The sequence below is a fragment of the Meleagris gallopavo genome, chromosome 13, assembly GCF_905368555.1.
Source record: "Meleagris gallopavo chromosome 13, MGAL_WU_HG_1.1, whole genome shotgun sequence".
In the NCBI taxonomy this organism is placed as follows: domain Eukaryota; kingdom Metazoa; phylum Chordata; class Aves; order Galliformes; family Phasianidae; genus Meleagris; species Meleagris gallopavo.
In genome coordinates, this window is record NC_139416.1 from 13187747 (window position 1) to 13331925 (window position 144179).

A 144179-nucleotide genomic window follows, 5' to 3' on the forward strand; every position below is an offset into this window, starting at 1 on the left:
TCTTTTCACATTTCTTTTCTGGAGTTACAGCAGTATTTTACATGTCACATGAAAATCCGCGTATGTCAGAATGCAAAATCTGCTGTGTGGATTACCAGCAGTTTCAAGTTAGAGGATTAAAGTAAAACTGCTAAAATGTCACAGAACATATGTAGAATAATGATAGAAATATCCAGTGAACTGAATGATGTGATGTTAACAATTCCAGGGTGTAGAAAATGAGTATTTTAAGTTAGAGAGCCAGAGTTAATGGCCAGGCACCGATGTCAGGACCTGTTGGAGGAAGGCCATGGGAACTGACCCAGCTCAGATCTGCTACTGAGAGGGGATGTACGTTTTGAAGGAAAGATCAGGGGGTGGGGTGAAGGTATTTAACTTCAGGTTATCAAAGCAAGATGATAATTTTAAAGACTTAAAAATACAAATTCTGTCATCTTTGAACACCTAGAGGTGTGGTTACTGCTTTGTTCTCACTGTGGTTCTCTTTTGAGTGTTCAAACTTTTTCTGGTGTCTTGTCCTGAAATAATGATTGTGTGAGTTGACTGAAAAACTCCACAATATTGCTTAAGATCTTAACAAATTCTCAGCCATAGCAGGGGAACAAATCCTTTCTCCTTGCTGTGTTTCCAGGATCCATGCCCTTCCTCCTTTTAAACATAGGTGTCCTGGTTTCCTGTGTTAACTGTGAAATACTTACATGTTGCTGGACATTGAACATCATTGTAGAATCAACTCATCCTTGAAATGCCATACAACTCTATCAGCAACTGCTGTGCTATTGTGAAAAGAAAGATATGCAAGTTATTTCTCAAGTGTGTCAAATGCCTACTTTGTTATCAGCTAAAATATATTACTGTTCTTTTTCATTATTATTTTTCACTGAGAATACTTAATGCAGTAGACTTCAATAAAATCATTTGGGTAAGAATTATAGGATTAAGAAATGTAGGATTAGAATCTCTTTTCATAGAAAAAATGTCTTTTTGTCTGCAAGCAGTTATTTTCTTGTGCTACAACTGGAAGTTTCCCAACAGTCTATGCCTGAATTTCTGAAAGGAATAATCCCATCATGATGATTCCCATATGTTTTGTAAAAAGGAAAAGGACTGTCTGTACTCAGTTTGCTTGAAAAATATGCATTCAAAATATTTGTTATATATTTATAGTGGACACAGATACAGCATATCTTAATGTCTTGAAAATAAGTACTTCTTTGGTTTGATGGCCATTTTCATGTTTTAAGCCTTTTTGGGATACCATTCTGTTAAAATCTTAGCTGACATGTTTTGTTTCCTGCTTTCTTATGACATTTCAGTGGCTTGGGACCTGAATTCTAATACCTCTCTAAATCTGATTTATTTTGTTGTTTTATTTTTGAAGTTGCACGGTTACCTCAAGGCTGCCAGGATGTTCAGAATGAAAAGAAGCGAGGAATGTTCAGTCTGTTTTACAAACCTGGCAGCACCGTGATGTGAACTGTTCTCTGTGTGCTCTCATGGGAGATTCCTGGTCTGCGGAGTCTCCAATCTTTGTAAAAATACCACAGCCAACTCCTTTGCCATATTCTCTTAGAGAATCTGAGAACATAGGAAAATTATGCTTAATGTCCTCAGAATTCCTTCCTGACTATCTGTCTATGGGAGATGTCACACTGAAAGCCACCCATTATAGATTATACTAATTGCTCTGAATTCCGTGACTATTTAGATGCCATAACGATGTTACTGATTTTTGGGATGTCAGTCCCGTGTGTAGAAAAGTTTTCATGTTGTACTCCCATCAAGCTACGTAATAGCTAACTTCATCACAATTTTCCTTGGCACCTTTATGTGTGGATGCAGAGAACTGCAGTATCGAGAATATACTTGTGAGATCCCTAAGGGTTGTACTAATTCCTTAATGGCTACCACAGTTTATTCCAGTGAAATACTGCTTGCATTTTGTGATGCTGTTCTCAAACAAAACAATATTTCTGCTCTGACAAATAGACTAGATTTTCCTTAAAGTGTTTATGAAAGAGGAAGAGAGATGTTACAGTGTTATATAGGCTGTCTTTCCAACCCCACGGTATTTTGGCAATAAACACATGAATAGGAGAGATGAAGCTGTGAAATTGAATCATGATATCTCAACAGATGGTCATAAGAATCCTAAACATGAAGTGAGTGCATTGCATGTTTTACATGACTGAAAAGATTTACACATTCATGTTTTACCTTAAAAGGAAATAGTTTTGCTAATCTAGATCTGTATTACATTAATTTTCAAAGATATAGTATTGCCATTGCACACTACGGAAGATTACTGGTTATTCTGAGCCAGGAGGCATGTAAAAAATGATGAAAGGGAATAGGCTTCTGTTGAATTTATCAGAATAAGTTGATCAATTGTATGTGAAAAGGGAGGTTGGAAATATAAGTATGTTCTACATCCTTGCCATGACAGGCTATGGAATATTTATTATAAATGGAGACATAAAGCAGGAATAATCTTCCCCATGACCTCACTGTGACAAACTGGCTTCCTAATTCTTGCTGAGTGCTGATTATTGCTTGGCTAACACTCTCAGCTGAAGATGAAGCATGTGCTAAGTTGCTGGAATTCTTACAAGCAGGCTGAGCTATTTTCAGAAGGGCAATTTTAAGGACGCATTCTTGTTTTTACTTGCAAGATTATTTGTTTCTTAAAGCAATACAAGCAGATCCACATATAGGGAAAACCATCAGGCAAACAATATGAATACAATTGCTCACTTAAGTATTCTGTTTTGAACTTCGCATGAAGTAGGCTTGCAAAGTGGGGTTACGGAGCTTGGTGACATGCTGTGAAAGGCTTTCTCCTTAAACACTTTTTTTTTTTTTTTTGGAGGTATGTATCTGAAGAACAGGTGAAACATTAATAAACTTGCTTCCATTTGTAGCAACTTGAATAGAATGCTACCAGCTAAGGGAGCTCAGAAAGAAGTGATGTAGCAAGAAAGAGCAGAATGAAGTGGTACCTTATTGAGTTTCGTCACTAGCTGGAAAGTTTTGAAATGTATTTGTGTACTCATAAAAGGAAGGAAAGTACAGCTTTTTGTAGCAATTTTGCCACCTGCTTTCAGCTCTGGAGAAGAGCTACTATGAAATGGCAGGATTAATGCTACTAGTCATGATTTTCCACTTAAATAAGCATTGTGCTATTCATTCTGTAAGAAAAACATGGTTTTACCACTATTTGAATTTAGACAAAACTATTTCTGGGCTGTGCTTTGGCAGTGGTAGGCCTTGAGCAAAAGTTGACCAGATCTTTTTGGACATACCTAGGCCATCTCCTCCCCAAACCTGTAACTGTAGCTTAGCCAACCCTTCCATTGTGCTGACAGCAGTGTAACTAAAACATTGAACTATTTAGGTTTAACCTGGACATGTGATTTTAATCAAGTGTACTTGAGCAGTTGTCTTGTTGCTCCATTCTCCAGGATATGCTGTTGCCAATCTAGCACCAACTTTTGATCATTTCCTCTTACGTTTACACAGCAGTGAGTGGTAGATGAGCTCACTCTTCCCATGTTTTCAGAGCCTTGTAATGGTAGTCTCTGTGCAATTTTGTTCCACAGATCTCTTGATATATAGATACGGGGACAAGATGAAAACTGCTCAGGTTTTGCTGATGCTGAGTAACAAGAATAGCACTCTGCTGGGTATGACTGTTTTAGCATTTCTATTAGTAATGTCCATGAAATATATATAGCAAGGGCTGATCATTTCATTACAGTCTAAACACCTATAATTTGCCTTTAAAATTTTTCCCACATGACATAAGAGTTTCTCTAAACAACTGATTCTACCATCTCGCCATGGAGTCTGCTTCTATGACACAGCATTTCTGTTCCAAAATTAAGACCACTAGGGGAGATCAGTGGAGGGAACTGTCTCACAAGGACAGTCTAAAACATCAAATGCTATGAGTAGGCACCTTTTAAGTTCTGGATGAGCTGTGAGAATTTTTTCCTTATATAAAGTGGCAGAGCAATAGTACTGAACAGATTGTTGAATGAATGAAAGTCCTGGAACAGAATTTCAGGCTATGCTATGTCTTGTAGGTTCAGAAGCTGTTCACATTTTTGTTGCTACAGGCTTAAATTCTGTGATGTCTTATGGCTATTGTCAGTGCCACAGAGGGTAATTCCAATCACAAGATTATGTCAGAACAAAAGGTCACAGAGGGGAAAAAAATAATAATAAAAAAAAAAGAAGTAACATCTGAATGAGTGTTCACAAGAGAGATGTTCTCTGTATCAGATATCTATAAACATGCAGAGCTCATCCACTTTGCAGGAGCAGAGGTCAAATACTTGCAAAAAGTGATCTCTAAACATGATGGGAACACAGAATTAGAGAAAATGCTCAGGGAAATTCAAATACTCAGAAGGATTGCTTTTAGAGTTTGTCACTGAAAAGATGTTAACTACATAGCGTAGAAGTTAGTCCCATACAAATATTACCTAAAAGAAGAACACAGAACTTTTACAGATGTAACAAAAAAGAAATATGTTTTACACTTTTACAAGTGTTAAGAAGTATTAGCTGCTATGTAGTCTGATTCCATTAATTTTACACTTCAGGTGAGCTGCATAAAAGCAAGAATGTGTTATATATGTAGATAGAAAAGTCAGTACCATCATGGCTTCAGGGCTAATAGTGATTTTTAAGGTTCAAGTACTTTTGTAACTACAATCGTTGGTATAATGCTGCCTTAAAACAGTAGTAGGTAGCTATTTCCTTGCCTATGTGTATAAATACTTAAGATCAAGAAAGGAGATCACACAAAAATAAACTACCAGACTTTGTAAGCTATGATAATATCATACTGAAGCAGATGAAATAGTTGGATTATTTGTAAACATCTACTTATGTTCCAGTTGCTGGGCACATGGCAAATCTGGTTGCATCTGTGAGAGGACAAAGGGACTGTAAGTCACAGAATTATAGACTATCCTGCATTGGAAGGGACACACGTGGGTCATGGAGTGCAACTCCTTGCTCTACACAGCATTACTCAACATTTAAACCCCCTGTCTGAGAGCTTCTTGAACTGCAGCAGCTTGGTGCTTTGCCTGCTGTCCCAGGGAGCTGGTTCCATGCCCACCACCCTCTGGTGAAGAACATTTCCCTAACACCCATCTGACCTTCCCCTAATGCTGCTTCATGACTCTACACCTGTCTACGAGGAGATATAGGCCACAATAAATCATCCCCTCAAACCAAGGGACATCAGCCATTTTTCATTTGCATTGCCCTCTAGACCTTTTGCCATCTTTGTGACCCTCCTTTGGATGCTCTCTAATAGTCTTCCTGAAATAAATACATGAACATTATCTCTCCTCCTCCATAGATTTTGTGTGGAACCTTTGTGCAGCTTCTACAGAGAAGCATGCCATATGTGTAGGCTAGCTTTTCTTGAGATATTAAAAAAAAAAAATAAAAAAAAATCAAATGACACCAGCCCTACATGTATAGGTAGTGCCAGAACTGGAGCTCTGAGGCTGGATGACAGTAAATTTCTAAGGAACAGGGTGGAAATTGGGACAGAAAAGCAGAAACCAATGTGGGAAGGAGATGAGGCCCGGACAACAGCATGAGATCTCAGTGTGACTGTGCATTTTGAAGTGAGCTGAGCCATGTGAGGAGTGCAGGAAGATTTTTGAGTGAGACGTAATTAAAATCATCTGGCCCTCATGAGGGAGATGTCCTTTTCTTTGCAATTATTGTGTGCGTGTGTGAAGGGTATTTAATTAGGCATGTAGAACTGGTGTTTGAGAGGGATTCAAAGTATGCTATTTTTAGTATATTATTATATTGGTGAATTTGTGGATTACAAACAAGTCTGTAAGAACAAAGAAACTGTATTTCCAAGCTCCAGCAATGGTTTAGGACTAACACAATCTACAGCTACGTTAGTTCTCTGTGTTTGATTTTTGGGAGAGAGCAAGTGTCTAAGTAGAAACTATACAGCATCCCAACAGATTGTAATCCACAGCGTTCATTACTTTTTTGACCTACTTACCTTCGTACAGTTATTTTGTGGTTATTAATCTTAGATTGAACTTTGGAGAATGGTGATTTTTTTTTTAAATAATATTTTCCATCAGTGTCTTAATGTTTTATTTCAGCTGAACGAACTTTTCATTTTCTTTTCAATGATCACAGTTATAAATGATAGCATCTGGGAGCTTTCTCTTTTAGGAGGTCTTCATAGCAAAAAGTAATTTAAGAAGCAGTGGTTAATATGTAACCACTGAACAGATGAGGTTCAAGCTCTGTCTGCTTTGCTATAAATCCACACATTCTGCATCTTCCTAACATGAGGATGAAATCCATCCAGAGCACTAACTGGAGATATGAAGCCATAACTATTGAACTTTGTGGTGATCTCCCTGGAATAACTTTGCAAAGACAAACTCAGAAATCGTACATGAATATTTTTCTGTGAACATTTATGGCTGTCTGTCAGGGGGCATTAGTTGGTTTTTGTTTTTTCTTTCACAGGGATGGAATTTAATATGTAGTACTACGTACACTTACAGCAGTAAATGTAGGTGCTATTCTTTGTATGAACAGTAGTCATAGGTTCTCTTGTATCACTTAATGCTTTATGTTATTTTCACAACGTTCAAGTTTCAGTAGCAGAAGTGTTTCCTTGAACACGTATGCCAGCAATGCATGCTCTGTGTCCAAATTCTCAATTGCAAACCTAAGACTCTGGACTTTGATTCCTTTTTTTTTTTTTTTTTTTTAATGTTATGTGGTATAAAGCTTTTCTATCAGTAGAAGTCTTTTGGTTTAGAAATAGGTATATAACATATAGGTGAGATGAAAAAATATATGTATACATACACACTTGTTCCTACACACTTTTGAAATTCACTTAGCCTTGATATCTTTTTTTAATATTTAAGCTTCTACCCAAACATTAATTTATAGAATTGGTAGGTAATAAGGAATCTTCTCACAGCTATTCAGTAATTCAAGAGCCTTTCTCTGCTACTGCATTTACTATGAGGATAAAAACCTATGAAGCTCACTGCTAATTTTAGCATTGTTACTGCAGAATAACTCCAATCTCTCACAGTTCACTGAATTTTCTTCCAGCTCTTGATTCCTCACTAAGCTCACTAGGTGGCTGTCTAAGAACACATATTTTTTTCACTTGCTAAAATATAATTCTTTCACTGCCATGCCATTTTCTGATCTCACACTGGAGAGCACCCTCACATCAGCCATGGCAGGTACCAGCTGCAAGGTCTGGGCTGAAAGAACCCCTTCTCTGTAAGTATTGGACATCAAATATCTCTAATTTAAACCACTTTCAGCCTGCAACACCATGAGAAAGTCTGAAGTGCAGAATTAAGTATTTATATGAACTAAGTCTGAGCCTTGCTTGAACTACTTCCTTGCAACACCAATTTTTCAAATTCTAGATATTATTCATACAAGTAAAATCAGGGAATAAGAAATGTTATGCATAACTAAAGATATGTTGTTCTTACAGGAAGCTAGAGGTGAGGCAAAGCAGCTTCCAGAAACCAGAAGCTGTAAGTCGTGAAAGTATAGATTCAGAAAAAAAAAAGAAGTGTGCTGTGCATTTAACATCCTTCACATTGTTAAAGTCATAAAATCATCTAGATTGGATGGGACCTTCAAGACCATTGTGTCCATCCATCAACCTGACCTACATAGTCCCATCAGTAAGCCACGTCCCTTAGTGCCACATTCACATCTCTTAAATACCTCTGCAAATGGGTACTCCACCACCTTGCTGGGCAACCTTTTCCAATTCCTAATCCACCTTTCCATGAAGAAATTCTTTCTAATATCCAATCTAAATCTCACCAGCACAAGTTGAGATTTTTTCCTCTTATCCTATTGCTTTTTACCTGAGGAAAGAGACCAATGGCCCCTTGCTGCAGCCTCCCTTAGATCATCATAGAAAGCAATGAGCTCTCCTCTGAGCCTCCTCTTCTCCAGACTAAACTGGTCAGTCTCCCCAGTCACTCCTCAGAATTTTTATTTTCTGTATCTTCCCCAACTTTGCTGCTCTTTGTGTGTGCCTGTGCAACTCACTATCCTTTTTGCAGTGACGGACTCAAAGCTGCAGTGTTCAAGATGGGACAGTCACTTCCCTAGTCCTGCTGGCCTTTCTTGGCCACCTGGGAACACTGCTGGCTTAAGTTTAACCTGCTCTTGACCAACATCCCCCGGTCCAGTTCTGCTGGCCACCTTTCTAGCCACTCTTCTCCAGGCCTGTACCACTGCATCCAGTATTACTTTATTGCCAGCTATCCTTACTGCCAGATGTGGTCTGAGTTCGGCTTGTATGTGCTGATTTTGTATGGTTATGAATCCTTTGACTTATGGGAAATTACATCTGATTGAGATGAAAATTGGATCCCAAGGCTCAGACTGAGCTGAACTTTGGACACGTATCTCTGTTTTCCAGAGCTTTTCATCGGAAATCCTGACTTATGGAGGAAAATATGCACGGATCTCTCTCTAGTCCATGTGTCATCTTATTGTCTTCAATACTGCAGAATATAAAGCACAGAATAAGACCACACAGGACTGCATCTCTCTAGAGCATATCTGAATTTTTCTTGCATGGTCTGTGTAACTCCGTATTAACCCAGAGAGATGAGATATGGAATAAGCAGTATCTTGTCTTTGCCTTAGTATAATTGCAGCAAAGCTGAATCAGCACATGGCTGGGAATGGCTGGGAATGATATTAATTGTGTATGCATGGGTAGGGAGAATACTAGGGAATATTAATGTTATCTGTACTTGATCAGTTTTTTCCCATCGTTGTATTTTCAACAGGATACTTATGTTCCATAAAACAATAATTTATCTTTTAGTGTAGTCTTGTTGAAAACCTTAAATTTACCTGACACTTCAACAATATTCAAGTGGAAAAACTGAAACTAGATACTTCAGGCTGGGGGCTGGGTCAACTCTATATCTTCCGGAAAATCTTCAACTGTGAAATAGTTTGTTTCCTGTCATCAGGACCCGAAATGCTGATGTACAGCTCACCAGTGCCTTCTGAGAGTTGTAATTCGCTTGTTTGCTGCCCAGCTCTCATATTTTTGGCACCTTGCAAATATATGATACCTTTTCTGCATGAAGATAAATGCATAGTTTTAAGCCTTCATTTACCATAAATCTTAATTTGCATATTGCAAGTTTAGCTGAAATAATAACAAATTGCTGAAGTGCTTTTGCATGGCCATCAGGAGAATAGAAAGCTAGCATTCTTGGCTGAGTATCTGCAGGATTAACATGAAATGCTAAAACATGATACTGGAGCTGATCAAACCATGCAGCCTACACCTGAGGGGAATTTTTCTCATGGAGTTCATAAAACTGTCCTTATTTCTCTTGATTAGATGTGACTGTTAAGTTTTAAATAGAAAGCAGCAACTTACACAAGAACAGCAGTGGGAGCCTTACTGTTCCAAAGCCATAACTTGTAATCAGCATAGTTCCCTGTCGGAGCGGATTATCCTAAGACACTTCACAACCAGCTCTGCTCCCACCTCCCCCATGGCTTCAAGGGAGAGAAAAACAGGAGAGAAGCAGCGAAGAAAGGGGATGTAATTGTCTGAGAGAGACGGAGCTATGTGCCAAAAATGTCTGAAGGTCTCAGGACTGTATGTTTCTCACATTATTGGTACTTTATTTTTAATCAGCTGCTGTTTTCAAAAAGACAAATACACTGCAAATACACTGTTTGTCTCCCTCATATATATAGTTAGTATGCTGCAGTAATACAGTTTGGAAGCTGAGGTGTAAACTTTGCTTTCAAAGAGCTCTTTGGTAGTTGCTGGCTGGGATCCATCCAGTAGGCACAAGGTTCAGAAGGTTAATGGGAAGAGCATTTACAAAAGCCACCATCAAGAATAACCCAGTTCTTGAAGTACTGTGTCCTTGAGCAAAGTGTGACTGTGTCATCTAGGAAGCTTTCTTTACTTTGGTTATTTCCTGAACAAGAATAGATAGCATATACAGAATAGCAATTTTTCTTTTTTTTTTTTTTTTAAACTTAATTTAGTTCCTCATATAAACAAAAAGAACTAGCCTGGAAAGTTAATACTATGTATATTGTATATACATAGATAAGAACAGTTGGGTGGCAGATCATAAAATCTGCCTTGGTAAGGGAATCTCTATTCTGACCTAAAAGCAATCTAAGACATGATCTCTCATTAGAACAGTGCTTTACCAATGCCAGTAAGAGGGCCCCATTGCACTTGGTTTCATGCAGATGTGAGGTACTAGCTGTGACCACACCAAATAAAAATTATTTAACCAAGCTAATTGAAGAGGGATACTTGCTATACTGAACTGGGGATGGATGGTCAAAGGGCTGAAAGCAATGACTTGTTTTGTCTAATCGGATCTGAACACAGCAGATGACTGTATCATAAGTGTAATGTCCAGGATGAACCAAAAGATTATCTGCTCTTTTGTTCTCCATTCCCTCTTCTTTCCCCAGTGAAAGTAACAAGCCACAAATTCCCTGTCTACCACCTTATAACAGACAATGAAAAATATTAAATACTCAAAACATGGTAATCCACAGAAAAATTGTAGAAGAGGTTAAAATATATGCAATAATACTGGAATGTATCTGAAAATGTCTGGTTGATCTTATGTTGGTGAGAAAAAAATCCCCCTTGTTGTTCACAGATACAGCAATGTGTATAAAAGGAATGCCCAAATCACCCAGTTAAGAACAAGAGTGTATCAGCATATTCTGCACAATATCTCCTTTCTGCTTGTTGCCAGTCAGAAGATAAGTTCCCTTCTATTTTCAAGTTATGCTTCAAGGTGGAAAACTAATTTTTGGCTCCCACTGGAACGCAGATCAAAAACCAATGCGATGCGATGCAAATACTGTGTAGCAAACACAGAGCTCTTTAGCCTTGCATTTAGTGATCACAATAGGTCAAAACTCAGGACCAGTGTAATTTCAAACTGTACTTTATAGTTCTGGCATCAACCCTTACCTATTAGGTAAGCAGTTCTGTGAACTTCTTACTTCTCAGCTACTTAGCTCAGATGAAGATCTTTCACCACTGCTCACAACCCATCTACAACATTGTGGCATGGGCGCAGGTTCTCTGGCTTAGCTCTACCTTACAAATAGTAGTATGACTGGTGAAATAAAATAGGATTCTTAAAATATACAAACTCCAGTGCAGGATTGCTGTACTAAGTAGTAAATAAAATGACTCATGAATGTGCTAGATGTTAAATGCCTTAATTACATTCTTTATGTCAGCTACCTGAGAGTTGTGCTGATACGTTCTTGAATCAATATGGCTGATGTAGCATTAGTCTAGCTAGAGGTTAGTAGACTGTTTATGACACTGAGCAAGCTGTATACTTAAACAAGAAGCTTATAACCAGTTCATAATTTTCATTGCAAGTTCAATTGCAGTTGAAACAACAAAAAAAAGTCAGAATTAGATGTTAACTGGCCACAAGACACAACAACAATTTGAGTTTAGAACATGTAATATGGTAGATGTATATCACAGTTGCCCATATACAATCTTAAGGTCTCACTCAATAGCTGAATACTTTCCAAATTAGATGTTACAGTTTGTTCATAAGCAATTTGGGTTTGTAACTAGCATTTTAGAAGTGGACACCGAAAACCTCAAAATTAAATTGTGGTAAATGGTACAGTTTGAAGAAGTATATGCTACATTTAATTGGAGCTGTGTTTACAGCCTATTATTAACTGCTGGTTGACTTTTCCCCACACACCAGCAAAGACAGTAATAAGTAAATCATGGTAGTGATGGGCAACATAGTATTTGAAATGTATTTTTACAGAGTCTCAGCTGATGAACTTTCTGCTGACAGGCACTATCTGAGTCTAGAAATGTTCTGGTCTGATTAAAATATTATCCATCAATGGAGAGTGGCTGTACAGTTAAGTTCCTTGAAAGTTAAACTTCTTTTAGTGGTCTTAGAAGAATAATATTTCATCCTTCACAAAATATGATTTGCATATTGAATCTTATTAAACTCCAACGTGTAAGTGGTGAAATATCATTAACAGCATGAATAATCTAGAAGCACTTTCCTTTTTGTGAGGCTATTTGGGGAAGAACAAAGAAAAAAAGAAAGAAAGAAAAAAAAAAGCAATTGTGAGATGATTGGGAGATTCAGGCTGGACATTAGCAAATATTACTTTTCCAAAAGAGTGGTCAGGCACTGGAATGGGCTGCCCAGGGAGGTGGTGGAGTCACCGACCCCGGAGATGTTCAAGGAAGTTTAGATGTTGTGTTGAGGGATGTGGTTTAGTGAGAACTATTGGTTATTGGTGGATGGTTGGACTGGATGATCTTGTAGGTCTTTTCCAACCTTGGTGATTCTATGATTTATTTGGATATTAATAATATAACATTGAAAGCAATTTCAGTGATTTTTGTTTTTTTTTCATCTGTCAACATTTTGTTTAGAAGTATAGAGAAATCATTGGTGTGGGGAGAAGACCTAAATTCCTTCTTATTTGTTCAACAGGTATGCTGCATATACAATGTGGACATGTGAGATCCAGTGCTCTGGAGAACACATTTTATCAGAATGGCTTTTCCTGCAAAACAGATCATAACTGCATCCAGGGAAATCATTAATGGAAGTTCCTCTTATCTTTCTTTATGGAAGGAAAATCTATCTGTTTCTGTGCTAAAATGCTGCTTCTGCGTGAGCCCTGTAGGAATCCTGGCTGCCACTACAGTTTTCTGCAGTGCCCAAGGTAGGGAGTCACGATGGTTGCCATACATTACCATCTCACAAGCACTATGAAAGTTGGTCAGAAAGAGCATTATAGATAGGATTGAGTATTCTGTACAAGAACAACTCTTGAATCCTACAGATGTCCTGAATATATTCAGCTGTAATCTAAATAGGGCTATGGGAGGGCCAGTATTTCCATGGAAGCACAGGAGTGCAAGCAGGGGTTTCCTGCTTTGGGGAGAAGGCCTTTGGGCAAATCTGATGCAGATACTACACACAATGATATAAGGAATGGAATTCTTATGTATGCTTTTCTATGAAACCCGTTTACTTACCAAGAATACCAAGGTAAGAATTTCCTAAGTAAATATTCATATCATAAACCTTTTAATATGATTTTTGAATGAGCTTTTGTGTCAGTTCTACTGCGTTGTTACAAAAGGATTATTGAACATTATCACAACGGAACATAATAAACTAACGCTTAGCAGCCCAACTCACCTAAAGGATATTAGGGGTCTGTCTTAAGTCGTTGCGAGTACTCAGTATTTAAGAAGGCTGAAATATATGGTGACAATGACATGATTAATGCTTGGAAAGTAAGTCCAAAAGTGAGGGTTTAGCTAAAGGTTTATGCCTCCGTTGGCAGAGTTGAGAAATTTAATCAGGTACTGTTCACCATTGAATACTTATTATTGAACAGAAACTACATAAAATGTTTATTAGTTTGAAGTACAACTCTTAGATTTTTTATTTTTTTTTCGGAGAGCACAAGGAAAATTGCTTAGATGTTAAGACATCCAATTTTGAGGTCAGAAACTCAGATTTCATCTTTAGTTCTATTCACCTGGGACATTCAGACAGGGGACATCGAAAATGAGTCAGCAACTACTTCCTTTGACCCTATCTGATGTACTTACTTTTAGGAGGTGGGTTTTTTGGCCAGTGATCTAATTACCTCTGTCCAGGACAGAGACAATGACTTGCCATGGGCAGTGCTGCAGATGGCAACCAGTATTTGTGCCGTCTGCAGTACAAGCCAGTCAATACAGCCCCATTATGTCTATCACTACATGTTCTCATAGGAAGCAAGTGCTACTGGTAAGTTGTAAGATAAAGAACTCCAGAAATATATACATAAAAGGGCACATTTCAGCCAAACCAAGACCTGAATTCATTTAGAAGAGACAAATAGCTGTGCTAATGGTGCATGATGTGCAGGAAGTAGACATGAAGGTCAGTTTGATTTGGCGTATGTTCATATAAGATTGGCAAGGGAAAAAATTAGGGTATTTTTTTAGCAGCTGTATCTTCTTGTTTCGGAACTCTTTCTGATGGCAAGATGACTTACTTCCTTGCCAAAAACTCACATCTCTGTAGTCCTTGATAACTGCTAGGCTAAAAAATTGAATGATTCATAAATATTGCTTTCCCCTCATGATAGTCACTTTCTTGGTTAGGACAATTATTATTATTAACAGTTTCCCTACTAGTTCTGCTTTCCTCTCAGACTTAGCAATGCTTAGTATTTGCTTTCAAAGTGCAATCAAGATAGTTCATCAACATTTTGCTTTCAGATCTCATCTGCAATGTCCAGGCAGACAGTGACCCATGAGTAATATTTCTGATCACAATGAGCTTACTGTTAGCACATTCTTTCCCTATTGTTTCCTGTTGTATACTGGGACAGCAAACCTTTCATGACGTGCTTAGAATGTTGTACACAATGGGGCTTCAGTGACTCAGTAGGGTTGGGCCTCCATTACAATAGAAATAATAATGGTAATTTATTTTATTGATGCATTTGAATAGAATTTGCTGAAAAGTAAAGGAAATAGGGTTTGTGGATTGTGTTACTATAAAACCACATGCAGCAAAATATTCAGCTCCCTCCAACATTTCATGTCTTCTGGGCATCCAAGGTAGTTGAGTTTGATTTACACAATCAAGCCATTCATCAAATATCTGTTTGATTTTTAGGCAGATGCATCCTTTACCTGAGTGATGAAATCTGAGTACAGGAAAGAGAGCTATTCCTTTGTGAAAAGACCCCATTCTGCTTTATAAAGTAAGCCTTGCAGCAATATAATTCTAGAAAACTGCCAAGCTTTGTATACCAAATACCGTTGTGAGGGCTTAGCAATAAAGCAGTTGTGGACTTGGGGTTGATCCAACCACACAATGGCACATCTTTAAGCAATATTTCCTCTTTCAACATCCATCTACAGCTGTGTAATTCACTGACAAGCGTCAATTCATTTTAATTCCAAAATTCTAGACTAGAACACAAAGCAGTTTAGAGTCTGAATTCTTCTATGTGCTTAATAATTATTTAAATCACTAGTCCAAGTCACGTTCAAAAGAGCACTTGCTGGGGATCTTTCAGGAGCAGACTGAGCTATCATTTATTAGCACCTACTAGATTATTCTGTGAATCAGAAGTAAGGTTGGTATTTTCTAACAACAACACTCTATATAGCTTGCTATTGTAAAAGACCTGAGCACTAATGAGTGAATGGACAAATGGCAAGTAAATGTTAGAGAGTATATGTAAAGCATTTCAGTGAATAGATGTAGTCCCTATTAGTGCATACTGGATAATGACTTGGATCAAAAAAAAAAACAACAAAAAACACCCCAATACTTGTTGTGTAAGGCTTCTTGTAAACCACCTTGCAGATAAATACATTCAGGAAAGAAACTTGCTGGTTCTGTGATGTACATGTTTGACATACGTGTTTCTGCTGTCTTTAGTGGGTGAAGGGTGAACAGATGGATCTATTTTGTGTTGCATATAGGGAGGCATCTGTATTTTTGTGCATTTTAGCTTATGTGTTATTATGAATAAAAAACTATGAAGTTATGTCCATTTTACCTTTTTGTGCCAGAAAGGGGCAGAGCCCAGAACAGCTGTTTCAGTAGCAGGGTAGCCATTCAAATGAGAACTACCATCTACTCTTGAAAGGCAGCTACAATATACTCACTTTGTTGAATAGTCAGTCATACATTCCACACTTACCAGTATAAAGGAAACTTCAAAAGTGGACAAGTTTCACATGACCTTAGAACATACGCCTGACTTTGAGTCCCTGAAAGAAATGACCTCCCCACCATTCATCATAGTGGCTTGTTAACACTCAAATGCACTGTTTTGAGAGCTCCCTACCAATATTAACCCATACAAAACCTGAATGGCAAGGGCAGGGTTAGACAGAGAATTTATACATAGCTAAATTTCCACTACCCCAAAGAGCCCACTCTTCTGGGAGCAGCTTTAGTTGCTGTGCCTCCACAGAACTGGAGTAGGTTCAGAGTCACCAGCATTAGACAATTATGTAGTAGAAGAATAGAAGAAAATGTTTTAAAGATATTAAGGCACGATCAGCATAAACACAAACAAATGCATACACCACTTATATTACTTAATATTTATTTATAACCTCCATATTTTATTCATGAATTTTACAATTCCAAATATAATGAAACAGTTAAAGTACTTTATTACAAAGCTTATAAAATAATTAAATAATACACTTATATTTTTTGCTTTTTTTTTTTTTACATCATAAGTCATATTTTGTGACACTGCCATTTTCTTTTCTCAGTTTTCACTTAAGGAAGTGAGCAAAGAAATATAAAGGAAAAGCTATGCATTAATAAATTAATTATTTTACATCAAATAATAAAAAGGACACAATTATAAAAACAAAACAAAACAGAAAAAACCTTGTTGTTTTCCTAGAAAAGAGTTCATAATTATACAATGTCGAATATCAAGACAGAGCAATGTAGACTGAGATATGTTTCCAATCATCATTTCTTACAGTATCATAGAATACATGTTTTTAATTTAAATTGTTGCAAAAGGAACTGATAATTTTAAGTGACCACTGTCTGGCATTAGTGCTGAGCTGGCTAATCTTATGCTGAATTGATACTTTAAAAAAACAGTAAAATGCAGCTACATTCATCAAAAGAAGTTGTGGGATTGGGTGGAATTAGATAAATATGTCCCTCATAGTCACTCCCCAGAAAATTACAGTAGAACACAGCTCTGTCTCAGAACGGTTTTGGCAAATATGTTGGGTTGAATTTTTTTTAATTCAGAAACTTTTTTAGTTGTACCATTTGATGTACAGTGTCACATAACATCTTGATATGGAATGATGACAAATATTGTTTACATTTGTTTTGTTTGCTGATGGATTCTGAATTAAATGTAAGTATTAAGAGAGTGTATAAAAATAGAAATGATTTTTATTTGGTTAGAGAAAATAGTCTGCTTAGTATTTGCAATTTTTTCTTATCACCTGTATGAAAATATAACTATTCAGAGAAGTTTGGCATGAATTAATGGACTGTAATATTCCTGTTATTTCATTTGGGCAACTGATGAAACAAAATTTGCAGAGATTTGAGATTAAAAGGAAGACATTCTTCAGTATCTTGGCATTTAAAAAACCTAGCTTCTGAAAAAAATCTACTTTACTATATCAAGTTTAAATTTTAAATTTACATATCTTATGAGCTTAGAAAGTGAAAAAATAACATCGAGCTCAATAAATCTGAGTTCCTTGAGTTAGTTGAAATATGAAATTCTATTTTACTTGTAACACAGCAATGTTAAAAGTCCAAATATTCTAACGCTGAATATTTCTAGGAATACATTTCAAGTTACTAGTTAACCACCTCTGAGTTTCTAGATGAAGCAGAAAATGAATTCTTCAGAACAATAAAAACATAAGCATGATGCAAAACTTGCTTTTCCAGCAGCAAGTACAATAGAGAAGCACCATATATCTTTGTAGTGCACTATTTACTTCTCGTGGTCACACGTGTGACACTGGATTCTCCAAACAGTCATTTGAAAGTCTTTCTGTGAAAATGGCAGTAAACAGCTTCCTTACCCTGGGATATTATCATAAAAGATAAGAAAGGAAACACTTCTGATTGTGTGATCTGTCATACTGCCGTGCTGTAATCTTTTTCCTTGAGCTCCCAATCTCTTTTGCTTTGCATTCTGCTAAATTAGCCACAAAAGGCATCCTTGCCTGATTTTCTTCCTCATAACATGTGACAGTGCAAAGTGACACTTTTAAGGAAAGAACTGCCCCTTGAGTCTCAGTGTTCAAGTGATCCATAGTACCCTGTACTTTAGTGAGGTCAGCAAATAAAAAAAAAAAACATTCATTTTTCAACATATATCCAACAATTACTGTACCTCAGACATTCCCTTAGAAAAAAATGTCTCTTCCATCAGTGGTTTACATGGCACCATGTCTTGGCTCAAAGCAAAGTTAATTTCAACATAAATTGAAGAAGAAAATCTTGTCAGTGAAGGGTTCAGATAACATGCTGCTATCAGTTCTTCTTTGTGCATGATTTACAACATTGCTTGCCATAAAATTTGTGGTTACAGACACCATGCTGGGGTACTAGATGACACCAGCTGAAGAAATCCACACAAGAAGGATCATCTGAGAGAGAGAAATCCAAGCAATGTTTTAGTATTTCTACAAATCAGACAGTAGTTCCACCAGCACCTTCCAAAGTGACTTAATTTTCTGCATTCAGTTTTTTAGGGAATGTAAGGAATTGCACTTCTAACTTCAGTTAGGTGGCACGGATCAGGCTTTTAGGGCTTTGACTACGCCACAGTGGTGAAAACTTAACTAATGGGAATAGAGTCAAGATGACAATGTCTTGTTCTGAAAAGCCCAGCTTCTAATTACAAAAATAAGTTAGAAAAAATGTATCATTACGATTTCATTTCACCAACTTATGTGCAGCTCATACACATGGCCCAGTAGCTTTAAAAGCATTTCATAGTTACTCCTTTCTAGAGTTTTGGAGTGGATTCTTTAGTTTTCCTTAGAAGAGCAGAGTGGTGATTCATATGGATGATTTGTAAACAAATCCACAATGTCTGTGAGAGCAGCAAGACATTTCAATGAGATTTAGCAAAATTTGTAGCTAAACTGAAATCTTCTATAAACAGAGAACAGAATTTCTGTTAACATGATCAATAAAGGGACTTCACAAGGAGGCACTGAAGAAAATCTAGCCAATGTTGTCTGCATTGTCAGATCAACCATGTGGTTTTGGGAATTATCTTGATCTCTGTGTATGAATTTCTTTTGATTAGTCACCACTTCACTTTTTTAACTTCCTTTTTTATGATGTTAATGGTGATACTTTTGTACCTTTATCATCCTCAGATTTATTTGAATGAATAGGAAAATGAAAAATACTGCCATTTTACTACAGTTTTTAAAAACATAATCCCATCTGTAAATGCTAATCTTAGGTAAAGAAAACACTGTCCTTAACAAAGTGTTTTATAGGAACTAGGAAGCTCAGTGTCATAGTGCGTATGCCTTAATTGAGGAGAGTGTCAGTGGATCTGGTAGTTTAGCACCAGCTTTCACTTTGCTTCAACTACTGCCCACCACACAGAACTTGGCACTGGGGAACAGACAGTGCCACTTTGCCAAAGCAGTCAACAGATGAAAAGCTGCACAACTCCAGGTAAGGAAAGCTGTTCTGAGTTGGGACGATCACCCACCATGCAAGGGTCAATTTTCAAAAATTATGGATGACTGTTTTTTTTTTTTTTTTTTTTTTAACTTTATATGCACTGAGGAGCTCATGTTAATAAATCTTTATCCCCCTTTTGAAGACCAGAGCACAATGCTAACATTACAGAGGTGTGGCCAAAAACTTTATTCTTGGGACCTAATCCAAAGACTATTGGAATGAACACAAAGACTCCCACTAGCTTCAGTGGATGCAGACCAGGCTGTCAGCTCCTTATTTCTATTTACTCAAGTATTTACATGTTGTTTTAATTTTGATTCATTTCAAGCGGTTGGATTTGTTAGGAGTTATGGTGACCGTAACTGCATCTAACAGATGGAAGTGACCCAGCTTGTCTAGGAAAGTGTGTAAACTCTCCCTGAAACATTAATTTCTCAACTGTGATCACTGAGCTGGAGCTGCATGGCTGATAATGGAGACTGATTTGCTTCGATGTGATTCCAGCACAGCTGGTTCCTTCTCTTTTTGCTGGTTCAGACAGAAAGTTAGAGAGCAGTGAGGAGATAATTGATCTCTAGAGCCTGACGACCCAGTTATAATAAAGGTGAAAGAGCTCCTGCAGATGTGAGGCAAGAAAGAAACAGGCCAAAGCCAAAATTAGTAACAGACATTACTTCAGACATGAAATATAGCAGAGGGAGGCTGGGGTGAAAGAAGAGTGCTTGCTGTATCATGACAGAAGAGGATGTAATACAGAAATTCTGAAGTACAGCAGAACTTCTTAGGAATGTTAATTAGCATTTGAATTGTTAAAAATATTTAATTATAAAAACGGGAAAACTGCTCGTGTCTCTGTTTTAGGTATATTTTATATCTTAGTTTGGATTCAGGTCTGATACTCTGCGTGTCTTGAGTTACTACAGTGGGTCTAACTCTTCAGACACCACTAGGTTCTGCACTGAATATCATGAATCAGTACAGATGAGATGGGTTGTTGTCTAATGTCAAATTACAAGGTGCAGGGCCAGAGGTTGACCATTGCTCCCAACTCTACTTCATTTCTCTTGCAATCCAGCCTGTTTTACAGACATTACTTTCAGCATTTTGTTTTAAAATGGTAACAAGACACTTAATGTACAGTATATTGAAAATTCATGGTTGAAGTGCTTTAACATGTCTAGGTAACTATTATTACACTGGACAAACCTGGATCTCCATTAATTTTTTTTTTCCATCACTTAAGGTGTCACAAGCAGTAACCAGCTTTTGAGCAAATACATTGGATGGGATGAATGCATCTCTCTCTTTCTTTAACGATTCTGAGAGAATTCCCATCCCATCATTGACACAAAGATTCTTGCTACTCCAGAACTCAAAACACACTGAAGATATGAAGAGGGATATAGCAGGCATACAAGTTAGAAGAAAGCTGAATTTCATTTTCCCTGACCTATTGGGCCATACTAATCAGGAGAAGAAGCAAAACTACAATCTAGTAAAAGCATTTTTGAACACCCTGGAGGTTGTTGCAATCTGAAGCTTGGGTGGAATTTAAAACACTAAAAATAAATTGCAAATTCTTACTGTTTAATTCTAAAGTCGCTATTTTTAATCATAAAAGAGTTCCAGCATAGGACATTCACAAAAGCATAAACTGAAGGTGCAGCTCAAAACCACTCTGTGTGAACTTTTAAATATATATATAACATATAAAAAACCATATCTCTATTCTTAAAATCTCTCTGAGTTATACTCAAGTCTGCTTTAAGAGAGTTAACTCTGGGAAGAGAGATACTATACTGTTGAAAGTAACTGAAAAGCTGCAAAGATGGGAAAATTTGTGGAGGAACATGTCAAATATAAATTTTAAGTGGATTTAACGAAAAGGTAATTTTGGCTGGATGTGGAGTATATCTATGTACATCAACATAAGCTGCTGCAGAATGTAGAGATGAGTTTTACCTCTTTTTGAAGGGGCTGGGCAAAAGTTAGTATTGCAGGCTCTCAGGATTGCTGGTTTCTGATGGGGCAAGCACCCAGAGGCTGGTCTCCCTTGGCGTAAGCACTGCACGCTCCGGGTTTGCACTCCCCCACCACATGTTACTGTACACTGTAGACAACAACAAAAAAATTAATTACAGAGAATCTATCGGAGCCCATGAAAGCGAAAGGAAAACATTCTGACGGGCTTTAGATGAGACTTTCAGAGAGAGGTCAGGATCAGATGTGTCGATGCTTGGCGATTCCTATCAGGACCAGATTTTCAAAGGTGTGTGCATCTGTTCTCCATTCTTGAGCTCTTTCGAAAGTATGGTTATTTAAGGACTCAACTGAAAATTTGGTTCCTTAGGCATGTAGACAAACTGAATATTATAGAAAACCCATTCCTGATTGGCTGCACTGACTTCTTTTGAACTCTAGGCCTCTGGGCCCAATCCTGCTGTCGGAGCAAAGATAAAGCTCCCTCTGGAAACATAATTATGGCAGTGTCTGGGGAAAAACACTATGCATTTGCAGGAAGATCTATGAAGTATTTTAGAATGAATAAGCCTTTTACTTGTATGTGTTTCGTGAAAAGTTGTCTTTAAGATAAATATGATCATTTTCATCTGATTACAATTGTCAGGTATACATTGCTTCATATAAATGTTATTAAATGAGTGTGTGGCTCATTGATATGTGACTCATAAAGTAGATAAGTTCCAGAAATACAGAAGCTTATTTGCAAGAATGTAGAAACAAATACAGACTGATCCTCAAATTAATCATAGTATTTAGGGAATTCCAGGCAATCTGTGCAGATCCTCAAATACATTGTGCATATTGCTATGTAATAGTTCAATCACAGTGCAGTTAGAACACTGAAAAGGAAGTGTTGGGAAGCAACAATGGAATCGAGTGGCTCTGAAGCACAAATAACATTTTAGGGCAACCTTTTTGAATTTTATGACAAAGAAGTTAACTGCACCAAAATACATCATGGATGGGAAGGGAGGGACGAGAAAGCTTCCCATTCCTACCTGCTGCCAGGGCGAGGAATACCAGCCAGACACCATGTTATACAAAGTTTGGGATGGACAAGGTCCATTGTTACAAGTTTCTTCCAGGTCTATGTTTGGTTTCTTGATGTTTCTACATCTTCTCTGAGGGAAGGTGATTAATTTCCCATGGATGCTTTTCTCACCACATTTTAGTTCTCGCTTGCGTACACCTGGGCCACAGGAGGCTGAGCACTGTAAAAGCAAAGCACACCTTTTAAATCTATAGAAACACATTCAAAGGAGAGTGGGCTATGCTCAAGATAACCTAAATTACATGAAACTACAAAAACATTATAAAACCCCAAAGACCATGCTCCACATGTGTAAACAGAAATATGAAGCTAAGTCACCGGAAGTCCAAAAAAACAAAGACATCAGAATATATCTAACTACATCTGAATGTAAAGAACTGTGTTTTTATAGTGGCTTGCCCACAGCAAGCCTGATTTTCAAATGTCAGCTTAGCTTTTCTTTTTTTCCTATGCTGTTTGTGTATGTGTCCCCAAGTCAACATTGTCAAAATGTGAAAAGGAAGACAGTGAGCCCTACTTTACTTTACCTCACTCCAGGAAGCAATCACCCACTGGAGCCGGTCATTTTTAGGGCAGCGTCCTAGCACACAGGTCTGCTGGGATTCAGGTTTATGGTCTTGGCTGCACATGCTTTCAGGCAAGATTTTAAGCTTGGGAGAACTAGTACTTGTGCAGTAGACATCCCGCTTCTTAACACCTCTCCCACAAGTCTTGGAGCACTGTAATGGAAAGAAATATTCGAGGTAGAAAAATGTAAATTGATATTATTTGTATTTTACAGCAGAACACAGAAACCATTGTTAATGTGCTCTGTAGCTGCCATTATAATGCAAGTAAACTTGAAATTCTATAACAGCAATATCTATATGTCAGTCTTACAATGTTCTTCTGAGTGCTTTCTTTTTGTAAATTATGAACTCTTAACAGCCCCCATGTAGGACAAGTAATATCTTCTTTTCCGTTGATGAGGAAAGTTGGATTTGTGAGCAAAATTGTTTTTTCTCTAGACAGAATAGTTGAAAGCTACTTCTAACCTCCCATCTGATAATCTCCCACAGCAAGATGTTCTCAGCTATTTGTTATCTTGTCCTCATGTTGGCCCAGAGGGACAAGAAAGAGACAGAGAAAACTACCTAGGGAATCTATACATAACTTCTTCACAAGAATCTCACAAAAAGACAGAATCTGATATAGAAAATGGTTAAGATGCTTGACCGAAGTTAATTGCCAAGATTACAATGAAGCTTAGGACAAGTCACTAGTGAATAAATATGTATTGCTTGAACTGTGGGTCAGTTGAAAAGACATTCCATAGCTTTCATTACCTCAGCATCCAATAAAATGCACTAATGAGCCATTTCTGATGAAATGAGGAAATAGCCCTGAAATAATTCTGTGGACTTTCTATCTTGTTGCATTCTCTTCTAAGCGTTCTTCTTATAATAATTAACAGGCACATTCCAATGCAGAATACCACATTATCAGTGTACAAATTAAATCATAAACGTTTTTTAAAGATTTCATGAACACAAAGTGCACTGAAATAGAAATACCTGTTTGCTGAAAATCTCTAGTTGTAATCTTATCCCCAAACAGATGGAAAAGCCTTTCATTTAAAATGATTCTCTGATTTGTGAAGAGAGACTGGGTAGTTTGCATTTTTTTCTTTTAACTCTTTTGAGCCTGTGATATAGTAGCTTTCATCTGACTTTTAAAATCTTTGCTAACTTGTTCAATAAGCCTGGTAAGAACTTGTGAACTTAATTTTTATTGATTAATTTAAAAAACCCAACTTCAATCATACAGCTCTAAAGAAGGGGATAATTGATTATTTTAAAATTTTTGGTAAAGCTTGAAAATGTGAATGTGTCTGAAGATTTTGTTCTTCCCTTTTAAATATCTAACTGTCATATGTTTTTCACAGTCTTTTGCCATAGTAGTGTTTCCTTCACATACACTGGAAGAAAAAGTTACTTGTCTGTCCCAGTATATTACAGGGCACTCACATGGAGAAGCAGACTGTGCTTCTTAACCTGGAAAGTTTAGGACAAGATGTGCTTGAACACCTATGGAATAAAAGTACCAAAGGAGTAACAGAGTTTTCAGTAAATCTAAATCCACCTTGGGTTTCACTAAATGAATATAGAAAAATCAAAATAATTCTTATATAGGTTTACTGTCATCTGTCTCTCTTACATCTAAAGATTTCCCAATACTTGATTTATCCTCACGTTCACAGCTTGTGCCAGCAGCAACAATAGTCACAGACTGAGCAGAGATGAGTTTTGTGTAAGCATGTGTGTGCTTTTAAACTCAGACTGGTTTAATGTCAAGCTTTTCATAGGTTTGTGAAGCAGGGTGTGTACACACAGGAATCTGCCTAGGGGCCTTATGTTCCTCAGAGAGATTAACTGCAGCAGTGTTCTACTTAGAGTTACTCTAACAAAGGCAAAAGTAGAGAAACAGTTATTGTATGTGTAAATCACAGCTTTATCAATCCACAATTTAAAAATGTGTGTGCCTTAATAAGTCCAAATATTTCTTCATTCCTTGACTGCCAGTCATCTCTAAGAAAAGTTAATACTGCTGTAGGAACTTATCTCAGACAGGAGTTAATGGCTTTGAAAAATTCATTGAGCCTTAAGTTATGAAACCAGAAAAAATCTTCCATCTGTTTGTATGCACCAGAAAGGAAACTTCCAAGCCCTCCTTCCTGACCACTTACAAAGGCTCATTAAAATATAGCTTACAAGTTATCATTACAAATAGAATTATTTGTACAATATTGATTTTCACTGTTTCTTTCTGCATGGAATTTTGGGCGTAGTTTTCATTATATCAGCAATAAGAAACACAAGTTTTTCTCCAGATTACCTGAGACCATAGTCCAGGGCTCCATTCAGGTGGGCATTCTTGACTATTGCATATCTGCACTTGTGTAGGGGTGCTAACAGGACACAGGGAATGGGCCACTACCTCCTCTCTTTGGAAAGCCTTTTTCTGGACACACTGGATGAGACGACTTTGTTGCCCTCCTCCACAAGATTTGCTGCATGCACTCCATTCACCTGCTGACCAGCTTAATGGAGAAAAAAAAAATGTATATTAGAAACACAAGATGCCAATTAACTTTATAAAATCAACACACGTGAATCACCCATGAAATGTGAATTATTCAGGGATTCTGCTTATTCTACTCTACTGATGTATGGATTTCAAGCAATCGAAAAACTTTAGTTACTTAGTCTTTCTTCAAAGAAGAGAACATTTTGGATGGGATGAAATATAAATAATACAGCTAGAAAAACTAGTATTAATTATTTACAACTCACACATCTACCAGAATTAACTTGCCTTTGAATCTAACCTGGAATCTGGAATTCCATTTGGACAGAGAGAGACACTGCCATTGAGGCTGGTGGAGTATCTAGAAAATCTAACAAATCACCATTCCTTTCTACCATGTCAGTATTTTAATTGAAATAAAAACCCCTCCCTGAAAATGGAAAAGAAAAATGTTCTCTAAAGACATGAGTGAATGATCACTTTTGTCACTTCAGCTGCTGAAGAGACCTCCAGATAAACTAACAGAGAAGAGAACGAAACAAAAGTGTGATGGATAGGCAGTAGATGAGATTGGCTCACTGGAGAGTCCTGACCTTTGCTGTTACATTGCTTTCCTTGTTACTTTCTCCTTCAAAAAAACACAAACTGGAAGGAAGTTCACCCAGCAGATACGAGAAAAAAGCTGGCATTGCAGGGAAAATGGGACCAACTTAGGTAAGCATGAACCTCCCAGTGCATTTGTCACAGCTCAACAAATGTTGACATGGTAGTATTCAATGATATTAATGTCAAACCTTAGCTTGCCTCTATTTACAAAAAAGAATAGGCTTGCTAAAATCAGCAGTCCTGTCAATAGCATTTCGAGGATTTAAATCTCCTCAGACTAACAAATTTGGCAGACAGAAGATGTGGGATCTAAATAAAACAGTGAGAATTTAACCAGCAAAAGCTGTTGGGCAAATCTACACTCCAGTCACAGGCAAGCTTCAGTTATGAATACTGTCACTAAAATTACACAAAGACTGAAGAAACACTGCCAATTGCTTAGGCTGAGTTCAGTTTTGAAATGTCAATAGCTGCTTAGTATTTCTATTACTGAAGCACTGAGTGGGTCCCCAACCCTTGTGTAACTCTTCAGACACACATCCAAGCATCTGTCCTCAAAGGCTTCCAATGTAAGATCATAAGAAACAACTGGATGGGAAAATGAGTGAAGAAAACAGAGGAAATTATGAATAATTAAAAAATTACTTGAAATCTCTAATTGAAATATGCAGCACTGAACTTAAGTATTTTACAGATTTTTAATAATTTATGTCACAGAATAGGTTGGTTGTCTTTTTTTGTCTCAAATCCAGCTGCTTGGCCTTCTATGGTTTCCTACAGCATTCACCCTGTGAGGACTAGAATAGCTGCTTACGTACAGATTTAATCACAGGAAAGGTTTTTTTTTTTTCTTTTCTTACTGTGTGAAAGATGACCAGCATCTCATTTGCATTTCTGATCACATCTGCCTGAAAACAAAACTAATTGTTTAAAAATATATAAAACTCTTAATCTGGTAAAATTCCTTTGGGAACAGAAGCGATCCCAACACTCAATCTAGTAACTTCAGTAACTGTCAAAAATAGTGGGAAATATAAAAGGGCCTAGTATAACAAATATTAATATGAAAAGTCAGTAGTTATGTATCTCCAGAACACATCAGACATTTTCTTTTTGTCTGATTTAGAAGTCTGTGGACCTTTGCAATATAAACATCTGGACAGAAGTTAATAGTTTTAATCCATTCTACAACTTTTAATTAGTTTCCCTTGATGTTTTTGACAACCATGATTGGCAGAGCAATCAAAAGCAATCATTTTAAAAGTCTATTTGCACAAACTGTCCAGAAAGTTCCCTTCTTCATAGAGGAGAGGACAATAAACTTTCTTTAATGTCCTCTACTAAACTGCCATTTTCCAAAATTATCTGGGCTGCGATCCAAGAGTATCTTTCATTAGCTCAAATAACTTAAGTAATTATGAGCAGATTTGCCAGTTCTGAAATCCAACAACAATGTGTAGTTCTGATGCCTGTGTTCTTACTGTTAGGATGGCAGTTTTGTTCCCCCTCAGACTTTGTTCCTATGCAGTAATTACTCCTCACTGACCTTTACAAGTCTGGAGTCTTCTCTTTCAAGTCACAAAACAGACACACATCTCATCTGTTAGTCACTTTCTTTCCTTGCCTATTATTCCCACCATATTTGTATTTTCTTTATTTGCTATTGTTTCCACCATTATATTTATTATTTTTTTTAATGTTGCCTCACGTGGTTTAAAAATAATTAATTAGCGAGTTGAATTGTTTTTTACCCACATGTGTAGTTTTGGGAAGCTCGGTCCTTTTATAGTTTTTATTTCTGTACTTTTTTAGGGATCAAGTTATTAATTGTGTTGTGGTAATCTAAAAATATCAGAGCAATTTTAGCATGACCATGTTGTACTGCATGTCAAAATGGACAGTCAGCATTTTCAGTGATATTTATACCAGTGGATCTTCAAAACATGTCATGATACCAGTTCAACAGAAATAGAATTTTCTGTATGGTCCAGAGAGAGAAAACAGAGATGAAAATCATTTTGCTGAAGTTTTATAGCACAACAATGCTACATGAAAATGAAGGTGAGCATAAGCTGATAAAAAAAGACTCCTGGGAGCATCACAGACACTACATTTCTGCCTACATGATACTAAGTTCATTGGTTAAAAATAATTCTGGCAGGAGATAAGTCACATACAAACAGATTGTGTTTGGCTACAAAGATTACTTTAAATTAGTATTCAGAAATTCATGTGGCTAAGAGCAATCTAAAGAAATTGCTGAAGCAGGAACATGGGGCTCTCATGTGATATACTGCCATTATTTAAATCTTATCTCTATCCTTTTGTGGTTGTAATGTATAATTTACCATTTGGATTCTGTGCTCTGTGCTGTAATCTTTAAATTTCGCAGGAAATTCCAAACTATTACCGGACTATTTTTCAGAATGTTCAACATATTGCAAATTATGGATTTTGAAGCAAAAACAACACTACCATAAAGCATATCTGTCTTTTTGTCTTGCCCCATCATCCTCTTCTGCACTGGGGCAGATAGGGAAAACCAATTAAATGTGTTATTTTTATAACACACTTAGTGGGCTTGACTGACTGGTTTTACACTTATTGTATTCATCAGCACAAGCATCAGCAGATGACACGAGGACTACAGCTCCTCACTCCTTCTGCTGTCTGCTGCTTGTGCACTTGAACTCTGTTTTCAACAATTTTCCTATGCAACAATTATTTTTTTGCCATCATATCACTGTAGAAAATCTCCTGTCCTGGAAGTCAAAAGTTTTTTTCTGATCTTTAATATAAAATTAATATAATGCTAAAGTTGAAAAGTCAGGAGTCCAAATGTGAAAAAAACAGCAGAAGACAGACAGTCAGTGTACTCTTAAATCTCCCCATTTAAATTCTAAGCCACATGATACTGTGTTTAATTATATGAACACACAACATTTTTTTTTTCCAAAGGACTCCTACCACAGCTACTATAAATCAGTGTGACTCCTTTGTTTTTAAAGGAGCTCTGTTGATTTATACCAGCTGGATTCTAAAGGCTTATCTGTATGTCATTGTCTTCCTTTGCATCTCACCTTTCTTATGTCTTAGAAAATAAGGTTGTTAACATAAGAAATGTCTTTATTTTTGTGGGAGCAGGAGCATTGCTGACAATTTATTTGGCTAAGATAGTCCTCTTACTGGTATCAAAATACTGTATGAAGTATTTTGCCCAAAAGTCACTAATTGCACTTCACAAGATTCTTTTAGCCTAATCTAATATGTGGAATCTGAGTCAGAAGGCCAAGCTTCCACATGGGGAGTAGCACTTTACTCAGGAAATGGTCTTATTGATTCAAGGTGAGTAAAGGTGGCAGAATGGGCCTCTAAGTAACTTAGATTTACTCAGTGTCACATAGCTAACCCCAGCATGGTGACAGAGCTGCAAGCAACCCTCAGGAGGTCTTGCCTAGCAACATTAGAAATACTGCCTCTATTATTATCATTGGGCAGAAGCCTACACAACTAACGTTTTTAAACAATTACTGTTTTAAATTACAGAATAAAAATGGGTTCATCTAGCGGGCTGTACAATTCTATGTGCCTATCTCAGAGAACTTCCTTGCACAATGAAAGGCAGAAAAATAAAGAGAACTTACTGTGCTGGGCAAGGATTAGTATTGCATAGTTTTGTTTCAGTTAAAGGCTTCATCCGTGGACCACAAAAAGAAGAATTAACTCGTGTACGATGATCTTCCAAACAAATTGCTTTTGCTGTAATATGTCCTATGGAAGTATTAGAAAAAAAGTGTAATAAAATAAATGTTTACTCAAAATTCAAAAGAAAAAGAAGTAGGAAAGAATTTTATTCGATCCAGTCCAAGGTCATCCTTGGTACACTTCCATTGACTTGAACTAAATAAAACAGGACTTCATTTGGTAAATGGTTTTTAATGGTAACTTCCTTAAACAGTCTGCTGGTATGCTGTGAAGCCTTAACAACAAACTAACAAGATATTTCTGAATTTCACATATTTTTCAAATTCAGGAACATAACATGGCATTTACTTGGGTCATCCAGTCCAATTCTTTGATATCATGGGCAACTGCATCATCGAATCTTATTTATATGACCCACTTAAAATTTAAAGGCCACTCAAATTTCAGTTGTTTTTTTTTTTTTTTTTTTCCTGCAAAATTTCCTATGTGCCACTTTTCTGCTTTCATTACATCCTACAATTACTTCCATTGATGGAACACCCAGAATTTAAAAAGAATAAATACACGTTCTGAGGAAAGCAAATACCCAGAGGAGTATGGTAATAAGAAGTCTTTAGCTTATGTAGAATTTCAGAGTTTAAGTTTGATAAACTCAAATATTTGTAATTAAACAGTGAGAAGACCAGTGTGCAACTGTCAGTAAAGTTCTTTATAGTATTTTAGTCTTCAGTTACTCTCTACAGATAGATAAAATTTACTCATTATTTGTTATCTTTCTGTGTTCCCAGGATACAACTACATCAAAGCACATATTTAATTCCCATGTTACTTCAACAGCAAGATATGTGCACAGATTGACCTGAAGAAAAAAAGACTGCCACGGTAAGTGACATGAATTGAGACTGTCGTGATTTTTTCTTTCTACCACAGAAGAACTATGAAAGGTACTTCATCTGTATTATAAATTGTCAGATTAAAAAAAGGGACCAGGTGTTCAAGGTATGTATTGTTACACATGCTTACAAAATTAAAGGCAGCTGAAATGTCTGAGGTGAATGTGTAAAGAGAAATGAAAACGAAGAGCATCAAATATTAAGAAGTTACCTACCCCCACCACAGGTAGCTGAGCACTCTGACTGCACTGTCACCCAGGAGTGGCTGTGCTTTTTGACAGATGTCTTGTTCTCGTTCATTTTGGAAAATGTGTATTCCCAAGCAATCCCAGGATTTTTGCCTTGTAGCAGGATCTACAGATAGGTAATTGGAGTTTGGTTTAAGAAAAACAAACAAAACAAAAAAACAATTGGGGGGGGTGTTAAAAAAAAAAAAAAAAAAGGGATTCTCTGATTTGGAAGGAAGATTAAGTAAACATGATATATTCATAATGTATTTATACACACCATGAAACAATTTTCCAGAGACCTAGTTCTTTGTTATACAGAAACTCATCAAAGCAATTCCTAAACATCAAAATGGTTCTTTGGACCAGCACCTGCAGAAATACAAGGACAGTGCAGAAAGGGTCTGTCTGTCCTTTTAGTAAGTCATGTGTCAAAAGAGGAGGACATTTTTTTCATACCTCAAGATCACAGTAATGCTGAGCTCTAGCCTGATCTAACAACTGTTATGAAATTGTTGTATTTAAGTGGCCAAAATAAGAGTAAAGATTAAAACGTCTTTAAGTGTTAGGCTGTGAATATCTGCCTTTGAAAACTGTTCCCCACTTCCCGACAGCAGATGTAAGAAACCAAGCAAATGCATCCTAAATAACATAATTCAGAATTCAACACAGAAGGGGGAGGATGAGAAGATATTAAAAGAAAAAAAAAATGTGACAACCAGCTTTACTTCTGTGGAGCAATATTATCCTGGTGCTTCAAGACAACAAATGGAAAGAGAGCAAATGATCCTTGGCATGTTGGAACAAGAGATGTTAGTATCTATCATCCAGAGAACAACCTCACAGTAATGTCAGGAACTTGCAGCCTCCAGCTGAGTGAGAGCCTCTGCGTAGCTCCCGTACATCATGCAGGCTGCTCTGTACACATTTTAAGTCATTGGGCTACACTCCCTTCTTCTGCATTGGGAAGTAGATATAATTTTTACAGGGAGCTGAAATCTGTAACTTCTTCTCCTAGCCAGCAGCCAAAGCTAGAGCCCCTTCCCACTCTTGAAACCACAAGAGGATATGTACACAAAGCAGGAACTGTATGACATTCAGGTTTCTTATGTCCTGTATCATCCCAGCTGCAGATTAAAAGGGCAAAAATCAAACTCTGGAAAAGTACTGGAGACAAAACGTGCAGCACAAAACCATGTAATTTAAAGTCCCTGGCACTCAGCTGAAAAATGTTATACAACGCGTAATGTTCAACCAAGTTTTCATCAGGAATGCAGTGCTATTGCAAGGTTACAATTTTGTCAAAGTAATGAGCATATAAAAAGTTTTCTATCGTATTTTCAAACATTCATTATAAAGCCTTCCTTTAACAACCCAATAACTGAAGTCTGCATATACAGCCAAGTTATCAGACCTACAAATTTGGAAAGACCTCCAGTGCTAGTTCTACTTAACTGGATACATTCCAGCATCTTTTCAGCCAACTGGCATTTGCTCCCAAATTTACAGCTGGCAAAAAAACCTCCTTAAACATTTCCAGTTCCTCAATACTGTTTAATGTCTACCTTTAACACACCAACCACCTGACTTCAGACACAACACTCAGCAGCTCTGACCGCAGGGCGCAGAGTTATAAAATTTACAGCTTCTTGAGTTTGAAAACCACAGACTCTGTGGCTGGAATCTGCCAGATCTACTCTGAAGAAAAAGGACTGTGGCTTTTGCTTAGGGCATAAAATGTTAAAACAATGGATAAATTGAATTCTCTTGAGTAAAGAACCTTTTCCTTTTGCTGCTAATTTTGATTTCAAAGCTAAACCAATAAGTTTTCAAAACTAGCTGTGCATCTGCCCCTTTCTTCGAGACTGCCTTTTTTTTTTTTTTTTTTTTTTTTTTTTTTTACTGTGGCTATCCTATGTCTCCTGTGCAGTACTCCATTTTGCAGGTCAAAATTCTAAAGAGGCTGTCAATATGCCTTTTTATGATTGAGCCTTTGAGCTTTTAAGGCGGTATGAAGTTGTTTGCAATACACTGAAATAAAACAGATCAAGTTACACAGGATAAACTCCTCTTTCTCCCATAATAATCTATCTAATGTACAGGAATATACACAAGTGTCTGGCAGGTTAGCCAGATGTAAAAATGATCTGGGGTCTGTGAAGGAGAAATAGGCAACTACTACCAGTAGCGGAGTGAAGCTGATCTTAAACAAAAAGGAATAATTACTGTTTACCTGGATGTGCTTCCCATATCTGCTGAAAGAAAATGTATTTTCATTTTTAACTCACTCTGCATGTGCATCATTTACGAAATGGGCATGAACCCAGACTTTAAGCCCCCGCATACAGGATAGCTTTGATCTGAATCTCCAAATTGCATCTACATTTCCTGATTCCCTCCCATGTCTTGTAAGTCTTTGATAATTTCTTGAGGCGCACGTTAGAGCTAAGCTGGCTCCACTGAGCTGTAAGTTACACCAGTAATGGCAAGCTAAGAAGCTTGTTGGTGCAGAAGATTAGTATCTGGCTATGTTATTTGGATTTTCAGAAAGATGCCTGTGAGACTGCAACTTTTATCCACTCTGAGTCTCCATGCCATTTAATAAATGTATTAACATCCAACATGCTAACCCAGGTTCTGATTTCTTTGATCAGTCAAGATTAATCTCACTGGCATTCATGAATTCAGCTTGTTTTCAGTAGTGTAAAGCTAAGCATGGAGTATATGATGCTTGTGGAAAGCTGTTACAAACAGTTAAAAACCAGGATCATTGGCTCAGTGGGCAGTTACATGGGATCCTTGACCATGGCTAACACCAGGAGCTTCAAAGGAAAGTGAAAGAATACCTGTAGAGAAAATCATCCGTAAAGGAAGAATTGCAGCTACATTGGTTGCTTAAGCCAAACGTTAAAACAAAAGAGTTTTTATCCTTTCAATATTTCTAAAGTCACTTTAAACAAAATCTTAACTAAAAGCTTATGACAAACTGTTGTTTTTCAGGAAAGTCCACTAAGGTCATGAAAAGGGGAAAAAAAAATAATAGAGTATCCTTGAAAGGTCCTGCATGATCTCATTCCTACTTCAGCTGTTTCAAATTTATCTTATGTTGTTATTGTGTCTCCATTTTTTAAATTTTTTTTATTTTTTACTGTTCACATGCCAAACGTACAACCTTCAGGGACGCTGTCCAGCTAGTCTCTCTTCACTAAAGGAGAACCCTTTTATCTGTTGTATTGAATCAACATCTGTATCTTATAAGCACATCTTAGCTTTCTTTAACTTACTTTCTCTTTAGGGGAAATCAGTACAAATTTATCATCTAGTAGCTAATAATAAATGTAATGTTTTATAACTACAACTTGGCTTTCTCCCAGTGGCAGCTCTACCATCAGTAAAGTCTTTCCACCTGGCCTTCTTTCTCTTTTTTTTCCCTATTGACAAAGGGGAAGTGATTTACTGATTTTAATTAGACATTTGCCTGCTTTGAAGATCCATTAGCCTTCCTGTGAATATTTGCCTCTTTGTAAAGCATCCTTTCCATCTGTTACTTACCGTTGTCAAAATAAATCACATTTTTTCACCAGTATTTCACAATTCCTTGATCAGATATTTCACCAAGTCTGGAGGTAAACATCAATGAAGGCACTGATTGTATCTCAGCCTGAAAAATGTTACAGGGCTTTCTCAAATCAGATATAAGTTCATTCCTCATTCATTTAATGATAGAATGGACAAATCAATCATCAAATTATTGTGTTTTTAAGTTAGCTTATATAATATTCTTGGGGTTGACCTACTAGTTCAATTTCTTTTGCACTGTCAGAGTCTTTGCCTTAATTCAAGTCAGTGGTGAAGGGTGACTGAATATTTCAGCAAACGGAAGTCACAAGTGACCCTCATACGAGACCTGTGTCAATGGAGCCCTCTGATGTCCCTGATGTTCTGTGAGCATCTTATGGAAAGTAATTTCAGCATTTAGAGGTGATGACTGTCAGCCCTCATTTCCTAATCTCAATGAATGAATGACAAATTTACTGTTCGTTCCTCCTCAGGTTAAGTATTTTTCAGTTAAGATAAAAACACTGTCAAGGTCTTTAAATTGGCAGTGGTGACCTTACATGAGTGACAAATAAATAAGCTGAATATATTCAACTACTTTAAAAAAATCCAGTGTGTTTCCATTTAAGATGAGACAATTATGCTACAGAAACCATATTTTAAAACCTGGTATTGATTTCTGATCCTAAATTATCATTTAACTGTCATGTTTCTACCATGTTGACCTTTGTTATTTCCTATCTCATCTAAATTTGGACATTTTGCGAACTGCCTTCTCAATCCCTGAGTATTTCTTATTTAGGCTTTTACTGGTTTCTATAAACCCACAGTCACCAAAGTATCAATACTACAAGCAGCCATTTCAGAAAGATATACAAATTTTGAAGGGCACTGGTATACACTGCTTTGCTTTCCCTACATCTGTGAGCTTACTTCTTCAACAATCCAGAAAGTGCTTTGATGAATTCTTAAAATCTCATTAAAATCTGCATTTAGACTTCCAGAAGTTGTACTCAGGAAATACTCATCCTACAATTTGAATTGTGCCTTCTTCACACAATGTTCTCCTCCTCCTCAGAAAATATTTGGCCACTGAAGTTTGTATTGTCAGTCCCACAACCTAGTTGAAGTACAGAATTGCTGCTCTTTGTCTTCTTTGGTCTGACTGGTTCCATAATAACACATACATAACATATGTAAATATATATATGTGTGCATTTGGGGTTGGGGTTTTTTTTTTGTGAAATTCCAGGATAGATAAGAAAAGCGCTTTGTGATTTTTGTCTCTCATCCATTACTGAATAGGACTGCAAAGTCTGATTAAATGACAAGTGTCAGCTTAGCTATTGGAAAACCTGATAGAAAAACACAGATGCACAGGAACATGCTGTACAATGAGACATAAATATGGAACATAGTACGACTGTAAGGCTGAACTATTACTTGTGGTATGCAAGACAATAGGGAATTTCAAGGTTTTTTTCTTATTTAGGTTTCATCCTTCTTTCTTAATACATGCTTCAGATGTTTCTTTCAAGAAAATATTTTGGAGAAAAACTGCATTTCAAAGGAAGTGATTGCCTTGAGCACAGATGTGCTAGACCTGTCTGGACCCATGCTCGTAGAGCACTGCTCCCATCCTCTCCTGTGAATGTTGCTCAGAGGACATGTGTAACCTCAACTTTTTGGATGCAGCAGATTGATTTGCATCCAAAAATGCAGTTGAAACCCTGGGTTGCTTGGGTCACCACACAAATGTCTAGCAAAACTATGACTACAAAACTAAGCGCAAGCTCTGCTAATCTGTCTTTCTGATCATGGTAGAAAAGCAATAAATACATCTACAAAAACTTGTATTCAGTGTTCACTTGAAAAATTCCAGTATTTACTCATCCAGAATTCTTCTGGAGAAAATCTAATCCAGAAAATAATTATTAAATTGGTGTTGAATATAACATAATTAAAAATAAAGAAAAAATATTTAAATTACAGGAAGAAATTGAAGTCTGGACCCTGGAAAGCCTCATCTTACTGAAAAGCAACTTAACTGGATAAAAAATTTGCTGGCAGGATTTATTTTGTACGATTCTTTGAAATTTACAAATGAGATAAAAACAAATCTACAACATAGCATGCTTAAATGTTCCATCATTCAGCCTTCTGTCGGTTTCTAGTATTTATTGTTGAGTGGGACTTGTTTCACTATTACTGTTGCACATAGATATTCAGCAATGTGTGTTTTCACATAAAAGTGTGTTCTTTAGTTTTCATTGGCATTTTTTGCTGCTTAGTTATTGATAAAGCATAAATAATGGAGATCTCTGAACAAACAAGATTTTGCATATTTTCCAGAATTCAGCTTGTTGCTTAAATTATTTAATGACATCTTTAATACAGCTTACAGATATATATAATTGGGGAATACATAACTTTAACATTTGCAGTTGTTAGAATCCCTAGTTACCAAAGTCAGTGGTGTAGGTATTTCAATAAAAATACAAGGGAAGTTTAAATAAGCTTTTGTAGGAGCAATAGCCTCAAGTTAAATGCTAACTCTTAATAAAACTGTTTAGCATAATATGATAGGATGAAAATAGAAGTGGTATTTGGCATTAAGTATTTTTTCTTTAATCTTTATTCTGTGAAGTATTTGCACGACATGCAGCCAAGTAAGTCATCTAGAGGCAATTTATTATTCATACTTTAGTTCTATAATAATACTGTTCAATTTACTTTGTATTATGACAAATAAGATTCCTGAGAGTTCAGATTAGCATTTCATAACATTCATAAGTATGCTTGTTTCTTTGGTATATGGCTGTTTTGGAAATTATTTGTGGACATGGAAGCATGTCTGTAACTTGCAGGCCAAAACTCTTCTTTGGACTAAAATGTTTTTGCTAACCTTTCCTTTAAAAAGGGATTGCAAATTGTGATAATTTGCTAAAATACACACCTTTTTCCTATGTGAAACTGTCCATCCTAAAGTACTTTAACATATGTTCGAAGTCTATGAGCTTCAGTGGTGCTTAAATAGATGCTTAAGTACATTACTCAGTATGAATAATGGTAAGGCTCTTCAGTAATTAAAATAAAACTTTACTGAATAGCTGTGAAAGTTTAAATAATCCTTGAAGAATGTATTTCGTATCACAGTCTATATTTGTTGTGTTTCTAAGTTTAAAGGAACAAAGCTGTGTAATGGAAACAGGATGGAGATTTCTTGGTTAATCACTCCTGCTAAACTTGTGCAGAGAGCAGTGTTCAGTTACGGTGTTACGTGATGGGATGAAGAACCACCAACCACTGCCTCAGAATGGGTACAGCCCTCATTGCTACCCACATACTCTCCAGAGAAAGGGGTGTTTGCTAGTGAGCTGGACAGGGTATTGCTGGAAGATGTGGGAAGAAATTGAATCTCTCCTGAGGAGTGCTTCTTCCTTCTCCCATGAAAGGATTAATCAAAACAGACATAACTGACAAGTTAAAATGCAGGGATTTGCTAGAGCCTTCCAACAAAGCAGGACAACTAATGTGGCGAATGATCCACTTAGGTGATTCAGTCAGATATTGACCCTCAGATGTTCTGATACACTTAAACAGAGAATCTAGTAAGGCAACCCAATGCAGAGATGTTTCCCACAACAGAAGTACTTGTGGCTCATTTTTAGTGCATTGGTGTATCAAACCATCTATGTACCAAATTTACTTTCTACTCAACGTAGTCTCAACACAGGACATCTGGCAGAGTAAGTTGTACAAAGTCGAGTGGGAGATAAACATATACAAAATTCTTTATTCTAGATGCTATCACTAATAAAACTGAATCAACAGAAACTACCCAGGAGCCTAATGTGTGGTGCTTAGACCATCTGTGTCCCAAGGTAGATGTAAAAAGGACTACACGTGCCTGCAGTTTCCAAGGTACTATTTGAACGTGTTACTTTTAAGCCCTATAGTATAAATGAGATCTGGTTTTTTGCATCGCTAAGTTTTATAGCACACCACTTGTGGGATGTGCTTATAATCTCCATTACCATTGTGCAGCAATGGAGAAATAATGCTAGACGCTATGTTTTATGCACCTTTCTTTTCACTGAATTTGTGACAGTTTTGTAAACTTCAAACCTTGATGAACTGCTGAAAGGCCTTTCAATCTAGCATGACTACACAATTAAGTCTGAATACTATCATGACTCAACGCTATTCTTTAATCTCTCTGAGAGCTACAGCACAGAGCTAAAGCTGTCGTTACTGATTCTGTAATAGACATCAAGGGAAGAATAAACAGAAAAAAGCTTACTTCAAAGACCAGCGTCTCATTAGTTGGTCCAGCTGCATATAGACTCTCTGGATGGTTAAATGAGCGCTGATAATCAAAAACTGTTCCAGCAAAAGGAAACTTTCCTGGCCAGTCAATTGTCCAGTCTCCTGTTAGATAATACTTTTTACTGAGATTGCGCACTGCGAGGTAGCTGGTGGAGATTTGCATTTCATGGAGATGTATGCTGCGTGCTCCTGCTGGAATGGTGACCACAGCATAGTAGTCTGAAATAAAAGAAGTAAAGCAACATTTTTGCAATAGTTGTACAGACAGAGAAGGCTTCTCCTTCTTGAGCCAATTTGAAAGATACTGAAGGCAGCTGTTCTGATCTACCAAAGTTACTCCATTTCCATAAGAAGAAAGCAGTTCTGATTTTAACCCCCCTATGCAGCCTGTAATCAGAGTAACTCTAAGGTATTTCAATTCCTGGAATTTTTGTGTCACTCAAAACAAGAAGCAGCAAGTTCACCTTAGAAAAATGTAGAACAGAATAATGATGGTTTCAATGTAAATGTTTTACTATGTTTTCCCTGTACTTCCCTACAGTAGGGAAGGTCCTACTTCAGTCATCAACAATCTTTTTGAGGTCCGATGCACCGTGATAGAGAGAGCCCCCACAATGCCATGGCATTATGTTGTAAACATAATGGGAACTTCCATTGTCCCATTCCAGTCAGAACTGTTGACACACTTGCACAAATCCTAAAATCTTTTTAAAAAGGAAATTCATACATAAAAGGAAAATGTTTTAAGAAACAAGAGGAATGCCTGCAGATTAACTAACCAAGACTTATGTTCATAGCTTTCTTGTTACCAAGAAACGGGAGAAATGTGAACTCTTCTCTCACTCTCCCTGTGATTTTCAGTTCACATCTGGACTTTTAACCACTGCCCTAATGAGCAAGGAATCATATATATTACATGGGGATACAGCAGAGCAATGAGTTGATGATCATGTGGAACAGCTTTCCTTACCATTAGCTTTGTGCTGGATCAAGTATTGGCCTTTAAAGAACTTGCATGTTGAATTATCTCCTTTACAAACTCCACAAGCATCCAATACAGCTTTGGAACCAAGTCCATGATCACACCCTACTTGCTGCAACCAAAAGGCAGAAGTGAAGGACTCAGACACAAGAGATTTGAAGAAACAGCTGCATTTTCTACAAAGGAATCAATTCCCCACTTATTAGGAAAAGGAAAAGGAAAAGGAAAAGGAAAAGGAAAGGAAAGGAAAGGAAAGGAAAGGAAAGGAAAGGAAAGGAAAGGAAAGGAAAGGAAAGGAAAGGAAAGGAAAGGAAAGGAAAGGAAAGGAAAGGAAAGGAAAGGAAAGGAAAGGAAAGGAAAGGAAAGGAAAGGAAAGGAAAGGAAAGGAAAGGAAAGGAAAGGAAAGGAAAGGAGAAAGAGAAAGAAAGGAGAAAGAAAGGAGAAAAAAGAAAGAAAGAAAGAAAGAAAGAAAGAAAGAAAGAAAGAAAGAAAGAAAGAAAGAAGAAGGAAAGGAAAGGAAGGAAGGAAGGAAGGAAGGAAGGAAGGAAGGAAGGAAGGAAGGAAAGAAGAAAGAAAGAAAGAAAGAAAGAAAGAAAGAAAGAAAGAAAGAAAGAAAAGAAAGAAAGAAAGAAAGAAAGAAAGAAAGAAAGAAAGAAAGAAAGAAAGAAAGAAAGAAAGAAAGAAGGAAGGAAAGAAAGAAGGAAAGAAAGAATAAAAGACATTAGGATTGTAAGAAACTTAATTTTATCTTACTTCACAAATTCCATCAATGCAAACGTCATAATTATTAGGAGAACACAAGGTTCCATCCTTCACTTTGCTGGACATTGCAAAGAAGAAGTCAAAGTCTTCAGCTGTGCAGTACAGTTTACATCTATCTTCCTCTGAAGGGAAAAAAACAAAAACAAAGAAGTATTAGTAGACCTGAGGCACGGCTTGAAAACAAACAAAAAAGCAACAGAAAGCACCCAGCTGCTTCTTCCTGCATTCTAGATGACATTTAGCAGCTACAAGGATTAATTGTGTCCTGACATATTAGAATCCCAAAATAGGTGGAATTACAGCCAAATATAGTTTAAAACAATGTGTGGGTTTAATGGTCCACATACTCAGAGTTCAACAGCAGTGTAAAAGCAGGCATGCTCTGTTAGCTTTGCTGATGTGGCCATGATTTCAGCTCTACTTGTCCCAGTTTCAAATTTCATTTTTTATTAAGAGAAATTGGAAATTGTAACAATTGTACTTAATGTTTATTAAAATTTCAAAAAGATAAGATTGCACAAGTGTTAAGCTGGAAGTTAGTACTGGGAACAGGTTTTCCCCTAAGCAAGGCACATTTCCTCTAAAAAGTCCAAGCAACTGTCAATCAAATTTCTTCTTGTTCACAGATAGTGTCTTGTGCTTATGAAGGACTGATAAATTCTATGCTGGCCAATACAATGATGCAATTGTAATTGTTGACACAAAGCGCCATTTTAATACAAACAGAGCAAAACAGAATGTTCAGGAACATGAAATTAAATTTGAAACAATATCCTTTTTTATTCAATTGGATTTTCAATTGTAATTAGCACTCCACTTTCTACAGAGGCAAAGCATCTGTAGCAGTTTTGAGAAAGAGACCATGTTATCGAGAGTACAGTGGAGAATACTGATGCAAAGTATTTACAGAATTAAGATGCATAAATTAAAAATAATATTTAATTCCACAAAAGACAAGAGATAGCTATTGATACCTAAATTTTATAAAGATCTCTCAGCAAAAGATAACTTCAGAAGATGTATGTCAGTACAGTATTTGTTTTTCTGATTCTTAAGGGACTGTACCAGTAGAAAAATGAGAAGTTTTGATGTTGGTTAGATTTTGAAATCTGAGACCATTCTGTAGGAAAGAAGATTCTGGTAGTTTTACTGTGTGAGCTCACATTTCCCATGCAGAAAAATTAACAGAATTTTTGTTGCTGTCTGTTATTTTGGCTTTATACTAAAATATATCTAATATAAAATTAAAGAAAGGAGCAGCAATAGCTAGGGAGTCATGCTAAGGACAAAGATTTAAATTCTCAACCGAAATGAACTCTGCATGTTCGTACAGATGGTATCACATAAGAGGACGGATTCAACTATGCTGGAAAGCAAACATACCTCAAATAAGCCAACTGAATTTCTGTTTGCTTACATCAGGGGGATATTTGCCTAAGGAATATGGATGAATTACAGCTGATAGCTTGCTTCCTGCAATTGCCTTTGTCCATCAAAACTGTGGCATAATTACCTTCCACTTTAGTATATGGTTTCCATTTGTAGTACCATCCCCGGAAAGGTTTGCTGTTGTATTCTGCACACTGCTGGGCACGGAAGTCCAAACTATTTGCTGGACATGGCTGATTATTGCAAAGTTCATAAATACGACTGGAACCTTGGCAGAATTTGCCACCATACTGTGGCCTTGAAAGAAAAGAAAAAAAATCATTGGCAGCACCTACTTTTTATGTGATTGACATGTTACACACACATTAACAGAGAAAATGAGAGTTGTCTTGGAGAATCAGTATTTCTTACACAAACCATTAATTTTCATAGTTGCTAAAACCCAGCAAAGCAGTTGCCATGAATTATCTTCTTGGATCACTGCAAACTCAGCAAAGACGCAAACATCTAGAGGTGAACAGTGTTTTTCACTAATTAAAATTTATAGGGCTGTTTGTGTTGGCTGATTTCACTCTTTTTATATAGCTATCTTTACTCTGCTGTAATGCAAATGAATGTGCGCAAAAATTGCCTGTCACACTAGGAGTTAAAAAAGGATAAGACCAAACCAATCAAATGAGAACAAAATAATCACATTTGGTTGTTTTCATTTTATTTTTTGGTAAATCATTTTTAAAAGCTTGGTTTAAAACAATGAAAGATAGTAGGAAACTATGCATAGTTGCCTCCTGTAAGATACCACTGATATCTATGGATAACTTCAAATGTATCATATCTGCTTCAACAAACCATAATTTCCCTTGATCTGGAGAGGATGAAAAGAATGCATTCTGTTACTTTGCTAGTATCTTATGCTATCAGAATAATATGTATATGTGTGTGTATTTGTTACTACTTGATCTATGCACACAGCTGTAAGCCGATGTAAAAATGTAAGAACTGCATTTTTTAAAGTGACTGAAGGGTCTCATAAACTGCTGAGAAATATACTCACTCACTTTTTTATTCCCTCTGGATCTCCTAAGAATCCACTGATGTTATTTTTGCAGTTCCACTGCTCTCAGATATATATCTGCAAGCATTGAGCCAAGTCTTCAAAACCCCAAACTCTTAAGAACTGTGTGATACTATACTATTTCTTGTATCAAGTAAAAAAAAAAAAACAAAACAGCAACAATTCTGCACCTGCACACATCTATACCATGATATTTAAAAATTAGGAAACACTTGGAAACTAAGCTATGATCTTTCAGTGGTTGCCATGACCATATTACACACACACTCATACATTAGGGAAAAATGAGCATAAAATATATGAGATAGTAAAAGTACTTAGACAAATTATTAGTTATTTAATAATTATTAGTAGTTAAGATAATTTTAAATATAAATACTATTAAATACATATTTAAATATAAAATATTACATAGAGATGATAGCTAAATGTATAGTTAATATAAAGGTATGGGTGCAGCAAGTATGATCAGTGTTGCTTGTTTAAAGCCTTAAAAAGCATACTATAAACTGTAAGCCACATCAAGTATCTCAGGCAACTTCTGATTGAGGAGTAATACGAACACAGCTTGGTGCAACAAGAATGAGAAAATGCACATGCATTTTATTTTTACACCATTTGTTTACCATAAATTTTAATTCTCATACATCTAATCCATTAACCAAGTGGGGCTTGCTTCTCATGTTTTGAGTCGGCTTGGATTGTGCACAATATCCAAATTTTCCATAATTCCGGGCTACAAAACAGTCTCTCAAAGGAAGAGAGAAGTACTTTTCTACTCCATTTAAAACTGAGTTGAAGCACCAGAGAAATATACTGTGGAAGAAATACTTTAACTGACCTTTCTTGCGGTCATCTACTAACTATACCGATACCAGACAGTACAGCAGCAAAGGTCTTAAGAGTCAGATTTTCTGTCTTAGGTGGTGGCAATTCATTCCTTGAAGGGCAGGAAGGATGTGAAACATCCATGAAGTCAGGGAGTGTTTGTGTTGACTTTGCAACTGGGGGGAGTTTGCAGTTAAGTCAGCCAAGTGTTGGGTTCTTACTCAAGTCTCTACAGATTTTCTTTTCAGCTTCAGCATATGTATGATTTTTTTGACCTCTTCTACTCCAGAGAACAAATCTGCTTTAGTGTACAGAAAAGAAGCAACCTTCTTCCAAGTAAATGCCACCAAATAAATGATATAATAGAATTATTTATGGCTAGATCATGATTTCTAGCCACAGGCTTGTATGTGAGGATGGTATAAAATTCCACCAAACCAGGGAAACACTGAAACAGGCATTCAGTTCTCCAACCCTATCAGAGCAGTATTTTGATCTTACAGTACACTCTCATTACTGAAACTGCTGGCCAGAAAATCCATAGAAACATTTCCAACTTCCTTTCTTACATCATGATGTCAGGAAATGTTAAGTAACTCACAAGAATCTAAAGGGCTATAAAAGCAAATTTCAGAGAAAAGGCTATTATCTACAGTGATAAAATCATGCTTCTGTTGGTTGGTTTATACCAACAGGTTTTAGCTTCAAGGCTAACAGAAGCTCTGTGAGTACTGGTATTCCACTACAGCAGTATAGTGAATGCAAATGAAGCCTAAACTTTCATGTGTGTACCTTCCCAACTTTGGCATACGCTGGTAAAGATGCTTGCATGAATAAATGCTGATGATAACTGGAGAAGTAAGTAATTAATGAATTGTAAAAGCAGCATGAGTACAAAGCTGCCAAACTCCACTTCATACAAGAGTCAAATATTAAAATGCTACAAGTGCAACATAAATAAATCCTACAGTTTTTACCCTTTTCAGAATACACTTAATGAACAATGAAGGAAAATAAAATGGCTGTTCACTGGAATGCAACACAGAGTGTAAAATCATGGAAGTAATCTGATGAAGGGAAACATTTCATACATAGGGAATTAAACTGAAATTTCTGAACTACTTTTTTTTCCATGGTTTGTAATTAATTTAATTCAACTTCCTACTCATATAATGGCCATGTTATGACAATGTCACAAAGATGGACAGTAGTTCTCTGCACATATTCAAAAGGTCTAAAATGTCTCTCACAATCAGAGAAATGACTTAGGTATTCATTTTAATCTCTCACTCTTTAGGTTCCTTCTCAGCAAACGATTAACTTATTTAACATATTCGTATCTTGGAAAAGTACCCTGATTGTAAAATGTGATGTATGAAAACCAGATCCATGAATTTACACTGGGACAATTTAGAGAAACATAGTGATTTTAGCAAATCTTCCTGGCCCCATGTTCTACAGATGACCTCCATACGTGTTTGTTATTAGAAATTCACACAGAACTGATGTGATAATTCAGAAGCCATAGCCAGAGCTGTTTGGGTATAGTCACAACATCCATCTTGTAATTATCAAACAAAAGGAAATTGAATTGGTTGGATATCATTTTCAAGAGATGAATTTCACATACAAACACAGATAATGAGATTTTCATAAGCAGCAGCCTGGAGCTACATTCCTCACCTGTCTTTAAGCTCTTAAGTAAGGTGTGTCACCATTGAAATCACTGGAAACCTAGCAGTTTCCCTCAGTGTTCCTAAGTCAGTTGTTCAGAAAAAATGGAGTACTAATCTTAAAAAAACATGTTAGAGTCCTGTCAGTTCTTCAGAGATCCACAGCCCCTATCATAATCTCTTATACAAACACATATTATTTATTGGCATTCTTAGAATTTTGCTATCCAAAATCTTCTGTCAGGCATTTGAACAAAACAAACATTAGTTCCTACACAAACCTGGATTAAGAAAACTGAAATAAATATCTTACGTATGAAATAATATATATATTGAAATGTATAAACATCTGAAATGTATTTCAGAAGTTCAGAAAGAAAGGAATCATTATTCTTTGTTTATCTGTAGATTTAGAAGTGAACAATGAACAGTCAGTAGGCTATAAATCTTTCCATATGTTTTAACATTGAAAATGGATAGGATCATTTTTCTAATGATTCTACTTACATACAAAAGTTCTGTGATGTGAAATACAGTCACCTGAATATTCATTCACTGTGATACAGTCTTGTGTAGATGGCTTTTATACAGTCCTTTAATCACTCTTACTCTGAGAGAGATTTGCAGTTTATTCTCTTTGCTCTGGATAAACTGGAGTAATTGGATAAACACTACTGTAATAAAATTAGATTTTGTAGAGATACAGTCCAGTTCTGACGTCTAGTTTTACATCAGGTTTTACGGAAGTTAGAACAGACACATCACTCTGAATGCAAGTTTTAAATTCAAAGGGCTACAACAAGACACGTTTCAAAAAGAAGAGCTTTTGCATTAACATCATTTGAAATCATTACTAATTATTACAATGAGCCAATCTGAAACATTGCAACTAATGTACTTTTTTCTGCCTCATAGGGAGAGCAACATCCATTCATGCAAATTTAGCAGGAAAAACAGGGTCTAAGGGTAAGAAAAATATTTTGGTATATATATGACAAAATTAAGACTCTTTATTCTCTTGCTAAATACTTTTTAAAATGAAAATATCCAACTAGTTTTATGTAAGAAAAACCACAGAGAAACAATAGAAAAGGTTGAGAATGCTCTGCTATGGATCTGCAAAGATTGACTGACTGAGGGTAATAAAGACTATTATAACTGATTTACATTTTTGCATTTTCCCTTAACATAACATATGAAGGTTGGATATTACTACTGTAGCACTCTGTAATAGGTATGAGGGTTCCTTACAGCCTCATATAAACTGTGTCATGTTTTCTTTTTTTTTATTATTATTACTGTAGTTTAAATGCTGTTTTTATTGTGTGCAATGACAAATTCATATGTATATGCCTGTTAAAGTTTTGTATGGAATAGTGAAATCTTTTTTTTTTCTAGTAAGTTGCAATAACTTGAGTACTTGGAAAAGATTTTGATCTGATAACATTTTATTTCCACCATGAAATAGTAGTGTATGGAATAGTAGTATTTACAGCGGTAAGACATTCACTAGAGGAACAATCCAGAAATGTTTTATGAGGTACCATACAATTCCATGGCTCAGCAACTTTATGACCTGTGAAACATGGAAGAATAAAAAGAACATGGCAGACATACAAAGTCATCTGTCTACAACCATTTTGATATTGACTTTAAACAACTTTGGTTTATTATACAAGATAGTATGATCCCATCAGGAGTCTTTTAATAGCTTATAAGAATTATTTCACTTACTCTTAAATTATTAGGTGTGAATGTGTCTGTGTGGCATTTCTCTACTGCAGCAGGTGTTTGATAAACTGCAGTGTCACACAGTAAATTCAAAAAGTTGGGCTGTATAGATGTTCCGGTGTTCTAGAAGTCTTCAGTCAGCCACTACTTTCTACTAGCAGAACATACGCCTGTCCTTCAGCTACTGACTGTTCTTACTGGACATGGAAAAAAAGCTTGAGAAGCATTTCACACAAATTATTTCTCTCAAGAAATTGACTATATTCTTTTTGTTTTCTTTTGTTTTAATAACATAAATAGTATAAAAACAATACCTTTTCATATCTATGTCTTACTTTGGATTGTTGCAGTGTCTTTCTTGATATGTGACCCCACTTCCACAAGTCCGAGTACACTGTGACCATTCAGACCAGGCAGACCAGTGGCCATTTACAGGCTTGGGTCCATGATCACCATATTTGACACACTGTCCTCTTCGACACCACTGCCAAAAGAATGCCAAAAAATATCCCATCAGAGTTAGTGGTACCTAGTAGGTGCAAAACAGAAAAAAAAATAAAAATATAGGACATTTAAAAGCTCAAGTGCTTTAGCCTAATAAACCAAATGTTTCCAATTGAGATCTGTGAGATAGTTCTCAGTTTGACAAGAACTCTGAAGTAGAACATTGGTTAACACAATGGTACAAATAAGCAGTGCCCTAAAACTTGTCCAAGCTCTGAGTTTAAGATCTTTGAAGTACAAGTTTTCAAAACTGTTCTTTTGGAGAATATATTTTTGGGTAATGTTCCCCCAAAAATCCATGTTAATTGATGGTCCTGGGCTGTCAGAACCCCAAAACTTCCCATGTTATTTAAAAATTCTGCTAAAATGTTTCCCCTTTTGTCATTCACTTGCCATATTTATACCACAAGCTGTTCCTTCTGCTGCTGGCATGAATTTTGTTTCACATCTGTGACCCACTTTATGGCACCAGAGAGATTTGCAAATATCCTGAAAAGAAGAAGAAAAAATAGTAATCCTTCATCACAAAGTTGGGACAGTTTCCTTTTTTTTTCTTATATAACTTTGTAAATCCTTACCAGACTTCCAACTTAATGCATAATAGTAAAACAAGAAACTTCCTCCTTGTGCCACCTCCCACATCCCATGAAAGTTTTCATCAAAGCTGTATTGCCTGTTCATTTCTTTAAGCATAAGGAAATAAGCATAAAGGCAAGGTTTTGGGTCTTAAGTATTCAACTGCACTTCTTATGACTTCTGAAAAGAACAAATTTCCCTTTGAAACTCCTCTGGAATGATTATATACCTTAAAGGAGGCAAAAAGCCTTCAAAGCAAATTGCCAAGCAAGGTATGGTAGGTAAATAGCCCTGGCCCCTGGAAACCTCAATGTTATTTTTACATATTTATAGCGTTACAAGAATATCAATAGGTACCTTTACAAAGCTGAGGTTGCACACTTTTGCTCTTATTCCAAATTGCCATTTGCACTGGGTGTCAGCATCATACATCTGCCCTGGCAGTTTGTCAGGGTATTTATACTGTCCAGTTTGCTTAGGTTCATCAATCAGGCAGGCAGCTTGAGCTGTACTATAATGAGAATGTGTAGTAATAATGACTATGATCTTCGTATCAAAACAATTTGTTACAGAACAGTAAAAACACATAGCATGGTATACAGTACTTTTAACTAGATTTACAGTCGTGTACTGAAATAAGAATATCTGGTTGCAGGAGCCAAAAGATCTTGACACATCTTATTGATAGCCTGACCTGCAAATTTTTATGGAGGCAACAATTTCCAGGCTTTGGGACTGTTGTGACAAGAAAGAATTATGTTACTTTCTTCAGTTCTCTTTATTTGCATGTAACCAAGAACAAGTTAATCTATTCTGCTTCTTTCCTGAAGTGGGTTCTCAAAATCAGGAAACAATAGAGACAACACAGACACTGGCTCATTTCAGCATTCACATAGTATGGATTGACAAACAGAAGCCTGTTGCAGCTTGGGTGCTTTAGGTTGGCTGGATCCAGCTAAATGCCAAAGGTATGCTATGGTCTACTTTTTTTTCCTTTATATGTGCTTGAGAAACCATATGTTTGGAAGGTTACTCTATGCTAGATATATCTTCCAAGTGTAAGTCTCTTGGACCATACTGCATACTGAAGGGCTTACATGATTTTTTAATTTTAAATTTGTGTAATCTGAATATGCTGCAACATTGACGAAGGCAAAATCACCAGAGCTCTTTCTTTTTTCCCTTCTACTGCTTTAAGATACTAAATTGGAACTCAAGGATTGGATCTACAGAACACAGGTGCTCGATTCTTACTTTAGATCCTAGATCTACAGAGATCCTCATAGATCCTTACTGGATCTATGTCTCAGTACTTGTTACACTTTTGCATAATGAAGTATAGCCTCCCTATGTATGACAAACTCAATAAAAGGAAAGTTTTACGAGAAAAGAGTGCAGTTCTGATGACATCAAATATAAACTAAAATACAGCTTGTTTAAAAGCATCACTGAATAATGCTAACACTCTGGAGAAATAAATAGCATCTTTCTCTCTCTTTTTTTTTTTTCTTTCTCCAGGAGCAGTGTATGAAAAACTTAAAACTCATGACACGAGCTAGATCAAGAGAGAAACTCTAGGGAGAAAGTCCACTAATGTTAATTTACATTTTGTAATGACTTTGGTAGCTCTCTTTTATGTTTATTTCCTGCTAATTCTGTAACAAATCTAGTTGCTGACAGGAATGCCTGAGAAGGAACTATATGCCAGTCATTAATGTAGGATATTCATAGAGGATGAAAGCCATTCTTTTGAAATGAGGCAGGACAAAGGCACTTAAATACCACACCACCTATATGCCTCACAAGTCCAAGTGTGAGAGCTCAAATAGTGCACTGGTATGAGTACATTTTAAAAGAGGTACATTTCACACTTAAGTAATTTTTATGTCTGTTCAAAAGTTCAAGCCCAGTTAGTAAGATACATTCCCTGGCTCTGGCCCAGATTTACATCTGACCTACCTGAGAAATTTGTTGAGATACTGCCTGCTGCATACAGACCAAGAAAACACTCCATTGTTTCCTGTGAGTGTGGGAGACATAATATTTCCCTCAGCTTTTCTACAAGGATTTCCTTCTCCATCATGAATCATACCAAAGCTGAAAAAGAGCCATACATAAGAGTTAAAATGTTGATTAATCAGAAGCCAGAAACAATTTGAGCCAGGAGAAACACTTAATGACTGAAATCCACAAAGAGTTGAAAACAGGCACAAACCATCACAAAAATGACATTTATTATGAATCAAGCTCCATTTAGTAGCATTCAGATTTTACTGCCTTCAGTCTAATTAGAAAAAGATAGTAATTTTTCAAGAAAGACCCATATTGGTGATGAATAGGAGTTCTGTAGTGTGAGCCCATGACAAGACAGTGGCATTTAATTACCAGCTGCAGACTGTATCAGAAGTTTTACATTTAACCATTTCTTATTTTTTCATGAAATCCTGCCTGTTTGTTTTTTCATGAATTGCAAGTGAAAGTTATTATCATCTCTTTTATGCTACATCTAAAATGAGCAGATGCATTCAGTCATGAAAGCGTTTCCTGCGCTTTATAAAAACAACTACTGCACTTGGCCACCTTGTTGGACGTTCCATAAGAAGCCAACAACTTACAGTATTTGGAGACAACTGCCTCTTGCTACTAATGATATTGCTCTTTGATGGAACACTTAGAGGCAATACAGAGAAGAAGTTTACTATATCACCTTCTTCAATAAGCAGATTAACAGATGATGAATTCCATGCAATACCATGGTGAAACAGAGAGATAATAAGAAGTTCAAGTCAAAACAATTGTTCTTTGTCTTTGCAGTCCTAGTCAAATGCGGCAAATCAATGTCAAAATCAGGTTTATACTCTAGACGCTCTATGTTCACATCTCTAAAATATTAAGTACTTTATAAGGAAGAAAAAAAGTCAGTCAACCAAACAAAAAAACTGCAGCTGATGAGTTGTGAAGATAACTGTTGTACAGAAATTACCCCAGAGCCACTATTATTACTTATACATCCTTAACTATAGTTAAGGACAGCATGTAGGGCCAATTGAGGAAAACACATAGTATATAAAAACGCATTTAGTAGCATTAATAATAAGTAAGCAATAATAAAAGCTACATTGAAAATGATAAATGATGTGGAGTTTATGATCATAATAAATTTAATTTTCAGGTTTGGTTTCACTATATTTACTCATTGTACAGCATATTAGTGAATTTCAGTATGTTCTGAATAGAAATGTCATAGTCTGTTACTTCAACACTGTAGTACACTGGCAACTTTATAAATGCAATGTGTGCATGTACAGAGAATATCCAATTTACTGGGCTCAATCCTCTGTTATAAATCATTGCAGGCTCATCAGATACTGAATGTGTTGCCATCAACTGTGGTTCCAAGCATGCTAAAATATATGGCTCATTCTACAAATGGACAAAAAAAAGTCCCAACTGAGCTAATATTTTATAATCCTTTATAAGATACAAGCTTTGTTCACATGCATTGCAGCCAAAGAATCCAGTTTTAATATCCACCGATGGATGGGCTCTGAACTCCCAAAGAAAATGTTAAAACTTTCAGGTAAAGACATAAAGTACTTAAATGAAACCATATAAAGAGTGTAACAAAGAGGTGTGTAACTTTCAAAGACACACAGTGAGTGAAATGAGAAAACTCCAAGAAATGTCCTGTATGTATCATCTTGTCAAAGAAGTACTTTTTACCATAATATGAACTTTCATTAATTGCCACAGAACATCACTTGTTCTCCAACTACAAACACACAGTGTAAGAGCACTTCTTAACCTGTTATATAAACACTGATCAGTAGACAGAGATCCTGAATGTTCAGAATTGCACTGAAGTACCTCACACCTTAGATGATGAAACTGAGTACTCTTCCCAAAGCTGCATTCTGCATATTTGTGATTGCTAGAATTTCCTGGCAATAGTTTTGACGGCATTTTTCTTCCACAAATCTCTGTATCACAGAGTCCAAGTTCTGTCATTTTACACGTCACACTAGGTAGTCTCAGGAACATGAATATGAACATAGGATAATAAAGCTGGTTTGTATCTGGGGTAGATGTTTTCCAGAATATAAGATGAATATCATTAGGCAAGAGTATAAAAGTAAACCAAAGGCTATGTAATGTAAGAATCAAAAGTAGTGGTGGAAAAGACAAAAAAAAAATCAACACTGAAGAAAAGATATTCCAAGTGTAATCTCTCAAGGTCCGTAAGAAGAAAACAAATAAGAAGGAAGGAGATTAGTCTACCAAAGGGGGTAATTCTTGAAAAATGAGCTATGGGCATAATTCTCTTCCTAATACTGATGGAAGGGCATTAAAAATCTACTGAGGTCAGTGAAATTGCATTAGTGTGGCAGGAGGATCAAGCCCTATGCATTTTACATATTTGGTTCTACTGAATGCATTGGCTCTGTTCCCATGGACTTCACTAGTAGCTGGATTATTCTTTAATTCCTTGTTTCCCTTCAGATGTACAGAAACTTGTGAAAGGGTCACTCATGTAGACATTAGGTCATAGTATATACTGTAGAGAATATTTGTACAATGAAAACTAAATACTCCTGATTCAGTCATGCAGAATCAGAAGGATTCATGACTTGAGCAAACAGCAGAATACAGTAGCACTGCTTTTGAAAGACACTGTGCACAGAAAAGTGACTGTATGTCCACACTTTTTCTGAGCCTTGATTTCAGGTTTGGTCCGTATAGAGTAGTGATGGTACTATACTGCCAGTGGTTGGCCAGAATTCACAGAATCACAAAATCCTTGGGATTGGAAGGGACCTCTGGAGATCATCTAGTCCAAATCTCCTGCTAAAGCAAATTCCCTAGAGTAGGTTACACAGGAAAGCATCCATTCACTTACAAATTTAGCTATAGAAGGAGCAGGTGAGACTCATGAAAGATAGCTTACTTGTGTCCAGATTCATGAGCAATTGTAAAAGCCAGTCCAAGGCCTGTATCTTCATTAATGGTACAACTACGGTATTTGCTGCACATACCACTGATAGGTGCAAATCCTGAGGGAAGGAAACAGTAGAAAAGATTGTTTTTCTACAGAATGCTAAATACATATATCATCTGCACTGATCGTAATAAGCCATTCGATCATGGTGCGTAAAGATGCAAGATGCTTTTCTTCTTCACCAGATTTATTATAGAAAAATTAAAGCAGACTTTTATTTGACAATAAAGGAGATCCTGTATAAGAAGTTAATGCAAAACAAACCTAACCGTCCTAATTGCACTTTACTGGTAAAGATTATTCTTTGCCCCTACATGTCTTTACTGTTCCCAAATAAGGGAGGAATCTTATTCAAATAGGGCAAGTAGTCACAATATAAAATATAAAATGTAAAATATATAAAATAAAAGAAGGTCAAAACAAATCAAATCAGAATGGCTCGTAAACATTTTCAAAATCCCAAATAATCCTACCAGAGGTGATAATTCAGAACATCTTCAGAAAGTTTAGTTTGCCATTTTTGCCAATGAAATAATACTGGAAATCTTTCTCTTCTAAGTACTCCAAAGAAAACTAGTATTAATACTACATAGTAGTACTGCTCTTTCCTGTTCAACAAGTCTAACATTATATGCAAAAATGACCTGTCTTATTTTAAGACACTTCAGTGTCTATAAATGAAGATGCTGATGTTCACATCCAGAAGTTTTCATATCATACCTAAAGTATCACAGGGCTCATTTTTCCAAGAGCAGATATCAAAACCTGTAAGCAAGATGGCATGGTCGTGGCGCTTTCCATTCTTCCCAACTAGAGCAGACTGCCATTGACAAAAGCTATTGAGTGACTGGTCCGCATGGTGGTTAATCAGTAATCCACCCTGTAGGTATTTCAAAGACACAGAAATAAGATGCTTCCACCAGTACCTGAGAAAGATCACTGAAGGAAGAAGAGTTAGTTAGGGAATAGGGATTTTTTTTTTCTTTCTATATGAACTTATGCATTCCTATATTTATTGTTTTTGAGGAGCAGCTGATGAATGAATGTATTAGAATTACAGAATAAAACTGAAGGATTCCCCAGATAATATTTTCAGAGTCAATAGTTGGAATTACAGCATACAAATACATTTGATTCCCAATTAAGCTGAATGCTGAAACATTTTCTACCTTTTGATTAATATGTGTGATACTTCTCTGGAGGACAAATATTATCCAGGTAAATGAATATCTTACAAATTTCTTTTCATCAGAAAGGTTTTTTCTTCTTCTCTTTCAGGACCATTGACAAAACAGTCAGCTCCATTCCCACTTCTGCTATATTCTGGGACTTTTGATTCCTTCCTTCTGATTATCACACTGGAGAGCTTAGTTCAAAACCTTTCAATGTATTTAAATGATTCTTAATTGGATTTCTCTTTACAGCTCTAAGAAAATGCAGGATACTGTTAAGATTTATCTTAAGTTTCTAAAGAACATTTACATGAAAATTAAGATTTAGTATTAAAAAAAGGAAAAACAGTGGAATGTAGAAAACATGCTTTTTGAGGTTTTTGTTATTTCGTTTTCTTTTTCTTCTTACGCTTTATGTCATAACAAACCTCTAAGGAAAGTTTACATACATAAAATGGGAATATCCAGTGCTCCCTGTGAACAGTATGAAACAAAATATACACCACAAAAATTCTGACGCAACTTACAGGCTCTTGTTCCAAAAGGAGGAGGCTCACAACGATAATGTTTATGTCACTTCCAATTGTTCCATCTTTAAACAGACTAGAAACCTGCAATGATTATTGAAGAAGAAACATTAACTACATATATAAAAAATCCTTTTAAAGTAGACTAGACGTATGTACTGAGTTATCACGTTCCGCTTCAATTTTCAGTACATTAATGTAATTATATACCTTGTAGGATTAATCCAAACCCAGAATTATGCCCCAAACCACTCCACTTATTTGAAGTGAATTTTTATTTCAGCACGTCTGACTCCTTTATACTACACAATACACATTTTAGAATTTAACATTTTCAAATATTTTCCAAACATTTATGCTCTTTACACTACAGTAATCTAAAAACCTTTTTTTGAAAAGATTTTTGACCTAAGTAATACACTAGATGAGACCTGAAGAAGAGCTTGTGTAAGGTGTGCATGCTCTTTTTGGTATCACCATTTTTCTAATGAAAGATACAAGTTTGACATGACAGTATTCCACAGGAAAGATGTCATAACATACTTCAAGTACATCAGATCTTACCATATTCATAACTGTTAAAATATATGTTGTTACATTTTCCTTGCCATGTTTCTCCACCATTTTTTTATCTGCCACAACCAGAGTTTCAACATTTAGACTTCCATTTTTCTGAATTTTAGCAGACGATCTTCTGAACCTAGCAGAAGTCCCATATTCATCTGAACGAATATATGTCTCTTCTGTGGGTGGCTTAGGTGCATCTAAAAGGAAATAAAACTCAGTTTGGGGAAGGGTTCAGATCATTTGTGAGCAGTTTTCATCAGATCAGGAAATAACAAAGATTTAGAGCCTTAGATTATTTTTACAGTATGTAACACTTCTGGGTAGGAAGCTCTTGTATATTTATTAAGAAGATCTGATTCCTTCTTCAGGTAGGATGATTACAAGCAGAGAACTAAATAAGAAAACCATACACACATATATATAGTGTAAAGTAAATAAATAATTAAATAATATAATAAAATGGTGGCATCTGTGGCAAAAAAAAAAAAAAAAAAAAGACAAAAATTTTAACAGAATACCTACATTTGTTTTGTTCTGAGGTGTTTGGGATGTGCTACTTACATAGCAGAGTTCATAAAAAAAACTCCACAACAGATCTCCACTACCAGCACAGAAAGAAAATGCACACCACAAAAGTAAGATTCTTGTATTCCTATTTACATGTACTGTAGACTAATCTACAAGCAGTAGAGTTTTGCTCTTGGATGAGCTCCACGGCTTCTAATAGAACCTAAGCAGAAATATGTTTCAAGCATGATCTACTGACTACAGTCACTTTTTATGATCTGAAGCCAGACTGTGAGGAGGAGTTTGAAAGATGATTAACTTTTCTAGCCCTTACAAACCCCCAACACAGGAAATTTTAAAATATGGTGAGTTGGTCAAGCTATCTTTATGACAGTAGAAGTGGCAGACTGCTCTTCCCTCCTACTGTTCAGCAAGCATTGATTCATTCCTAGGTTAGGATAAATTAATCTTGAATACAGGCAGTGTTAACAGAACTGATTTCTGTTCTGCTGCATACTTGGTGCTTGTGCATTTGTTTATTCAAGCTAAAATTTTCTATTCCAGGTGGCCAAATTAGATGTTCTAATTTAATACAGGAACCAGCACTGTGTAAAAGCTGAGGAGGACATGAATAATTCTGAATTTGGACAGGTAGTAATAGAGGATAGAGTAAATAAGATGTAAGAAACTCAAATGAACAACGCAAATAAAATAAAACACCACAGAGCATATGAGCTATTCTAGCAGCATTTCATTTGCTCTGAAGCAGTCAGCAGGAAAACCAGACAGGAGGGAAAGGTCTCCTGCGTGTAATGCAAAAGTTTACAATTTGTATCACAGACTTGTGCATCTGGCATTTGAAGCCTAGCTTTCAATTCAGGAAACAAGGCTTCTGAAGAAGCAGTCAATTTTTAAAAAGCAGTTATCAGGCTTCAAATAGGCCTTAGTCTCAGACAGCCATCATTTCTATTATCTCCTTTCTCATTCCTTCCCTTCTATTTGTTTTTTCTCTGTATTCCCTTTATGGCTTTTGGAAAAGGAATTTGCTCAAGCAGGAAGCTGGAAGAATATAACTGGATTGACAATATCTTCAATACTGTGTGCAATCCTAAATCCAAAAGACCCTTATTAAGAAACTCAAGTCAGAAGCAGATCAGCTTTCAAAGAGAATCAACTGAACATTCTAAGTACACATATAGAGTCCAAAGGGACTTTAAAATGCTTAGAAATCTGGGGGCCTAATGAAAGGCTCAGAATAGACCTTGGCAGGATAATATGTTCAAAAATGTTTTTTAGGAAGTGGCTCCAAAATTTTATTTAAACAGTATAGTTAGGAAGTTCTTTCTGAAGATCTCAGTTGCTGAAAATTTCATTATCATATGTTCAGTTCTGAAAGATTTATTCTCCATCCTTCATAAATGAATGATTCAGAAGGCTTCTCCTCCATCTTTAAGCCTAATTAATTATATTTCCCCAAACTAAGAGAGAACAGTTCAGGGACTATCTGTGGAAGAGCTGCAACCTAAAACAGAATAGCTTACTGAAAACTATGTAAATGTCAAAAAAAAATCAGGCAAGGGATCTTTTAATCTAGATAAACTAAACAGTGATTCTGATTGCTTAATAAAGGAATTATGAAATCAATTTAAAGGAATAATCACATTTCCCACATCTATTTCCCTTTATAGCCATACTATTTTAAAGTATTACATCTCCATCACAAAGCTGACTACAAACTGCAGGTATCACCATATAGTCTCTAAGAGCCACTATCTCAAACAAGGAGAGAAAGTTTCCTTACATACATTTCTTGCGACGTCCACAAAAATGTTGCTTTTGAAACCTTCCATGGTGGTAACCATTCACTTGCGCGTGATACTTGTGGTAAATGTGAGTTCTATGATGGCCAAGAGAAAAAGATTTGGGATTGGACTCTACTGTGTACCGGTGCACCTTTTCTTCAGCTGTTCGTTTATATAAGACATGAGGATGATGTCCAGCAGGTGATGTGTAGTTGTGCTCCCGTGCTAGCTGCTGAGGTAATGGAGATATAAGGAATTCGATCTTCCGTGTCCTTATCAAACCTGACTAAAAAAAGGAGCACAAATTAGAGGACGATTGTCAAGGTTTACAACTGGAACGTGCTGGCTCGTAAAGTGATCTTCCAAAGCCTCTATACAGACTGAAATCAGATTTATGCAAGATTTAATCTAGATAGTCTTCCCAATTAAATATACATTGTTTCACTTTGAATATGGCCAAGTTTCATGTTCGGTAACACAGAGAACAAAAATCTTGTACCCCACAGTAATAGCATAGCACTTTCACACAGTGTTACAATTAACTTTTTAGGCAATATTAATCCTGGTATCAGGTTAATCTAAGCAGAAATCTAAGCATGTTACAGTATAGCAGTGCAAAAATAAAACATCTAAAAATTTGAGTGCCATCATTCAGTGATCAACTCCCAACAATTTAATCAACACGAAGCAGTTTACAATTTTTGTCCTCATACAAAAAAAAAAACCTGATCAATGAAATCAAGTATCTTGTCGGTTTCCTTCTTGGAGCCCAAAAGTCCAAAGTATGGGAAATCTATGTTGTATTTTTCACATAGTGTCTACACATAAAAATCCATATGTGATGAAGTGTTTCCAGGATCAGGGCCAGAGAAATGTGGGTGGCACTGAGGAAGTATTTCCATGCAGCTCATTAATCAGTTATGATTTTATTTCATTTCTTGGTTTTGTAAAACATGTAGCAATAAACACTCCTTTTTACCAAGTCAAAACCCAAGAAGTTTCATCAGGTAATTCTATTACATTATATACGTAATACTAGATACAGATTTTTGTTTTGCATCAATGAAGCTCTACCACGTGCCAACACTATCCTGCCAAAAACTGACATCCCATGAGAACTACATATCTCTAATGCTTCAGAAAAATATGTGCAGACACACAAATGTCAATTACAAACCATCTTGTCTAACATCTTAAGTCCCAGCTCACAGTTCTATCTCCTTTCTCAAAAGACATTCTCTGAAATGTGCACATTAGACAGGTATTGTCTAATTTCACTTCTGAAATCGATTCTTTTCTTTAGTCAAACCTCCTGTATCCAGAATGCCAAAGATATCCAAAAGAGAACAAATTTTAATGCCTAATACAAGCCCTGTATTTTTTAATGATTTTTGAAATTTTCTGCACTGTCAGAACTGTATCCCATGAGGAAAAATCAACAGAAAATGTAAAGCAAGTGAAAATGAGAAGTTAGATGTAAAATCTTCACATCTTTAACTGTCTACTAAGTCAATACTAAAACTGAATTTAAGTGTATTTCAGTTAAAAAGATATTTCACAAGTTCTCCACATTCTTTAGTCAGGCACTATGCACTCTGCAAGGAAATTCACTTCTGTTTTACCAACTCAATTGTATCTTCATCATGCTCTCTGGTATGGAGTCCTAATGATAATACTGTTAAAATCATATTGTGTTCTTCATTTCGACAACATAATTGATGCCATATTATTAACTGGGATGGTCTGTTTGACTCCTGAAAATTTGTATGAAAATAAAAATAGATCATATTATGATTCACAATTTACCCCCTCTCTTTTCTTCAACACAAATTCATAATAATATATCTACATCTACTTGACATTCTAAATAAAGGCTAAAATTGCCTCTGTTGATAAAAGAGAGGGAACACAGACAAGAATTTAGTTTGTCTGCTCGCTGCAGTAAGTTGGCATATTTCAAATGTCAATTCTCATTTGGTAATGGTATTTTCCTGTAGGAAAGAGGACTAATATTTTAATCCTTGTGATGCCATTATACAATTTAAAAGTGGTTCTGAGATGCAATCTTTATCTTCTGAGATGTACTGGTAACTGTGAAGTGCTATTTTTTTTCTTCCTGCTGGAAAACAGAAATGTAGTAAATCTGGTTTTTATTTCCCCATTTTAAAGATTTCCACATCTGAAATTATTCCTGCAGGATTCATTTTGTAAATGAATCAAACCATATGGAACAAAGGATTTTCTGCATTTTCCTATAAGAACCCATCCCTGATGTACACCAACTCGCACCAAATGTAGCCCCAAATGTAATTTCTGTATTTAACATCATAAAGGCAGATTAAGAATTATGGGAGGGGGAAAAAAAAAAAAAAAAAAAAAAAGCAGACTGAGTTCTGTACTTCTTGCATATTGCTGTACCACTTCATAGGCTGTCATCAACAGAGTGCCTTACAAACTTATTCGTTTTTTTCCAGTAGGAATGATCATGAATCTCCCATAAGACTTATTTTTTGGACTTTACATCAGACACATCCTTCAAATGGTAAAATCTAGTCTTACCAAGTCGTCAAGAAGAAAGGAGAAGTGCCATGCAGCAGTCTGGACACTCAGTCACAGACCATTCTCCATTTCTTTCCATTTCTTTCAGGTATGTGATGGTTTCAATGAATCACATTAAAATAATGTCTTTGGTATTTCAAAAGCAATGCTGAGAATGCTGACCTGGCTTCTGACAGAGGCACTCCTCTGGATTGCTGCACAGTGGGCAGCTGGGCCGTAACTGCCAGATGCCCTTCTTGTAGGTTCTTGAGTGCCTTAGTAAAATAGTCTGCGACTGTGGTTGGAAGCTATGCCAGCTGAGAAATACTGGAGCACAGAGGCAGGATACTAGCACAGAATCATCTTTTCTAACTTCCCACTGCCAAGGAATTTCAGCTCCTTGAAGCAGATGGTTTTTGGCTAGTCTGTACTCCTGGGCAGTGTCAGTGTCCTTTGGAATTTTTCCTACACATACATGAAACATCACTGTAATCATCAGTTAGATGCAATACATTACTCCACCTCAAGTAGTTCAGTAGATGAACAAATATTGTCAAAACTGTCATGGAAATTTTAAGTATTAGGTTTTCATATGGCCCCATTGCTTTAAGTATACATGTGCTTTTCCTTGAATTAGAAGTCAATGATACCTTTCCATTAATTTTGATGGGTTTGAGACCAAGCAAGAAGAGGAACAGATAAGTCCAGACCCCTTTTTTTCCGTTCAGATTCTCTGCACTTAGAACACCATGAGAGAAAGCAGCATGGCAAAATCTAACATTTTTAACAAGTCTAGACAACACAGCATGAAATTGACAGGGGACTCCCTCTCTCCCACTGTGGCTATCATTAGCAATAGTGATTGTGAGAATATGGTGGGAAGGAAAACCCAAGAGACTGCTCAGTTGGAATCTGCTGTTCTCTTGTTCTTCCTTCAAACACACATTTGGTGTCCTTCTTTAAGGCATATTCCACACCAGTGGGAAGTAAATTGAAAGACTGTGTAATGGAAAGATCTGTGTAGCAAATAATTCAGAATCAATACATTGGAAGAACTTGCAGTTTGTTTGCAGAAAAGCTGAGAAAAGGTTGGAAGGCAACATTCTTCCCACTCATGTGTAATGAAATGTTTGCTCAGCCTTGGGCTAAAGAAACTTTCAGACAAGAATACATCTTCATAAGATTCCTAAATATCAGGGGGTTAACATCAAGGTAAGCCACTTGTTCCACTTTCTTGGTGCAGTTCAAAAGGAGGACAAAACCCAAAGAGAACTTTAGAGATGGGAAATGATAAAAATTCAGCTTCAAGTTATTTTAATATTATTCTAGAATAAAAACTGAAGAATAAAGGGAATTCTTTGAACCACCAAAATTTAATTTTAGCTATTAAAAACTAGATAAATAGTTTTGATAGAAAAAGGTAGAAAAATGTATGTTAAAGTCTGTTCTCATTCTACCTTTTAGTAGAACTTCAAGTGGCTGTTTCCATTTGACTTTCTCTGTTTTCTTAGACGTGGTGAACAGTATTGGAGCTTACCAGCCAGTAAATCTAATTCATTTGGATGTTTCAGTGTCTCTAAGAACCAGACTCTCCATAAGAAATGCGATATTGACAGTGAGTGATACACCATGCAGAGAAGTATTTTTGGAACTTCTACTTCTTGCCTTAAAAACAACAACAAAAAACCCTACTTTCTGAGATAGTAAGGAAACCCTTGCTCCCAACCAGAAGTCTCATAGCTATCACTTCTCTATTTGCATATAAGACCCTTTCATTAAATGCTAATAACATTAAATGCAACAGCTTGGCTACACACATAATGAAGTTACAAGAGTTTCGTAATTGAGATGAAAAATCCAAGTAATGAGGTAAGAAGTATAAAGAAATGAAACGGAAAATTAAAATGTGAATAAATGAACTGCAATGTCTCTGCTTATCAAAACTACTCAACACTGACTGATGCAAAATTGAATTATGGTTTATACGACCAGGAGTATCTCAATTAAACCAAGTGTTAAAAAAAATATGCATAAACGATCTAAGCAATATTACTCATTTCCAGAATGCTTTATTCAATGTTATGAGCATACAATAAAATTAAGCGTTAAAAAACATTCCGTCATAACTGGTGGCTGTTGAGATCTCGGCCAAAGAAGTTAATGAATCCTATTCCGCTAGGTGGGTGTGCATATAATCAAGATGAAAAATCTCTCAAAAAGGAAGAGTTAAATGTAGTTACACCCATTAAAATTGCTCCAAACATTCATGCAAAGTTTTAAGAGATTTGACACAAGGCCAGTTGAAATTGGCATAAACCTTTACACAGACATCAGTGGACGTTGATCCAAGACTTCTGTTGTGTTATTTTCCAACTGTTCACCTCTTAGAAAACACAAATCATTGATTTAAACATCTTAACGAGAGTTACAGCACGTTTCAGAGGCACAAAGTACAGCTTTTACTTCCGCTTAAATAAAAGTGTAAAAGAAGAACTTTCTTGAAATAGGATAAGAAGAGATGACCTAAGAATGGTTTCTAGTTATTTAAAATTATTTGAGGTCCACAACTACAAGTCACCTTTTATCTAGTATTCACAGTATAGTATTTTTGGAACCAGCTAATGTCACAGCATCCTGGAGTCTTTTCCCATCCTTTTTGTAGTGAAAACTCCTGAAATCATCTTAGCTGCAGTTTAATCAAAGCTAAAAATTCTTGCTTTCTATCCTGAAGTTCTGCTAAGTTTCTGGTCATTTAGCATCACAAATGAAACACCCGAAACCTATCTCTGCCACCAACGGCTTCCCTTGTTGGAAGGAGGGACTGCCCTCATTCACATGTACAACCTGTGGCAATTCTCTTCAAGACCATTTCATATTGTGGAGTAATGAGCATCTCAGAAGCAGAAAGAGGATATGATGGAAATCCACAGATCATTAAGCTATTCACACAACTTAGAACTAACAACCAAAGCGATATGTTGCCGTAGAGCCCATACTTGCCTCCAAAACTGGGCAAATGTCTGCTTTCAAAAACAAACATACTGTACTGTGTGCCAGAAAAAGGGAGAGGTCCCCCAAAATACTTTTACTCCTGCTCAGACTTCACCAGGATGGTGGAGAGATGAGTCCTTTCCCTTGGGTTTTATAGGTGGATAATGGTGGTCTTTCATGAAGTACAGAGATGACCTTTGAGATCCAATTCTACACATGGTCCAAGGCAGCTGGTGGCAAGCCAACCTTGACTAGAAGCAAAGTAGCTGCTGAGAAACTGGCTTTATGAGCTCAAGCACGGCATAATGTTTACGCATCTACATGGTATTTTGGAATGGAGATAGTTCTTGGCCAGCAGTTTAGAGAACAGCAATGGTCATTTCAGATCCACTTCAAATACACAGTCAGACCTGACAGTCCCCTATGTATACAGCAGCAGCCTGATACAAAATTCTCACAAGACAGGGGAAATGTGCCAGTTGTTTATAATGAGTTTTGGGTCAAGCTTTGAAAAGGGGGGGTAGTGATACAGCTTTCTCATACATACCACAGAATATTTGTTTCTCCAAAGCAAAGATATTCAACCAATAAGAGTAGAAGGTTGTTAAAAGCAATCCCACATCATGTAAGCAGTCTAAATAAATATTATTTATTTAGAGAATGTGTAATGGAAGTAGACTCACCTCTTGGGGTGGGTTCAATTGGTAGTCTGAAAAACATGCAAGACTACAACCTTACTACAGTGATAAACCAAATTATTTCCAAGAATTATAGCCAGCAATATAGTACATGGTGACCTGGAATTAGAGATACCTGATATCACTAACTGACTTTTTGAGAGATGGATTATTGAGTACCTCTCAGGTTAGGGTCAAAATGTCAGTGCTCTGGAAACTATAATAAAAATGAGCAAATTAAGATGTAAAAGTGAGTAGAAAAAATATAGGCTACATATCTGGCAAAGCAGAATGAAGGAGCTGAATTGCAGCAAGTATAGCAGAGGTGAAAGATATCTTTACCCTCGGGAAGCAGCGTGAGCAAACAGCCAAACCAATGGCAGTATATCATGGTAATTCAAGAAGTTTGTTCACTCACTACTATGACCTACAGCCTTCTGGGTTGTAGCTGCAATGGGGACAGCAGCAGCTAACAGAGCTAAGCCTTATTTTGCCTCCATATGTTGCTTCTGCTCCCCTCAGAAGGGCATTTCACCCATGTGCCCATGTTGTTGAAGCACGGGGTAAATTAAAGAAGGTTCTGAGGCGTAGCAACAGGGACACAATCCATGATTTTCCAACAAAGAGCGAAAGGTCTAAATACATATACTTCAGGCTGTTAAATGAATGACTTTTAGAGTGCTAGACATCCAGGAGCTCCTGTTGAACTGAACATTGTCTCTGAACTGCAACATTTTCAGGGTGCATTTATACCAGTTTGGGAAAGAAAATGTTCTGGGAAAGTAGTGAGAATGGACTCTCATGAGGTTTCCAATAATATACAGGCATTATTGAAGTCAGAGATCCCACGAGTAAAACTCGGAGCATTTTCATTTTTGATCCTATCCCAAACCAGGCAGCACAAAGTCATGCGAACATACTAAACAAAAGAGAATTTAAATTAACTAAACTTTTCCCTAGCTTTTATGTTTGCCAAACAAATTCATCCACTCTTCAGAAAAGTATCAAGTCTGTACAAGGGCAGTTTCTAATGACTATCCCAGTCAGGCAAGTACAAATGTAATATTTTATTGGTCTCAGTCCTTGGCTAATGAGAATAACCTCAGTAGACCTCTCCTGATTTTCACCAGATTGTAATATCTGGCTCTGTACCACAGCAAATGTTTAGATTAAGTTAATGGGCTTTATACATACTAAAATATTTTTATCATCAAAGAAGCATTAGAATCATTGGTTGCCTATTTCAACTTAATAATTCTACAGAAGATCACATGTTTCTTTAGGTTTTAAATGAATCATAGAATAACTCAGTTTACTTTGTTTTCCAACATAATTTGGATTTCTTGCAAATACGAAATGTTAGGGACTCTTAACAACATAGCATTTTATTATCTACGGATCTGACAGAAAAAAAGTAAGAAGTTGAATCTGCAATCTGAGTTAGTCATGAAAGACTATTCTGTATAGCTGCTCAAAAGAAGTGCTATGCAGAACACTGAGCAATTACTAAAACAAGGTAACAAAATTGCATGTCTTTAATTATTCCTAAATGAACAAAGACAACGTTATCTCTGAATAGTGCCTTTGTATTTTTGCAGTTGACCGAACTTGTTTAAAACATCTTTTTGCAATCCTCTGTCAACATAAGGCAAATAAGGAAATACTCTTGTTTTTTCCTCTATTGAGGAAAAAACACATCGGTGTTTAAATGTATTAGATGTATTAAATTGGTATTCATTGCAGGGTAATGAGATATTCTAGAACTAACACAAATTTCATTGTTTAGCCAAAGATTAAATACATGCTCTTAAGTACCTGTACTTCCTCATTTCTCATGTTAAAACAAAACAAAACAAACAGCAAAAAAAAAAAAACCCACCACATAAGCAGGCATCTTAAATAGACAGAATAAAAATACTGATGTGGACTACAGCATCATGACACCATGGACAGACTGTTGAGATTTAAGAGATTTAAACCTTTGTTGATTGGCAAAGGTTTGCCAAGCAGCACTCAAGATCACTTCATTAGCAGTTCCATCAGTATTGGTACTGACTGAGTTTTTGGCTTGTTATAATGTTTCTGGAAAGCAATTAGCTAAAACCAACAACTTGAATTAAGGCTCGGTGGCTGTACAAGCAGTTGGGTACTGCCTGTTTAAGCAAATCCCTGCAACTGTGAGATAAAATCTTGATGTTTTATTAGTTATGACAGTTCTAAAATCCAACACAAAGTAAACAGGAAACAGCAGGATTGTTTTATGAATACACTTATGTTTCACTTTTCCTAAAAAGAGGCAGCCCATATTTGTCATGTGCTGTCTTACAGTTGATTAGTTACTTATGGCACACCAAGAGTAATAAACCAACTGACCTCAGAAGATAGTTTAGTTAGTCTCCTAAACTAGTATGTAACAAAGGTCATTGCTGGATCAGGACTTAATGGAATCCTTTGCATGTGAGAGGAGCCCTACCTTTTGGAAATTTTGAAGCACAGAAGGCACAGATCTCCTTGTCCTCTCACTCTGGGTGGCAGAACAAAATTAAAGTACCATTAACGTTCTACTCAATTCTCTGAAGTGTGACTTCAAGATACCTACTCAAAGGATTAGGTGCAATGAAAATGCACTAGAAAGACTCCCTTCATGTACCAGTTTTATGTTGATGGGATTAATACGTATTAATATTCTAGGGAAACTGTATGGCTTCTGAATGTATCTTCTGATCCTGCAATTGTGATAAAGGCAAAACCAGTAACATTATTTAAATAATAATGACACTGAAAAAGGACTGCTTAAAGAAAAAATACAAATGATGATGATAGATAACTAAAATCAGTACTTGGAAATTCTTTTCCATAGGTACTTAGCATTAGCAGATGCTTGCTTGTTTCCGATCAGCAGCATTCCTTCCTATCGGACATGTAAATCCAAACACTGCAAGTCATAAATCAGGCCTCACAGGAAACAATACTGTAAACTGTGAGATTTTAAAACAAAATGCTGAAGGTCTTTGGTGTTTTGTTTGCTTTCTGGTGTTTTGTTTGCTTTCTGATTTCTTGAACCATTTTGGATGAATCTTTAATTTTTTTTTGTTTTACTCTTTTATGATGGTGTGCATGGGAATCATACTTAGTGTTTTTTTTTTTTTTTTTAGTGAAAACTCAGCTTTTCCTGTGATGTTAGAATTTTAGCAGCTATTCCTTTCAGGAGAACTCTATGTATCACGAGAGAGTGGCAGACAAGCCTGAAAGACACCCTGTTGAAGTTGCAGCCAAGAGGCACTGAACACACTCAGCACACTGCTAGCTGACAGCAGACACTTCACTCTGCTCTGTGACTTACACTGACCACACCAAAGATCCACAGGGAATACTCTAGACAGGGACAGTTTGCTACCCATGCCTACTTTTCCCCAGTGAAGATCTTCCAGATAAAAGCTCTGGCCTGGCAGAGCTGATGCAAATGTATTTGAGGGGGCAGAAGATCTGAGCCTGTCTGACCCACAATAATTTGCATTCAAACAAAATAAATCCAGTTCAATTCCCATAGCAATTTTATTTTGCTATGAATAGCTCAGGCAGCTCCAATAGCGAGGAGCTCGGGTTACATCTGATTGCCAGCTGTATTGCTTACTAAGAAGTTAGGTCAGTGGTTCCCAACCTTTTAATTTTCCTTGTTGGAGTATACATTGCTATGGATTAGTTACATGAGAGAGTGGTCACAAGGAACTCTGTAGGGAATAAAGTATCAGCTTTGCTGATATTCCACATACACAGACATACATATGTTGAAATATCTACGTGGGAAGGAGAAAGGGAGTGGAATAAAAGATCTTAGGCCATTAAGGGAATGGAAAACAAGAAGCAAAGATGGCCCAAGGGTGAGAACGTCAAGCTGATGCCTGCGTTATCTGGATTCATATCCCAGTTCTTTGTCGTACAACTTCTCTGTACCTTATTTCTCAGTTTTAAAGGCAGGATAGTATATTCTGTATTGTAAATGCTCGAAAAAATTGAAAAAACACATCTGACCAGTCAGATGATTCTGTGTCCCTCACTATAGAAGCTCATGGCCTTTCTCCTGCTGCAGCCCCAACCTTAAGGGTGCCACTCAGCAGCTTGAGCACACAAACCCATAGTAACAAGGCACTTGCCACTTAGCAGGACTCTGCACTGGTAAGTGGCCTGTCTGAAGACACACTGCTCAAATACAGCTCTGACCATCATCGGTCTCTCATCACATCACTGGGTAGACTTCTGCCATGTGGTCCCAGTCACAAGAACCTGAGTGCTATACATTATGCGACCCAGAAATGTGGTCACATCCACTGGAGTATGAGAAGGTTTGATAGGGTTGCTCCTAACAAGGAATTCCCTTGCTGTAATTCTGGCTACTTTACACATGGCTATACATGGTGTGATTATTTAGCATTGACAAGAAAGGAGGAGTGGGAAAGAATAAACTTAACCTCTGCTTTTGCTTGTAATCACATTTTCAAAGCAGGCCAGTAGCCTGAATCACACTGTCTTAGTTTCAGCTGGAATGGAATTGTTTTCATTAAGAGTGTCTGGTATGATGCTATGTTTTTGGTTCCAGGAGAAAAACAATGTTGACTACACACTGATATTTATAGTTGCTGCTAAGCAGTGTTGTACAGAGCCAAGGCCATTCTCATTGAAGGGCCCAAGGAGCTGAGAGGGAACAGAATCAAGATAGCTGACTCAAATTGGATAAAGGGGTATTCCATATCATATGACAGCATGTAGAAGGAGTTCTGAAGGGAGTGGGAGTTCACCTCTCTCTCTCTTCTGCTGCTTGGGGTGCTAGCTGGGCACTGGTTGGGGGGTGGTAAGCAATTGCTTCAGCATCACTTGTTATACACATTTATATATATGAGTCATAATCATTATCCTTTTCCTTTTCTTTATCTTGTAAATAGTTTTATCTCAACCCACAAGTTCTACTTTGTTTCTGATTTTCTTAGTCTCCAGGTCTTAGTTTAGAACAGACATTTGATTAAGAAGTGAGTTATTTGCTAAGCTAAATGTAGTAACTGCCATCTATAGTCCATGTTATGAACTATGCCCACATATTTCTGGGCACAGCTTACAACCTGCCTCATTCCTGTCCTGCTTCAGAACTGTACACTCACCCACACTCTCTCCCACAAATTACACTATTTTTTATTATAGGGGAACGATGCACAAAGGTAAGCATGCCAACTCTTTTGCTGGTTTAACCAGTGAAATTAAAAGCAGAAGACCTGGGTGAATTTATCCCAGTTTAGAAAAGCATTTAATACTCTTATAAATGAAAGTTTGGTGAGAAATTATTTTCAGTAAAATCTTCTAATTGCAGTAATCCCTGTAATAGAAGCAAGTTTGATCTCATGCAAAAAACCACTACAATATGTTCTGGTGAGGTATGAAATATGACACAGTGTCAAGACAGTCCTCCCACAATTGAGATAATCATGCTGCTTTAATTTTGGTCCAGATTTTCACCATAAAGTGAGCTAAATTCACCCCTTCTCACTCTAACACACCAATTTACATCTGTTGACATCTGTAATGGAAATGCTAAGTCATAGCCTGAAACAGGGATCGAGCACCTGGTGGGGAGGCAGGGCCAACCCAGGGGAGCTCAGGTGCATGCAATGCATCTGAGTGACTGCAAGGTTTGGAGCCAGGATCCACTCTTCCCAGACTTCATTTAAGGATTGACAGTGGAGGTGAGGGTATCTTTTGCTGGAGATCCCTGCCTATGTGAAATCTTCTAAAGGTAAGTAGCCCTTTTCCCTCAATTTTGTATCTGTGGCTGCTTTTGTGTTTGTTCTCATTTGCTGTAGCTAAAGACTTTGCTACCTTGCTATTACCATCCCATTATAGCATTACAACATCGTATTTGCTGATAGGGTCAGAGTGCAACACACAAGTCTTAACCAGCATTTGGACTGTTAACATAATGGTTTGTAAGTACTCAGATCTGTATTTGACTCAGCCTTCCTTACTAGGCCTGCAGAATTACAATGGTTATGAAAGGTTATTCTGATTTTCCTATAAGTAGACTTTCCTATAAGCCAATGAATTATGTGACATTTCAGTTGAGATGAGTCTTAAGAAAAGTATGAAAGACTGCATGGAAATAGTTACATATTTTTCATTAACAAAAGTAGCTCCATCATGTGCCTCAGAAAATCAGTGATAAGAACAGAGTACAAAAAAGAATATGAGGAGAAGAAAAGATTTGTTTCTACAGAGACCCATAAAAATTGATCCAAAAAAAGAGGCTTTTGATTCCTGTCTCAGCAAGCACACAATAGTGATTTTTATTTTGTTTTTTCAAGCAAGTGAATAGTGTTCATGAAAGTGTTAGTACAGTAAAGTGTTTTCAGTGTACTACTTCCTAATATATTTTGTGGAGCTCCAAAGATCAAAGAAACATTCTGAGGATCTTTAAGACCTCAAGAAATGGGGAAAAATAAAATGGCAAAGGGAAGGTTGTACTCAAAAGTAACTTTTTGTTCTGTGAGGTACTGTCTATATTAAATTGGTCCAAGAAACCTGGAAATCTATTGCCATAGATACAGCCACTTCTAGCTGGAACAAAAATGCAGGGAAGCCAAGGGAGATAAAATCCTACGGAATATGTTGACAACATGTTGCAAAGTTACAAAAGGATGGCTTAAAAAAAAAAAGAAAATCAACAGAAGATTTAGCATGCAAAATTTCCTAGGCAACCTGACCTTCTTTCTGCAATGAATCTACTGAACAGTAGGTTAAGCAAAGGTCAGGTTAAATACAGGTTAAGAAAAAAGCTCCAAGAAGAGGAATGTGCTGTCAGGTTTACAGAGGCTCTGGGACATCGTGGAAGTGAGTGAGAGTTGCAGACACTTCAGTCTCTCATCTATCCTAGGGCTTGCGTGTGCTCCCTGCTCCAGCCTGCCTCTACAGAACACTGAGAGCCCCAGTGAATGCTTGTGCAGGTGCTGATTTACCATTCTCACATCCTAACTTCTCAGCTGTATCCTGTCCCAAGCCCATCTCTCACATTAGTGTACTTCTGACTTGTCTCCAGAGTCATCTGGCTGCTGAGTGATCACTTGGGCTTTCCCTGGCTAAGGGGTCTCCATCTGCACTGCCTGCCAAGAGAGCAGTGACAGGAAGGTAGTCAAGTGCTCTTCATGTCTACACGTTTTCCTACACAAGATCTTATGTGTTTCTAGGAATTAAAATGCGGTTTTCACACTTCTCAGTGTGAATTTGCCCAGCTTAATGTGTCACGACTAAAGATGGGATTGTTCATGCAATCCATGTGGATCATCAGTCATTTACTCCACCTTTCCTTCTTTCCAGGTGGTAACGTAAACAGAGGAAAAGCCAGAAAGACCTCTTGTTGTGAAACATTTCCTCTCTTCACAGTATGTTACCCTATACACTTCTCCCACAAAATAACACCAGCAGTGTTAATGTCCTATAGAAGTAAATTAGTCACAAATAGCACCATGGGGAACTGAAAGATTTTGAATGTATACCATATAATCAGGAAATGCCCACCCTCCTTATCTGCCAGGGAACCAGGAAACTGAAAGCTTTGTAATTTTAAACTGCCCATCAGTTGCTATGAATCAATCACACATCTCACTTTGGAAAGTTAGTGTACATAAGGAATGCAGTTAAGATAAGAGAGGGCTGAAACTACACTCCCACTCCTGCTGAAATAGTTTCAGCCCAAGATTTCACACTTGATGACTCCTGTCCTGGGCTCCTCTTTGTGCTCCTCAAAAGGAGGATACTGGACATATTTTTTGAAAACATTTATGCTATTCTCAATCAATCCTAAATCTACCTCAATTTTTTTAGATTAGTAAATCAATTTTATAAGATACTGTGAGTTCATAAAGTAAGTTCTTTCTTTAACATATGCTAATACATAATGATTGAAGTAATGCCAGAATAATATATGTCACAGTCATTTTTTTGCAGCTACTTTACATCCAGCCACTTACTATGAAAACCAACCAGAGACGAATCTCATCAACTCTCTCCTTAAAATTTGAGTTAATGTCTGGAAGAGACATGAAGGAGTTCATTTAAATAGCTAGAACATGGTATCGCTATTTAATGGCAGAGAAGATAACAGCTCTAAAAAGCACTGCCCTGTGCAACCTTATGTAAATAACAGTGCATTAATATTTCACTGAATTTCACTGTCTTTTGTAAAATCAAGATCAACCCGGGCACCAGTTCAGTGCTTTTGTATAGGCATACATGTATGCATACATAAATTTCTTTCTTTTTATTGGCTAGTGAAATGCAAAAAGTCAGGTCCAGAAGATAAAGTGCCACATAGTCCAGGAGCCACATTTGACTTCATCAAGACTTGATCGTTCTGATCCAAAGAATTATAGAACATATCATAAACTTTAGATGAAGCCCCTAAAACAGCAGGTACCTGTCAATGACAGTAGAAGATATGCTGTGGGGATTAGAGTTGTTCACTTCTGTCTCAGCCTGCTAAGTTTCCTTTTTCCTCCCCCTTTGCTGAGGTTTTAGCTGCTAGAGGCAAGAAAACAATCTGATCATCAGTATGCATTGTTGGGAATGCAAAATATATCCATACAGCCTTCAGCATGGTTTCTAGCATGAAGAATAGCCAGCAACCAAAGAAACTGGGGACTGGAGATACTGTTGTGGTAGGCTGGTATCTAGTGTTTTTACAGACAGTTATTATAAACTATGTAATGTAGAATGATCCTCTGTCAGAAAAAGTAGTAAAAAGGGGCAAAAGTGACAGAAGCATTTTTTCATCCATATTACAATAATTCACAGCTCCACGGGGGGCTGCAGAAAATTCAGGCTGGCCCTAGACCAAGGTTTGTACTTCAATCTTTAATTTATACTTGCATCAACCAAAATAAATAGCACAATTTTCTGTCAAGTGTTAACAGGAAATGAAACCGGGTAGCCACATACTTAGAAAGGTTTAAACTTTCTTCTCTGACAGCCATTATACCTACTCTATACCATTACCAGGTAATACTTCAATAGCTATATTCAGTGAAAATACTTTCTGAGGTTTAGTCTAGCCTGAATTTAAGAACTACTGTTTTAGTGAACTCTTTCTTTAAAAAAAAGAAAAAAAAAAAAAAAAAGTATGGCAGAAGACAAGCCTACTCATGACAGAATTATTTTTAAATCATAGAATGCTCAGTGTTCTCACTGAAGTGCACTAATTTGCAGAAAGAGAAAGCAAATCTGTTTTTAATTTTTTCATTTGAAAAAATCTAATTACATTTTGGTGTTATATAAATTTTATATCTCGTGGCAAAGAAACTGTCGATCTGAAGAGTAATCCCTGTTTCATTAGTTTGTGTATTCTGACACAGTATATAGTATTACATTCTTAAATTAGTTGGAAGCTACACTGTGCTGCAGAGTATAAAAACAAAAGTGAGGGCTCAAGCTAGGTCAAGCATATTTTGTACAGGTCCATTAAAAATCTCATTCTATTAATATTAATAAAGATGTTGAGACACAAAAGTCCTTCAATTAACATATTAGGCAGGCAGACACAAGCTTTCAAGTGATCCCACTGTGAACAGCAAGAATCCAGTCCTCACAGCATAAAGCCATGAGTGTGCTGTGTACATAGTAGTGCAGCTAGAAATACTAATGCCACAGAAGAGTGAAAAGGCAATGCCCTATTGTCTTCATAAGTAAACATCACTTTATTGCTTCAGCTTCCTCTTCTACTAAATGTGTGTATGCTGGACCTTGCTATTCCAGTAAGAGTAACTTCAAGACCTGTTACCTTTGTCACCATACTTTTTTTTTTTTATTTATTTTACTGCTTTGTGGCAGGAACTAGCTGGGAAGCTACATATAAGATTCAGGAAAATGATTTTTATCTGACTACATAAAATGCTTGTAGATTTCCCTAGCCTATGAACACTGTAAGAGAGAAATTAACTTGGAACGTTCCAGAAATTACTTTGGATAATAATGGTTCCCACGGTACTAAGCTCCAACCATCAAGACTCATTCACTTGCATATGACCTGATTATTTGACATTTCTTCACCTCATTCTTAGTGACTTCCGAGCATGATAAACAATAAAAGGTTACTGATGTCAACCTATTATGAGTCTCTAACACATACTAAAGCTCGTACTGAAGCTTAATACATTTGTAAATTGCGTTGATCTGCAAGGCAGTATGATTTCAGGTTTCTGTAAATGTTTACCTCAAAGCTTTAGTCAATGCTCTGCTGTCTGAACCAAAGTAAAGTTCTGCTTCCATCAGCTATTCACATAGCTGGTCGACTCACTGTCAGAGCAAATCAATAGGAAATTCCTTTCGCATACTGTAATTTATGGTAGACCTGCAGCAACAGAATTGGGATTAAAATGGGATAAGAAAAGGCAAGAAAGAACCAACATTTCTGCTCCCAGTGACATGATCAAAAAGACAGTGGAAAACCTTGTTTGTAATACAGTTATACATTAAAGTTCAATTCAGATACCATTTAAGGGCTAGTCAGAGCCTTCCTAACACAAAATGAGTGAGTTTTAGGAAAAAGATAATGAAGTCTGAGCTTCAGTTGTACAACCTGCTGTAGATTTAGCTCTCACAGAGATAGCCAAGTTTACCCTCTGTTCTGCTAGCTCACTGACAGAAGATGGTTTAAAAAATGTGTATTGCAGACCTAACAACTTCTCTGTGTGATCAAGAGTCAGGTTAGAGGAAATGCTTCTAGTAACTAACAGAGCTGTTCACTTCAGTGGAGCTGTTGTGAGTTTATCACTGGACACTGAAATTTCCAAAAAGAAGACAGGTATTTTCTAGAATCTCCTACAGTGAGAGACTTGGAGATGTGGAGAGTTATAAATACATAAATGAAATCAGATGAAGCTCTGAAATTGTCTTACTGAACCAACTATAAATTACTGGTGTAGCAGCCAATTCCACAGCAAGGTCCCAGTTTCTATTGTACCCCATCCAAGAACTGCAAATTTCAAATCACAGAAGGTGATAACAGACTTCAGGCCTCTGTCATTCTCTCATAGCTGGCAGTACCAGGAATCAAGGTCAAGTTCCCAATTCAACACAAGTGTAGAAATCACAAAGCTGTCATATTCAGGATGCTGGTTTTGCAGAGAGGCTAACGAAGGAGGAAGTTTAGAGGGAAAGAAAAAAGAGGATTTACAAACAGTTTTGATACTATTGTTTGTTCAAATTAAGTGGGCTGTACAGCATGGTCAGGGCACAACCACGATACCCCTCTGCTTTCCACTGCTGTGTGCCACGTACAGAACTTTGGGAGTGGGCTGCTTGAGATGGACTTGAACTACAGTTTCACAGACTGTCACTATGTTTTGAATAAGTAAAAGGCTTTAGATTCTGAGTCTGCAAACCTGGTATTTTTCTCAAATGCTTTTGAAGTGGAGGAAAAAGGAAGAAGAAATAAAACCTTGTTTATTAGTAACAAAAAGCTGCTACTAGTTTTTAGAATCTGCCTCTAAATAGAGAAAGACTTTGGATGTTCAACAGTTCACTGATGTGGAGAAAAGAATATGTTGCATCTCAGCAGCAGAGATGGTATGATCCAAACAAAAATAGTGGCACTTAAAATAAAAATCCTCATTTACATCAAAGACATCCTGTTATGAGGAGGTCAAGTCTGTGCAGACAGGTCATCCTCTCTTGACCCCTATGGAGGCATTTGACTACTTGTTTCTCTCTAACAGACTGACTCTCTAAGGGAATCTGTGGGAACTAAGAGTTGTGGAAAGACTTTGCTATAGCAAGAAAAATGCTCATGTTTCAAGGATAGATGAAGTCTGCTGATTCTTTTAGAAGTTGCATCACTGCTTCTTAACGAAGAAAGATAAACTGCCTATTTATGCAACAACTCCGTTTCTGGAACTGTTTTTAGGGTGCAAGCAGTGGTGCTCATAACAGGCTGAAGTTTGGTGTGAGATACACCAAAGAACAATTTCCGTGCTCTTACTGCCAGTTAAGCAGTAATGGAGCAGGCAAAAACAAGTGAACAGGAGAGCTCCTGTGGGCAGCCTTGAGACCTGTTGGATGCTCACAGCCCGCTGTGTTCATGCAGATGGGGCCAAACTGCTCTTAGACAGTGACACAGTATTTCCTCTATGCGTGTTCAAGAGTTACAAGTCTTTTTTATTATAAAACCTGGAAAAAACACAACTGCTATTACCTCTCCTGCCCAGTGCAGGCAGATTACTTGTCCATTTAACCTCTTGAATTCAATTTCTCACCCAAGAGGAATCAGTTGGCTCACAATGCCTGGGATAACATAATCCTTGTCTTGCAGAGTTAAACAGAAAATTTATCAGACAGCTATAGAGAAGGGTAATCAACAATAACCTATTCATCATGCAATTCAATTCCTATCGGAGGTCAATAGAAGGCTGAAGTCAGAAGTATTCTGTATTTGTCTAGTATAATTTAAAATATCTTGAAGAATATGGCTTTTCCTCACCGTCGCTTCATTTTCCTTGAAATGGTTTTCCTCCTTTCCTCTTATTGTATTAAGAAAAGAATAATGGCACAGTGTCCATAAAAACAGTGGACAAAATGATGATCTTGTGAAACAATTTGAATTTTAAAAGGGACAGAGATGTAATGGTGTGTGAATATAAAGAAAGCCAATTAACATATGTTCCAATGCTGTTCATTTTGTTCTCATGTAACAGCAAAAGTACAGATTTGCATATTGACTTGTGAAAGGCCTAAAAATAGTTTTGAGAGTGAGTCAAATTGTCATTTTTGTACTTCGTTTCTTTTCGAGGTCCTACTGGGCCAGATTTTGTCCTATTTTTACAACTATAGTTTTCTAAAGGACGTTCCTTGCAAACAGCAATTGTTCTGTACTTTCACCAGCAGCCTGGCTCACTGATTTTGACGGCAGTTTGTCTGAATAAGAACCTTGGGATTTGTCTCAACATACTTAATTGGACTTAAAGTGTGAGCTCTAGGAATAAGAGACTGTTGTTAGCATGAACTTAACTAATGTTAATACAGGGTGCAATTAAATGACTACAAAGAATGGGTATATGAGTTGCCTTGCCTGCCTGCCTCTTAGGTGGCCAGACTACATTAAGAAGCTTTAATTTTGTGGCTTCTTTGATACTTTGAGCAAGTCCTGCCCTCAGACATGCACACACAACTACCATTGAATTAATACATCTCCTGTTTATCTCTCACTACTACATCTAACCCTTTCTCCAGTCGTAGACTCCTCTGACAGCTCAGTGAGTGTAACATGATTCATCCTTCCATCCTCTTTCTCTTCCCTTGACTAGACACTAACAAACACAACAGAATTTGAGACGAGAGGCCCCTCATAATGAAAGATTCAATCACATCTTACCAAAAACAAAAGAGGGCACTAGCTAGCACATGAAGCTGACTCCACTCTTCTAATTGCTGCACATAAATAAAAGGGCAGAATGGCACATATTCTCTTCTGATATAAGCAGGAGCAGTCTGTCAGGTCTCCACACTGGTGCACTTGTTTAGGGTTGAGTTTGGCCTAAACAATAAAATGATGTATTTTATGGGACTTTCATTGTTCCATTGATTTGATTATCCCTCTGAGTGAGTAGACATGCAATGCAAAGCTAAGAGTATTCCTTCATGTTGTGTATGTATTTCTTCTGGGGGCACATGCTTTGTGTTTGCCATATACTCTAATACCTGACTCCTCCACCAAACAGCTGCAACACTCCCACAAATGTTACATAAAAACCAACTCATTCATTATGATCAATATTTTCTATGTTTTGTGCACTGGACTACGCTATAAACTTCTTTGACTCTTTCAGAGAGAGGTCTTGTTCACAAGGGAACGTGACTTCTGTTCCTAAAAGTACATGTTTAAATTACTGTTAAGAATGTCTCAAGAACATAATCTGACTACTGACAACTTGAGTTGTATTCTGCCCCAATTTACTGTGAGACTGCAAACAACTCACTGTACAAGAGACACAACAGAGAGAAAAAGTGAGACAAACCACAGAGAGTTGTAAAGCTTTTAGGGACATCATGAAGTAGCAAGACAAACCAGTAGCCTGGATGTACGCACCAGGATAGCACAAGGAATTGAAGGAAACTCCAAGAAGTCATGCTCGACTACCAGAAGAGTTTTATTAAAAGTGATAATGAATATCAGAGAAGAAAGGAGTTGAAAATTTTACACAATTTTCTATTTGGGCTACATTGAGATGATGCCAGAAGAGCAAACTGCTTTTGTATTTACAAATGTAAATGAACTCACTGACCCAAAGTTAAAAGAGTTGAACAAACAGAAACAGCCCTGAGAGTAAGAATGTGTTAGCAAAATATATGAAAATTAAAAATAAAAATTATCATAGCTTCTTTAGAGGGAACATATCATCTTCTCTCCAGACAGCACACTTTCTTTTTTTCTGAAGGTATATAAAGTACAGCCATCCTTGAACATTTTTTTATAAGATGAGCCAATCTGTGAGATGTAGAACATGAGCCTGAATTTTACTAAATGTGACACACTTTATTATTAGGTAAGCATGATGCTGTTACACAATGTCTGATGGTGAAGCAGGCATGTAGAAAGATCTGAACAAGATTTCCTGCATACAAGTTAATTTCATCAAAAAGACTGGAAAAACACGGTACAGCAAGCAAGGCATATGCTGAATAAAGAAAAAAGGGTAGAAAAAAAGGAATTTTCCTGTTGACAATCAAAGTACCTAAATACTTAGGTGATGAAAAGGCAAGAGATATTACTCAAAGTGAATGTGCATGCATTATCCTAAAATGCTAAGTTAATTTACACCAGATAAAGAGCATGGACCCAAGTTTGCCTTTTGACCCATCAAGAAAATTGTCTTGATGGATGGAAATATTTGGTTTCCAATCAACAATTCAGCATGAAAATGTGAGGCCTCAGTGTCAACTAAACTATTAAAATGTTAGATGCACACATCTTAATAGATGATACTGAAGCAACAAATTCTTGTTCCTTTCCAGTGTTAAGTTAAGGTCATTCTGTCTAACAAACCAATTCATATAGACTCTCTCAAAAGTCCACTCTGCAGGCAATGGCAGATAACAGACAACTGAATGACTGAATACTCTAGGTCATCCAAAAAATTAGATCAAAGAGTCCCTGTAGTCCATTGAAATGCAATTGCTTCCAAATCACATTGTGGTGTTCCAGGCCTGAAAGAATGGGTCACTGCAATTTTATTGTAGAGAAGCTATTGCTAATGAAAGGAACAATGGAAAGATTAGTGCTACCAACCATATAGAAGAAACACCACTTTCGGTTTAATTGCAGTGAACAAAGCAAATAGGAAAGAAGGGCAACCAAGTGACAAAAGTAGTTGGTGCAAAGAGGATATAGAAGCTATTCACAAGGTTCTCTTGGTCAGGGCACAGCGTCCAGACTTAACATATGATTACTGAATTTGGATCACAGTAAAAAGCAACACGGTTGTCATTACAAACAGCTGATGAGCCATTTTTAAGAAAGCAGTCTTGCAAACTGAAAGACTAAGAATTCTGTTGATAATTTTCCTGCTAGGCACTAGTTGCACAGAAATTAATAAAAGGATAGGGAGAAAGGAACAATTATATATTGTGATATTGTCTGTGCAGGAGATTATTAAAAGTTATTTTAAATTGGTAAATAAAGTAAAACAATTTAAGGTGAACTATGTTGAATCTTGGAACTGATTAAAGAAGGAGACAGATTCCAATTGATGATAGCACAGATACTGAAAAGGTTCTGCCATAATAAATTTTTTGAAGCCACAATATTTATTCTCTTTTGATCAGTTTCTGGATCTTTTGTAAGTAAAGCTTACCAGTCATAACAACCTCTATGTCGAGACAGTGGTAAAAGATCCATTTCAGTCTCTGTTAAGATCACTACATTCTGTTTCTCTGTGACCCGAGGCAGACTTGAACCTTCCTTCTCCAGACAAGACATGACAAGCCCAGCTCCACTTAGCTCTTGATGCTTGTTAGAAAATAAAACGTGACCAAACAGGGAGATCACCCAAACTCCAGCTGTTGTACAGAGGCAGAGCACTTCCCTTAGAGGAAATGGCAAACACTGCAATAAGTTAAAACAGCTTTTGTCTAAGTAAGAGTGATAATACCTATTAGTTTTGAAAATTAAGTTTCCATAGAAATTCCCAACTAAGCACATCTGATAATGACAGTTCAGTACTACAAACATAAAAACAACAGAAAAATTCAGTCCAGCTCCTGGCATTTGCTCCAAAGCCACATTTGCAGTTGTTCTAATGAACTGGAAAATACTAATTCATCTAATTGCTGTGACCAACACATTTAAGTAGAGCATTCAAAATATTACCAGACTACTTCAACCAATTATCAGTATTCAACAGCTCTTCCTAGTGAACCACCCTCTACTCAAGTCTCTGATTACTATTTCAAAAGAAACACAGGACGTCTGAAGTGCCCCTCTTTTGGTCTCACCACGCAGTTTAATAGCCCTTATGATCAAGTACCTTTGCAAAAGAGATTTCTAGAGGGTGACCCAACATATGCTTTGGACCTCTGAACCATACAACAAAAAGATAGCTCCATATAACCCAGCACTGTTGAATGTCACTGTTCTAACCTGTGTCCATATGAAATTTGCGAAGTACAAGATCTTTTGCCTTAAAGCCATTAATAACTATTAATTCTGTAGTTAGCTATTCTGAGTTACATCAGTAAAGACGTTTCTGGAGGAAAATAGCACTATCAAATACATTTTGAAAAAAAATAATTTCTGCATAGTAATTTTTCACGAACAGCCATTAATAGAAAGTATGCAAAGACAGTATTTAACACATTCGTAAGAAATCAACTCATCAAGACTTATAAACCAAAGTAGGCTGGAATTGCCACAGGAAGCTAAGGGAAATTGGTTCGTAACTCCTGCTGAGTTAGGAAATTCACCCTTCCTTAAAGCAGTTGACAGAACTAGGTATACATTTTTTTCTCATTAGCGTGGGGTTTGATTTTTTTCTTTATTCACAGCAGTTCACAATAGCAGGAAGAACATTTATTTAAAAGGAAGCAAAACAGGTAGAAACTATCACAAACTACAACAAATGAAAACTTCTACGGGATAATTACTAGGCCTAGCAGTCTTCTGCTTTTTTCCTTAAAGACACCTTCCTTAAAGGTGTGATATAGTTAATTGACCATATCTATACCTCCTCTGTTAAATGCATTAGCAACCAGTGGTATTAATACCAAATGGGGTATGGTACATAAAGATCTTTGCCAAAACAACCATGGTTCCAAGTATGAAAATAGTTTGAGTACTGATTTGTTTGAAAGAAACACTTACCAAGCCTACACATGTAGATACTGCTACTGACGAGGTACTATCGTTCCTTATAAATCCCTGGTAGAAACACTGCTCAATTTCATGTTCCTGAGAATCTGAGACTCCATCTTTCCCAAGTACCTGGACAACAAAACTGTTGCTTAAAATGGTTGAAGGCTTAAGTTCTAAGTGAAGCTCCTGTCCAAATGCTGAAAATTTGTAGTGCAAGGAACTCCTTGAACTGTGAGTTGATCTCTTTTTCCTAGTACTGTGCAAAACATGGTGTGAAATGTATGATCCACTGGAATCCACTTTGACAGGTGTCACAAAGATATAATCTGTAACGATAAAGTTAGCCATCAGCTTTAGCATCCAGCAAATACGGTGTCATTCTAACAGTAAGTAGCGGGCTTTTGTTATGGTATGAAGAATTCCCTCATTCAGAGAATAGCCTGAAAGCTCCACAGGCTATGTGTATATAGGCTTGGCTGCATGTATTCACCCTGTAAGTCACACAGCCTCTCAAACAGTGTTTGTTTCCTTTCTGCCCCACTGAGAGGTACAGACTAAGTAGCATAGCTGTGAACATTCCCACAATCACTCTTCTGAAGACATTTGTCATCACCAGCAGATCTGTAGATTTTCCCCTCCCCCTGTATTAATTGCTGTCAAATGTGAAGGCTGCTTTGGTTTGAGGTTTTTTTTTTTTTTTTTTTTTTTTTTTTTTTTTTTTTTTTTGTCCCTAAGAATGCAGCAAATATTGTATCACTGTAGGGGAAACCATGACTGGGACTTTGTAGAACTGTACCACTTGTTCAAATGGATTAAAGGATTAATTTATTAATGCCTTAACTGAGTGAGACCTCATCTCTTTGTAGTGACTTGATTAGACTGGGTTTCAAATTGTAACTGACCTTCAGAAGAAAGAGATTACATGCTACCTAATAACCTTTAGTCAGCCATTGCTAATTGCATGTCAAAGAAATTTATTGTTTTGGATAAAATACATGAAAAATTACAAAACTTAACTGAGATCTACTTGCAGTAAAATACAAAAGGAAAAAACAGAGGCTCTGATTCAGCTAGCTTCACAAGCAAGTGCCTAGCCTGAAGTGCATCACCACTGCTCTTGATCTGTCCATACAGGGGCCCTGGATACAGGCTCTGAATTTTTGTCATTTGCTGAACTAGCACCTAATCCCAGTGCTGCGAGTATGCTGAACAAACTGCTTCCCAGCCCCAATGAACTGTTGAGGTGCATCTCTGTGCACCCTTAAAGATGCCTGTGCATTTGACAGTTAGACAACTCACTGCCCTCTCTTAATTGAAATAACACCATTACAGAAGAAGAAAAAACCTTATCTTGTTAAAGATGTTACAGATACAATCTCCTGGCCTGAGTTTTTATTTGGTACACACTAAGCTGAACACATAAGCAGTGATAGGCTGTTTCTTTGTAGTGGAAACAATACATCAAGAGCTTTTACTTTCCTTGAGTAGTGTTAATCAGCGTCAGAAATCAGGACGCTAAGCAGGCTAGTGGCCAAAAACTGCAAGCAGCTGCTGGAGTGAGGGAATCCCCTGGTGAACAGGCAATGGGTGCAAGAGGGTTTTCCTTCCTGCACCCTGGTATGGTTCTCCATTGTACTTTGTTTCCCTACTCATCCAATAAAGAGCACATACTGCACTTCAACCTTCTCAAAGTCATCACCATCTAAGTGCTAGTCTCTGCAGCCTGGGAACAAACAGCCCCTGGGCTCTCATTCACACAGCCTTTTCTCTCCAGTTTGCTCTCCCTTATCCTGCATGCACCACTTCTTCCGCTCTCCCACCCAAATCTTTTTACTACTTTTGTCTCCTTGCTTCCTAACAAACACATGAGGTTTTGATGTTGTGGCTACATACACATTCATCTTTCTAACTGCACATGTATATATGGATGTATTTACCATCTCATTTATTCATCCTCTACCTGTAGACATCGTTCCTTGTAGTCTTTGCACACAGGGCTGAACAAGTCAGCCTCTGCCCAGAGTTAGCTGTTTTACAGAAGGCAACTCACTTTCACTTTATGCTCCCCAAACTCTGAAGCTTCTTCACTTTAACTGCTCAGTCTACCAAGAAAAAAGCATCTACACAAATGTTCATATGCATAGATACAGAAAGAGCAATACAAACCATGGTTTAATTCACTGCTACTGATGCTGTCACTGGTTAAACTTGCTGCATGAGACATGCAACAGAGGCAACACAGCTGAAGGGTCTGCAAGAGAAAAAAAAAGAGAGAGAGAGAAAAGGAGTATTGGGCGAGATTCACTTGACAAGGGAAGGCAGAAAGACAAGGCATCAGAAACTGTGCAGTAACCTGCTATGCAAGTACACTAGGCGATTGCAAAAGAAAGTGCTCTCGACCTGCCTTTACAGCGTTTCCAAGCCACAGGAAGGTCGGGAACTGCATGGAGCTGCCGCTGAGAATCACGGCAGGTAAAGTCCAGACGACCAGCAGGAGACAGTCCATGTTCCGCCGTGTACCTGGCGTGCTACCTGCTCCCCGAAGCGCGCGGCGGCCGAGCCCGGATCCCCCGCATGGTCACCTGGGCTCTGCCCCGCAGCAGCTCCGGCGGCCGCCTCGCAGCGCCGCGCCCCCGCCGTGCGCGACGGCGGAGCCCATGGAGCGGCGCCCAGGTGAGCGCGCCCTCGCCGCCCAACGGCGCGCACGCTTTAAGCCTCCTCCGCCACCGCCGCCGCGGGGCAGCGCTGCCTCCGGCGCCGCGTCTCGGAGCGGTCGCCGCCCGGGGGGCGCCGCGGAGCGGAGCGGGCGGGACCAATAGGGAGGCGGCGGGGCCGGGCCGGGGGACTGGGGGCCGGGGCTGGGCTGGGGGGCGCGGGGGGAGGCACCTGGGCGAGGGGGAGGCGGAGGCGGCTCCTGCGGCGTCCGGGAGCGAGGAAGGGCAGGGCTGAGGGGGAGCGGCGGTGCCGCGCACACCTGCGGCGGTGGGACTAGCGCAACCGGGGGCGAGAATGGACAGCTGAGACGCTGGGCTTCATCAAACGGACAAGTGGGTGATGATATGGGGAAAAGGAGAAGAGTCCAGCGCGAGCCATCCAGCGTCCGAAGTGCCGTTCGTTCAGAGAGAATATGCTGTTAGTTTCTATTATTTTCAGAAGAAACACACAATCAAAATCAAAGATTAGATTGCCTGTGGAGAAAACATCTTTGTGATAGGCAAGACCTGTTACTGAACACGGAACACTGATGTTAGTAGGGGAGCTGGCTTTGTGCAGTGGCTTACAGATACTAAGCCAAAAGCAGCAGCAGGCCCTGGGCTTGACACATCCAGTCCACGTTAGGTTACAGTTTGTCTTCTACAGAAAATGTCAGTAAACGATGAAAGCTCTAAATAATCTGGAAGGAAACTTAAGTAGTGGAGTTAATGGGACAGACCCAGGTTGGCACACAATACAGAACTTGTTTCTGATGGTTTTGCTGCACATAGAAAAGCGTCCCTCACCTCACGATCTACCTTTTGTGCTGGAGAGTTTTCCTGTGTACATCTCAATGCAATCTCACTCAGAATCTCCCCCGTCCTGGTGTCACACCATGCAAACAGGCAGTGGCTGTGTCACCACCAGGTGCCCGGTGCTCCACTTGGCTCAGGATGCAGCACAGCACGGGGTGGGGTGAACTGGGGGCCAGCTCCATCCGCCTCCTTCTCCTGGGCTGTCTGGTGGTTGCTGTGGGGCAGTGCCTCACACAGATCAGAAGTTCCAAAGCATTTCTGTCCCTAAACCTTAAAAAAACATCACAGGTGTGGAACTTCACCTCTATTTCCCAGTGGTTTTACATTCGCCTTGCTGAATACCTCATGATAAAGTTTCAAGATCTTTTTATAGCAGTGCACCTCTCACTTCTCACAGAGTGTATTCAGAAGGAATAGCTGGGTACAAGTTTACAATGATTGCAAAGCACGGAAAATGTGCTCTGCATAGGAGATAATAGGAGAAAAGAATAAAACCATGCAAGTTATAATTTCATTAATCAGCCTTTAACACTCTGAACAGACAGACCTAACTGTTTTCAGTAGACTATCTGACTGGGTTGCTGGAAAGGGAAGGAAATAAGTACAAACCTATAGCAATTACAAGAATTGTTTAAAAAGGAAACAACAAAACTTTCATCACAAACCTAGCACTCCCTAGAAGGGAGTCCTGCTCTTGATTTCTGTGGAGTTAAGACTTCACCCCAGGGATTTGTAGTTTTTGAGAACGATCAAAGAAGAAAAGAAAAAAAAGCGAGACTGTTTTGCATGACTACAAATGACGTGTGTCTAAATTTGAGTTGGCATTAGGCAGGGGACCCCAACCTTCCTTGGCCTGTAGGCAGCATCACTGATCAGTTAGCATGCTCAGACAGCATCATACTTTGCTCTCTGAGTCAATCATCACCCCAGCAGAGATGGTCATAAACATCAGAGAATCCTGCAGGCGGCTCCTTACCATGTGCAAACATTGTTACCATGCAAACCATTAGCGAAATAAAGCTCCACAGTGTGGTAAACAACTTTGTGTCAGAGGGTTGGCTTTCTCTCCCACTCCCTAGCACTTCCCACCTCAGACAACCACCTAGGATGTATTCCTTCATTGCCATAACATGGTCCGTTCATGGATTCTTCTCTCTTCTCACCCGGCCATCAGGTTGGACACTGCTAAAACTTTTTCGTACTGATCAGTTTTGTCATATTTTTAGTGTATTTGTTTGTATCCACCTGCTGTAATTCTCTTCTGTCTACATGAGAAACTCTTCCGTTACCAGTGAACACAAGGAAATGAAAAGTCCCAGTCCTTGATTATTTGTCTAGATACATTTGTATTAGAAATCAATCTGAATAATGTGTATCAGATTTCAATCATATCTGGTTGACAGCTGGGAACAGAGTACTTCCAATGAGAAAAAGCAGCAGTAAAGGCTTATTTATATTATATATATTATATTATTTATATCAGGTACTTTAGTCACATTGTATTGAGTGAGTAAGAAATCAGAGCAAAAATCAGAGCAAAAACAGTTTTTTGCTACCTCTGCATTTACTTTCTGCAACTCCGTTCCTCCTTGACATTTCTGTGACTGTTTCTTACCAGGGAACATACTTGTTGGGTTGTTCACAATACTCCCAGGTTAATCTTGATGCTCTCTCTGTGCTGATCCTCATGAAGATGTTTCACTCTCAGCAGGCTTTGGTGCTGACTGATCACACGCTGGGCTAAACTCCTTGTGGAAAAGTCTTCATGAAAATATCTTTCCAATTGAAAAGGATCCTCTTTAGAAAGAGCTGGTAGTTTTCAAGACTGTCAAGTTCATCTTTGTCCCAAGCTGAGTAGTCTCCAAAGTGCAATTACTTGGTTACGCTCCATGCATACCATAACATTTAAGTTTTTCCTTTCTTGTTGTATTATTCATTCAATAATCCCAGGGCGATTTGTGAATTTATATACTTCATCTAGACAGTTCAGCAATTATTACTCACTTGTAGCAAGGTTAAAAGAAATCTTCCAGATCTTCTAGTCCAGCAGTGTGTGAGTTCATAATCTGTAGAAGTGTTCATACAGATTACATGTAGTGGCAGGGATGCAACCAACTGGTACAAAATGTGTATCTGTGTGTTACCTAAACTCACACAGCACCATGCAGTTAAGGAAGAGGACAAACATCTCCAGCTGGCACAAGTGGCCACTGATCCTCTGCTTGGCTGGCACACAGAATCTGAGGAGACAGGCTGCTGCAGTCCTTCCTGCTGGGACGATCCCCATGCAGAAGGGAGGTTGCACACACTACTCTTACCTTAGTTGCTCTTACCTCCACAAACCACATTTGTAAAGCACTAGACAGTATTGTGATGCCCGCTAACAGCAGAGCTACTCCTATACCATATCCTCTCCTCTCTCCCCACATTTTAAAAGCTACCCTAATGAAAACAAACAACAAATCCTTTGTTTACTTCCGTGAAATTTGAAGCTGGCCACAATATTCTCAGGAATGGGAAATGCTAGACTAGCATATTCCCAAAAGCACATGCAAGGCACACTTCAGTATTTCTAGCCAGTGTATAGCTTATAATATAAGCTACTGTAATAAAGTTGCTTTTGCATGATGGTTAATTGCATTCTTCAGTGACACATGGCATGGGCTACACAGCGTCACTGCTTATTCTGTTTATAGGTAACTATATTTCAGCTGACATGGAAATTGTATAAGGAACAAAAACATCTACTGCTTGACGTGGTGTGGTTCCTCCATTAATTCATGTTCCTTAAGGGCCTGAAAGTTCACAGAATAAAATTCCGCCATCTCTCCAGTTTCTGCATTAAATTCTGCTTTCTGCAGAAGCCTCAAAACATGGTGTGAGGACTGAAGTTATTTCCTCAAATGGTCTTTAAACCCACAGTCTTCAGATTGCATCCTATAAATTCTGGCAAACTACAAGCAATAAAGAGTAATCTCTGTGGAATAGGTTTTCACCACCATTTACAGTAATATTTTCTGTCAATAAGTCCCTAAGTTCATTTCACATAGCTTTTTAATCACTGCCACTGGAAAAGGAGCTTGATCCAGCATTCCTCCTGCACCCTAACTCCCAATGAAATCAAAGAAACAATGTTTACATTTTTTCCTCACCCAATTTGCACGTAGCACTGGGCTGTTATAGTCCCAAAGAAATGCTTTTGATTACAAATATTAAACACAATTTTCTGCTTACATGCATTTCTCTGTGTTGCACAGCATGTCCATCCTAATTTGATTAGTTCTACACATTTACTTGTGCTAGCTGGACATCCTACTTTCTGGCATGGAGCATGAAGTTCCAGCTATCCTGCTGACTTGCTCCTATTGTACTTGCTCCGTCCTGCCACACCACAGATTTGGGCTCAGGAGCGGAACTAAACCCACCTCCACGCTGGATGCTTATGGCTGACATGCAGAAACTTCCCAGAGCAATGTTCTGCATTTCTCTTGCAGTCAGTGCTGTAGGCTAATGCTTAGATTTTAGACAAGATTAACTGACTTGCACTTCCAGTGTCACCAGCAATTTTTAGAAGGGGGAGGGGAGTCCAAGGCAGCAAGAAAGACAACGTAAAAACTCAGCAAATTGCTCTTACCTGGCTCCAATCCAAATGTCAAAAGTTGCTGCCATGGTATCCCAACACACTCTGTGGCTGAAAAGTGAACAGGGGGAAGCTGCAGTTCAGAACACGGGGGCTTTGTCACACACCCACACCAGAATTAAATGAAAATGTCCATCACTAATAGAAGAAAAATAAAAGCTGTCATTGTGGGTGGCCCGACTATGGATTTGCAAGCAGTACATTTTAGAAGAGTTTTCCTGGACAATTTCCAAGTGTAATTAAAGAACAGGTACCTCCAAACTCACAGAATTCTAATAAAAACAATTATGCAGTTTATAATGTTGTGCACGTGCCAAAATTTCTATTTATACAATGGATCAAAAATGGCACGGGAGAAATCGTGCAGGCCAGCAGGTTCAAAGATCCACTTTGAAAATGCTTTTCATAAATACTGATTTGCAGTATACCTGGAAGGACATGTAGCCTATGGAGTTGCAAAGATATATTTAAGATTCCTGCAAATATCTTCTAAAACACTTGTATTTGTTTCAGACATACTCTGGCATAACGTGCGAGAAGGAAAGCCCAGCCTCTGTTACATTCAGCCAGCATCTGCATCCCAGAAAAGGATAAACCAGGCCAAGAAAGAAAATCCATATGGAAGTTTCAACCTCTTTCTTCCGTGATAGGAATGTATGAAGTTACTCAGCCCCAAAACTAATGGCATTGGGATGAAATGGTACCTCAATCATTTCTTGTGTATTAAATGTACTTGTTTTATCTAAGTGTGGCTAGATATTCTTCTGGCCTGCTCCTAGTAGCACTGCTTCTTCTCACCCAAGCTTGACATACTATCTCCCTCTTTAATTTAATTTCTGTGCTAGAAAGATAAATCCTCCTGATGTGGCTTGTTCCCTTATTTTAACAGCTACCATGTGAGCATCAGATTGGGTTGCTGTTAAGACGAGATCCAAGATGAAGGTTTTCCTGCTTGTATACATTAGTTTTAGAATGAGACTCTTCCTGGGTTGAAAATTTCCAGTGCACTCTGGGGACTTAATTTTCCAAGGTACTAAGAATTCAGAGGCCCATTTGAGATCAATAGGAACTGAACCTGCTCAGCCTTTCTGATAATGATTCCCTGTACTCTTTTGAATAACATGCCTTAAGAAGAATATTGCTGGGAAGATTTTGTCTCCAGTCCCTTCTACATATGTTTCTTCTTTTATTTGGTACTAATTTCATGGGCCAAGCAAAGAAGAAAATTGGCTTCTCTCTCCTCTGAATTTCATTATTTGCAGATTTTTTTAATACAAGATAATGCTTCTTTGGCTGGCTCCTGGGATTCCTCTATTAAAAACTTCCCCCCCTTTTCACATCAATAAGCCTTTGTTACTTCAGCCTTCTTGCTGGGAACATAGACTGCAGAGAAGTTCACAAAGTTTTTCAGTCCCTTCCATGTAACAATCACAGTGTACCTGCAAGTACTTTATTATAACATTTTCAATTGAGTGTCAGCCCATTTCCTAGGAAAATTAGGTGCTTTTACTTCATATTCCAAGTATATCCATCCTCCCTTTGCAGTTGCCTGTCCAGACCTACAATCTTTATCTCTTGCTTACACAAAATAGATCTCTCAGTGGGATTTTTAACTACAGCTTGGCAATTTAGTAGGAAAATGTCTCCCACAGATACAGAGCTGTTCAATATCTGCTTCTGTAAGGGCTTACAGCACCATGCAGTGCTTTACTTTGAAGGCGCCTAAAAAGTCTGCATAGATATTCTGTTTGCTGTGTTTTGAAAGACTTCAATCTCTTTTACCATGACAAGAGTGGGATGTGTATTAGACATTGGAAAGCTGTATTACTTTTTTGGAAGACCAGATTTTAAGTTCTTGTAGGCTATTCTGTACCAGATTGGCAGCAAACAATCACATCACAGCATTGTATAAAAGCATGAACTCTAAATATTTTGATTACTGTACTGTCTTTCACCATAAAACATGGCCTTTACTACTTATCTTTCATTTTTTTTGCAAAGAAGGATATTTTTTACCACTATCTATCTTGCCAAAAGATGACAATAACCCATGAAGAATATGGTAGTGGTAGTTGTACCGGACCCTGTGAGCTTGATGCTGAACACACACAGAACGGAAAATTGGTCCCTATCCCAGGAGCTCAGCTTACAGTTTTTAATTTACCACAGCTTTCTTTGCATTCCTAATTTGCAAACAAAACTATTCCCTGACTGTGGTGTTGATTTCCAAAGGTAGTTCAGCGTGTTTAGGAGTCAAACAGTTGTTTTACAAACAAAAGTGTTATACTGGTTGCTGTGACAACATTTAATAATATCTTACTATGTGTGTGTACTGGAAAGTGTTTGATTTGTCTATTTTCAATAAAGCCTGATGTTGGGAAGAAAAAGGAATGAAATCATTTTAGGCTGTATGCCTGTAACATGGAAATTAACAGCCACTCTTCAGCTGAAAGCAGTACCGATGGAGTTGGACCTAATGGTGGCAATTCTGAGCTATTAGGACAAGCACTTCGGTGGGGAAGAATGTAAAGCTAACTGGTATAGTTAAAGAAGTGATTTTTAGGTATATTACAAAAAGAGAAATGTGGAACAATATTCATGAAAATCCCAGTGACATGGGATAAAACCCTACTCAGAAAACCCTCACATGCAAGTCCAATGTTATCTATGCCTGTTTTTGCTGAGAGGAGCCTGATAAGCAAAATCCTTTCTTTCCTTTCCATAATAAAATAACAAATACTGTGAAAGTGTTGTTTCTTTACTATGTGGATGAGCTTTTTAACATTAATAAAATTGATTTCATGCCCTTTTCAATCATTTCCCTTTAATGAGAGAAGAGTGTTTTTTTGTTTTTTGTTTTTTGTTTTTTTAATCTTGAATTGAAACGAGATTTCAAATCTTCTTCTTGGCAATGCTGACAACAGCAACATTGTGCTAGAACTTCATAACCAGAAACTGAAACCGATTAGTTCATTTGAGAGTAACCTGATTATTTTTCACCCATGCTCACCGGATAATTTTACTGAGTAGCATCTAGCAAGAAGAAAAGTGCTGATTTCAGCTCTGCCAGGCCAGCAAGCGTTGCCTCTCTCCTCGTGGTATGAAACTGCAGTCACACACTGCACGGTGTGTGGGGCATTCATAGCCTCTCTTAGAGGGATATAGAAGGCTTCATGTGTTTCAGACATAGCCAAAAAAAAAGCGATTTGCAGTCAGAAATCTATACAATACAGTATACAGCTTGAGCTACCTTGGCTTTTTTCATGATTCAGAGCAAAATGGAATGTAAAGAGAACAGAAATGTGATGCGTAAATATGAATTAGATTGACAAAGTACCTTTCCTTCTTATGACCTATAATAATCTAAGCCACAAGTTTTTTTCAGGATCTTTTATGTCTTTTTGATTATATATACGTTCATCTGCAAGCACATTCTAAAGGTGTCAGGAGTAGCAAGACCTAAATGTTGTTCTCATGAGTAAACATCACTGTTTGCAGCTGCACTACAAACAGAGAAATAGGCAGTATATTAGATATGTCTTTTCCAAACACATTTTTTTCTAAAATCCTGCTTCATCACAGTATACAGACAACGCGATCTAAAAGCATATTGCTTTGGATGAGGTCCAGCCAGCTGGGATTCCTTTCCAAGGACCTGAAATAGAACCAGGGCAGGGCATACTGAGGTGAGCAGCTTCCAGATTTTACCTGTAAGCTCTGTAGGTGGCCTAAGGCCACTTGAATCTAATCCAAATCAGGCACCTGGCCCTGGCCTGGATGCCTGCCAGTTTCATAGCATATTCTAGCCCTGAATTGTTGTGTCTGGACTTATTTCATGGCTTATTGTTGTATGTCTTTTTAAACTAATTCCTCACTGAAAGACATTTGAAATTCAAAGCTTTCTTCAATTTCCCACTTTATTCTGGAGTTGCAGACACTTGCCTTACTAAGTCCAGGGAAAACCTGCTCTAAGAACTCACTAAATGGAGCTTAACACTTTAGTAGCATGCCGGTTGTTGTTCTTGGGGGGAAGAAAAGGGAGAACAGGTCCTTATGTGCTGGTTTACTTTGTTGATAAACATGATGAGATACACCTTTTGTAAGATTTCACCACAGAGTTTTAAGTGCCTATACTGTTTAATTTTCAAACTACTTTTTTTTTACAGGTGTGAATTGAGTGATCTCTTTGCAGTGATTAAAGGTTGTTTTTTTATCAACTAAAAATGTGGCTTGTATATGCTAGCCCTTGAATTATTGCAGGGCTTTTGTTATGGCTCAGTCTTTCATATTTTAGGGAGATTTTTCTAATTTCTTCCTTATGTGCTGCCTAGAAGCAAATCTAGTGTGAGGCTTCATGACTACTGGATTTTTATTTTTGGTGTACCATTTCAGACTTTTTCGCTCTCCAAAACTCCTAATGGAGAAAAGAAATCCCCTAAAATCCAAATGTGAGCATTTTAGTCAATGTTTCGTCTACAGAGGAATAGAATACTTAAAATACTTAAGGGAGAATTTAGTAGTGGATGATACATGTAAATATGTGAACTTTTCCCTTAAAGCCAAATGTTTTGCTTTTGATGTTGAAATATTTTAAGTGGAAAACACTGCAGGATTTCTTAGTGCTACAAGGGCAGCTTAAATGGTAATGTATTCATCTTTCTTCTCCCTATCAGATCTGTCAAAACGGTTTGTATCTTAATGATTTTGTAAAATCAGCAAATCTAATCCTTACCAGATGCCTGGACTTTATACTGCAGTGTTGCATATTCCTAATTACACTGCTATCTGGCCATTTTAATACTTGATTATCATTATTACACCAAGCAGTCTACTTAGCTGAACTTCTAAATGAACAGAATGGGGATAAAAAAAGTCAGCAGAGATCTGCAATCTTCTTTCCTAAGTCTGGTAGCTTTGCTCCCACAGAAAACATGCTGCTGTTTAAACAGCCCAGAAAAGAATTACCTGACCAGAATAAATAACTACTGCCTTAGGGCATGTTCCCTCTTGAATGTTGATTTGAAATTGCTGATCAAGTGTTAGATTAACTAAATTATTTACAACTCTCAATTAATAAATACCAAAGCAACATTGCTAAGAAAACTACACAGAACATTAAACAAAGAGAATAATGGCCATGTCTGCAAAAATCACTTGGAATGGTTTGTCAGATACCAGGGCATTACACAGAGAAGAAGAGAATCATCTTCAGGGCTAAATCAAGGAGAGTCTGTTATTTCCCACCTAAAAGTCTAGTAAATGACTCAGAAGGATTTAAGGACTGTTGGGCCTACAGGAAAATCACAAGTAACTTCAAAGTCAAGAGAACACTTAGCCTGAGATTTATGTGTTGTATCAGCAATAACGGAAAGCCCAGGAGAGACCAAGGTTTCAAGACACAAACCTATTACGTGTGTGTGTAGAGTGTGGAATGTGGGAAGCTTAGGGCTACCATATTTCTGTCCACATTTTCCCAGACAAAATGAAATGCAGTGAAACTAATGTGTCTGGGATGCATCCTTGATTTATACACACGCACTAAGTCGAGAGTGAATTGAACTTACTGTGCTCACACAGATCACCTATTCAGTGCACACACATTAGATCCCATGCATCTCAAATGTTTGAGATCCATTGTTCATATAGCCTAGAGCAGATGCAACCATGTGTCATAGATATATCTGTGAATGACCTCGATCACGTCATCAGAATCTTAAACAGACATCCCAATACCTCAGAAAGCATCTAGGTAGAAGAAGAGGAAAAGGTTAGATGCAGTTCTTGGTATCTGGCATAAGTACAAATTTCATTTACTATGCTGACTGGTATCATTATAAAAATATCTGAGGATATTACTCAGATCACGTCAGAAAAAAGGACCTGCATCAATAGATATTTGAAATGGAGAGTTCCCCTTAATTGTGGGAGTGCTTTGTGGGAGAGAAAAGAAAAATACATTACTGTCCAGTCTTGTTTAAAGAGGGACAGAAAAAAATGCTGATGTTCAGGAGGCAGAGATACATCTTGAAATGTTAAAAATCCAATAAGCCATATTCTCTCCAGTCTAGTAGATGTGTTTGATCACGTGCATTAAAAATCCTGACCTTGAAGGACTTTTGTCACTTTTAGAAAGTGTATTGAAGCCTGAAGCCCCTAGATAAAGAAAGACACAGCTTTATATTCAGCATAATTGAACTTTTTGGAACTCCAAAATGTACGTTAGATGGTTTTCAAGGCTCCTTCAAACTCAATCCATTCTACACTCATGCATGCCTTGCCTTGGATTGTAAAACTGGAAAGTCAAATATTGAAGTAATTCTACCCTGCACAATATACCATTATTTTGTATACTGGAGTACATGGAGTATGCATTTGGAGTACATGGAGTATGCATTTGGAATGCATACTGCAACATGCTTCTATACTGTGGCTGACAGCAACTCAAAAAGCTACGTTGTCTGTAAACTAGTTTCTTTGAACCCTGTCTAATGTCATTGTACCATGACTCATGTTCTGCAGTTACTTAGTGACTGGCAGTTAAGAAACATTTTAAGACAAAAGTCTGATTTTACTTGGCAATATACTATGATGATTATCAAGCCAAGATAACTCATGCAACTCCTATTCCTTTGGATTAAAAAAATAAAATAAAATCGGGCTACTTTTTCCTAAAATCTATTTCATTTCAGCACACAATGATAGAGATACACTCAATGTTCAATTCCAAGCTTCTTTGTCTAAGTAACCTAACTCATAGTGTGCCCACAAATATTTTCCAAAACAGTATGAAAATAATACTCAGCAAGTTTTCTAAATTCCAAGGGCAGGACTCACGAAATCGCAAACCCTGAAGTACTTATCTTGCAACTTTTGCACCCAGTCCCTCTGCATGCCCTAGCGTGAAAAGCTGACAGTGTGAAATGGACTTGCTACACACCTCTGAAGGATACGCTAGACCTAGTGTGTGCATAAAGGAATTCTGTTCTATACCACCATAACATTTTATACCCTGTCTGCTGCAGGTCAAGACAAATTCCCTCTGTCAGTAAACCTGAAATTCCATCCAGCAGATGTCAGAAGTGAGCCTTGCACACTCATCTTCATGTCCCATGCTGTTTTGTAGGTCTTTCCATGGCGTGTACTGAATTTACAGATAAAATGTAGATGACATAAAGACATTGAAAATAATTCAAGATTTATTTAAAAAAAAAAAACACCAATGAATATTTCCATTCAAAGGGTGATTATGTGGGAGACTTTTTGTCTTTTTAAGAATTTCTGACTTCTGTCTTTTGACACTCAAGCTGATATGATAATTAAAGCTATCACTTCAGCTTATAACTTCCATTTTTTAATGTCCTGTTTCCTTAGATCTGCTGTTATCATTGATAGATGAGCTTTGTAGAATTTTTGTGCTGCTACGTAATTCTGAAACATGGAAATTTTGTAATACCAATGTCTTTGTCACTGAGGCATTATAATCTCATCATCACTAAGTCACGACAGGCTGTTTTCTAAAATCTCTACATCCATTGCTCTACTGAAACTGAAGCAAAAGTCTGTAAATGGCAAAAATCAAATATGCTGCCTTTCTCATTTAGAGAATCTTCCTGACTCTATCCACATAACTGACAATTCTCACAAAATTCTCTAAATCTCTGAATGTATGGCAACTGTTGAGTCCCAGCCTGAACCACTGATTGAGCACCTGAGGAAAAGACCCGGACAGCCCTGGGAGCACAGGTGAGGCAATTCAGCTGTGCGACCAGAAGGGCTGCAGCCTGGCTGCACCTCTCCTGACCTCAGTTAAGGGCTGACTGCCAGTGGGGAAGGATCTTTCTGGAGATCCCTCCTTGGTGAAGCTTTTCCCTGTGAACCTGGAATCTTCTGATACAGGTGAGCAATCTTCTTCCATTCCTTTATAGCACCTTTCTGTTGTGCTGGTCCTTTTGTCATCACACCTTTGTTGTAATGCCTTTCCCATTGTATTGATTTGTCGAACTGCTACACTCATATCACTTCTCTGCAAAAATAGTTGTAGTAAAACTGGGTACTGGTTTGCTAAAAATCATTAATGAGACTTCGTGGTCTCCTTGCTGTGTATGAGGGTCAGATTCTCCTAAAAGTCTCTGTTGGAGCATAACTCCACTCAAGTTGTGTTTCCCTGACACTTCTTGCTAGGCAGGACTTTAGCTAGCTCGGAGTATCAAATCAGCAGTACTGGAACAATAAACATCATAGCAAACTTTCGCAACTCATGAAACATCTTAAGTCAGTCTAGATGTCCTATATTGTGTGTACCCATAAACAAACTGTAAGACTCAGTCCAACAGCCAGAACTTCCTGCGGGAAAGAGAATTGCTGCCTTTCTGTCAAGGGAGTGAGGAGAGTGCTGTCATAGCTTTGTACAGCCTGCATATGATGAATCCCTGCAGTGAATCTTGGAAAGTCACTGCAAAGGTACATCAGTACGCTTGGGAACAGCTTCCAGGAAGTGAGTAGAAAGGAAGGTAATTAACTCTTTGTGAGTAAAAGTCATTATCTAAGTACCTAGCACTTAAGTTATGGCATTCAAATATGCTTCTCTGTTTTCACAGGAAGATTTTGCTGGGGGAAAAAAAAAAAACAACTGTTAGTGAGGATTTTGTTTTGGAAGGCAGTGTAAGATTGGAGACTACTCCATCATGTCACCCACCACAGCTTATCTATCGCTCATGAAGGAGAGTACTCCAGAGATGTTCCAGGAGAGACCTCAATTGATATGACATTCCAGAGGAGCCTCCTTTCCCCAACAATGGCAAAGTGCTTTTCTACCACAGTAAATATATCATGTGTAAGTTTAGGTCTGACAGTGGCCTCAAGATCAGCTACACAATTAATGTCTATTGAAACCTTTAATTGGCACCAAGTCCACATGCGCAAACCTGGGAGCCCTACTTGAGTATCTATGTTGGTGGTAGTTATTGTACAAAAAGAGGAGAACTTGTTCAGTTACCTTAGCTTCAAAGAATTCTAGTTGTTCATTTTGTTTTAAAAAAAAATCTCATTCCAAATTCTAATCTGTAATTAGCTGTTGTAACTCTGCAGGTTAAACTTATAATTTAAATTCGAGAGACTTTAAAACTGTCTGGACAAATTAGATATGTACTTAGAGTACTTGGCCGTTCTCCAAGACAAACAATATCTGTTATTATCAACAGTGCTAATGTTACCAGAATAGTTAGGAAGCTTTACAAATCAGCATGACAAATTAAAAAGAGGAAAAACAAAAATCTCCGAAGGCAAGGAGTTTTTAACGCTCATTTAAATTTAATCTTCATGGCTAGATTTGTTTCCACAAACATAAGTTTGTTGTAATTAGCTACTGAGACTGGAACTTAATGAGTTTAATAAATATTTCAGGCTGTTAGGAGATGGAAGTGGCACTCTGATGACTGGAGATTTTCTGCAGTTCAGTGAAATATAAATGAAGATTAGAAATTAATAATTAAAAGAGAATTGCAGTGACTGAATCACACATTTCCTAAGGGCACTATCCGACTCTCTGTGGAGTGGAAAAAGTCATTAGGAACAAGGCATGGACCATAAGCTTCTAAACACTTGTCCAGCACAAGAATAGAAGATCAGGCTGCTGGAGGTACACATTAAGGAAACATAACAATTATGCTCAGTGCCAGCAGAATATTTTCCCTGAACAAGAGATGGAAGCGTGCAGCAGAGGTTCTGTCATTTGTTTTAAAGCCATGTTCAGTGCCAATACCTGTGATTATAACTAGTGGCATGGTGCCCTGTGAAGAAAACAAGTATCAGGAGCTGCAAATTGAACTACAAGATGTGTAAATCTTCAGACAACACCCCTCTTCACATAGATTTTTGAGCAGTAAAATATTTTTCCTTTTCATTTATTCCTATGTCTTAGAATACATCTTTGAGATGCTATAGAAAGCCTTAATTTTCACAGTTTGAAATTTGTAACTTTTAGATCTAAGTGTGTTTCACTTGTATGTAATATTGTAATGTATATGTAATAGAACTAGCCCACTGCTCACAGTACCTATATTACCAGGACATAGAGGCAGTCAAGGCCTATTCTTATCTCTAGCATTTATCATCAGATGTTTGAGAGCTGTCTGCAAAATCAGAATAGAAATGTGCAAGTAATAAAATTGGTATGTACTGATGTTTGCATGGTGGATTATGCAGTAGAAGTCAGTTGTGCATAGGTTATTTGCTACAGTTTCATGTAAAGGAAAGGTCAAAGGCTACAACAACAAAATAGGAACTCTTCCTTTTTAAATGAAAGCTAATACCCTTGTATTACCACATGACTTCAAAGAGCCTGGAACATTACCTCCTCTTCATTACTACCACCAAAGTTAATAATAAACACTAGAAGTTTAGGCATAGGAAGTTCCAAATGCTGAAGTTTTACTCTTCTAGTAATGACTGACTATTCTTACAGCAAGGACAATTTTTGCTTTTAGATGATGAAATGGCTCTTCAGAGAAAACAAATTCAATGCTGCTTGTTAGGGAGATTATAGCTCACAATTCACCTTCGTGTGCCTACGTCTACAGATATTTCTTTAAGACCAACCAAGGACAAAACACTTCCACCATACTGCAGCAAGCAGCGTGACATGGAGTGTTTGCCCAAACTCTCAAGAATCTCATGTTTTGTGTTGTGTAGGGAATAATATATGGATTATCTAGTCCATATTGTATAATTCATTGCTTCAAAGAAAACAGAACCACCTGTTTATCAGGTAATTGTAATGTCATGGAAGACTGAAGGATGTAAGATTAGTTTAAACTATAGAAATAGGAAAACCAATATCTAAATACCAACATGGAAACACTTGTTACATCCCATAAAATATATTTAAGACTCTGAAAATAGAAGAACATGCAAACAATGGAGAACTGTCTTCAGGTCTGTTCTCGACTGTTATTTTAGTATTTGACCATGTGTTATCATTCCATTATTAGATATAATCTAGCAGGCAAATGGCATTTTGCAAAGCAGTTTAGGAGCGCTACCCCTTAGCTTGATTCCAACAATGTGATTATTTTAAAGCGGTGTGAAAATATCTTGTTGAGGACACTTATGAGGCTTTTCCTTTTCTTCTTTTCTGGCTCTTGAAACTACAACGTCAATTTAGCCTGACTCTCAGGTCAGACAGAAAAGGTAAACAATCTGAGCTTTGATTTGTAGTGAGGGGCTTTTCCTCCATTCATTTCATCTTCCTCCATTTTATTCAGTGGTCCTGAAAATGGAGCGATATCAAACTTGTTTTCCTGGTTTGACTCATGCCTCATTTCTTAGGCAGATGCAGAAGGAAAAAGGGATTTTTACATGAGTTCAGTATGTCCTAAATTATCCTTATTGTGTGTAGTTCAGACAGGCTCTTCCCTTGGTTTAAATACTTTGCAAAGTACATATGTCTCAAGAAATACCATTGTGTTAACCATAACATACCAACCACAAAAATCAGCTTATCTCAAGCTGTTCGTAGAGACTGGAAATATAATGAATGATGAAATTAGGAATCAGCTGTCATCGCTTTGTAATACTTTCACCCCATCTCTTCTCATATTTTTACATGGTTATGTTACAGAACTCTTTAATGACTGTACGAGTTGTGTATTGAGGTGGAAAGACTCAAAATTGGTAGGAAATTTTTTTTTTCTCATGGATTTGTCAAGTTTACCTTCCTATTAGCAGAGGGCAAAGCAGTTAAACTTCTAAACAGTATATTTCAGTAATTACTTCCAAAGAATATGAACATGGTTGAAATAGTATAGATTAATAGAAAAAATCAGAAGTGCAAATAATGAAAGCTAACCAGAAACATATTGGACACTTCGCAAATAAATCTTCAAAAATCAAAGCTCACAGAAGTATATTCTCATGCACTCAAGTGGAAAAATATGATCTCAAACCAAATGTTTATTTTTCAAACAAAGGAAGAAGTAACCAGTCCATTTTATTTCAATGTCTTCATTGTGGTCTAATTAATCAAATCAAAATGAAAAAAAAAAATGGTAACAATTTGCCAAACACATAAAAGTCATGTCTGATTCTGACGATTACACAAACAACTCCCCCAGACAGTCTGAATTATTTATAAAGAACAGAATTTCAGGGTCTTATGAGCTTTCTGAACTTTTTCTCATAAGTTATTTTCAGAAGATAAAAAATTTACCATCCATCAATTGCACTACGTAGAGAATTTAAAAGAGAATTTCAGTTCTTCACTTGAATTTCTGCATTTAAAAAAAAAAAAAAACGCAACACAGATCTCTTTTATAGAAAGGCTCCAACTATGAGTAGCTTCACTAAAATAGGTATGACTACAAAATGAGCACAGATGCAGGTGTCTGATACCTCATTTATAACATGCATTCCTGATGAACTGAAGCAAGTCATTTCTATTCATCTCTCAAGTAGAAAGCAAATGCCAATACTTTTATGAAGTGCCCTCATTATAAGAATTCAGAGTTTAACAGATGCTTGTTTCTTGCCACGTTTCCAGCAGCTTGCCAGGGGCAGCCTTTGTGCCTGATGGCAATGTACTTAACATTATTTTACACTTATGGGGACAGATCAATCCAGTGACATTCTCTATTTTTATATTAATGCTATGTTAGAATTACACTCCTACATCACACACGTGACTCAGAGGCATTCCTGAACAGGTTTCCTACAGCTGAAAACTAAATCTATCAGTCACCAAATATAAAATATCCCTGAAGCAAAAATGCATCTCAATAAATAATGAAGTGAACATAAATCAGTGTTATTTTGCTAACTGACAGCTTATTCACTCCAACCAGAGAGAGAGAGGGAAACTGTCAAACATAAGCATACTGAAAACACTGCATCAGGAAAACAAAAAGGATGCGCAGGTGAAGAAATGTCTTGAACACTACAGCCACGTGTTCCCCCTCAGAGCAACATGTGAACCAACACTCTGGATATTTAAACACAGCCTCCTTGTGTTCATATGCAGTATATAAGGGCATCTTAATCTAAGTGTTCATGCATCCTATGTGTGGTCTCACTTCTGCTTTTAACACACTATTCCTGAATTTCCTACCAGAGCTTAGAACAACTATTTTATAGTATGGAAATAAAAGCTCCTCATTGGGGGAACTGTTGTCAGTATTATGTCGTTCCCTTTACCCAGGTACATAAATTTAAAGGTAATTGTTTCTTTAATAAATTAGTGGAGGCCACTGAAATCAGGAGGAGTCTTTCTATTCACTTATGCACTTATTAGATTAGGCTTCTGTATATTGCCTTGCTGTGACAAAGTATCCTGGTAGTATCGAGAAAATCAAGTCTCCTTTGCTTCTGTGGTAGCAAAAGAAGCCCTTCAAATTCTGCATAAAGAATCTACTCTGTCTGTAATCAGAGGAGCACTCAGGATCACCTTGCTTTTGAGACAGCAGGCTGACTGTGGGTTGGGATCAGTGCATCACCTCATCCCTTAGAAAGATGGAGCTTTCAACATCATCGCAACATTTTCACACTGTCCTTGCAGTTCAGCTGTGGAAATTCAAAGAGGAGTAAATTTTCACCTGATTATGGCTTTAATATCTGTAACTACTATTGCTTTTGAATTAAAAATGTGTGCTTTAGTCAATATGATAATAGTTTTCTGTCTGCCAGGCACTGAAGTCTGTAAAGTCTCTATAGCTGAACCAAAAGGACTTTTCCTCTCCAAAGAAAGGAGCAGTATGTTTCATGAAACAATTTATTTAAAGAACATCTGCTTGAGTTTTCAGAATGTTGCTGTAGGATACAGTTACATTAAACTGTAAGACAAAAATGTCTGGTTTTACTGTGTTCAGTATCTCAGTTATTAAGTCAATTTTATAGGACCACTTATGTAGGCTGAAAGTTCTCCTAATAAATCATTATAGGATATTTAGGCCTCTCTCTCAGTTTGTGGTCTTTGTTTGTTTTCCAGTAACCACAAAACATCTGAATTAAATTATCTGGCAAATTTGATTACTTGTATTCCAGAAGTTGTACATCTTCAAGATATGTGGATGTCATTGCTACATCAGCAGTCTTGTTTTCTGACTGCATTTAAATCACTAGGTTTCTCTTTCATTGTATTGCTATCACAGAGGTGTTAAATCATATACAAGCAATATAGCACAGCTTCAACCTCTTCTAAATCTGAACATATAAATTAAAAAGGAATACTGATTCTTATATTACGTTGCATCCTGTTTGACCCTTTTTAGTCATGACCCACTGCCCTTTCAGCTGATGAAGCAAAAAAAAAGTCTCACTTTGTATAATGATACAGATTGTGTGGTTTTATCAGGAACACTTCTGAGGAAAGGTTTGTGACAATACCTACGTGACTGTTCTGTCCATTTCCACAAATTCTCTAATGAAACTAAAACAATTACATTTCTAAGAGTCTGAACGAGCCATTGGAATATGCCTTGCCTTACAATGACTTGATTGTATTGAAAATTTTGAAACAATATTTTGAGGACAACTCAACTTCTTACTTTTCAGAACTCAGATTCTTCAAAATAACTAACAGCCCACCTTTTCACCTTGATTTAAAATGATCTTCTTTTCACAATCTTAGTATTTTTACCACGTATTTACGTTCCAGTCAGCTATGTTTGCTTGCTTGTTGCATCCACGGTGTAGATGAACTAGCACAGCAGGGATGGCAAATGCCTCCACATGGGACTGCAGACAGTAAGAACTAGTCCACCTTAATTTACTAGAATTATGATATCTTCACTTAGACATTACTTTTTTGAGAAATGAAAGTTAAAAAAAAATAAATCCCATCTTAATTTTCTTTATTTTGCTTTTTCTGCTTGAAAGTGAGTTGTTGTATGGAAAAACTCTTAAATCTAAAATAGAAATCATCACTTAAAAACAGCTTAAGCCACTGGAGAGCAAGCATAACCCATGAAATCCATTTGCTATAGCCTGGGAGGTGTATTTCCATGTTAGCACAGGGAATACAAAAGCTAATTAAATTAGTTATTAAATTAAGCATAGTTTTGACACAATACAGTGCACTGGAATTTCATACAATAAGCTCCCGGAATTACTTGGGGTCAATAAATAATTACCTCGGCAGTCCCCCATGGCACACACATTGTCCCATCAGGCAAGAGAAGAATGCTCCACACATTCCACAGTTCAAATTGGGCTTTTAAATGTTTAGATTTTTTTGGGTGGGTGGCACAGAAAGAAAAGGAAAATGAACAGTCTTTCAACAAACAGTTTGATATAGCATAATAGGAGCAAAGAGCCTTTCGACTCTACTTTGCTCTCCTGGACTATACTGCCAGACAAATGGGCTTTCAGGCACTCTGTCACACTCCAAGCTACATTCCACATTCCCTTGCTTTGGGCACCATCTGTAGTTCACATATTCCTTTAGGACACCAAACATCCCTGGGAAAACAATGACTAATAACAAGTCACACACAATGCATAGCCCATTTTCACACAGCAGAAGCCTGAGTTGAAAAATCTAGACAACAAAAGCTATAAACAAAAAATATTATCTCTAAGCAGAACTGTATTTAGCTGGTCCCCTAGAGAATTTTGCTCTTGTTTCTGGCTTTTTTTTTGTTTGTTTGTTTTTTTGCCAGTGGGTACTCTGCCTCCCTGTTGTTTGAGGTAAAGAAATCTACAACAATGTCTTTCTCCATTAAAATGTCCTTGCAAATGTCTAGAGATAAATTCATAGGATTTTTAAAAGCCTCAGTGGATGCAGAGCTGGGAAGCTGATGTTGTTTTACTGCCACAGCAAGAATGTTACACAACATCAGAAAACCTAATGAATCTTCGTTCAGAGCACACAGGTTGGTTCATTGCAACACAGCTTGCCTGCAAGCACAAAGCCCAACAGCTTTGTCCTCACCAATCTGCCTGTGCCAGGCCGAGGTGCAGGGGGAGGCTCTTCTCATATGCTCAGTGCTTGCAGAAGCTTTGGCTATTTTCCCACATACATTTGACAGCTGTTTTATCTTACAGATCACTCGGTGCTTTCAGGATAAGGGAATGTTTCTACGGAGGAAAGAAAGCAGCAGAACACCCTTCCTTAACGTATCCCCATTTTCATGCAGTTCCTGAGGTAAACTGCTGAGCATTAAATACATTATTCACCATGTTCACATCTCGGGGGGTTTCCCAAGCCTTTAGCAGTGCTCTACTCTGTGAGAAGCAGAATTCCTGCATTTTACATGCATTCTTTTTGTTATTATTTAACGTTCACAGTGTAGAAATTGTAGAACCTGTGCCTGTGGCAAGTCTGCTGCACGTCTGAGCTTCCGTGGGTCACAGTGAGATGTTATTGAGGCCTAATAAGTCTTTCCTTCAGAATAGAAACAGCGTGGAACTGCTTAAAGGTGAAGTTTTCAGAATAGCAGCAGAATGTAGTGTGATGCCTCAGTTACTCTGCGCTACCAGGGAAGCAGCAGCAAGGAGCGTGGATCTTCTTCAGCAATTCATGAGGACCTGCAGGTACTTGTTCTGAACCCTTCACTACTTAAGCATGGTTCAATTCAAGGCTTGTCATTTCATTAGTTGTCTTGTTTGAAAGCATGATCAGGATCTTAGTTCCTTCATTTGGTCCTCTCAGGTGCCTTGGACCAGCTCTTTCCATTCAAAGATATCTCTCAGAACAGTACAAGATAACCTGATCTCAGCAAGGGAGCCTGTAGTTGACATAGGAGCGATGTACAGATGGCTGTATTTTTAACATCCGGGATATGTGTGCTTTTGCTTTTCTCTTCTTACGGGCGCACGTTTTAAATCATGCTTTAAAAGACTTACCTCTTGCAGAAGAGACATAAAGGGAGTTAGGAGGATTAGAGGAAAAGGAGTAATAAAAATCTGTATTAAGTCTTACTTCTGTTGTTGCTAAGTGAATATGCATAAGAAAGCAGTCTGTATGCAGTTTTATCTATCTACTCTCTGAAGCTGAGATGAGCTTTGTACTTCATTCTGAAAGAACTAAAGAGGAGGAAAGACAAAGATCTGTTTTACTTTGTCACGTATTTGGTCTGGCTACAGCAACAACAGCCCCACAGAAGAAATTCAGTCCGCTGCCTTGCTGCAGACATGGCTCTCTGTTTACATGTCCTACAGAACATTAGGGGGTTGCTTTGTTCGATTGTTACAGAGTTCACCACAGCCTAGTTCTGAAGCCCACCAACATTGGAATTTTTGTTTTTCAATTTGCACCAGGTTTTCCTGCAGCTCTTTGACTTGTATGGACTTGTATTTCGTTGTTTTCATTGGTCAGGAAAAGCACGAAAGGATTTCATAGGGAAACTTAAGAAGGTCTCAAGAATCTTCGGTTTCAAAGATATTAGTAGGACAGTTCTATTGAATTTTTGGGTGGCTCCAGGCTCGGAGCCCTCCTGTAGTAGGCACCCTATGGTATATTACTGGCTGTTTCCAATGAACTAGTAGGAGGTGATTTATTAAAGAAAATAATACTGTCGAAAAAGATGCTGTCTTGTGATGACTAAAGGATCTTTAACCTATTCAGTATCGGTACAAATCTGGGGCTGAGCAATGTGTTAACTAATTGCAGCATGTTAGGTTTGATATGGGACAGGAGAGATCACTGTAACGTATCTCTGAAATACACTTTTCTTTGAGCTCCTCTCATGTTTTTGTATCTCCTCATCAAGCATTTTGTTATATTTAAATTACAAGATTGTTTGTCAGGGATCTGCCTTTATTAAAGATTTGCGCAGGGGCTAGTGGAACAAGCTGCTACCTTTGAGGAGTTCTACAGTGCAAACTAGTAGTGGCAACTCTCCCAAAACCTGGACACAAAAGGACTATAAGTTTATGAAGGAAGGATTCTGCAGCCAGGCTTGAAGTTTCCTCTGCACTTGCCTGTGCAGTCTTATTTTGGCATGCATATCTTATGGTATAAACTCTTATTACAATCTCACAGGCCTTGTGCAGGAACAGGCAATGCTTGCTACTTGACCAAGTCCCTTCCTTCACTGCATAACCTCCTACATTCCCTGCTGCACATTATCCGTACTCATGCAGTGCCTAATGCACTGTCTTGCTTTGACTGCCTGGTTTGAGAAGCATAGGGTTTGACTTTTAAAAGCAATTACATTATACAGCACATTTCCAGTCAGAACAGATGGCAGTGCAACAGACATCTTGTCACATCTGCAAATCAGAAATATTAGCTTAGATATCTCAAGTTGGATACCCAGAAAATGAGGAACACAACATTACCATCTCCCAAACCCTGGTTTAAATCACTTACTTGTATTAATTACATGAAGTGTCTGCCAGACCTTGAGAATCCTGTTCACTAGACAAGCACTGAACTGTCTTACTACTTGAATCCTCTGCCCCTGTTACTGCAGCCATGACACATCTCCTCAGAGATCTCTTTGAGCTGTCAATTATTAAGTAGCTTCTTCTCAGATATGAAAGCTTATTTTAGTCTGTGTAAACTGAGCAGCTGAAGATAGGCGCTCATTAGATTCCTATCTGGGAGGAGAATTTGGCACACATTTACTGCCTTGCCTCAGTTTTCAAAGGAAGTACCTGTGTGATCCTGCCACATTCCTAGTCCAAACAGATTGGAAAAATGTGGCCTAAGAGCATGTTCTGTCCCACACCTGTGGCAGGTCCAGATATAGCCTCAGTAATAAAATAAACTGCAGTATTCCAACATGATGTTCTCATGAATTTCTACTGCACAAAATGCATAGGAGTCCTCTTCAGTCCGTCAGAGATTGATCTTTTATAATTCTGCTCAGCTCTAGGACTTCACTTGGACCTTCAATCTCTTTGACCTGAATTTGAGCCTGGAATTTACCAATTGCTCTACTCTCCCTTTCTGTTTCAGGCTGTATGTCATGACCACATGGTGATGTTACTTAGAGATCCACAGAACAGTGTTCTCCTACCACCCTTATCAGCCTCCAGATGTAATCAGCAGTTCCCTTTCCACAGTGAGTATACTGTGCAAAAGCATGATATCAAGCATGATATCTACCCTGTCTGTTTTCAAGTCCCATCCTTACAAACCTTTTCATTTGCTACTTTTTTGCCCTTAAGCTCTATATTATCCAAAGCTGTCAAGCCACCTCTGAGGACAAGAAGAAAAGAACCCCAGTAACAAGCTAAATTGCTTATGCCTGCAAAAATAATACATATGGGCAAGACAATGCTTATGTTTTAAAGCCTATGATACAGAGACGAAGATTCACTCCCCCCTGAAGGAGATGGAGATAAGAGTATCTTCCCCTGAAGTTTCTGTATTAATTAAGGAGAAAATAGTGCTCCACTGGAACAAATCCTTTGTGTTACTTCCTAATCATCAATTTACAGGAGCAGTTTCTAAAGCAAGACCACCCATGGATGGCTCTGAGATCATTAACAAGATATAAATCTTTTAATAAATAATCTCACAGGCATGGCATTTTAGGAAGACTGGTACCAATTTCTATACACTATGTTAAAGCCTGCTGTGAAGTTAGGCTGAATGCCAGTGCTGGAAAAGAACAGCCTGAAGCTTGGCATGGCAAACTTCCAACGAGCAGCTTTAGCCTGTGCGTGGTCATATTGTGCTCTTCTGGGGCACTGCTCTGCAGATGTTATCAGAGGAAGAGGCCCATACACTGTAGTGGAGTATTAGTGATGTGTAAATCCAAGTGTTTTCATGCTGTCAACTGAAGCCTACTTAATACAGATCGTGAGCGCAGCATGTAAAATAACAGGGTGAGCATTTCTTTTCCCCATGTGCTACAGCCAAGTCCTTACAGCAAGAACTGGGAAAGAAAAATAACTGCCCTGTCAATTTCATTTGAATTTTTCAATAAAAATATGGCACATAGTGTCTTCAAGGGCACGTGTGTCTGTAGCAACAGAAAAGGACAGAGAACTTGCAGAGTGAACATAACCATGCCTGTGCTTTCCCTGCTTACACAGCTTTAAGCGTGATGGGTGATCTCAGAGGTAGCTGAATGCAGTGCCTTTCTGACTGGAATGATAATGCCAACAGGGAGATAACAAATGAGATGGAGTATCCAAAATGCTATTGTTGGGGTGTGAGCAGTTGCCAGCAGAAATAAATACTACGATCTGCCTTTCTGCTGCTTTGTGTATGGAAATGCAGTGTTGGAGCAAGGTATAGGTGTGCATACATTAATTCTCCTCGAGTGTTGCCAGAGTAGGTAGAAAAGAAGCCAGGAGGAAGAATTATAGTAGTCTCCCTTTTATTTTTGTGATTTCATTTGTAGTCAGCCTTGTTTTTTCAGTCAGTTATTTATAGTTGTGTTTGTTGTATTTACTGTTTATACCAGGCCCACAGTCAATGCATTTTGCATGGAAAGTGTATCTTTCTGATGTCTTTTGGCAGCCTTTCTTTTCCCAGTTCTAAACTGCTTCGTCTGGCTATTGGGTTTGAATAGTTAACATATACTTAGTCTATTCTATGGACACTAGCACAAGGCCTAGAACAGCTTATTGGGGTGTATTAGAATCAAAAAGACCTGAAACAACTTAAAAAGGATGCTTTGTGTATTCCTTGCTCCAGCTGACTTAACTGTTGGTTAGGACAGAAGCACAGCATGTGGTCAGCCTCTTTATATGCCTCACATTGTCTTCTTTGAGACTATGCTAACACTATATTGCTGAGTACAAGTGTTCATTTGTTTATGCTCTCCCCCTCACCTCCACCCTGGGAATATATATAATGGAAGAGAAGTACTTTGACCTATTTTTACGCTTCCCAGTATTCTGGCACCAGCCAACTTTCCACATGTTATGGTTACAAAAACACTGTTAGACCAGCACCTCAGCAAGCGAAAGAGGTAACAAAGTGCTGGTACTGTAAGACATGCAGTCCCCATGCAGATGACTCTGACGAGCCCAACTATAAAAGATAATCAGATTCCTTTTCTTAAGGAATATACGTGGAGCTCTCTTAGTTTTCTGACTTTGGAACTTCAACAATTTACCTGCTAAAAATTCAATTTATTACACTTTTTATGTTGATAACACTTTAATGCTGATTGGAGATTTGTTCACAATGTTATAAACTTTTTTTTTTTTTTAGGCAAACACAAATTCAGTGGTTTAGTTCAAATACTGTAAGATTTAGTAAAGGATGTGAGGTTTTAAAGCTACAGGAATTCAAGTTTCAAGGGAACGAGACACAGAAATTATATGACCTGAAGTCTGTGATACACACTACAAAAATGCATCTAATTTTATCAACAGGATCCTGAAGTTGAGTTCTGAAAAGGCCTATGTGTAGTAGCAAAAAAAAAACAAACTTCTTGAACTAAGAGTGTGCTCTCATTTTCTCAGCAGCTATGTTCATTATACCTCAGGAGGTATGTTCATTATTTTTATTATTTTGAATGATTTACATTCTTAAACCTATTACATTTATTAGGATGAAAAAGGATGGACCTGAATTAATTCTTATTGATAAGTTCATGAAATGGGTCAGAAATAAATGGGCACTAAAAGTGTGTTTCATTATACTAATCTCATCAGCCATATGTCTCCTGTCCTACAACACTATGTAACTGTTCAGCCCTTGGAAAATCAGTCATTTCTTATGATGAGTAATTTAACCATTTTCACCACATGCCCTCAAGATAATTTCTCCAACAGGATGTGCAACTGATTTTGTTTAACAGTGAAGTATTCATAAGGAAGTATTCAATAGTGATGCATTACAGGAGTTGTCAGAGCAGGATGAAAGGAAGGAATAAATGCAACTCTTCTTATACATATGTGATTTAGTTCAGCATATTCAATAGCTATAAAGATACCTCTAGATTCATTTCACAGACTGCACTTACAATTCTGTGTCCATTTTTCACCACTTCAGCACCTGGATGGACAAAAGTATACAAATCTTGTCTTAAAACTGTTATTTATTTCAGGTAATTTACTTCTGTAAATATCCTACTAGTCTGAGAGAGGAAAAAAATAAAAATTATCCTGTATACTAGATAATTTTTCTAATTTCCTTTTCCTTGCAGGAAGCCTTAACAGAAGAGTTTGTAGAAAGCATGACAGAAACCCACTTGAGAACATTTTCTCCTGCAGATGTTGTCATCCCAAGGGTAAGAAAATGTCAGGAATTCTTTTGCCATCCCACACAATAATGTGACAAGCTTCTAAATGCATCTATCTCAGTTAACCCACAATTGCTGAAGCATAAGATGAGAAAGATTAGTTTAGCTGAGAACAGACACAATATGAGGGTCTGCTTGTATATTAGTCACTGGTTCTGCTAAACTTATGATAACAAAAAAGTCTTGCTGCATTGCTTAAGATGTACTGCAATCATTGCACCTGCATATGGCAACATACTGCTTTTCATTGTAGGATTTCAGCAAAACAAACATTTCAAATATGAGTGATGCTGTAAGTCAAGTAAAATAAAGGTTTGTGGAGGAAATAATCTTGAAGGTCTAATACCTGCTTGTGCTGTGTTACACAGCTTTCTGGCTGGCAGCTGATTTGGGCCAACTCATGTCGTAGTTAAGATGCATTAGGTAAAGGTTCAGGAGATTTCAACATTTATTGTAAACTGAACTTGCTTAAATTCAGACTGTGGCCTGTGATGTCAGTCTATGCAAAAAAAAAAAGAAGAAACTCAATGACATGTAGATAAATAAGGGTGGATTTGCACATGGTGGTTTTTAGCCAAGCAACCATAAGTTATTTTAATCAGCAAACATGAACATGATTTCTCCTGAAAGCCAATGTAACTATTTTCAATAAGCCATCATCAGCTATTTCTTCTTTCCACTCATAACTGAGGTTCTCAAGTCTGGGCCAATACAGGCAAGACCCATCAGACCCTCCTGCTTGGAAATCTGAAAGTGAATGAAAAGTCTGCAGCTTCTTTGCTCCTTTCCTTCTCCAGTAGTCGGGTTTTCTGGCTCATTTCCTCTTCGAATCAAGAAAGCAGGATTGCTTTCCTAGCATCCTATAGTCAGTGGTCAGCGGATAGAGCAATCCTGAATCCTGATGAATGCCAGAACAGAAAAAGACCTGGTTCTGCCCAGACTTCTGCCAGAACTGCAGGAGATGACTAATGCTTTATAGATGAATTGTGGCACTTGGTGACAAATGTTTCAATACTCAACAGGAGGTTTTCCCACTGGCCATCCCAAATCACAGTGTTAACTGTGAGAGTATCCTCCTAATCATTAGGTTAGCCTCTCAATTTTTCATTAGATATAAATGATAGGGTCCTTATAATTGAATCAAGGATTATTTTATAGGATTATAGATGATCTGTAATATATGTATTTATATATATATATAATATAAATTCTTATATGCCAAATGCTTTAATAATACCTATGAGAATCCCTTCATTGATGAAAGATTTTAGATATATGATCTCTACTGAAAAATTTGAATCAGCAGCTCCCAGAAAAAGTAATTGACATGGCTTCTTATAAGGAATTTTAACTAAGTAGACTAAGAGATAATGATATATGGTTAAGTAATTAAAGCAGATTATCAGAAGAAAATTCAGAGTGAGATCTATTAGACAATGAAAATATTGTTCTCAGGAAGTGACAAAAGCCACATCATTTAAAATATTTAAAGCCAGTTTGATTAAAGCTTTAAAGAGGATAATTGTATTGAAACAATCTCCATTCACAAAGAATGATGTCAGCTTTCATTCAGGGGCATGAAATAAATTACATGTCTGGCCATTGTTGTCTCTAACTGAGGTGATTCTATGCTTTTGCTTATTTTCAAGGGATGCTGCATCATTCTTTATCTTTGTTTTCACATAGGAAAAAACACTTTAAAAAAGGAACAGCCTCCCAATGCCACTGCAGTAGTCCAATGCATAGCATACATAACGGTAAGACCAAAATGAGTAAAATAAACTAATCCAGTGTATCAAGTTTCTCATAGAAACTGACCAAAATGACCAACATAAAGCCAAAACTATTAGTGATTTGTAACTGAATTTTTACTTCTTTTTCAGTTTTTACTGGAGTGCAAATGGTTGGTTTGTACAAACATGTTGGTTTGTAAAGTCCCACTCTGCAATATCTGACTGATTGTCTATGGCAAGCATGTCCAACCTGCAGCCCTCAGGCCACAAGTGGTTCGGCACAGCTTGCAGTGTGGTCTCTGAGAGGTGCAACTACCAAACATCAGTGTGCCTCTAATCCCATCTGGGCTGAAAGCAGGGCATGGGGGGCAGTGCAGTGCTAACTCAAGTTATGGCAAATATGTCTATACATTTTGTTATACTGGCTAAACATAGTCCTGTGAATGACAAAAAATATGCAGTCATGTCTTCCATTTTGATAAAGGAATCTGAGAACAGGTTTTTTAAGGGCTGTCCCAAAAGTAATGTCTCCTATTTTACAGTGTAGTACAACATCAAGAGGCAGATGTTAGTTGAACCTTCCTGCCAGTATTCTGTTACAGTTCATTAGATGACAGCAGAGAGGCAGTCTGACACAATGACATCTGACTTGAAAGTATGTATGAAGCAAAGGGGTGGAATTGAATTCCTCCACGTGGGAAAAAAATGGCACCCACTGACATTCATTGATGCTTGCTGAACGTTTATGCAGACCAAACAGTGGATGTGAGTAGCAGTTGCAGTAGTGACAGTGGGTTACCTATGCTGATTTTTACAAGTGTAGCATGCATGCTCTTGTTGGGGATGCTGCTGGCAAAAATGTAAAGCTAATGGTGGTGACTGTGTTGAAAAATAGTATTTTGTAGCTGAGACTTTGTTCTATCAGTGTTACCGTGTTCTGTTGCAGTTTCTATGGAAATAAATAGGAGACATTACTTTCAGAGTGACCTACGTGTATGTAGCCTAAGACAACTCCTTTTTGCTGAAAGGTTGGACAGCCATGGTCTACGGTGTGTTCTCCTTAAGTAAATTTCATAGGCTCATCTGAAAGCACTTTTTGCTTTTCCATAATGTTAAGTCTCAATTCTGCTAAATGGATGATCACAAATTAGGACCACCATGTCATTATATCACTCGCTCACATCATAAATTAGCCACAGATGGAAAACATTCAGGAGTAATTTATAAGTTTTCAACTCTAAGCCTCATTGAGATGTGCTGTAACTGTTTTGCAATTATTTGTCGGAGGAAATATGTAAGAACATTCATAACTGGGGCACTAGTGTGTTCCTGTCTGAGAACAATGAAAATTATAATTACTGTACAGGAGTTGTTTGTATGCCATAATAGAGACTTTATATTCAGGGTTGATATCCAAATGGAGGTTTTTGATGCAGGCATCTGTTAATATAATATTTACTACTTAACTTTGATATGGAAATAAATCAGCAAGTCTGGTTAATCCCTAGACAATCCTTAGGGCAAAAAGCAAAACAAAACATTCCTCCCACCCCCTGGTATTAACTAAAATGAACAATTATACAATATATTACTTACAACAAGATTTCCATTTTAAAGTCATTTACCAATGGCCTTAAGTGCCATATAGCAAAAGGATCAAAGTTTGCTACAGTGTGATCAAATGTTCTCAGTAAGATGCACATCCATTCGAATAAATGCATATTCTTTATCAGTTAACTAACACGTATCCCTAATTCCAGACGCATATAGGCTCATATTTAAATAAATTTTGGTGGCAATTCACTGATCATAACAAGTGTATCCACAGTGCAGTGGCTTAAGCATATGCAAAAATATTTACAGGAATGGAAAGTTAATTTTCTGCATAAATCTAGTCATATGTTATGCAAAAGTATTAAGGAGAATAGTTTGGCTTTCCTAAAATTTGTTTTTAAAAGGATTCTATGTCATTTTGCACAATTCTTAGTGTCTGCATACACAAACACGTGTGTAAGTATATGTAATATTACCTTTTTAAGGAGATATGTGTGCACAAATGCAAAAATAAATACATGTGTATCCACATACTTATTACTTAACTACTCAGCAATTACATGCATGGTTGTGGCTTAGTGCACTTTTCTAATACATACAAAACACACAATATATATTACTATATTGTAATATTAGAAGGAATTAGGAAAAAATAGCAGAAGATTTTTATCATGAAAGAGTTGGCGCTAATAAGGAGAAATAAATAGCTGAAAATTGGAATTCTTCCCTAGCAATTATGGGGTGTAATTTATTCCCGCTCTCTTCACCGTGTTAATGACTGTTTAAGTTCAGAAATTCATGTACAAATATTGCCACCAGGCATTGGTCAGTATTTCAGCTTTGCATGCTAATCTAATCTCTCCCACCCATACACAATCAAACTTCAAGCTTTACTACTTCTTCATGTCTCTGTGGTACCACAAGCACCACACAGGGCACCTCCTGACAAAATGAGATAGCTAAATTACATGGTACATATGTGAAAAGAAAATGCAGCAATTCCAGCTGTTTCACAAGCTGGAGATAGACCAGTGACTTCTACCTGCCCTGTAACATTTTCTTCTGAAAAAAACTGGGATTAGCTATTCAGATTGTAGGCACTGTGCCAGCAGCCAGCATGCAGGTGCTTTGTGTGCAGGAGGACAAAGGGCTGTGGGGAACAAGACATATCTAACTCCCTGCAAGGCACAGAGCAGCACAAAATGCTATGCTACCATCTCAATTTGAGAACTGGCCTCAAAGCTTGGACTATTTCTCTGTGCTGCAGTATCAAAATAAGTTCTCTCCGATCCTTTTCTGCACTGTCAGTGTGGTTATGGCACACCCACGCCTGGATACAATCAAATGATTCAGCTGGCATTAGTTATCTACATGATCTTTCTAACATCAGTTTGTTTTGGAAAGCAAGCGTTATCAGTTTGAGTGGAATTCAGCCTACACAACTCCATTGGCTCCAGAAAAATTCCAAATATAATTTCTTTCATAGCCAATACAATTCTTTCATAATCAACAATGTAAAAAATTTGCTTCCTAATCCAAATTAGTAACGGTACTAAAATAACACATAAATATATAAAAAATAATATACGCTAGATCTCTGTATGTGATTTCTGTTGCTAATATTATTGTACTCCTGTATCTCATTTAAGATGCAAATCTGCCATGTACTAGAAGTCTGTATGATTTGTCCACATTAAGACAGTACATTTGACTAGAAATCTGATTCAAACCCTTTCAGTGTGCTCTAGGTCCTAAACTATCATAGACTTTTCTTGCAATATCTTCTGGCACAGTAATTATATGACATCTTTAGAGAACATTTTGCACACAATATGAGTATTTATTATATATAATTGCATCGCATTTCCTTCAATAATTGCCTAATTTTTAAAAAAACTAATTTGTTTCCAAAGCATTTGGGGAAGAAAAGAAGAGCCTAACATTTCTGGTCTCCAAATTAGAACAAGCTGCTTGAAGTCTGATCATTTAATAAGCCATGTTAAGCCATTTTTAGATTTTGGCATACAGTATTGGGCTGAACTATAAATTTTCCTTTTCTTTTGAGCTGCATTTTTTGTCAGTATAAGGCCACACATGTCTGTAAAACTCATAAATTCAAGTATGGCTCTGTGTGTTAATTGGAGGAGTCAAGAAAGATAAAATAATACGTAAACAGGGACAGGACACTTGCTCTTTAGCTCTAGAAAACACTAGAAATAATCAAAATGTATATGACTCCCATTGCTCTCTGCACATCAGTGTGAGAAATCCAGAACTCCAAAATTCTCTGTGCTAACAGGCCCTTGCTGTTTCTTATTTGCATAAAATTTATGTTTGATTTACAATTTCAAAACACAAAGGGTACTAGTGTTGTTTGTTCAGTTTTTCCATTCCAGATTTAAAGGAGTTAGATATAAAATCCAGTATGAAACAGCATTAAAACAGGACTTTCTCTGGAATTTATTTCCAGTGCTCCTTAAAAGTTGCAGCTGAGTTCATTGAATTCACTAAGGAGTGTGGTATTACCTAATACGAGAAAGTGGGTGGAAGAGGGGGACAGAATCTAAACTATCTGCCATGAGAAAAAGCAGTGGTTGGTATATAATACACAGTTAGCTTGTATACAATAAAATTCAATCTTTGGAAGATATGCCACATCCACAGGATTCTCTCCCAACATCCCTTCAAGAGAGCTGTCCTTTTATATATACAGCATAGCCTCAGTGTTACTATTGCATCCAACCAGGCGGGTTCTCACATTCTATGAAAAGCCTGATGGATGCCTGCAGCAGTTCCCCTTCACAGGGTGAAAATAATTACCTGGCTGATATATGGGCTTCTGTTGTGGTTACCAACACTTCATTTTTCCATGAAATCATAATTGCTATTTCCCAAAGCACTTTGAACCAAATGCCTATCGTCAGCCAGATAATTATATTTGTTTCTGGAGATTGCTAGGCTTCCATGTCACTCACTATAACTGCCAGCCCTGGTGGAAGATCAGGTCATGAGAAATCTATGCAGGGAGGAATAGCTGAATTTGCTGTTTAACAATAGTTCTTAACAGTTGGCTTTGGCTATGTCCTGAAATGCGCAGCCAAGTGCAGCTCCAAGAAAACTCTCTATAAAGCTTTTTCAGACAGGTGGCAGCTGCAATGCAAAGGCTCCTTTTTCAGCTGAGAAACAGACCACATTGGGAGCATATATTTAAAAATTTTAGATGTACTTTTTCTGCTTTTGCAGTTTCTGAAGCAACAGCTGCTTCAGCTGAGCTGCTGTGGTCAAAACTCTCAACATCGTTCTCATAATAACAGATGCATTATTAAGCAATATGAAAGACTCTCTCCAGGGGAAGGAGTCTGCTCTCGAGGTGCCAAAACCCACAGATATTAGTAAAATGATTTGTGAATTTGAAACTGCTTAGTTCTGTCTCTCCCTCTTTTAATAATGAATTCATTACAGGAGAGCTGTAGTCCTCTCCACTGTCCAAGTGAATTGCCTTTCTTTGTCCGGCAAGCCAGCAGTTCCTAGCAGAAGTTCTGAGCTGATACTTAGAGAGATTGCAGAGACATTCTCTGTGCAAGCAGCCACCAGGCTCCTTTGCAGCCCAAAGGTTTCAATGCTAGTGATCTCAGGTGGTTTCAGATTGTGTCATCTGAGATGTGGACAGAAAATATGCGTGTATACTCTGAATGGTTTGCTACCAAGCACTGCTTTTAGCCTGAACCAGTAACAAGGACAGACCAAAGAGTAAAAGGCCAAGGACTGCATTTCTTTTTGGTCTCAGCTAGTGATAATGCACTTCAGTTACTGAGTAAAACTACTGCTTTACACAACTTTAAAGTAGCTTGTCAGTCTATTAGAACTGGATGTTCCTAAGATTTATTCAGTGAATTGACTCTGTCAATCCCATTACAAGTGGAAAACAGCAGTGAAAATAATAAAAGTTACTACTACTAAGACAAAGTGGTCCAACATAAAGAAAGGGGTCTGGCAGGGATGCATTTTTGTCACTTACTCAGCCGTTCAGACCCTACAGCAAAGTGGTAATGTACATTGATCATTAGATTATGGATTCTGAATCTAAGGAAACAGATGGTGTGGTCTTGAGTATAGCATGATGATGATGATGATAATGATGATGATGATGACATCCTTCCTTGTTGCTTACTCAGAGGAATCTCTGAGTAATGGGATTCTGGTCATTGGAGTGTCTAAGTTTGTGGTTTTTTCTGAACAATATATATGTGTGATGTTTTCTGTTTTCCTCTCTCTAAGACTGGTAAAGTCCAACAACAATAGAAACCGGTAGTGAAACATCTGGGAAGGAATTTTATTTATTCATTTTTCCATCAAGATAAGGACTTCACCAAAATATCCGTGAAAGATTAGTAATGGCCCATGAAAACTAGATAACAGTGAAAGGCAATATGGACAATTACAGAGCTTGCTCTACTTTGTGGTTTCCTTGATTTCCTAAAGATGGAAAAGGTACAAGCATGGCAGATAGAAATTATATTAATCAGAATATAGGGCATTAAGTAAATGATGCAACAAACCCCTTAAAAGGAGCTTAGTGGAAAAATATAGTCACTTATAAGCTTAGGTGAAATACTAATCATGGAATCATTGAATCACCAAGGTTGGAAAAGACCTCCAAGATCATCTAATCCAACCATTCACCTACCACTAATATTTCCCCTCTGAACTGTGTCCCTTACACAACATCTGAGTGTTTCTTGAACACCTCCAGGGACAGTGAGTCCACCAATCTCCCCCTTGCCACAATCTCCTTTCAAATAGTTATGACCCAAGTGCAGGATTCAGCACTTTGTCTTGTTGAACTTCATCGCATTGTCCTCATCCCAGCCCCTCATCTATGAATGCATCATAGCATCTGCAGACACCAAGTCTTGTAGATTAGTGACCAACCATATGACAAACCTCTAAGACCACGTGACACAGGCCACATGCTATCATATCTAGGAAGAATATTCAATGCAGCAGCCCTGTCCCTTCTCTGTAATACATCTGGAAACAGATGTTGGCTACCATGTCTAATGGCACCATTTTATTAATTTAATGAGATTAAATTATTTTCCTCTCAGAAAATATTCTGCAATCAACTTGTAGAACTGCTTACTTAATGGATGTGGTACTCCAGACTACACATCTGTGTAATTTTCACACATTTCTTCTGGGGGAAAAAAAAAACTAAAAAACTAAAAAAAAAAAACCTGACCAAAGTTCTTGCCTGACCAATATAGATGTTTTACTTGTTCTTATGACCATTCAAATCACCATTGCCATTCTGATCGCTATGTATTAGTTCAATATAAAGAAAAAAATACATTTGGATCTGAGCATTACTAACATATAGCCAAATACAATAAAAATATGCTGTTATAGTAACACAGTTGCAATGACACTTGCTTCTTATTACATTTTTAAGAAATAAGAATTTATTAGTGCATAATTTGTGACTATAAAAAAGTATTCTTTTGGGATGTCTTGCTAATATTAGGAAAATGCTATGTGAAGATCAAAATGATAACATGTATTATACTTGATATTTTGCATGCAGCGATGAAAAGTTTTTATTCTCATTTTTACACAGACATTCTCTTCTCCTCAAGTGATTTTCCTAACTCCTTTTGAAGGTCAGACCAGCATGGAAGCAAGTTGGCCTGAGTCAGCACAGATAGTAGCTGTATCATTCTTTACACTTTTAAGCCTAACTCATGTATTTTTTCAATTACAGAAAAAGAGTTCGCAACAGCTTTTTCAACATATTGCATTTCAGCTTTCAAAAATAAGCCTTCAGATATATGCCCTTTTAAAAACACAAAAAGGAGATTTCAGTTCAAAATGAAAAACCCATCATTCCAGTTAATAAAAAACACTTGTTAAAGCAAAGATGAGACTTGGTGGAAATGTAAGTTTAAAATTATTTGGACTACATGTATGTGTAATAAAAAACCTCCCAACAGAGAGGATACATTTTTACAACATATTTCTGTCATTTCTTGTTTTGTAGAGTACAGAAGTACTTGTAGAACTGTACAGACAGAAGATCTTCTGGCAAACAACTACATGGAATCATACTGAAAATAATGTAGCAACACAAAGTTTGCTCAGAGCTGAAAGCACAACACATTTCCAGTCACTAAAATAACATGCAATTTATTGCCATTTTGCTAATTAGAAATATTTCTATTTCTATGATGACTAATGTGAATGTGGTTGCTATTAAGAATAACTGGGTTAATTTATGAAGGGGATTTCTAGCACCTTCAGTTCAATTGAAGTGCTATTGTAATAACACAAAGTGATTTACTTAAATCTTTATGCAGGCATGCTATCTGTTAATATGTTTTCCCAGGATATGATTCACGACAGTCAGAAAAACTGTTTATTCAATTCACTCAATTCCTTAGAATGCTTAAATTTTAAGTGACAACTCCTCTACATTACCTTCAGTACTATATTCAATATTAACTCTTTTTTCCCTTCCAAATTTCTTTTCTTGTTCCCACTAATCAAAGTAAGGCAGCAGAAAATAACAAGTTCAGTGACAGCTTTCCCCAAAAAGTAAGATCTACTCTCCTCTTGAAGTACTGTTGGCTAAGGACTCTTCTCAGTTAGTGAGAATGCTTTAGGCATCTTTCATTCTTTCCATTCTAAAAGTGGAGAAAAAGACCAACTGCCCTTGAAGCAGCAGGAAGCTCCGTCCCAGCTGCTAAGACAGACAGAGATAGCAGCAGGGGACCTCACTCACTCCAGCAGCTGGGAAACATCTATTTGGGTGTGTGGATTGGACTTGTGTGACTATTTGTGGAATCTGTCTATGCACAGCTTATGAATCCTGCATTGATACTTTGAATCTGTTGCTATTAAATTTCTTGAGAACTGGAATGCCATGGTGGCCCACATCCAGACTTTAGGTGGGCTGACCAGAACTCTGACAATGTCACCCCGTTATCCATACAGGCAGCCTAGATATATGCAGACCTAACTCATAAATACAACATGGTTGCCTCAGGGTAAGTAGGAAAAAACTGAACCTACGTGTGTCCTCTTTCATTGCCAGTTTTTACCATAAGATCATGAACAAGGGCATGTGACTAACCTGCATCTTGACAGAACAATTAGTGTGTTAAGGAGATGAAGTTAAAAATGTTGGTGATCAGAGCAAATAACTGAAAAACTTTTTTTAGTTCAATCTTGCACTGGAAAGTGCAGTATCTCTTAGAAGGTAGACGCATGCATGCTCTATGACATAGGATTCAGAGAAAAGATGATATAACGTATTTCCTATTCATCAAACGGTTATGCTTCATAGTAGAGTCATATTAGAAAGGAGGGCTTTATTTGGTGCTCAGTCTCTCAAAATATACACTCATCAGAAGAGAATTTGTAGCATTCGGGTACACACAAAGATGAGAGAGGGCAACTGTAGGTGAGGGACTGCTATCACTCTCAAAGCACACATTTTGACTTTGAATCTTCTGAGGGATTCCTTTTCTATTAAAACCTCTGTTTCATTCCATCTCCGCTTCCAGATTAATTGGATGCAGCACTTACGTTGATAAGAAGAGAATGTCAACTTTGTTATGTATCTCTTTTCTTGTCACTCCACATTGGTTGCACACTGCAGCTGTTGATTTATTCAAATCCACCTAGCTTCATAGTTAGTTTTGTATGTTTTCTCCTGCCTTTCTCCTGCCTTTCAAACTCCATCACTCCATTTCAGTCTCCACTCTTTCAGTAAGAACTCTGCTGAGCAGAAACTATTTTTGGCTCCATAAAGTGCTGAACAGTCTAAAGGTGCTTGACGCAAGAAATCTTTGATTCTCTGGAGGTCATGCTGTTAAAACAATATTATAATTTATAAAAATATGAGATTCAAATCTCAGTTCATAAAAAAAATAAAAATAAAAAAATACAGCACAGATGCCCAGTTGTATGAACTCTCTCAAACCACTTATGAATTACTTACAGGAATCTGTACTGACCTGTCAGAATAACATTATATTTAAAATTATGAACACAGACACATAAGTTAGATCTCCCTAAACATCTCACTTTTTTACTGCATCTTTACAGAAATGCATAGATTATATCATTTTATTAGTGAGCTGAGCTTTTTTCTGTAAGGAAGTTTTGGCTTCAGTCCCATTGTGACCAACAATAATTCTCCCAGTCACAATTCTCACAATGTTCCTCAATTTCAAGGTTACATTTTCGACAGGAAAAATATCAGCCCCATCTTTATTCAGATCATCTTGAATAAAAAAATATTGTAATCAATCCTTCTCTGAGCTCCAATCCACAATTTTCAAAGGAAAGAACTGTTTTATATTTAAATATTTCAGATTTACAGACATACTGAAAACACATTTCAGAGATTTATTGCTCTTTTTTTCTTGCTGGTCTTATGAAGATGGATCTATGTTGCTGACACCACAAAGATGTAAACACTCTGGATAAGAAATAAAGAGTAACCCCCATCAAGAATGAGATCCAAGCCACAAGACCTATAAAATGGTTTTGGGTGTTGCAATGCTAAAAGCATGCTTGCTTGTAGACTGCTAAACTTGTTCTAGCAAGAATTCGAACTGGACTTTCAAAAGTTTGTTGTATGACATGTAGACTACATAGTTCTGTGCTCATGCTTTGTGAAGATTATTTACAAGTTTTTATAAAAAGAATAATACGTAGAAACTGAATATTTGCTCTTGCAAATAAATAAGCTTATTTTCTTTTTGTTTATTTTTCCTATTAACATTTTCCACTTTCTTTATTTTTTCTTCATTTCTTCCTTCATTATCCTTGCTTCTCCTCTCTTTTCCATCTTAAAGAATATCTCTTTGCTCATTTTTCCCTTCCTAGTGTAAACTTTGAATCTGTGCCTGGCAAAGTGATGGGAGCAGAGTTTCTGTGCCATGTGTGGTGGCTTTGAGTACAGAACAAAGATTCTTCATAATTTCAGAAAGGGTGTGTACCTCACCTTGAAAAAAATGCATGAACAATGCATCCTCAAAAGATTATTTATGTTTGACTTTTGCTTTATGAGTATTGAAAAGATTTGTGAGCATGAAAATGCCTGTGGCAATGTGTGCAATGATGAAAAGAGACAGAAGAAAGGAAAAAAAAGAAAAAAAAAAAGAGGAAATCAGACTTACTAATTAAAGTTGATTAATGATCAAACTTCTATTGTTTTGGGGACAACTCTAGGAAAGCTTCAAAAAGAAGCAGTAATGAATTTTTATTCCAGAATCATTCTAACAAATCAGCTGAAGTCAACAGTTTGGCTTCATGAAAACTTGTCTTAAATGCCTTTTGGATAATCTCATCAGCACTGTGAACAGTAGTACTCTTTCCCTTCAAATAGGGCTATGCATCACTTCTTCACCAATCCAGTATAGTCCTGATGCTTCTAGAATTGCAGAAAATGCATTTTTCAAGAGCAACACTTAATTCCTATGCTAAAATATGATCATCTCTTTGCCTTCAGAAAAACAAATACTGAAGGGAAACTTGGATTTCCGTTCAGTCCATTGCAGCATGACAACTAGCACGTGTATCCAGTTAATGCTCTGTTCCTCCTATGCTCACATAGTTCATTTGAAAGGATTGCCCTGTATATTCTTCCTGTACCAAAACTGGATGATTTGGCTCCCAGTTATGAGCAAGTGGAGTTTTCTTCCACATGCCAAGGAAACTGAAAAGAAGATTATCTTCAAAGACTGTGGTTAGCTTTAAAAATGTCTAGAGGGTAGTGAGGATGAAAGGAAAAGCTTTTACTCCTGCCCCTTGTGCCCCTTGTGTTTGACCAGGGATGATGTTCAACCGAACATCATCACCTGCCTCGCTTTCTTTAAACAGTACACTGACAATTCAATGGCACTGCTTGATGGAATCACCTACAAACAGCATTAGAATTGGTACCATTTGGGCTATTTTTCTCCTAGTAGTGGACAACTTCTCTTGAAAAGCACAGTCTAATATTCTGTGTTCAGTACTGTGCCTATTCTTGTAGCTTAACAATCTCTTCTCAAGATTTATGTAATCAAATGGCATCTGCTACATTTCAAGAACAAATATGGGCTATCCAACACTTTAATTTAAAGATGATGCCTTCAGCTGTGTAATACTAAATAATGTCATGTGTCTGACATACCCATTAGAGCATGTGGGATACACCCTATAAACATGTTTTAAATTAATTTATGCTTATGGAGAAAAAATTGCTTCCTTGCTTATGAGAATTTTTTATTATTATTAAGGAATTTCCTGGGTCAGTTTTTTTTTAACTATAGAGCATGCTCGTTTGCCTGTTCTTGGAGAGAAGGTACATCTGACTACACATTCACTCTGCATGTCAATAGCATACCAGTATCTCAAAAGACAGGATGAGGCAGAGAAAGGATCAACTTCAGATTTCTTTTTTTTTTTTCTCATGTCATAGCACAATTTCACTTCGGTGCAACATTCTTAATACAGGCATTAGAAAATAAGGATTAAAATGAAGGTAGAGTGCAAAGCAGGAGTTGAAGTAAATTTAATATAAATTCTTTATTTATCCTACATAGATTGGTAGTTCTTTTAAGTAAAGATACTTATCCTTTTTCACAGTTACGGAGTTAACACAAACTCCTGTTTGCCTCTTCTAGATTAAGTATCCCCAGGAGTGTGATCAGAAGCCATTGATCTTCTTGATTTTTGAATGCTGAGAAGCACAAGGAAACATTTGAGAGGATGGGGTGGCTGCTGACTGTCAAATTCAGTCTACTTCTGATAGCTTCTTAGAATACAACTCCTCGGCTATTTGCTTACCCCTTCAAAGTGTTGCCGTAATATAGTGTAACACAGGTACCATTGTTCCTGTAATCTCTAGGATAAAACTATTTGAAAACTTCAAAAAGAACACTGATTTAAAATAACAAAGCAAAAGCTCTCAATCCTAGTACACTTTGGGCAAAGAGACAAGTTGATGTAGGCTTGTTATCACAAAGTTACTTCCTCTGACTAGTTTTTACAATGCATGCCTGTGATATATTGAATTATTCATGTAATTGACTTCACCATAGGGTACTACAAGGTTGAAAATTACCCTATTACCCTTTTACTTTGATCTTTAAACATCATTCTTTGTAATCATGAGTACAAACGCACTTGCAAGAGCACAGAGTTGGTAAGACCCTCTGGACTAGTTTATGACCCCTGCACTGACTTCTGAACAGGAACTCTCCTGTGATTAAAGGTGGGTGCAGCTATATTAAGCAGCTTGCTTAGCAAAGATTCTGGTTTTGCATGTAGTTTAGAAATGAGTTACTTGTGCAGCAGCAACCAACAGTATTGTGTTGACTGCCTTGTACCTAAGGAACTAATTCAAATATATATTTAACAAATGAGACTTGAAATTAGAGTTCTGGCTGAGAAAGGAACAACATAACCAGGCCCAAGAAGAAAACCATTTCCTTTTCATAGAATCATAGAATACTAGGAATTGGAAGTGACCTTTGAAGGTCATCCAGTACAACTCTCTGCAGTGAACAGGGACATCCACAGCTAGATCAGGCTGCTCAGAGCCTGGTCCAGCCTGGCCTTGAAAGTCTCCGGGGATGAGGCATCCACCACGTCCATAGGCAGCCTGTGCCAGTGCCTCACCACCCTCACTGCAAAAGCCTAAATCTACCTTCTTTAAGTTTGAAACCATTTCCCCTTGTCCTATCACCACAGACCTTGATCAAGAATCTGTTCCCGTCTTTCCTGTAGGCTGCTATCAGGTCACCTCAAAGCCTTCTCTTCTCCAGGCTGAACAGCCCCAGCTCTCACAGCCTGTCCTCATAGAGAGGTGTTTGATCCCTTGGATAATCTTTGTGGCCTTCTTCTGGACATGCTTCAATAGATCCATGTCTCTTCTGCACTCAGGAATGCACACCCGGCAGGACTGTATTCCGAGTGAGGCTTCACCAGCACAGAGTAGAGGGGCAAGATCACCTCCCTTGCCCTGCTGGCTTCTTTTCATGCAGCCCAGAATACGGTTGGCTTTCTGAGCTGCAAGGGCACATTCCTGCCTTATGTCCAGCTTACCATCTACAAGTACTCTCAAGCCCTTTTCAGCAAGGCTGTGATCAATCCATTCATCCCCCAGCTTGGTGGTGGAGGTTGCCTTGACTCAGGTGTAAAACCTTGCACTTAGATTTATTGAATCTCAAGAGGTTCTCCTGAGCCCACTGCTCAAGCAGGTGTCTCTCAAGCTTTCTTTTCAAAACTTCCCCATACCCACAGGCTCTGGAAGTTTCTGTCAGTTTTGAAGACAAAACTTTGCATGGAACTAGGAACACTCTTTATATCCCAGAGTTTTATTATATTGGGATAGATTAAAAACACTTCTATATTTTGAGAATTAAACTACTACTATTGTTCTGTCATTACTGAGTAATTACTGATAACAAACATAACAGCCATTAGGGAATACAGCTTTTATGACGCACATGAAGCAAAGCAGAATACCCTTCCCACTGGGGCCATTGTAATAGCATAAATAATTACACATTTCTGAACTCTCATAAAATCAGTAGTAACAAAGTTTGTGAAACACAAAAATAAGATTCTGCAACTGATTAAGCAAAAAGAATGGCATTGAGACTATGATGTAAACAAAATGGAGTTCCAGCTTGGTAACATGACTCAAATCTGTACATTAAGAGATGGCTGAAGGTTCATATTCTTTCCCTCATTATTCTCCTTTTGTGTTGTGCAGAGGCATAAAGAGCTTTTTGGTTCATTTGGAAAAATGGGAATCATATTATATTATCTTTTCTATGATAATCTTATGAACTGGGACAGACTATCCTAAAGCTTTCTCAGCATCCAAGATGCAGATGGATTTGTATCATTCTGCTGTTAGTAATCACTACTTGTCTTTGAGAGTTCTGAGCTAAGATGGCAGTTTGACTGAAATCATTCAGTCTTACACAGAAAGGACCAAAGATTTACTTACATACACTTGCCTCTTTGTATCATAAATGAGCTAACTGTAATGACCAGACTGTTTCCCACTGACAAGCCTAATCCTTACACATGCACTTTAGCTTGCCCATCAAGTCAATCCCCATGAAGCCCTGAGTTATATTTTCCCATCAATATCAGTGACGTGATCAAATCTTTTCTGGTACTTATCTTTGCAATCAGGTTGTCATTCCTGAAATGTCTTTCATACTTTCCCACAACAAAGACAATCAACAAAGAAACTCAAAAAAATTCACTGTTTGATGAGTGCAGATTTGCCTGTATCTTTTAAAGTTAGCTTATCCACTAAAGCTGTAATTAATTCTTATACACGATTATGTTTTTTCTTCTGATCCCAGCTTAAAGCCAAATCTGTGCAATAGGACCAGCCACATAGAAAATCCTTCAGCTATTAAACTAAAAACACACTAAATCCACATCTTAAAAGATGAAATTCAGAAACTGTGTAATGACTACTACAGGAACAGCAATCTAAGTACATTTAGTTTCAACTTGAGTGCCAGTAATTTTGAATAACCTAATTACCCTGGACTTTTTAGCATGTATTATTCTCTGACCTTTTTCATTGGACTAGGAAACATTCGGAGTTAGAATGTTAAATACTAAATTACATTGGTGAACGATGAGTCATTCTGAAAAATGAAAAGAGGTATTGGTGAAAACACTCAAATTCTTGAACCCCCCCAAAACTTTCTAAGAATTTCTCACACTAAAACTGCACAGTAAAATAATCTGCTGCAAGTATAAAAATTCACCACAAACAAAAATTCCAATTACATTTTAAAATATTAGACATGTTAGGTTTTGCTAAAAGAATGCCAGTCTCTTTTAAATAACTCTGTGAGGAAAAAGAAAATTGATTGTAGCTTTTGTTTTACAATTTGTACCAGAAGAACAGAATACATAAAGTGAAAAACAATCATATCAGGACTCCAGTGTTTCCTGAACAGAGTATGCGTTTTTATCCATGGACTTGAAACTGTGTGTTAAAGGTCTGAAACCACATTCATCAAAAAACAGGCTGTAATGATATGACTGGGCTCAGAATTTTGCTAGAGTAGCTCTATCAGAATAGTAGGACAGTTAGGTTATTAAGTTATCATCTCTCAGCTGTTTTCTCATGATTTACACATAAGTTTAAGTTTTACAAAATAAACACAAAATGTAAGTTTAAATTCTAAGTAAAATTATATTCAAGTGATCTCTTTGAGATGGATGAAATCAAACCTCATTAACATTTCCTGCTTCTGAACATAAATAGTGACAGGATTTCAAAGAAAGACAGATCTTTGAATGAAAGACTACAATAGCTATTGTCATCTTTCAAATGTGCAGGAGCCATTTTGAAAATTGTTCAAAGTATAGGGAAAAAGTTTATACTTTCTCAGAGTGGACACTAAGGCTGAGAGAAGCCTGTGTTAGGCCCTTGTCTCCAATTTTCTGCCCTGATTAACTACAAAGACTGCTAACTGTGTATGGATGTTAGTTAAAAGCATTTGGTATTTGGTATCTGTCTAGTCATGTCAAAATTAAAAACTTTCTGTGTAAATATTGGGTCAAGGAAAGCACAATAGTGGTTTTCGCTCATTCATTTTTGTTTATAAATCCTTTCAATTACAAGTATTTGTATTTATATCATATCAAATGTGAATGCAGCCAGTTAAGAAAGCACAAATTAGAAAAAAATCAATTATAAAAATACTCAATGGAAATGATGATTTCTAAATGTCATTAATCTGAGGCACAGTTTGTAAACAAACAGAGGATCTGATTTTCAGCAAGTTGGACAGACCACGTGTTGCACATCTAATTTCTGTTTACTCTTATTATACATCAATACACAAGTGAGGAGCTACATTCTGCCTTCTTTTCCTTGCCTAATAACACTGACTTTCTTACACAGAGCTTCCCAGACATGATATAGCTAGTATCCTGCACACTGACAGGACCATCTTTGTGCCTTACAGTCGGCTGAATTTCAAGTTCCAATTCACATTTTTACATTGTTTGCCTTCTCATTCCTGCTTTTACACAACCTGATTGATTGGATGATTATTCCACAATGGCTTACACATCTGGGAGTCCAACATCTGGATATGTTCCCATTTAGTGCATGTTCCCAAGAGCCATCTTATATTGTCAGTGGTGAACTGCATTTGCCTCCTTCTAACTCACATGAAATAATCCAGAAGCTGCTGAGTCCTGGGGGTGGTACTTCAGTAATAGTTTTACCTCCAAACTTAGGGTTTAATTTAGTGCCACTTGCATGATTGCAAGTCATTTAAATGGGCATTAAACCAAGATAGTAATTTTCTTACAAGATTTAGTGATCCACCACAATTACTTGGTGGATAAATCCTTTTTGGTCCATAAACTTTAAATCTACCTGGAAACTTCATGCATACACAGTAACTGTTTAATAACTGTTTCATAAATGATGATTTAAAGCTTATAACTGATTCTTAAAATCAATTTTTAACAGCCCTTTTCCAATGCAGCAGCAAAAAATAGCCTAGTGCCTTGAAATTACCGCTTGAAAATATTCTTAGTGCATTGCACAATGAAGTGCAGTCTCCCCTGTGGTGCAGTACTCCTGCGTGACCATGTTCAACTATTGAGGACACCAAGAAAAATTTGAAACAGAAGAGTTCAGCTAAATTTCCATTTCACTGGTTGAATAAAAGCCATCCTCTCAAAGTTCTCCATGTCCCTGGGACTCTAAGACACCATCACGGCACCATTTGTCTGCTCCTGCAAAGTACTTGCATTCTACTAATATCTTTTTTTTTTTTTTTTTTAACTTATTGATTAAAATGTTCATTTGGACTTAAAAGGAAAGGACCTGAGTTTAGCATTCCTCTTTGTGAAGTATATTTTTGGACTTTGTAAAACGAGCTTGTGTTCTGACACTCCCAAAGGGCACTTTCACACATCCCTTTTGCTCTCCACCATCTATACTATTCATTCAATCATTTAGAATTGATCCCTTTACCTTCCTCCTACTGCTAAAATAATTTCTGCCACAAATAGTCATTACATTTCCATTTGGGTCCTTTTGCCTATGCAAATTAATCTTATTTTAGAAGAATCAAGACATGTTTTTCAAGTTTCACATGCAGCTGCTTAAAGAAAGGGAAATGCGCCCTATGAGGTTTACTGAGCTCCAAATTAGATGATTCCTGGAAATTCAGATGGAAGGAAGGGTTTGTATTTGTTATTTGCTAGTAATTTTGTCATGTGTTAGGAGCTCTTTGACTGTATTTGAAAATGATTAATTGATAAAATAAAAGTAAAATCTTAGAAGTTGCTATCAATGAAATTTGCATACAGTACCTTACAGTCAGGCTGTATCCACTTCTAACAGCAAGGACAGGGATTTCAACGCAGTTGCAGAAAATTACCAGCAGCTCATATTGAGATCAGAATACTTGTTATCTGAGGACAAATCAAGAAAAAGTTCAGAAAGCAAGGCCAAAAATATTTGAGTTTAGATGGCGGAGACATCAAAAGTGTTGAGCTATGTTTGAAATAAAATACAAGCTTGAAATTCTAATGTAGCAAAGTAAGTGTAATGCCAACTCAGATAATTATTTTTAATGCTGTAACAAGGAGGCTGAGAGCATTTAAATGAATTGTCTCTCCCTATTGTATCAGAATTCATTGCTAGCAATTTGCAGGAGCTACAATTCTTAGTCTTAAGGAGCATTGTAACAGCATTATCTGAAAATAATATAAATTCCACTCTACTGCTTACCTGAATTCTCTTCAACTACAGTTTGTTGTCCTGAATGTTAGAACAGCCACTTTGCAGCTTTCAGATAAATATCAATCTTACATCAAGGAATTACTTTTTCAACAGAACAACCAACTGAAGACAAAAGACTTTATTGTTTTAAAGTAAGCCAGGATAATTGAATAATGGGATATGCATTACACTTCATGTCTCACCAAAGTTCAGATGATGAAATTCTGTTCCTTCAGTTCCAAATATATATCTCCCAAGATTACAAACAAGGATTATGTTTACCACAGCAGATATGCTAACATGGCATACAAAAAAATGCATTGGAGTCTATCGAATTCTAAAGGGAAGTCAACAGAATATATAATATTGACAAAGCCTTTGCAAAACTACTCTAAATAACTTCTTGTGACTACCTCTGTCCAATTCCTATGGATTTGACTGTGCAAGTAAGACTTAACTATGAAAGATTATTGAAACATAAAGGGATTTAATTTCCAAATTATCTCTGTATTATTTTATTAAACTTTTTTTTTTCTTTCTCCCAAGATTCATAGGGGAACAATTTAGATAAACAGCTCATCTACCTGTTTTCATGCTGTTTTTTTTTCTAAATCACACAGAGATATACAGGTTCGTGAGATGTGTCCAAAATATACCCAAAAGTCTCATAAAAGCCTAAGAATAGAGCCACAGTTACACACACAAGAGCTCCATTTGACACATCTAAGCAGAAGATAAAGGGGCAAAACTAATGTAAGCCACCATTGTTTTCCCTTAGAACAGGTGAGGTCCCCAAGGGTTTCCCAGAATTATTTAGAAGAAACTGTAGGATGCTCTTAATTATGTCTGTTAGACTCCAGGGCCACACCTGCTTCTGATGGCCTGCAGCACAACCTTCCCTTCCCTCCTTCTCCATGGAAAGGAAATGTGGTTAGAAAGCTGCTGGAGACAGGAACTGCTGGAGTGCAGCCAAGCCCTTGGCCACAAGCTTTCTTTCGCACACCCAGCACACCTGAGAATCTGTTACGCTGACAGTGGGAAATAGCTGTTGCTGGTGGAGAATGCTGCTGGTGATATGGGAAACTCTATTTATTCTACATAAGCTGTTTTCTCCTTTTATGCAACACAGATCCATACTCCTACACAGGACATGCAGCAAAATTCTAACAGCAAGGTCATTATCAGTGTCAAAAAAAAAAAAAAAAAAAAAAAGTGAAAGCAGTAACTCACGTCACTTAGCAAAAAGTATAGCCTTGAAGCAAAACACTTTCTGAATGTTCTTTACACCATTTAAAACACACAGAAGCTGGCTTAGCATACTCAGAAGTCAAAATGAACTATTGTTCACAGCATCTTCCATGTTACAATAATTTAACGGATGTCTATGCTGAAATGTGAGATTACACCTAAAACACTTTAGTCTTCATTGCTGTTCAGTTTTCCATCTGTTCAAATGATACACAATTCCAGTCTCCATGATTAGGCTGTTTGTAACACAGTACGTGACAAAAAGTGCATTTAATTGTTTGAGTGGAACTGAGCAACCTGTATTGATTGCTCTGGTGCTTTAAGTGCAATATCAGGGACTGACATATAGACAGGTAATCGGGCTAGACTTTACATGCATGCTGGTTACCTGGGGAGACAACAGACACTCATCCCAAATTTAAGCAGTCCATCTTTGGCCCTGTAGAGACAGTTTAAAATGTGGCGCAGATTGTTGCTTGTACTATGACCACACAGTCAAAAATCATTCCTTACTGAGATTTTGTAATTCAGTTCAGATGCATACATACAATAGCCCATGGAGGCCAAATCTCTGCTCTAGCACTCCTGGACTTTATTTGGCAATATTTGGCAAAAACCTCTAACAAGCAGGACATGATTTTACTTTACGCTGTGATTACTTCTCTAGGGTGCCATTGGGTAGATTCTTCACTTTGCACTTGCCCTCAGAGATGCTAGTGGTTCTAGAGGATCTATAGTTGGACTAGATGATCTTAGAGGTCTTGGCCAACCTTAATGAATGATTATGGTTCTGTGATTCAACAGATAAAATGTGGAAGTGTGCGTCACTTTCATGTGCCTGTGTGCTCTCTTGAAGGCAAATGGAACTCTGCTCTCTGAAAATGAGAGCACAGACTTTTCGCTGTCCTTTGATTGGAAATGTTTTTCTTCTAAAATTTCAGCGTTATGATTGCTTCTTCTTTCTTGATATTTAAAAATTCTGAGCAGATAGGAGATAACCATCATGCCAAGAGGGTAATGATGTTTGTTCTGGCATTAAGATAAATCTGAACTTGAAACTATTCTTCATTAATAAATTAATGTGGTGAAAGATACCAACTCTATCGTTTAATGAGGTTCATTTAGCAAGTATAACCTCCACCCTAGACATATACCTTACATCTGTTTAACTTAATCAGAAAAGACAGACAGTGTTAATTACTTTCTGATGGCTGTTCTGTAGTATGGCTTTGGCAAGTGAGAAAAGACAAATTCCCATGGCTTACAGCTAAAGGAAATGGTTTCTAAGGGATAAAAACCACTTAGGCTGCATGGCAGTACACTATTTAAAGTGCAAAATCTTTGGGGTTTGTATTTAAAATATGTATGTTATGATGCAAAAATGTGCTGAGATGAGCAGTGCCTATTTCTTCATTGAATTTTTGTGTGAACGCTAATTTAGGGGCATGCAGCAAAGAAAATATCTGCAGTTCTGAAAGGTGTACACTTTGACTAAAATTGTCAGAAGTTTGTCACCATTTAAAATAAATCTTCAAGAAGTCATATTCAAATGAAGACTGGCTTCTGAGTTAATATTGCAGGGAGATTTGTATTTAATGCATTTTGAGTTAGCTGTAATGGAGCATTCACGCTGATCTTGTTTCTAAGAGTCAGGCTTACCAGGAAACAGAAACATACTATCTGCGGTATGTGCCAAACTAAAGCAATGTGAACTATTAACTGTTCACAAAGACTCATTTGTCAAATGATTTCAAATGAAATTATCCATAATCATTCCTGTGTCTCACAGGTACTGTCTCACAGGTACCTTGGGTTTATTGGTAAATAGAGTTCTTCACAATTTGGTCCCTGCAATTTGTGAACAAAACAGGAAAAACAGGCAGAATGAACAAAGAACATTGAGCAAGGACTACTTCTGATGCCAAGATCCTGCAGTATTTCCATATGTTGAAATGTTACATTGCAAATTTAGGATTGCATTTGCTTCATTCACTACAATATGCAGCAGTTGTCCCTTACTAATGTGTTACATGACTGTTACACGTATAAGAACTTAAAAATAACTTTTCTTTTTTTTTTTTTACTTTAATGGGCATAAATATAGCCATGCCACCCTAGAAGACACTACAGTCCCAGATACAAAAGTGTGTTCTGTGATGATGGTGCATTATTTGTCCTATGAACACCATGGATAGGAATCTGACTTTTCCATCTGGTTCATCTGGAATGCTTTCATTGTCTTACAAGTTTAGGGGAGTATATTAATCAAATAATGGAAAATAACAAATGGGAACTTCTGTGAGGAACAGTATATTTATTGTCACAGCTTGTACCCTTTGCAATCTATCTGCTACCTTCATGAACAATCGGATAAATACCTTTTGATGCATTATGCACATAGTATATGCAAAATTCTGATCTGAAGATAACACTTCCCCCTCATCTCCTACTCAGTATGATACACTTATTGTCTTTGTGCTTTAATGGAACACTTAATTACATTATTATTGCTGATAAGAAATTAAAGTTTTCTAGTTTCTTTCCACATTGGAGTTGAGTCCCAATGATGTAAGAGTGTTTTGATGGTGACTGTAGCAATGCTTCTCTTCACAGGGTAGTGTGACTCAGAAAAAAAAGTCGTATGTTTTTCTGCACTGCATTTTGAGATATCAGTTCTTCAGCAGGCTCTGCTATCATTCTTTTCAGTACTCATCGTAAAGCTCTCAGCTTCCAGGAAAAAAAAAAGAAAAAAAAGAAGAAAAATTTTCCATAATTTTCCCAGTCTATACTTTTCTTCTCATGAATGAAACGCTACAATTTAATCCTTTAGATCCAGCTGCAATATTTGGATTTTCTAACATAACTGTATTCTCTTTGTTTCTGACTGCTGATCACATGAATCCAGATGCTGTGCTGAAACATCCCAGAGGAGTGTCACTGATTTTCTTTCATCTAGCCTTTCCCTTCAGCATTCTGCAAAAGGTTTTGCCTGAGCTTCTAAATCTTATTCTGATAACTAGACTTTTATGACATTAGAATCTCACCTTAATGAACTGCCTTGGCTAAACATGTTACCATATTTGTACAAGTAAATCCACAAATTTACTGATTCTGGAACAGACTTCCTAGATCTTTGAGTCCTCTGCTATTGGAAGCAACACATCCTATAATTTTTGTCATAACCTCTTCAGCTTAGAATAGGAAAGAACAATGGTACAGATTTCAATAGGCCTTTGTTCTGGGGTGAACACCTCAAATGTGTGCCATGCAGTCACTAAGTCACTAGGGTAGGCTATCTTTAACTGCTCGGCTTTAATAACCTTCTCCCCACAGAGCTACAGCTGCTGTAAATATCCAGTGTTGTATGTGAAATCTGCAGCTTGCCCTTAGTAGAAAGTCACTCACCCATTTTTTATTCTTTTTTTGTATGTAAAGGACTGAACTGAGGCAGTGCAAAAACAGATTCAGAGCAAATTAATAGGAATATTATGTAATTACCTCTAAAATCACTGGTAATCTCTAGCAAATGAACTAGTAGAAGACCCATCAGCCTTTTGAACATCTTGTGTGTAGAAAGCTTTGGGTAAACATAGGGAAGGGCAAAACTGCTGCTGGTCCTACATGGATTCCAATGCTACACTGCATTGTCATACTATCCACTCAGGAACAATGCTGAAGAACTTTTATTGTAATTCTGCTACTTCTCTACGTGGTAAAGAAGGAAATCTACAGCAAAATTTTAGCATATTTCCATGATATATCATAGGGCATGGATGATGGAGACCAGCAGGTTACTTTTTGCCTGAAGCATGCAGGGAATCAGAAAGCTGCCATTATTCATTGTCTGGCCAAGAGTGTTGATTCCTTTGCAAACTGGTATTTCAGGATGATTGAAAAAACATAATTGATGCAGCTGCGTGCGGTATGGAGAAAATTAAATAACATCAAGCATATCAAATACATATTAGCACATCATCTATCCTCCATGTGGCCACAGACCAAGAAATGACCATCAGTCATTCTTTCTTTTGCATCTTGCAAATGCGGAAATAGCCTGACTAAAGAGAGGTCATCTATTCTATTTCCAACACATGTACATTAGACTTCTTTTGAAAGAAACATGCTCTATTCTGCTCTTAAACAAAGCAGCATCTTTCGTAACTTTCATTCATCTGGCTGCCTTGCACACTCACTGATAAGTGTGCACAGGCTGCTTCATACAGCTGCCTTGCTTTGCATTCTTGAGTATGTGGGGTCTCCTGTAATACAGAAATTACTTTCTGACAGACGTTAGTAGCGTTAGCAGGCTTAAAGGCTGGCTGCAGATATAATGCATACGTGTACATAGGCAGATTGGTCCAGTTAAGAAGAAACCACTGACTGACACTTAACTTTATGTAATAATTTTTAGTAACAGTAAGGAACAAACCCAATATAAGGCACCGTGGCCTACCTTTGTGGAACTAAAAAAATTCAGTGTGGCAGTAAGAGTCGGTGAATGCATTTGTCACCATTTAAGTTAAGAAGACAATCACATTTTTTCTTGAATTAACACAGGGTTTAGTCTTTTCAATTTAAATACCTGGGGAGAAACTTTTTTTTTTCTATTATATAAACACAATCACAACCATGACAAATTTGTCTTAAAAAGACATAACAAAAAAACAACTGCATGTCAAAACACAAACACGGAAGTTTTCCTACTTGCAGAACCAGGTCAACCCAAATCTTAATAGAGAAATGAAGAGTGTTCAGTAACTTCTGTGATAAATACAAACAGGAAATTATTTCATCATGCCAGTAAAATCTGTGCTTATTTTGGCATGTTCTAGCATCACATTCAACAGAACAGAGTATTTTCAACAGCTACTGACTTTATGAAGTCTGTGCTGAGTCAGAACTATTCAGAAGCCAAATACAGCTTGTACAATACATGATATTTATAGATTTCTTCTGGCTGACAAGCTCTATTAGAAACACAAAATGAATGTTCCAGAATGCAAATCTCTACACTAAAAATATTTAAAATATGCTTAGTAGAAACATTTTAATGAAATCAACAAGATATTTTTTCAATACATGTGGGAATTTACAACAGAAGAACATAATTGTGATAAGATCTGATCCTTAAAAAGAAGATCAAAAATGTGGCTTTCTACACTTTTTAAATTTGCAGAATAAACCACATTTCAGGAAACATCTTTTTCTCAAAAAAACACTGCTTTCTAGTAGATGCCAAGACAAAATTGGCTCTTGTTCAATCCTATGATAAAATATACTTTAAAGCATATAATCCAAAATTGGAATAGCATAAGGTTAACTAAAAGCTTATCTACACTCTAAGTGAAAATTACCTATACACTTACATTAGTACAGTGTAATGTCTAGAAATAATCTGTGACTAGTGAAAGCAAATACAGAATATATTGAAACTGCTTAATGAATAAACAATATTGGGTAAAGTCCATTCTTACATCTATTCCTCTTGCTTAACTGGACTTTATGCTCACAAATTCAGACTTTAAAGAAAGAAATAAAATGAAAGTAAGATATAGAATATGCTTTTTAAGATGTGCAAATGAAGGTGTCCTGAAAAATCTATATGAAATCAAATTCTTTCAAAGAAAACTCTCTGGAGAGAGGCAAAGGTTAGAGACTATCCTTAAACTTTCACTGTACTAAAAAACATCCTCAAGAAGAACCAAAAAATGTACGGTAGGCAGCCACAACAGCAGCAGAACTATGCTTTATGCTTGTTTGAGAGAAACAGCTCATAAAGATATACTTAAAATTTAGCTGTTTTGTTTTATAAACCTGATTTAAATTAATAAGATATACACTGTAAAACATCTGAACACAAATTTAGCTAATCAGTATGTAAGAAAGAAAAATCCTCCCACTGAGTTGGAAAAAAATATATTATCCTGCTTTGTTGTTGTATGGGAACTGTTGAGTCATGGCCTGATCCACTGATTGAGCACCTGGGGAAAGGACCCGGTCAGCCTGGGAGCACAGGTGAAGGCAATTCAGCTGCCTGAGCAGAAGGGCTGCAGCCTGGCTGCACCTCTCTTAGACCTCAGTTAAGGGCTGACTGCCAGTGGGGAAGGATCTTTCTGGAGATCCCTCCTTGGTGAAGCTTTTCCCTGTGAACCTGGAATCTTCTGATATAGGTGAGCAATCTTCTCTTCATTTATAGCACCTTTCTGTTGTGCTGGTCCTTCTGTTATCATACCTTTGTTGTAATGTCTTTCCCATTCTGTTCAATTATTGCATTTGTATGTTATATGCAATAGTTGAAAGAAATGTGCATTTTCTATACACTTGAAGCCCAAATGTTGTTTAATACAAATCAGTTTAGGAGTTGATGTGTATATGTGAACAGTATCTCTGGGGTGGTATTTCTTGTAGGGAAAAGAGAATATATTCTAGTTCTGCATGGAGATGTTAATTGTTTTGTGGGTTTTGTTTTTTTTGGGGGGGGGGGGGGGGGTTAAAAAAGCTTCATAACCAAGAACATGATCATTAAATGTACTGAGCTCCTGCCACTTCCAGTGAAGTCAGTGGGAGGTCAGCATTTCTTGGTGCAGTGATCAAGACACTCATTGCTCAGAGGAATTTAAACAGCTCTGTGGGCGCTCAGCTGTGCTGTAGCATACCTGATAGTCTTGTGTCATGGAGTTAACTAGATCAATCTGTGCCTGTGACAGGGGGCAGTAGGCTCCTATGCCACCCCCAGCCCCACAAAATGGGAAGGGAGAAGGGATAGGGAGATGAATACTGAAAACCAAAAAGCACAAAACCATGGTATCTTGTCATGCCAGAATGCCATTTACGAGTGTTTGCACTGCTGTGGGATCATTTCTGCTGCACACAGTGTTCTCAGTGGTCTTCCAACCACATCAGATGCTCCCAGTAACCACGTTAGCTATGGGCTACAGGCACAGGGCAGGCCTCTAGCCATGACTCAAAATGTGAACTAGTCCAGAGCTTTACATTGAAATTGGGCAAAACTAACAAATGAGAGGCTTTCTCAGAAAAATTTTAAAATTAGTTTTAACCATTGCTGGTTCTGATATTTTCATTCATTTGAAATAGTTTTCAATATAGTATAAATTATGTAAATATATAATACTTGATAATTGTAAAAGTTTTTTTCTTTATTTCCTGTTCACACTAATTCAGATACTTCTAAATGTAATAAACTATACTTTCAGTTATTTCTACCTTCATCTTATTTATGATATGGGAGTCACGACAAAATATGTGGACTAAAATATGCAACGCTTCTAGTGTGATTTTATATATGGGGTATTGATGACTGTTTCTTTACTTACAACTTTTCCATATTTAAGGAATCAAATGGCCGATGTCTGGTTTTTGTAACCAAAGTAGATCTAAACAAAATAGTTTGCTGAGCAGTTGAACTAATGAAGCCTGGATGTCTTTAGATTCCATTGAATTTGTACTCCAAGGTTGAAGTTCTGGGTTTATTTTCTTATGTTTAATATGGACTGTTCTAAAGTTTAACGTCAGCATTTTTTCTTATACCTGGTGTACCAGTTACACAAAGCATGTAAAAAGGTTGTCTCTGGTTTTCTTCCTACATCTAGCTGTAATTGCATAAAGTGCAATGTCTGATAGTGACTAGGAATTTAAATATGGCCAGTCTATTAAGAAAATGGATTAAGCCATAAGCAAGACTATTTGTTAAATATGGAATGGAATGCTTCTCATTCAGCAACAAGACTGTTAGCATTAAACAACTGATATTCCTTCCATTTTTTTTAATTTAACCAACAGTCCCTTGGCTCCTTTTATTTTGACACAAATATTTGATCACTTTAAAATTACAGTGGATAATAAAAGACACATGTGAGAAATTCGCCAAGAATATATTCTACCTTTTCAGGCTCAATCAGTAGCATTTATTTCTCAAATCTGTCTGCTTTTTGTTGTCTTCATTCTTCGTAATTTGTCAACATTTTTCCTTTTTATTAGTCGTAAGTTAGGGTCTTAGCAAATATTCTGGCTCAAGAAACCTAAGATATCTGGCATTTATTAGATTAGGAAATTTCACTGAATTTTATTTGATTTTAATTTAATGCAGCAATCTAGTATTACATTATTCTCTTATGTGTGACAGTGCACCATCCAAAAAAAGCATTAATTTTGGAGAATGAGACTTTCTTTAAAATTAATTTAGCCTTTAAAATATAACTTTTAAAAATAATATACATTTGTGATGCACAGTTAAACGCAATTTTAAACTAAAACACAATCAAAATGGTAGTGTATGGAAGCAAAAACAGATTGTAAGTGCCCCATGGCAATAAGTGACATGACAGACCTTCATAATTGGAAGCCAAATGAAATGATTATGAATTCAGGATTGAGAACAGTATACAGAAAAAGAAAAAAAGCTTAATCTTGACTTTAAAATATCCACATCAGGAGGAAACCAACTCAGTGTTGTCTACATTGCTTGATTAATTAGTTGGAAATGTTACATGTATTATTTTTTGCAGTTTCGCGGAACCGGACTTCAGGAATTGTGCTTTGATGCAGCCAGTTGCAAACAGTGTTACAGCACTTCCACTGTGTTACTGACATCAGTATTTGAGAGGTTTAGGCAAATGAGCGCATGCTCAATAATTCAAGATTTTCCTTTATCTTTTTTTGCTTACTTCAGCAACTATTTTGCTAGGTAGCAAGTTCCACAACTTGGAGTCCTTCTGTAATTGTGTGGAACATGCCAGTATTCAAGAAAATTAACTCTGAAATACGTTTTCCAGGATATGAAGAAAAAATTCACTGCGCTTAATAATAAACACTAACAAGCATCTAAAATATTCTAAAACAGGCCTCAAGCAGTACTTCCTACAATCTCTGTGATAAGTGATAACACTATCTTTCTATGTATCCCTTTACATTTTCCCACCTACTTCATGACTGGAGTCTGACAATCATATACTCAAAAGAGTAATGGTTTACAGGATTTTCTTTTGAAGGCAGGTATCTCCTTAAATTCTAAATATAAGCACAGAATTTGTGAGCTTTGCATGAAGGGTTTCCAACAGAACAAGTAACTGATTATTGGAAGTAAAAGTCATTTATTTTCCTTTTGTCTTCCTTGGCCTGATTTCAAGTGATATTCTTCTCCATTAGCCAGGACAGCCAATTGCCAGAACATCTCAGTTTAGGTCCCTCATCTGCCATATATACTGCTGTGTGAACTCCAGCTAAGCAGACAGGTTCCTGTGTTTTAGTTCCCTACAGGAATAATAACATTATCCTGTCTCGAGGGTTATTTTTAAGGTGAAAAAGAAAAAACAACGAAACACAAATGCACGCACAACCCCCACCAGAACAACAACAAAAAAGAATAGAAAACTGATTAAAAACTGATATGTCTATAGTAATGGAAGCAAAATGTATCTTAAAATAGATACATGTAATATTCCTTGTTTGGTTTATTTAGTTTGCAAATTAATCAGGACAAGGAGAATGTCTTGATCCGTTTTGTAAAGTGCAATGTGAATACACAGTGGTACATACATGATTGTTGTTAATAATAAGAAATACTTCTAGCTTTGGGAGTGAAATCTGATTTTCCTGGCAGAGAACTGCAATTTCAGGGATATTGTGTTCTTTTACTGTATTTCTAGAGTCAGCACCCCAGGATAGGTGATATCCCTTTAGGGAGGGGCAAGTCACAATGGTTTTTGTCCTTAGTCAGGATAAATGGTGATGTTAGCAAAATGCTGCAAATAAATGAGCTTGATAAAAACAGAAGATGGCTTGAACTGCCTGGGTTCTGCAGGCCTTTCAGCTCTTCAGCCTAAGAAGGTAATTTACATATCCCATTCCTTAGTGTAAAGTGAATAATGACATGCCCTAGTGGCCTTAAATTCTACATTCAGCACTCTGGGGCATTCCTCATGCCCTAAATGGATCCCACTGACCAGTTCTTGGCTATAACAAAGCCAAAATCACTCAACTCATTCCAAAAGACTAAACTGAACTTTGATAAGAGGAATTTGCCATCTGGATTTAAAAAGGGATTTACTGTGCCTCAAACTTCACTGAATGTTCAGTACTCCTGCTTGCTAAATAGCCAACTGCTGCTTGTTGATCAAGTTTTTACTTGTGTGTGTTTCTGGAGATTAGATTTACTTTTATTTTTAATACTGACCCTAGGATATGTTTTAGGTCCAATATGTGATTTTTGTTTAAGCATAATAGAACCTATGCAAGGCTGGCCCCTACAATTAATATACCCCCCTTTTGTTCCAAAGGATCCCACTTTTCCTCCAGACTAAGAAACAGGGTTATCTTTTAAATTGTATAGAATCTAATTCTCCCCACAACATGTTCTTGGCATACACTGAGTCTGTCTTTTTGTGAGAAATGCGAGTTGACGGAGTAAATAAATACTCTATAGCATCTCTTCATCTGGCCCTACCATTCTGCTGAGGGGTATCCCAAAAAAATACTGTTTCTAGAAACAGGCTTCCAAAACCTGTTGACTGCACCACAAATTAGCCAGCTTCTGAGACTTCTGTTTGAATATGTCCTGTACATGTGTGAAGAATAACAGTCTAAACTGATGACAAATTAGAAGTACAACTGAAGATGCAACAGGTCATCTATTGCTGTGAGCATGTGTAGTTGCAACACAAATGAGAATTCTTTATAAGTACGTGGCTCTTTATTGAAAAGAATATGCAGATACGCTTAATTTCAAAGTCAATGAATCATAATGCTCTTCTAGCAGCTTTAGACATCTTTCTTTATTGCAATTTGATAGACAGTCCAAACAATTTCATATTGTTTTCTTGCTAACAAAATTTGGCCTGATACTTAATTATAAAAAGCCTGAACAAATTTAATCTTTCCCTCTCTTTCTGTCTTTCTTATTTTCCTTCTTTATTCTTTCTTTCCTTTCTTATACCCACTCCATATGTCAGGGCAGCACTGGGGAAATAAATAACACAGTCTGAATATTTAACATTGGTTTACAGTAGAATATCGCTGAAAATTAATCTTCTAAAGTGAAAGAGCGATCTCTTGCTTCAAAAATATTAAGGAGACTGCAAAGCATCCATCAGCAATACAACAGGCTTTCTGTGCAATATTTTTTACTAGGAATTATTTTCTCAGGTTTCAATATGAATTTGGAGTTTTCTTCTTTTACTTAGGTGTTACTCAATGAAATTCAACAGCACTGAGGATGGATCTTGTGAATTACACAAACTGCTGATGACTTGTCAGAGAATGTAGGAGATTGGCAGTTGAAACCACCAAATTAGGGATCTGTGCCATCTCTCTTGAAGGGCAAGAAGAGGGTTTAGAACAAGCAAGAATGACCTGAAAACAGATCTATATCATGTAGTTGCTTGTCATTATGAAAGACCTCACCTCCCACACTTTATTTACAAATAAATGAAGCCCAAGCATAATTCCAGAATTTAACTATGCCCTGAATTCAGTTCACAGATACTTAAGATATCTCGATCTTTCTTTTTACACTTCTACAGCTTGGGGGGAAAAAAGGAAGAAAAACAAATAATAATAATATTGAATCTGTAGGAGACATTAAAATAGTAAGTTAAACTTTCTTTCCTCTACTATAGAATCCTGAATTTTGCTAAAATAGGAACAAGAGTTTTTGGCACAGAATCTCCAACTCCTGGTCGTGTAATTCCATCAAACTTTTTGCATATTACTTGCATAGTTTTTAAGGTGTACTGTGGGGAATATTGCCTTTCACATTTAAGATTAGTGGGATTGTTCTTAATGATAATATTAAAATTAGCTGTAATTCTAAAATGAGCAGCAATTTATCAAAACCAGTATTTGCCACCTACATTTCCCTATCAAAATGTGTTTGTAAAATACATAGGGTACAAAACAACAGCATGAGATCCATTATTCAATTACAGGGCTGCCATTAAATCAGGCAGATAATCTGAGATTTTCAGTTACTGTGGGAATTTTCAAAGTAATTAATGGGTTTTGGACAACATGACATCATTGCAGTGACTGACATTTGGTTGAACTTAATATGTCACTTAGCGTTCACTGCTAAGCAACCAAGCTTCTGGT

General features: G+C 37.3%; 1 protein-coding gene across 2 annotated transcripts; it reads right to left on the minus strand.

The window, feature by feature from the left end:
* Nucleotides 1–16236: 16236 nt before the first annotated feature.
* ADAMTS18 (ADAM metallopeptidase with thrombospondin type 1 motif 18) lies at nt 16237–84250 on the minus strand. Of its 2 annotated transcripts, none has more exons than XM_085234995.1 (23): nt 83867–84250; nt 83629–83713; nt 81472–81788; nt 57883–58165; nt 55568–55767; nt 55004–55087; nt 54025–54184; nt 53254–53359; nt 50268–50405; nt 48666–48819; nt 48126–48221; nt 47564–47712; nt 42046–42218; nt 40524–40654; nt 39759–39882; nt 38763–39007; nt 30890–31028; nt 29721–29847; nt 25279–25483; nt 22932–23123; nt 22352–22564; nt 21294–21441; nt 16237–18271 (listed from the first exon to the last, which is right to left on the minus strand). In XM_085234995.1, the coding sequence occupies exons 1-23, from the start codon at nt 83966–83968 to the stop codon at nt 18156–18158; spliced, it is 3687 nt and encodes a 1228-aa protein (XP_085091121.1). In that variant the 5' UTR covers nt 83969–84250; the 3' UTR covers nt 16237–18155. The 2 variants fall into 2 exon arrangements, with proteins under 2 accessions (XP_085091121.1, XP_085091120.1); XM_085234994.1 differs by having other exon boundaries at nt 83863–84250.
* Nucleotides 84251–144179: the final 59929 nt, after the last annotated feature.

Coding starts and splice junctions, on each gene's coding strand:
- ADAMTS18 (XM_085234995.1), bottom strand. CDS start 83,968: ATGGACTGTCTCCTGCTGGTCGTCTGGACTTTACCTGCCGTGATTCTC. Junction 39,883..40,523: donor GCATTGATGGAATTTGTGAA/GTAAGATAAAAT, acceptor TTTTGGTTGCAG/CAAGTAGGGTGTGATCATGG. Junction 25,484..29,720: donor ACTAATCCTTGCCCAGCACA/GTAAGTTCTCTT, acceptor TTCTCCATTAAG/CTGGTCAGCAGGTGAATGGA.